Here is a 144,179-nt window from a genome sequence, read left to right as displayed (position 1 = left end):
GGACTGTATATGGAGCTATAAGGGGCGGAAAATGGTGAGATACTTAGATGAAGTTTCATTAGGATTTGGAATATAGTGAGGACAATGTACTTAAAGTAGACGTATTCTCAATCGTATTATGAGTGATACGTGCATGTTTGAGTAATCTATATGAAGTACATGCATTGATTGGAATATTATCACTGTGTAATTATTTATTTTTGTGTCTTGAATTTGCTCAGTTACATGTGTTTTTATTGGAGGGAAACCTAATTGGAGGCACACGCTCTGTTACTCACGTTAGAGTTTAATCTGAGCTTTGTTTTAACACAAACTGACGCAAGTGGAACTACAGGGGAGCTGATTTGGGCTGTTAAACAAATCCTTTTCAAATAACATTACAGTCACAAGCAAGCGTTACCCAGCTGTACCGTCAAAAGCTGTTGCTCGACTTCCACACCAGACGTCAGCCGCTGTGGAGACGGACAAACGGCTGATTTGTCCATTTATCTTAAACATTTGAGCTCTTTGACATTATTGGTGACATCAAAAGAGATAAAAATGTGAATGCAAACAACTTCTCATCTCGAAAAGTCAAGCCCCTGAGGCCAACATGAGCAGTTAAATCAATCTGTGGGAAGCTGTGTGATAAATTGTTTCAAAAAGATATTTGCCCACTAGTTTGAGCTCCGTGACTGGAATAGGAAAGTATTAACCTTTTTTTAACCAGGTAAATAAAATTAAAATCGAGACTGAGATGGAAACCTCTTTTTCACGAGTGACCTGGGGCAGAGTGCACTTGCAGCACCCAATGATAAAAACATTTACACATTTAAACATGAAATTCAAACATTTATTCTCAGTATTCTTGCTCTTTATTTTTTAAAGTGTGCAGTTGTGTTGTTGGGCAAGACACTGCCCCCTCCTGGCCTGAGTACATTGAAACGTGCGTGAATGGGCTTGTGGTGGTTTTATTTAGCAATTTACCATATTTTTTTCGTCTTAAATAAAGGCTAAAAGTTTCCTGTTGGTTTTGTCCCATGTTTGGAATCACCACCGCCCTGTCTCACCCTCGTCCTCTGTCCTGTTTCAGCTGTGAGGAACGACCGCAACAAGAAGAAGAAGGAGAGCCCCAAAGCAGAGCTGGGGGAGAGCTACGAGCTGAGCGCAGAGCTGGAGAACATCATCGAGAAGATCCGCAAAGCCCACCAAGAAACCTTCCCCTCCCTGTGCCAGCTGGGCAAGTACACCACGGTAAGAGCCAGCTGCACCCTGCTGGCGAGCGGGACGAGCAGGTGTCCCCTTTGGTGTCGCCGAGGTCTTTTCGAGACCCATTTCAAGTATGATTCTGTCACGCTGTTTTCACACGCTGGAATGACAAATAAATGTTGGTTGGGTTTGGTCTCCTGTGGGATGTGATAACTGTGATCTAGTCCAGGGGAATCATTTATAAAGCTGTCTGGAAACAAACAAAAGTGTCAAGAGATGACGCTTGTGGAGAGGAGCCGAGAGTCATCAGCAAATACAAAATAATTTCAATCATATTTCATCATCATTTAGCAGATGTTGGTCTAGACATGGAAGAGAGGAAAGGGCTGTTTACTCCACTCATTATTCTGAACAACGCAGGGCATATTTGAAGCCGTGTGCTCTTCCTCAATGATCGTTTACAGTCTGTGACTCAAAGCAGAGAGGCTCCGGAATCTGTACATGGATTTATGAAACAACTATTGGAGCTGAGAGAAAAAGCCTCCTTCAGACGGAGCACATGAGCGAGGTTTCGGTTTAATGAATCTCGGAAAAAATTTACTCTTTTCTTTACGCACCAGAGTAGAGTATAGACTGGCCCCAAACGATCCAGCCTGAACCAAGCCTCTGCACGATACCGTCCAAACCTGTCCCACCCAGAACCTTCCTATTTTAAAACGGACCTTTCTAAATAAATGAAAGTTTTACGCCGCTGAAGTGACATGTCAAGAGCAACCGAAACACGGCTAATCCCTCTATAGCATCTTTATTCAGGAATCAAAGGCGGCCTTAAGCTGTCAGTTAGCCGTTAGCTGTTAGCCACTGGAGTGTAACGTTTGCCGCTCTGTGTCACTTTGAAGGCTTTATTACCCCTCTGCCCCTGTCCCTCAGACTAACAGCCCATGGACGTTCACAGGGCCATGGCAGGGAGACGCTTGGGACCTTGGAGCAGATTTGCCTGGACCCTGTTCGCGCTCATCCCACTCACACATCCCAGCGGGGCCCCTCACTGCTCAATGTGAAAGTCAATGTCATTCAAATGTCAAAAATGAATGTTGTATTCATAATTTGAAGGGGACAGCAATGACGTCAGTGAAATTATATTCTGAGTTGAGATTTCTCTTTTACCCTGTTGAGAAGGTACAGGTTTGATACCAGCTTGTCGAGCTCATTTAGTCAGATGCTTTGCAATTATTTGACCAGTGATTTATTTACTGTAATACTGTATATACGTAAGTTATACAGTTCCTAACAAAATGCTTACAACTGTTTGGGAAAGAACTGTTCACACTTTACACTCACATTACTGACGATCTGCAGAAACTGTGATCAGGCTTTGTTTGTGTGAGTGAACAGCTCAGAACTGCAGCTCTCTTATTGGTTCTCAGTCCAAATCTTAGCCGTATAATTGGTTCACGGCCATAGAGAAAAAGGAATTCTTCTTATAAGTAGAATTCCCTCCATGGAGACTTCTTGCCCATCACCTGAAAACTCTTACTCCTTTAGTGCTTTGAGTCATCACACTCATTGACCTCTAGAGAGCATGGCTCCCTGTCTATATCCCATTCAACTGCCATTATTAATTAAACATATTTATCTCCATGGAAACATACCAGTTATGCCACCAGACAAAGATCAGATCTGTGGAGAGGCAACTCCACCACAGTAAAAATGCATGTCTCTCAATACAAATACCTTTTATTGAATGAAAGATATACATTTATAGCCGTATTGTGGAATATTCCAAGCAGTATAATCTCCATGGAGACAGACAAGTAGGGGACAGACTCCCCCCAGAAAAGCTTTCCTTAAATTATCAACATTTGGAATTTGATAAAGAACACATATTATACTAAACAGATATTTTTGAGCTTTTAACCATGTTATAACATTATTTTAAAAACAGAGCTGGAGCAGCATCTAGCTTCAATCACACTTGTTTGTTGAGTCCTGTTTAGTAAATCCTCTCCCTCTGAGCCACAGAAATCTTCGGCAGACTCGTTCTGAGCATTTCTGCTGTCAAAAAGCATTCATTACCTCTGCTTGCATGTCAGGGACAAGCTAGGTTTTAGCCAGTAGATGGGGCTCTAATTCAGTTCCTGACATGGAAAACGCCTGAGTGTTATGAAGTCATGTGTGATTTCTACAGACATTACTAAAGCACGAAACGCCAAAATAGATTCTCAAGCACATGTTTAAAGGCCAATAACAATATAAATAATGCATAGCTTGCCATATCAAATTAGAAGACACAACCCTAAAAGCCCCATGTGTCATGGTGGCCCGGCTGCAAATCTCCCATTTAACTGTCACAAATGAAATCCCACCATGCTCGTTTTTAGTGTATATTTGACAGTCTCTCTGCATCGCACTACGTTTATGACTTGATAACAACTGAAGTGATTGACACTTGGTTTGACAGATTTTTAAAGCATCATCGATGAATTACATATACATCACAAATGTGGAGTGGCCAATGATTGACGTCGCTGCTGCAGAACTTCTGTGGGGAATAGAGTCTCTTGATGGCTGTCAGTCATCTGAAATGTAATGTTTTTTCGGGGGAACTAATCCACAGAGAGTAGACGGAGAGGTAGAGGTAGAATCTGTCAGAATCTGACAGTGACAGGTAAAATGATAACTTTATATGCGGTAGCTGTATTATTTCTGTACCTCAGTCAACACAAAAAGTCCATTTATATTGCATGTTAGGGCATATATTTAATTAATGGTGTAGCGTGTTAAATAAAACACAAAAGGTAATTGGTTGAACAACACCAGTGCATACAGTGACCCATGTGGTTAACATTTACATGGACATGCAGTATATCAGTGGCGTGCAGTCAGCGCAATCAAGGCAAGCATTGATTGACCAATGAAATCTAAAATTATCTAAATCACCACAACTATATTTAAATTAGTCCAAATGACTATTCAAATAAGCCTGTTTCCCCCTCACTTCTGCTGCTGAAGCTTGGCTGAACTCACAGTGTCTTTTGCTGGCCTCTACAGGCAGCTGGGCAGTACTGCGCGTGAAGCTTGGTTCTTCTCTCACAGCTGCTCAGTCTGTGGGCGTGTTCAGAGCCCGTTCATGCTCCGCTCTCTAACATGAGCTTTTAGAACCAGAGCGGGCAGCAGCTTCTTTTAGAGCTCTGCACATGTGCTCTGAGGACAAACCCATGGATCTGTGCTCAAACCACGCTGAATAAACCTGTGGGAATCAAGGATGTTTGCAGGTTCTGCCCTAACTGAGCATGTGCAGAGAAGAGAAGCAAAAGCAGCGCCAAGTTTGCACAAACAGACTTAAAAACTTTTATTTTGGAGACAAATCTTTGGTTGTAGCGAAGGCTCTGTTCATGTTTCTAATGATCAGACATAAGTTAGAAATACAGGCAGTATTTTAGTAATACAGAACACTAATCATTGCGTAGAATGTGGAATGAATTGATCGCCCATTTAGTCCATTCAGCATTATTCACTGGTGTGGGGATTTAGCTCACGGGCGTTTTGAATTTTGCAGGTTAAGTTTTTGTTTCATTTTTCTCTTCGCACCTATTCATGGGTTTCAGTTGCGTGATTTATTTTGAAGACGTTCCAAACGCTGTTGCCTCTCCGCTGTTAGACAGTCATGAAAAACATACGATTGAAAATGAAAAGGGTTGATACTTGAAGAAGACAGAAGTTCTGGGCTTTGATCCTTATCTACAACAGCGAGTCACTGACACTTAAAAGCAGAGACAACAAACTTTTGTGGACATTTCCTCTTCCTCGTCCACAAGCCCTCTGCACCGGACACACCCTCTGCACCGGACACGCCCTCAAAGCTTTCAAGAGCACGGACTTTGTGTCTGATCCTAAAATATGAATAATATTATATAATATAGCCAGCTGCTAACGACCTGAAACAAACAGGCCAGCATCAGTCTGGAGTGATTTCTGTAAGTCCACTGGTCCCTCCTGACCACAGTAATCCATTTCTGGACAAAAGGGGTTTTTGAGGCTGTTACAGAAGAGAAATCCTTTGTTTTGCGGCTTTTGTCCCCAAGATGGCAGTAGAAACGAGTGTGTCATATCACTTCAGATCCATGGTGTTTTGACTTGTTGGCAGGTTTTGGGACAAAGACAAGTTTTGTTCTTTCGTGCAGTAGTCCCGACCCCCAGGTCTGATTTAACGCACTCTCTGAGTTATTCGTGCACGTAAACGTAGTGACCGACATTCAGTTCAAATCAGCGTAAGCCAGTCATTTGTTTTCCCTGCCGTGCAACTCAAAGAACGACAAAAGGCCTTTATGATCTTTTTACGTTTGTACTTGATATTTGTTGTGGTATTGGACAAATGTGGTCAAGTAAAAAAAGATCCAGTGTGTAATGTTGAACTCTAAGTTGCCGTGATTTTATTTTAAGCCTGGCATTGTAGCATTGAGGAGGCTTATGGTTCGGCTGCTGCGGTCGAGAGGAGATAGAGTGGGGTTGAGTGTTACGAATGCTAACCATAGGTAGCCATTAGCTCATAATTGTGTGCATTTAGCTTCTGTTACAACGTACAGTAAGCTCATATCTTTCTCTCTCTCCACACTGTACACTCTTTTCAATCCCCCCACAAAAGCACCTAATCAGCTAAGCCTTCTCTACTCCTCCCTCTCCCGAGACACTTCCCTCATTCCACCAAATAAACAGCCTTTACTGAGACCAAATCCTATGCCTCTGAAAATAGCCCATCATCATAATAATAACTTGAATATTGCACCAGCTATGATAGGATTTTTTGTTGTTGCTGTTTGTCGGAGTGGCTTAATCTGGATCACTGGTAATTATGCTCATCCACAGTCTGTGAGAAATTCCTTATTATTCCGTAATCGTCAGAAACACAAGAGGAGATCCTGCGCCCGAAGATTAGGTTAAAGCTCCAATTATAGTGTGAAATATTCCAATCTGAGTCAGTGGTGATTTGCGAGTGTATTTGAAGGGGCTTATGTGTGCACAATCAGGAGGGATGCTGACAGTGACGGGATGAAGGAAAAAAACAAAACAAGGCTGGGACGAAAAGGGAGACTAAGCAACGCACTGGGGGTTAGAGTCATGCGCATGGCCTACATCAGCGATATCAATGGGATTTCATCTTCGAGGGACCATATCGCTCACTTTTTGGGCTGTTTCAAAAATCAAATCAATCTACTGAAAAAATATTTGTGTTAAATAGTTTCAGTCATTAATTGGTTGCCTGAATATTTTGTCTGTCTCCTTTTATTTTTTGAAGATTTTTTTGGCCCGAAGGCTTTATTATACAGGAGAGTTTGAGCGTGAAACGGGGATGCGAGAGAAGGGAGGACATGCAGTACATCGTCGGAGTCGGGACTCAAACTCACGACACTACAGTTCAAAAATGCTCTGATTCACCAGCTGATGTCATGAACTGGCCTGATCGTTATGTTCTTTTCTGTCCTTGCAGAGTCCATTCATCCACAATCGTCCACATTCGTCTCATCATTGGCGTGCTCAATTGTCTTCACTCAAATAGCATGGCATTATTTGTAGCATTCTAGGGAAGCATCTGTGGAGTCTGGCTGTCCTTGGTCCTTGAGTGGCCTCTGTTGCCTGGTCCTATTAGAATAATAATAATAATAATAAGGCAGGGGCCTCGGCGACCAGATCTCCAGACACAGAGACTAACTCTGGGGACATGGAATGTCACCTCGCTGGGGGGGGAAAGAGCCTGAGCTTGTGCGGGAGGTTGAGCGATACCGACTAGACATAGTTGGCCTCACCTCCACGCACAGTTTGGGCTCTGGAACCCATCTCCTCGAGAGGGGCTGGACGCTCCACTTCTCTGGTGTTGCCCGCGGGGAGAGGCGGCGGGCTGGTGTGGGCTTGCTGATAGCCCCTCAGCTCAGCCGCCACGTGTTGGAGTTTACCCCGGTGAACGAGAGGGTCGCGTCCCTCCGCCTTCGGGTGGGGGACAGGTCTCTCACTGTTGTGGCGGCCTACGGGCCGAACAGCAGTGCAGAGTACCCGGCCTTCTTGGAGTCCTTGGGAGGGGTACTGGACAGTGCACCGACCGGGGACTCCGTTGTTCTACTGGGGGACTTCAACGCCCACGTGGGCAATGACAGTGACACCTGGAGAGGGGTGATCGGGAAGAACGGCTTCCCCGATCTGAACCCGAGCGGTGTTCAGTTATTGGACTTCTGTGCTAGCCACGGATTGTCCATAACGAACACCATGTTCAAGCACAAGGGTGTCCATCAGTGCACGTGGCACCAGGACACCCTAGGCCGGAGGTCAATGATCGACTTAGTTGTCGTGTCATCAGACCTCCGGCCGCGTGTCTTGGACACTCGGGTGAAGAGAGGGGCAGAGTTGTCAACCGATCACCACCTGGTGGTGAGTTGGATCCGCTGGCGGAGGAGGAAGCCGGACAGACTTGGCAGACCCAAGCGCATTGTGAGGGTCTGTTGGGAACGTCTAGTGGAGCCCTCTGTCAGTAGGGTATTCAACTCGCACCTCCGGGAGAGCTTCTCCCTTGTCCCGGGGGAGGCTGGGGACATTGAGTCCGAGTGGACCATGTTCTCCGCCTCCATTGTTGATGCGGCTGCTCGGAGCTGTGGTCGCAAGGTCTCCGGTGCCTGTCGTGGCGGCAACCCCCGAACCCGGTGGTGGACACCGGAAGTAAGGGATGCCGTCAGACTAAAGAAGGAGGCCTATCAGGCCACTCTGGCTTGTAGGTCTCCGGAGGTCATCGACGGGTATCGGCAGGCCAAGCGAGCCGCGGCTCGTGCTGTCGCAGAGGCAAAAACCCGGGCCTGGGAGGAGTTCGGGGAGGCCATGGAGGAGGACTATCGGTCGGCACCAAAGAAATTCTGGCAAACCGTCCGGCGCCTCAGGAAGGGGAAGCAGTGTCTCACAAACACCGTTTACGGTGCGGGTGGAGGCCTGCTGACCTCGACTGGGGATGTCGTCGGACGGTGGAAGGAATACTTTGAGGATCTCCTTAATCCCTCAGTCACGTCTTCTGAAGAGGAAGTAGAGACCGGGGACTCGGAGGCTGGCTCATCCATCACCCAAGCTGAAGTCACTGAGGTTGTCCGCAAACTCCTCGGTGGCAGGGCTCCGGGGGTGGATGAGATCCGCCCTGAGTACCTAAAGTATCTGGATGTTGTAGGACTGTCTTGGTTGACACGTCTCTGCAACATCGCGTGGCGTTCGGGGACCGTGCCTCTGGACTGGCAGACCGGGGTGGTGGTCCCTCTGTTCAAGAAGGGGGACCGGAGGGTGTGTTCCAACTACAGAGGGATCACACTCCTCAGCCTCCCGGGTAAGGTCTATTCCAAGGTACTGGAGAGGAGAATCCGACCGATAGTCGAACCTCGGATTCAGGAGGAGCAGAGTGGTTTTCGTCCCGGTCGTGGAACACTGGACCAGCTCTATACCCTCCATCGGGTGCTCGAGGGTTCATGGGAGTTTGCCCAACCAGTCCACATGTGCTTTGTGGATCTGGAGAAGGCTTTTGACCGTGTCCCTCGGGGTGTCCTTTGGGGGGTGCTCCGGGAGTACGGGGTCCGGGGCCCTTTGCTCAGGGCTGTCCGGTCCCTGTATGACCGGAGCAGGAGCTGTGTTCGCATTGCCGGCAGTAAGTCAGACCTGTTCCCAGTGCATGTTGGACTCCGCCAGGGCTGCCCTGTGTCACCGGTTCTGTTCATAATTTTTATGGACAGAATTTCTAGGCGCAGTCAGGGGTCGGAGGGTGTCCGGTTTGGGGACCACAGGATCTCATCTCTGCTGTTTGCAGACGATGTTGTCCTGATGGCTCCATCAAACCCGGACCTGCAACATGCACTGGGACGGTTTGCAGCCGAGTGTGAAGCGGCTGGGATGAGAATCAGCACCTCCAAATCCGAGGCCATGGTTCTCGACCGGAAAAAGGTGGCTTGCCCTCTCCAGGTGGGTGGGGTGTCCTTGCCCCAAGTGGAGGAGTTCAAGTATCTCGGGGTCTTGTTCACGAGTGAGGGAAGGATGGAGCGTGAGATCGACAGGCGGATCGGTGCAGCGGCTGCAGTGATGCAGTCGCTGCATCGGACCGTTGTGGTAAAGAGGGAGCTGAGCCGAAAGGCAAAGCTCTCTATTTACCGGTCGGTCTACGTTCCTACCCTCACCTATGGTCATGAGCTTTGGGTAGTGACCGAAAGAACAAGATCGCGGATACAAGCGGTCGAAATGAGTTTCCTCCGCCGGGTGGCTGGGCGCTCCCTTAGAGATAAGGTGAGGAGCTCGGCCACACGGGGGGAGCTCGGAGTAGAGCCGCTGCTCCTCCACGTCGAGAGGAGCCAGCTGAGGTGGCTCGGGCATCTGTTCCGGATGCCTCCTGGGCGCCTCCCTCGGGAGGTGTTTCAGGCATGTCCCACCGGGAAGAGGCCCCGGGGAAGACCCAGGACACGCTGGAGAGACTATGTCTCTCGGCTGGCCTGGGAACGCCTCGGGATCCCCCCGGAGGAGTTAGAGGAAGTGTCTGGGGAGAAGGAAGTCTGGGAGTCCCTGCTCAGACTGCTCCCCCCGCGACCCGGCCCCGGATAAAGCGGCAGAAGATGGATGGATGGATGGATGGATAATAACTTTTATTTATATAGCGCTTTTCAGTGACCCAAAGACGCTGAACCTAACCCTAACCCTAACCCAGACCCTAACCCTAACCCTAACCCCATAGAAGTCACATTGTTACACCTGTAGGCCTTAGCTACTTGATGTTACAGATCCTATTAGCCTATGCCATGCCCGTTAAGCCATTAAGTTCTGTGGTTTATTATTTCCTTAGAATGATCTATGGATGGCTAAGATAAAGTTAAATCCTTGTGAGGAAAATTCTGTCTCTGCATTTGACTCGTCCTTTCACCAGTGCCACTGGGGCAAACTGTCAGGAGCCGCGAGCTGCCATAGTGGCCTACGTCTCCAGATCATGAGCTAGTCTTGGTCAGGTCACCTGGAGCTGGAGGATGGAGGATGGAGAACAGTGTGTAATAACTGTGCAGCTCTGTAACTATTAGACCAATATTTTGCTGCACACTTTTACTATAAAAATGTAAAAAAAAAATACACCATCTACTTGCAATAGTGGTAAATTTGTCTTTTCTGGTTAAGACATTTTCTCAGGACACTCCAAAATGTCCAATTATTACATTAATCAACTGAATTCTGTTGTACAAATCAATGGATTAGACTCCGACAACATAGGCCACCAGTTTGGGAGCTAAACTCGATGCACAAATGGTAAAAAACACAACAGTGTGTAGGCAGGATTTTTGTAGAGGAAAACGCGTGATATTACACAACATTAAAGCCCTGACCACCCCCTCACATCTGTTCAAAACTAAATCTTTTGAATTGAAAAAAAATCTTAAAATGGCAAAGAGGGGAGGTCCAAGGCACTTTGACATAATCATAAAATCCTTTGTTAGAGCGTCCTTGTTCTAATAAAGTATTTTTGTAGTTATGTCAGAATGCTCTTTGCAAACTCTTTTCCATGGATTCTGGCAGAGCACTTTTTTATAGGCCTGTTACTGACAGACCCGTGTAGCTCTCATCTCTACCTAGAACATCCAGAAATGTTGTATATAACATGAAGCTAGCACACAAGATCCTGTGGGCCTTCGCTTAAGCCCTGTTTCATGCTTGTCTTCCCCACCCCCCCATCTTATTTTCCAACGACACAACTCGTCCCATTTATCCGGATAAATGTTCAACAATCAAATTATAATTCCCCAGCAACTTCCTTGTTTCTCTTTATTGAATTATAGAGCTTGTGTAATTGACTGAAATTGCGAGATGGGGACTTAGAAGAAAGAAGGGGAAAAAACAAGACTTATTGCCCTATGCTTGCTTCCTGTTCAGCCAGAGGGAAGAACAAGATGAGTTGCTTTAATATTAGCTGCCACCGCTAGCCCACGTTTTGTGCTAACATTTTATCACGTCCGCTCTTCTCAGTAGATCATTGGAATGTGCGTCTGAAGAATCATATGTGACATCTTCTCGTTGTAGGGGATTTATACGCACGTCTCACTTAGCCAAATATTATTTGAAGCCAGATGGGATCTTCTTTGCTATTGTTTGGGTCTGACAGTGCATGATAGCTGCGGAGAAGCTAATGGCTAACGGTGAGCAGCCAGTGGCGATGGATGGGCCTCCTAAATGGGCACTTGGAGAACATAAAAATAACTCTGGGCTAGATTTAGATGGATAGAAGAGAGCGTGGCGTTTTATTGGGGACATAATGGATTCTAGTGTTAGCAAGATACACCTGGTTTGGCTTTTGATATTGCTTTTGAGATGGATTCAGATTATAGCGTGTGAAGGTTTAATGTGCTAATAATAGAAGTTGTTGATCTAGGTCTATAAGTGAATGTAAAAAGAGATTTTTTTAGTGGGAGCTCTAGCAAAGACTAGGCTTAAATAGGCTCATGTTTAGCAGTTATGGAAATAGAACCATTTTGAACACAATCAACTTTCTACATATTCATATTACCCTGGTGACATTTTCTGAACGTTTCAATAATAATAGCTATGCCAGTTGTTTTCAAATTGCGTGGGTATTCAAGCCTCAGGGTCCATACTGTTTTTGTTGCATATTTTGTCAATTTAGAATGTATTTTGTTCACATTTAGCCTATTTGTCGTCTTGTTTTCCTTGTTCTGAATTACGTCAGTTCTAAACTTTCGATAGTACTGATCTAGACCTGGTGCTACTTGGAAAGCTATATATTGTCTTCGATGGTAATAGGTGTAAATCATTTCATAACCCAAGACCTATTTCATAATTGTTAAAAGAATACATCGTAATGCAAGAGATGTTTATTTACCATCAGGAACCCAGCACCCGGAGACATGAACCCTAAGACATTGTGATTGTGCGATGGTTCTAGTCCAGTCCAGTCCAGTCTGTCTATACTTCCATTGTAAGGAGTAATGTACATTTGATAAAATAAGAAGAGCTGTGCTGGCAGTGTTTGGATGACGTAGGACGGAAATGCAATTTATTTAGCAATAAGCGTGATTGCATATTTGCTCTGCCTTGTTCATCAATAACAGATATTTCACTCCTTAATATACATATACCAAGGCTAAATTATACATTTTAAAGCCTTGATGCGTGATATTGGACATAAAGCATAAAGCAATAAAGTTCGGCCTTTATCAAATCGCCACCACTTAAGGAAACTCAACCCAAGATTTTCTCAATTCATCTGTGTACATTCACACAGCAGGGGGCGGGGTTAGCACCAGCCGACCAATCAGAACAATGGAGAAGGAAAGAGCAGCGTACTTTAAACAGAAGGAAATGTCAGTCAAAATCGGTCGTATATGACGAAAGAAGAGATATAATATAAGCCAAAAGAAGCACAGCCACAAGAGTTACACCACAGAGAAAAGACGTAAGCACAATGTGATAAAGCCATGAAGCACAGTCATATAGCAGATCTTACAGAGCCATGGTAACCAGAATGACGGCTCTGAGTCTGAGTCAAGCAGAGCATAAAGACGCACAGCCAAATGTGCACCAATACATAGTGTTTAATTCTCTGCATTTTAATAGCATATATCTAAGGTAACAGTGTTATTCAAGATAATGGGGATTTTCTTTTCTGACCAGTCAATCTCTCCTACATTCTGTCCAGAATGGTCTGGAATTGGACCATTAGAGGGCATCAAAAAAGCTCTGCTATTTTGGGACAGGCCCACCACAGCTGCTGATTTGTGTCACGTGTCTTTCAAATACAGAAGACATCTTCTCTCAAATATTCTCGTAACAATCAGAACAATATATAACTTAATTTACTGTATTTTTAGGACTATAAGTCACACCAGCCAAAAATGCACAATAGAGAAGAAAAAAACATATCTAAGTGGCACTGGAGAAGTAAATGCGGTTGCAAGTGTGAAAATTACAAATAATATCACGTCGCTCCGGAGTATAAGTATAAGTATAGCTCTTTGCTTGTTGAGTGCAGGAATCTGCGTTCCTGTTATTTTAGTTTGCTTTTTTTACGTTAGACACCATGTTAGTTTAGACGGACGGATCATGCGTTTCTCTGATTGGTTAATTTGTCTGTCAATCACGCCCTTTTGAAATTGGGGAGACATATTCATATATATATATATATAATTCCAGACCAAAACATCTTGCAAAGTGTTTTCAAAGTGTGTGGTCTTGGTTGCTCAGGCAAGGAATATTCCATCTATAGATCAGCTGCATAAGCTGAATGTAGCCTATTTAAAGATCATTTCTGCTCTTTAGAAACCCTTGCGCACTGAGATAAAAGAATACGTGCCGTGATTATGCATTTCCTCATTTCTCTGCTTCTCTCTCGCTTGCTCTGCAACGTCTTTTCATTCAGTTGGATTCTTCTATGATCTGTGACCCATTACCTTAGGGTAATGGGTAAGGTTAGGTAAAGGGCTAACCCTTTACCTAACCTTATCCATTATCCTAACCCTTTACCTAACCTTATCCTTTACCATAAATGTCATAACATTGAATGACCAATCATGGGAGACACTCTTGAATTAACTTTAGGATTTAGGTTATTTAGTTTGTATTAACCACATAATTGTAGCATTTGCTAATTGTGACCATATCATACCCACATAATGCGATCCACTCCCCGTCCTTCATTACCCACAATGCCTTGCACAATTGTCCACATCACCCTGTTCCCCCGGCTGCACACCGCCCATCTAATGTATAGGCTCCTATATTGTATCTGTATTAGTTTCTTGAGCCCTGTGTGTTAGCTGTCAGCGCGCTTATGTGTGTCTGGGACTCTGGGACGCTCTCACAGTCACGGCCGCCTCATTATCCCGGGCCGGCCCAAAACAACAAGCATCCTGCCATAACCACGGCAACCGTATCCACAGCCTGTTTACTGTATAGAGGTTTGACATGGACGAGACGAGGCAACGTTATTAGCAGAAGCCTGACAATATGTGGACACGAGCGTGCATATTTCACTGACATGTACAGGTGAAGTAGTGAGCCTAATTACAAATATGTTTTTATGTATGTAATTATCATATGGCCAAAATATGTCAAATATGGTTGCACAAAATGAGTAAAAACAAGATACTTAAAGTGCATATGACAGGTTGGACTCATTTCACAAAAACATAGTTGAGTTAACATTATAATTTTAATAAAAGTCTTACCTGAATTGGGCTGGTTTGACAATTTTGTTGAAGTGTATTATTGGTATTCCTGGTTGTCACGGTGGATATTAAAAAGGATGAAGTTTGAGTTATCAAAGGTTCAGTCACATGACAAATGAAAGGGGAAGCACACGCCCATATGAAATGATCCGTTTATTTCATGACATTTATGTAGTGTCCTGGGACGTCCCGATCAGGTTTTTTTGGCCCCGATCCGATTCCGAGTCATCTGATTTTGAGTATCTGCCGATACCGAGTCCCGATCCGATACTTTCATTTTAAAAAATGCACAAATGCAACATAATAATAATAGTGTTATATATGCTTATAGTGTTATATATGCTTATAGTGTTATATGATTATAGTGTTATATATGCTTACAGTGTTATATATGCTTATAGTGTTATATGATTATAGTGTTATATATGCTTATAGTGTTATATATGCTTATAGTGTTATATGAATAATTATAGTGTTATATATGCTTATAGTGTTATATGATTATAGTGTTATAAATGCTTATAGTGTTATATATGCGTTATATATGCTTATAGTGTTATATGTTTATAGTGTTATATATGCTTATAGTGTTATATGATTATAGTGTTATATATGCTTATAGTGTTATATATGCGTTATATATGCTTATAGTGTTATATGTTTATAGTGTTATATATGCTTATAGTGTTATATGATTATAGTGTTATAAATGCTTATAGTGTTATATATGCGTATAGTGTTATATATGCGTTATATATGCTTATAGTGTTATATGTTTATAGTGTTATATATGCTTATAGTGTTATATGATTATAGTGTTATAAATGCTTATAGTGTTATATATGCGTATAGTGTTATATATGCGTTATATATGCTTATAGTGTTATATGTTTATAGTGTTATATATGCTTATAGTGTTATATGATTATAGTGTTATAAATGCTTATAGTGTTATATATGCGTATAGTGTTATATATGCGTTATATATGCTTATAGTGTTATATGTTTATAGTGTTATATATGCTTATAGTGTTATATGATTATAGTGTTATAAATGCTTATAGTGTTATATATGCTTATAGTGTTATATGTTTATAGTGTTATATATGCTTATAGTGTTATATATGCTTATAGTGTTATATGATTATAGTGTTATATGTTTATAGTGTTATATATGCTTATAGTGTTATATGATTATAGTGTTATATATGCTTATAGTGTTATATGAATAATTATAGTGTTATATATGCTTATAGTGTTATATGATTATAGTGTTATATATGCTTATAGTGTTATATGATTATAGTGTTATATATGCTTATAGTGTTATATGATTATAGTGTTATATATGCTTATAGTGTTATATGATTATAGTGTTATATATGCTTATAGTGTTATATATGCGTTATATTTATATTGTTATATGTTTATAGTGTTATATATGCTTATAGTGTTATATGATTATAGTGTTATATATGCTTATAGTGTTATATGTTTATAGTGTTATATATGCTTATAGTGTTATATGTTTATAGTGTTATATATGCTTATAGTGTTATATGATTATAGTGTTATATATGCTTATAGTGTTATATGTTTATAGTGTTATATATGCTTATAGTGTTATATGATTATAGTGTTATATATGCTTATAGTGTTATATATGCGTTATATATGCTTATAGTGTTATATGTTTATAGTGTTATATATGCTTATAGTGTTATATGATTATAGTGTTATATATGCTTATAGTGTTATATGTTTATAGTGTTATATATGCTTATAGTGTTATATGATTATAGTGTTATATATGCTTATAGTGTTATATATGCGTTATATATGCTTATAGTGTTATATGTTTATAGTGTTATATATGCTTATCAGGACCACACATCAGAGAGATCACAGCTTTTAGTGCAGATGCCAGTTTCATGTGCTAATTATTATTTCAACTAAATCAGCAAAAGTTTTACTCACTCAACAATGACTTTTAATAAGGCTTCAACCTCACGAAAATGTGGTCGATGGGTTGGTACCAAAGACTCTATGTGGACGAAGCTTGCCGCTGCATCCCAAATGGGGTCGAAGAATATGGTGACCATACATCCACCGCTATAGTCTTGTTTTTGCAGGCTAATGCTAAAGGCCATAGGATAAAATACAGTGGACTGGCTCCAGAATTCTAAAAACTACTGGAAATAGCTTGATGGCGAGTAACTGACAGCATTAGCATGGAAGGCTTAATGTCTATGGATGTTCATAACTGTGACTGGCCAAATTGTCCAAGCATTTAGGATGGAATGTTTGTGTATTGATGACATAGATACTGAGATATGAAACGCTAAAACAGACATTTACCACAGTTACTATCCAACAAAAACCTATCATATGCACTGTAAGAGATTAACAATGACGCCAACAATAAACGATCTTCTAGCGCATAGCTTGGATACAATTTGTTATCATAAAAGGGTGTACATGAAGAGTTTTCTTGTTGGACAGTGCTAACCCCGTCTGTCCCATGTGTCTGTGCAGAACTCCAGTGCAGACCAGCGCGTGAGGCTGGACCTGGGTCTGTGGGACAAGTTCAGCGAGTTGGCCACTAAGTGCATTATCAAGATTGTGGAGTTCGCCAAACGAGTGCCTGGGTTCACCGGACTGACCATCGCTGACCAGATCACCCTGCTCAAAGCCGCCTGCCTCGACATCCTGGTACTTACCCTCTTCCACTACTCTCAATTTGAGTTATTGCATACTCAGGGGTCAGTATTTTTAGCTTGGTTTATGCGGTTGTTGCTCAAGTCGTGTTTGATTTGAGTGAGCACGCCTCTACACAGATCTGACCTGTAAACTTAGCTTAGTTGAACAACCTGTTTGTCTTTCTGGAAAGAGATAATTTACATACAACTAGATAGATATTATAGATGGATTTTCTTTCACAATTTTGTACTTGATATTTTGATGGATCGTACTGAAGAATTTGCTGATATCTAATTCCAAGCATTAATTATGAAATATTCAAAAAGGTCAAATACAGTGTGAAAATAACAAATAGTGCCATACTGTGTGGTCCTCCTCTTTTGGACCGCCGCCCACAGTTTGAGAACCACTGCTGTAAATCACTTGCACTTGACTGTAACAAGCATTTGAAATATTTTACTGCAATACACTTACAATTATATATTTATGAAACGGGAGTCACAAAGTAGGCCAGCCCTGTAATGAAAAGGCTCCTCGTGACATTCACAGCCGCTTGGAGCACAAAGAAAGTTAGTTACAATGAAAACCCCAACAATAGGAACGCTCGGTGACCTTTGTCCTTTATAAAACCATTATAAAATACTCTTTTGTAGCACATCACTCCAAACACTCAAGCAATAATATCTCCATGGAGACACACAAAGTTACACAAGCAAAGTTTTCGTAAAGTCAGAATAAAGCACAATTGTCCCCTGGAACTTTTCATTTCTCATTATGTATAAATAATGTAAGTTTTTCTTCTCTAAAAAGTCTGTGTTTTCTTGTGGGAACGGCGTGTTTTAAAATCTAAAAGTAGATTTGTACAGTTTGCAAATGAATACCCCTGATGCTCTTGTTATTACGGCTCAAATTTAGGAAACTGTGAATGATTGAGTTGTGATCTGCGTCCTTATCCGCCACAGTAGCACCATTAAATTAGCTCTTTCCTTTCTGTTAGGCTAAACTCAGCTTTGGGAATTATGAGTAGTTCTTCCGCTTCCAAAAAAGTAAAGTGACCTAGTTTTTGTACATTAGTCATCAGTCGGAAAAGTGTGTTTACCCCATATGAACTTCTTGAAAAGTTAGAGAAGAGTAAATGAACTTAAAATAGTAAATGCTCTTGTTGAAGTACATCCTTGATACTTTCTCCCTCAAGAGCTTCGATGTTGTTGTATCTTTACATTATTAACTGTTCCATGCACAAATCTTACATAAAATAATTATAGTACAACTTATAGCACAACTGTGGAGTTTAAATGAGATCAACACAATCATTTCTTGCTTCAGTTGGAAATAGAACATTTTAGTGTTACTAAACCAAATAACATAGAAAATCCTTAATTCAGACTGGAAATAATTACGATCTTAAATAAAAGTTAAAAAGTGAGTGAAATTTAAAAAAAAAATTACATTCTTAAAAGATTTGCCAATAGAAGAGAAGTGCAGTATAATTTTTATTTCTAATTTCAAGTTAGAAAATGCTTGGCTTTTTCTAATTGTATTTTACTTAAGTATTTATTTAATAAGGACACATTAATGAGCATCTGTACTACAAACAAATTGTGTTAATTTTCTGAATTAGATATAAAGTTAATTTACATGAGCAGTTCTGTTTTAATTAAAGCTAAATATTTTATGCTTTCATGCGTCATTGGTCGTCTCAATTTACGAGTCAAAATATGCTCAAAATCACCATTCCACTGACACATAAACCTCATTATGAAATCAATCTTTCTGCATGAAAACGTAAAGTTCATATGCGATAAACTTATGGATAAAAAAGCCCTTCTCATTTAGGTGTACTTTTTTGGAGTGTAGATTGAATTCAAATGATGTAATTTTGCTTTTAAAATGATCACGATTATTATTTTCTAATTCTCATGAATTACCTGAATCATTTAAAAACTATGGAGAAGTACAAGCTGACATGAGCAGTGTCCTTTGTACTTCTCAGCCTAAAAGCAGGAATATTTCAAAATGTGCAAATGAAACACAACTCCAGGTATGTTTGGATTGCTCCATCTTCTCTATAATTGATGTACAGTCAGTTGCACATGAATATTAATATTAGGTGCGTTCAAAGCTCCTCACATGCTGATTTAACATCTACTCCATTCTTACAACATTTCCTATTGACTTATTGGATCAGAACACTGGGTTCACGTCTTGCTCTGTGATGGAGGCGGTGCTGTTTTTGCCTCTTGGTGCAGGGGCCGCACGAGGGGGACGTCAAACCCTCAGTGGTGTGAATGCTCGTGATGTTAGTGGTGATGTGTGTGTTGTGATGGGGCTGGGTGTGTGTGGGTGTGGGTGTGGGTGGGGGTGGGGGGTGTTTAGAGGTGTCCAGCCGGTGCACCCTGCCCATGTTTTATTCTGTTTCATGTAGCAGACAGGCTGCCACTCACTGTCAGAGCCGCCCGCTCGCATCACTTCAAAGCCCCTGCGTTCATTAGCTGTTAGCTTACTGCCAGCGCTAAAGGTGATCCTCTCACTCCTGCTGCAGGTCATTGTTTGGAGCAAGAATTCAAAATGTACTTTCAGAGGGTGAATGTGTCATAAAACAAAGTGAAGTAGCGGTAGTTAGCATAGCCACAGCAAAGGGCCCTATCGCCTCATTTATGATGCATGCTCTTTGAGGCATAACAGGCCTAAAATATGTAGACTATTTGTAAGCTAATGAATGTCTTGTCTTTTACATTTGACATTTTAAATGGGCTGTCATAGGTCTCCCTCACAAACAATCACTATGAAAGCAACAGATAGTATTTTTCAGTTGGATTAGTTAGCTGTAGAGATTGGCTCTTGGAAAAGCAAACAAAGTGTCTCCACCATGAAGGGCGATGGCTCACCAACCCGAAGACAAGTATATGTGAATAAATGGCATTGAGACGCCCTGTGCGTTACCACTGCACGTCGCAGGTGACGACACTACACTTGGGAACCCGGTTCTTCCTCAGGAGTTCCTTACAAGAGGATTTGCCCACTTTGCATGCTTTATGTTGAAAAGGATTCCATTGTGTGAATGTTGTGTGACTTCCAGATACTGCGTATCTGCACGCGCTACACCCCAGAGAAGGACACCATGACCTTCTCAGACGGGCTGACCCTGAACCGCACACAGATGCACAACGCTGGCTTCGGCCCACTCACGGACCTGGTCTTCACCTTCGCCAACCAGCTGCTGCCCATCGAGATGGACGACACTGAGACGGGCCTGCTCAGCGCCATCTGCCTCATCTCCGGAGGTTGGTCCTGGACAGGGTGTGGGGGTCTCTAGAGGGTGGGGTGGGTGTTTGTGGGACGAGTGTCTGCTGAGGGTTTGTAAGGGAACTGAAGGACTCTGTGGGTCAATCATCACAACCTGTCCATTTGACATGAGATACAGTTTAGGCCATGCCCTGCCCTACTTTTGATACTCGAAACCAATAATCACCTGTTATCAGCAGTTTGCAGTACTTTAAAAACATTTATTTATATTTGTTGATTTGATTTTGATTACATTTCCCTCAGATTTGTGTCTTGGAAGCGCCTCGGTGTGACTAACACTTCTGAACAGTAATGACTTTGACTTCTTCATTAAGCAATGAGTCCGAATGAGCCGTTAATGCTCTGAGTCTATCAAAGAGGCTAAATGTGCACGAGTTCATCAAGCATGATGCTGGAATTAGAATTAGCAATGATCTTTGACCTCAGCCTGGGCGCTCATGCAGATCCAACACTTTCCAACCAATCACAGTCACTGTTGGCTTTTCAGGAACACCTCAAAGACTTTAAAGGAGATATTATATAATACAAAACGTTTCATACATTTGAAACCACGTTTCAAATATATGTGCATTTCAAATATGCTTCTACCGTGACTCTACATCGTTTTGGGACATACATTAAAGAGGCAGGACTTGTTTCATTTACTAGATGAATATTTTGATTTGAAATGTCCAACATATAAAATAAAGATTGATTGAGTAGAACCATATCCATCGCCAGAACAATTCACATTTTCAAACCAAAAAAGTCTTCAAAATGCTGCACAGGTCAATAACAGATAATGTCTTCTTTCAGTCGGTACGTTCAGTTAAATGAAATGCCAAAGCAAATGTGTCCAAATTGCCGTTAAAAAGCCCACACATGGCCTGAGCTGGAGCCCCCCATGTGCAGAAAGTGTCCCCTCCAGGCCAAACACAGGGTGAGCAGGTGAAGCCAATCGAGGCGACAGCAGCGGAGGAGAACCATCCACGGTGATGGTTAGGGGCGGATCCAGGCTCTCGGAGCGCCGGCTGCCACTGAGAACCACATTCACTGGTCCAAGAGCGACAGCTTGAAAATGACACTGAGCAAATGGGGATAAAATGCTTTGTCGGTGTGTTCTATAGCGTGAAAGTCCATCTGGGACATGTCTAGGTTTGTGGGCCCACGGTTTGCTCAAATTTAAGAGGCTATAACTAGTTTGTTCTTGCATATAGGGTAAAGTTGTTTTGTACTTATGTTGTGTAGCTCTGCAGCACTGTCATCTTAAAGGCGAACGGTAAAACGCATGTTTATTTTATGTCTTAAAACCGTGTTTATTTTAAACTGTTGTAAGTGGTCCATAGTTATTCTTCACTTCCCTAAATCCTTCTGAGCATCCAAATGATTCATCAAGTGCTTTTCACAGCGTTCAGAGCCAGAGCAGAGTTTACCGTCACAGTAAAGATAGCGGACATTAGCATTCTACGTGTTGTTACTGTGGACCACCAGCTCGTGCCTGACTCAGAGGAGCTGAAGGAGATACTTGGTGGCGAAACGTTTTCACTCTTTACATTTTTGTCCGGTTGAGACTCACTTTTCTCACTTCCTGCTTCACAGAGCATCAAACGCTCTAAATGTCGACAGGTCATTTTTACCCTCAGAGCTCCTTTTACTGGGACAGAACAGATTTTACTTTAGTACTTTCAGATGGAATACAAAACATCTTCAGAAGTACTAGTATTAGTACTAGTGAAAGTAACTACTGTTGTAGTAATGCATTCCAAAGTGTTCCTGATGGTCCAAAACTAAATTTAATGTTATTAGTTTTATTGTAAATGTGAATGAGAACACTTTACAGTGTGCAATTTATTTATTTGTTTACTTACTTTAGTCTGTAGATTATTCACCAACTTATAAAACTATTTGGTTCACTTTGTTAGAATATCAAAGGGTTTCAGAATGATGAGAATTGGGGATAGTTGCCATTTGACCATTTAAAACCAACATGTTATCACCTGTGAGTGTGAACACCTGCGAGTGTGAACACCTGCGAGTGTGAACACCTGCGAGTGTGAACACCTGCTAGTGTGAACACCTGTGAGTGTGAACACCTGCGAGTGTGAACACCTGCGAGTGTGAACACCTGCGAGTGTGAACACCTGCGAGTGTGAACACCTGCGAGTGTGATTACCTGCGAGTGTGAACACCTGCGAGTGTGATTACCTGTGAGTGTGAACACCTGCGAGTGTGATTACCTGCGAGTGTGATTACCTGCGAGTGTGAATACCTGTGAGTGTGAACACCTGCGAGTGTGATTACCTGCGAGTGTGATTACCTACGAGTGTGATTACCTGCGAGTGTGAACGCCTGCAAGTGTGAACACCTGCGAGTGTGATTACCTGCGAGTGTGAACACCTGCGAGTGTGATTACCTGTGAGTGTGAACACCTGCGAGTGTGATTACCTGCGAGTGTGATTACCTGCGAGTGTGAACACCTGCGAGTGTGATTACCTACGAGTGTGATTACCTGCGAGTGTGAACGCCTGCAAGTGTGAACACCTGCGAGTGTGATTACCTGCGAGTGTGAACACCTGCGAGTGTGATTACCTGCGAGTGTGAACACCTGCGAGTGTGATTACCTGCGAGTGTGATTACCTGCGAGTGTGAACACCTGCGAGTGTGATTACCTACGAGTGTGATTACCTGCGAGTGTGAACACCTGCAAGTGTGAACACCTGCGAGTGTGATTACCTGCGAGTGTGAACACCTGCGAGTGTGATTACCTGTGAGTGTGAACACCTGCGAGTGTGATTACCTGCGAGTGTGATTACCTGCGAGTGTGAACACCTGCGAGTGTGATTACCTACGAGTGTGATTACCTGCGAGTGTGAACGCCTGCGAGTGTGAACACCTGCGAGTGTGATTACCTGCGAGTGTGAACACCTGCGAGTGTGATTACCTGTGAGTGTGAACACCTGCGAGTGTGATTACCTGCGAGTGTGATTACCTGCGAGTGTGAACACCTGCGAGTGTGATTACCTGCGAGTGTGATTACCTGCGAGTGTGAACACCTGCGAGTGTGAACACCTGCGAGTGTGATTACCTGCGAGTGTGATTACCTGCGAGTGTGAACACCTGCGAGTGTGATTACCTACGAGTGTGATTACCTGCGAGTGTGAACACCTGCAAGTGTGAACACCTGCGAGTGTGATTACCTGCGAGTGTGAACACCTGCGAGTGTGATTACCTGTGAGTGTGAACACCTGCGAGTGTGATTACCTGCGAGTGTGATTACCTGCGAGTGTGAACACCTGCGAGTGTGATTACCTACGAGTGTGATTACCTGCGAGTGTGAACGCCTGCGAGTGTGAACACCTGCGAGTGTGATTACCTGCGAGTGTGAACACCTGCGAGTGTGATTACCTGCGAGTGTGAACACCTGCGAGTGTGATTACCTGCGAGTGTGATTACCTGCGAGTGTGAACACCTGCGAGTGTGATTACCTGCGAGTGTGAACGCCTGCGAGTGTGAACACCTGCGAGTGTGAAAACCTGTGAGTGTGAACACCTGTGAGTGTGAACACCTGCGAGTGTGAACACCTGTGAGTGTGAACACCTGTGAGTGTGAACACCTGCGAGTGTGATTACCTGCGAGTGTGATTACCTGCGAGTGTGAACACCTGCGAGTGTGAACACCTGCAAGTCGTTCACCTCACATCAATCTCCATTTTAAATATTGAGTGGCTGTCGTCAGGTTTGGAGTCAAAGCATGTCTGTGTTCATGAGTCCAGCACAGGTCAACAGCAGGTCACACTGACCTGTACAGTAGAGGCCAGTGCAGGCAGGGATACCAATGGTCACCTTCACTGTTCTCTAGATATTGAACTTTGTCCTTAATGAAGCACTCACTTTTTCTGACTTTGAATAAAATCAATTATACTTTACTCACTTAGACTCTTACTTTGGTACAAGTTATTGCTACTCTACTTTTACTCACACCTCAGTAATTACTCGAGTCACTACTTTTTACTTCTTTTTAAACGTGCACTATGTGGTGGAGGTTAAGCACATGAATGTATAAATTAGACACGGCATCGGCATCATCCAAGTGTAAGCGTTTATTAACAATGAATTTTGCGTCTTCAAATGTTGTGGTTGCGTCACTAGTGATGTCATCGTTCTGCCTGGAATGTTCCACAGCTAAATTTATATAAATCATATATAAAGTGTTTTTGTTCTTTTTATTATTTTTCTAAATTAAACCTTGAAAAACATTCTTACAGTGAGCGGTGTTACCTCTCCTTAGATCTGACCTGTAACTTGGGTCTCCATGGAGATAGATACATTTTATGCCATATTGTGATACATTCCCGGCAAAGCAATATCATCTCAATAGAGACAAGTAGGAGATGGAGCCTCTAACTACATCCGGCCCCCCAGACGTTTTAATCCGGCCGACGTTTTTATCGCTTGAAGTCCAACAATCCTTTGCAGCAGCCTCGCCTCTCCTTCGCTGCTCAGCGCTGCTGTGTGTGCTGCTGGAGCAAGTGCCGAGGGCTGAGAAGTGCAGACGCACTGAACTACTTAATCAGAGGTCTGAGCGAGGAAAGAGACGTGTGGTTTTGGGAAACACATAGAAGAAAGAAAGGAGGCGGTTTTGTGGATGTTAGAGCTGTACTAAAAGTGGCACTAATGTGGAGCTAACAACAAGAAAACAAACTTCTGTGATGATTCTCTGTGAGGAAAACATCCAAACCAGTGCAAACCTGGACAGCTCAGGAGCCACAGGTAAAAACACAGGTCAGAGTGTAATAAAGTATGAACATGACGTGAGCACTCGTTTGATTCACTACATGAATTTGTTAGTAATGAATACATTAAGCTTAAACTATAAAAATAGTGAGCTCATATTGAGTTTGTGCAGCTATATCTGTGATATGAACATTTCATATCAGAATCATATCACAGGTCCATGTTCCTGTTCCTGCTGCACTTTCACCTGCAACAGTCTATATAAATCTTATATTTTTTATTGTTTTATTTTTTACATTATATGCGGCCCGTAACCCAGCCTGAGGGTCGCAATTCGGCCCGCGACCCAAAATGAGTTGACACCCCTGCTCTAATACAAAGTTACCGTGTGAATCTTTTAGTAATATTATTTTAGAGTAGCCCGAGTCTTGACTTTGCGCTGGTGGGATTGCAGCAGCAAACCTGTCTCATTTCAAATCCACTTTTCTGACTTGAGGACTTCATTCTTCGCTCTGCTGTATTTCCTTCCTCAGCACAGAAGCCGGGCAAAAATCTTACTCACTGTTGCATAATGTTCCAGGAGCTGTCAGACAGGAAAGGTCTGATCCCAGGGAGAACACTGCCCCCTGGTGGAACAAACTAGTACAGCATCAGACATAGCATTATTGCAGTAATTGTATTGAGTGTTTAGATTAGTATCACATTGCTGGTGTAAGATAGAACACTAGATGTGATGTATTTGAACAAGTTGTAGTAGTAAGTCAAAGAATATTGAAATCCTAGTCTTACTCTGAAAACGTTTGTCATTTTTGTGTCATTACGTCGTAATGATTTGAATTTTGTGCATGGAATAAAAGACATTTCCTCATTATATAAGCACGCACTTTTAGCAGTGGCATAGCTTTTTTCAATTATTACTATTTTATTTATCTTTTGTTCAAATGTTTAATTTTTTTTAAACATATACAAGAAATGGAATAAGACCAGTGAGAAAATAGAAGAAAATCACAACAAGACATCGAGATAAAAACTAAGGCACAAAGACTACAAAATAAACATTCCAATTGGCCCAAAGTCGGTTATAAGATAAGATAAGATAATCCTTTATTGTCCACACATTTCATTGATACAACGCAGTAGATACAGAGGAAAAGGACAGATCACAGAATATAGGAAGTTTATATTTGTCCAATTTCAAGTTTAGTCTAAATGTAATCTTCTCCATTTTCTCAAAGTCAGTTATAAGTCGGCCCAGTCCTTGGGGTTTTGAGGCCAGGTACATAGTATGAAATCAGGTGGTGTCACAGACAGTCTGTAGCGCTGTATTGATCCTAGCAACCACAGTTTCTCCAACAGTTGGAATTTCCTTGGGAAGAGTGAATAATTTGACATAACATCTATTTCATCTACATGTCCCATTCATTTAATAAAAAATAAATCACAATCACAGAGAGATAAAGCCGACTGGGAAGAGGATTGAAAGTGTTTCAGCTGCTTTATTTTCTCTATTTTCCATGCACATTCAAAACCTAAAATCTAGGTTAATGTTTTAATTACGTTGGAGTTCATAAAGTTTCAGAAATATAATGTAAATTTCAGTTTGGGAACAGTCTGATAAAAGAGCCCTGTCAAGCTCTGACAAAGGTTAAAACAAATGTTTAAAAGTTATAACCCTCATAGTGTTTTGTTTCTTTCCTTTATTGAACACCAGGTGAGAGAGAATAATGCTTTTAAAGTGTACGTTTTTGTGGTTATAAAATATGTTATAACATATTTTTGACATACAGTATTTCGTCAGTCAGGGAGTAAAGACAGGCCGACAGGCGTAATCCAGTATGTTGTAACCTGCTCTGTCCCTTTCACGTAAACCACCTCTTACCTGCATGTTCATATGTGAATTTCAGACCGACAGGACCTGGAGGAGCCCTCCAAAGTGGACGAGCTGCAGGAGCCATTGCTGGAGGCGCTAAAGATCTATGTGAGGAAGCGCAGACCCAGTAAACCTCACATGTTCCCCAAGACGCTCATGAAGATCACCGACCTGCGCAGCATCAGCGCTAAAGGTACTGAGTGTGCGCCACGGATACAGCACACCAGCGAACTGAGGAACGAAACAGGTGGAACAGTAGAGTATAGTCCAGGCAAAGCATGGCATGTTTCCACTGGTTCGCTGGTTCCATATAAATGATACAAAGTGGACCCTAAGAGGTATGGCAGCTTTGGCTCCTGGAACACTTTGTGCAAGATGAGAGAACACAGACAACAATGCAAATGTATCTATTTATAAAGCATAAGCAAAAGACAAATATACCATAGGCTGTAATCAATTACATTAGTTCATCATGCAAGACAATAAGATATTCAAATGCAATACATCAGTGTGGTTTGAGCACAGATCCATGTGTTTGAGGCTGTGTGGTCCTCAGAGCACATGTGCAGAGCTCTAAAAGAAGCTGCTGTCCGCTCTGGTTCTAAAAGCTCATGTTAGACAGCGGAGCATGAACGGGAGAAGAAGAACCAAGCTTCAAACGCAGTTTTGCCCAGCGACCTGTAGAGGCCACTAAAAGAGACTGTGACTTCTTGCCTTCAGAAGAGACTGCTTTCCTTGTTCCCTGACCGCACTACACTGGTTAACTAATTAATTATAATTTTTTAGCATTGTAAGTTTTATGTAAATATCTTGCTGTGTGACAGGTGACATCACATGTTAATACATCTAAAATGACCGTAAAAGAGTTACTGTTTGTGAGAATCCGTGCTCACTCTTGCTGTAGAAAAACGTAGTATTCGTATTTTGCCACAAAAGCGTTCCACACCTCAGGACAGAAAAAAAAAAGGCGAGCACACGTTATCAACCTACATCTTACAGAAGGGCAAACAGTAAAATCCTTTAACAAAGTTTGTGTAAAACGTACCTGTTTTCCCTTACTCAGCTTCGGACATTTTTCAAACTCTCTCTTTGCCTTGAAGGTGCGGAGCGTGTCATCTCTCTGAAGATGGAGATCCCCGGCTCGATGCCCCCGCTGATCCAGGAGATGCTGGAGAACTCGGAGGGCCAGGACGGGGCCAGCAGCAGCAGCAGCAGCAGCAGCAGCAGCAGCAGCAGCAGCAGCACTTCGGTGGACGGCCCCGGGGCCAGTAGTCCCAGTAGCAGCAGTAAGGGCAGCCCCACCCAAAGCACGGAGGATCACACTCCGGACGAGCCCCCGCCGCAATCTCCCCCCGACCCCGCCCCAACCACGCCTCCTCCGTCCTCTGACCCTGCCCTCTCTGACCTGTGACCCCGCCCACTCCCGGCTCAAAATGAACTACAAGCCTCCTCACTGCAGGAAAGAAGTACCTCAGTTAGAATGTGACTGGAATTCAGAATATTTGTCTTTTTTGTACTTATTTTGTACATTATTGGTTTTTCCATCTTTTATTAATTCAAGTAAAATTCTTAGCTGGAAATAGCCTTCTCAAAAGTATCAAAAAAGTATTGACACTAAATCCAATAACATAAACTGGACAAAGTTGGACCTTTGCTACAGTTTTAGAATTATGTTGAATTGATCATATCTGCTCAAAGACCACGCGGTAACATAAAGAAAATGATATGTTTTTAAAATGACAGCCTAGTGTCTAAAGAATAACATGTTTTAATTATCTTTTGGTATCGAGTATCATGCATTTTCCTTAGTATCAAAATGGAGTTTGAAATATTATTACTGTGACAACACAAGCTGGAAAAAGGCCGTTAATTCAACATTTACAATAATCAACAATTATGTGCACTTAAACTCTGCTGGATAATAATGTATATATTTATTGAAATCTGCAAACATATCGTCAGTTAAAGCTCTAAACCTACAAACTACGAAAGCCAAACCAAGCAAAAACGATCCAAAACAAAAATTCCAGTCATTTTAACTCGAGTGTGACTTTGGTGCAGTTCCCGTCCCGTTCCTGACCGTTCCGATATGGTTCCTCCCTCTTGAAAAGCAAACGTGGAGGCCTCAAAGGACTTGTGCATACTTTGGACTGGAGCTCTTGCTTTGTCTTGGGACAGGGAGTGAGACAGTTCTCCTCAGGTGTCCCCCTGTAAATGTTCCCTGCATGACGGGACTCAGATTTAGTGCTTTTTGACTCTTCATCTCGTATTGTTCCATTGTACATACCATCAGACATGGCTTACATGCGTTTCTATGATGGATTTGTGGTGCTTTCTCATTGTCTTAAATATTATCCTGCAGGCGCGACGTCGGGATTCAAAGCAGGACCAACTGTGAGTCCGTCATAAAGTTATCTAGAATGTTACTGCATATAGACATTATGGAAGTCTAATATTTTATATTTGTTTGAATATTTAAGCTGTTTCTCTTTTATAACATGTCATGAATGAGTGGACATTCGTAATGCTTCTCTGGGGGTAAAGTGTAGCAAAACTGTGAAGTTGTGTGTAGATTTACTGTATTTTTATTAGCTAGTAAATTGCATGCATTGTAAGATAAGTTTTGTACAAGCTGTTGACATGTCAAGAATAGCCTAAAATCCCAAGCATGCTGTCTACAACTCAATGAGTCAAATAGCATATTATGTTAACAGGAGCAAATGATAATTTAACTAAATCATTTGTATTTTCTGTATGAACATTTACGTTGCAAACATTAGGGTTTATATCAGATAAAAAGGCTAGTGGATTTAAAACTATTTACCTAAAATACAGTGGCCATGGTCTGGCCTGGGTGAAACTTCTGTTAATTCAATGAGAAATGCAACTTTTCCCTCTCGTTTAAGACGTTTCCTTGGCATTATGTGTATTTTAAGCACAACTATTTTGTCAAGTCACCATTGAGTTTGTTAACGTGGCGGTTTCCCAGAAACATAAAGGAATTGTTCTGTAGATTTTAAAATACAGCAGGCAGCGCTAGCATCGTGGTAGAATTTAGCTTTCAGCTACCGTTAGCACTTTATTTTTTCCCATGTCTTTCAATTCGTCCTCAAAAGGTCGGAGTTTCTGTGCTCCAGTTGTAAAGTCTGAAGAAAACAGTATATCAAAGTAAAATCTCCGTAATAATGCGTAGTAAAAACTAGCGTTCAAATCAGCCAAAATGCAAATCTAATTAGGCTAATTTATTAATTTGGACATTGTTATTACTTTTAATGCTGGAATTTTTGCTTTCGTTGATGTTAGCTCTGTGTAGATGTTAGCAACATTAGCACAACACGGCTTTACTTTAAGTACTATTGAAGCTTTTTTCTCAAACGCAGGGAGCGGCCATGTTGGATTTTTAAGCTTGGGCTCTGCCATAAAGATGTTCCTGTGTAAATTTACAGGTCGAAATTCAGAATATCTAACTGGGATGCACCATTTGTGTCTTCATTTGGTACAATAACTCCTAAAGTTGAAGTGTAGTTTTTGATCAGTGATAGAGCGGCTCTTTTACATTAAAATGAATGGTTTATTTTCCCCAACAGAAACCTTGCCTACTGTATCTATATGGCTAATAGTTACCGTAATTGTATTTATTGTTAGTAATAGCCTCACATGAACTTAAAAGTTCTAAAAGGCAAACTACACAATAACCTACTAAATAAACATTATAAATAATATAAAAGAGGCTACCTAAATACCACCCAAGTTAATACTTATTGACATGTGAGCAGCTTGTCCATCTGTACAAATGCACACTAATCTTTAACACAAACAGATACCATTTTTGCTACAGTTTCAGCCCCATATTTCTGTCCATCATACTGGCAGCTTGCGCAACCTTTTTCTCAGAGTAGCCCAGCAGAAGCCTTCGACACACGCTTCAGACCGACCCACAATGACCCGATCCAACAATGACCCGGCCCCGATCCAACAATGACCCGGCCCCGATCCAACAATGACCCGATCCAACAATGACCCGATCCAACAATGACCCGATCCAACAATGACCCGATCCAACAATGACCCGATCCAACAATGACCCGGCCCCGATCCAACAATGACCCGATCCAACAATGACCCGATCCAACAATGACCCGATCCAACAATGACCCGGCCCCGATCCAACAATGACCCGATCCAACAATGACCCGGCCCCGATCCAACAATGACCCGGCCCCGATCCAACAATGACCCGATCCAACAATGACCCCGCCCCGATCCAACAATGACCCGATCCAACAATGACCCGATCCAACAATGACCCGATCCAACAATGACCCGGCCCCGATCCAACAATGACCCGATCCAACAATGACCCGATCCAACAATGACCCGATCCAACAATGACCCGGCCCCGATCCAACAATGACCCGATCCAACAATGACCCGGCCCCGATCCAACAATGACCCGGCCCCGATCCAACAATGACCCGATCCAACAATGACCCCGCCCCGATCCAACAATGACCCGATCCAACAATGACCCGGCCCCGATCCAACAATCACCCTGCCCCGATCCAACAATGACCCGATCCAACAATGACCCGGCCCCGATCCAACAATGACCCGGCCCCGATCCAACAATGACCCGGCCCCGATCCAACAATGACCCGATCCGACAATGACCCGATCCAACAATGACCCGATCCAACAATGACCCCGCCCCGATCCAACAATGACCCGATCCAACAATGACCCGGCCCCGATCCAACAATGACCCGATCCAACAATGACCCGATCCAACAATGACCCGATCCAACAATGACCCCGCCCCGATCCAACAATGACCCGATCCAACAATGACCCGGCCCCGATCCAACAATGACCCGATCCAACAATGACCCGATCCAACAATGACCCGATCCAACAATGACCCGATCCAACAATGACCCCGCCCCGATCCAACAATGACCCGATCCAACAATGACCCGATCCAACAATGACCCGGTCCAACAATGACCCCGCCCCGATCCAACAATGACCCGATCCAACAATGACCCCGCCCCGATCCAACAATGACCCGGCCCCGATCCAACAATGACCCGATCCAACAATGACCCGGCCCCGATCCAACAATCACCCTGCCCCGATCCAACAATGACCCGGCCCCGATCCAACAATGACCCGGCCCCGATCCAACAATGACCCGATCCAACAATGACCCGGCCCCGATCCAACAATGACCCGGCCCCGATCCAACAATGACCCGATCCAACAATGACCCCGCCCCGATCCAACAATGACCCGATCCAACAATGACCCGGCCCCGATCCAACAATGACCCGGCCCCGACCCGGCCCCGATCCAACAATGACCCCGCCCCGATCCAACAATGACCCGATCCAACAATGACCCGGCCCCGATCCAACAATGACCCGGCCCCGATCCAACAATGACCCGATCCAACAATGACCCCGCCCCGATCCAACAATGACCCGGCCCCGATCCAACAATGACCCGATCCAACAATGACCCCGCCCCGATCCAACAATGACCCGATCCAACAATGACCCGGCCCCCGATCCAACAATGACCCGGCCCCGACCCGGCCCCGATCCAACAATGACCCCGCCCCGATCCAACAATGACCCGGCCCCGACCCGGCCCCGATCCAACAATTACCCTGCCCCGATCCAACAATGACCCGGCCCCGATCCAACAATGACCCTGCCCCGATCCAACAATGACCCCGCCCCGATCCAACAATGACCCCGCCCCGATCCAATAATGACCCTGCCCCGATCCAACAATGACTCCGCCCCGATCCAACAATGACCCCGCCCCGATCCAACACGGGCCAATAACGTTACACGCACATGCCAGAGATAGCGAACGGCTGGGATTGTAATGAACTTTCAACTTTGAACCCTCCCTGATCACTTTGCACTTTATTATCCTCTCCTGGTCACGGGACAAGTCTGGGCGCCAATGGTGGGTTGTGATTGGTCAATGTGTTGTTTGCATTCTACACCTTGCCTGGGACTACAGTTAGAAACTAGCTAAACTACAGCTAATACTGGCACGTTTACAGAAATGTTGATTAATGTGCACTGTCCCAGTTCAAATAAACTAATAATTAAATAAATAAATAATATTGATTGGGTTGGGCTCAAATGAACAAACTTAACAAGGGATTAGTGTTTAGTGTTACTTTGTTATCAACTTTTATTTAAAAAAAGACAAAATGTCACATTTAGTTAAGCCTCTATTGGCATAAACTGAAGTAAACATTTGCCTACAATATGCATGTGAGCAGTATTTGTTCTGATTGGACTGGTTTCTTCAAAAATGTAATTGAATATTGTTAGAATTCTGTCTGCTAAGCTAACCACTTAGATCATTAAAACAAAAAATAGAAAAAAGGAAAAGTGGGTGGAAAAGGAACATTGTTCAGCCCTGGCCTACACCATCCATACAATGCTAATATCCCTGCCACCTTTTCATTCAGGAATATTACTGCAGCTGTACTAGAGTTTTGTCTAGTAATAAAGTTAAATCTGTTTTGCCCAGTACAGATATATCCTATTGTAAAAACAGCTCTTAAGATGAAAATGAGACCATTGTGCTCAGTCTGTAGCTAATTATAGAACATTGATGTCGCCCTGAAGCAGGAAGTGCATTAGCATGCTAATGTTAGCTTTACCGTGCTCTGGGCTCTGAAAGTTGCTAAAAGCGCTTATAAACTCGTGCTGAGAATGCATTTGTTAAATGAAAAATACATTTGGACATCGGCAAACCTTTTAAATAATTCTGCTTTTTTTAATAAGTAAAAATCAGGTACAGCGTACACAGTACACAGTACACAGTACACAGTACACAGTACACAGTACACAGTACACAGTACACAGTACAAGATTCAGTTTCATGTCATTTCCCTCAAATAGAAAAGAAAAAATGAGGAGATTCAAGTTCAAATTGATATTGTGTTCAGTTGTATATTGAACAACCCTTTAAACGTCATTACTTACATGAATAATGCTGGTCTATCTTTGTGAGCAATAAACACGCAATCGGACAATCAGCCAGTGCGACTCCATCTCAAGACATTTTCAAAACTTTGGCTACAGTTTCCAGGCTCGTTCCTCATTACAATCCCAGCCTTCTATCTATCTTAAAGGGTCTATAATATCATGCATTTTGGGGCGTTTTAAACTACGTTATAGTAACTACATGTATGGAAAATACCTGATCTTCAGGTCCTGTTTCTGCTTTTGCCATGAATAAGGAAGCTATTTACTATTAACTATTTCTATTACATTACTATTAACTAAAACATTACAACGTGGTTTAAAAGCACCAAAACATTGCGTATCATTGGCTCTTCAGCGTCGGCCTGATGCGTGTGTCCAGAATCCATTGCTAACAGCATCGACTCCTCAAGCATTTGGGCTCTGTTACTGCCTTAAGTCGGGCCTCTCCAGCTGCGTACCTTTCCTTTACAGAAGTGTCTTGTTTTTAAACTGGTTTCTACACACGGGCGATGCAATCTCAATATGACAGACACATGACCGCGCGGCACGCGTCCAGGCGATCGTCCGCTGATGAAGCACACCGTGAGGGTTGAATGTTTGTCTCGCTAGTTTGATGATACGTTGTTAGCAAATGATGCAGAAGGAGATTTTACGTTGGATCCTACGTAGACCTACTTTTTTGGGGGCTACGTAGTTGTTGCCTTTGGATATTAGGTCCCATTGCCAGTTGTAACAGGAAGTCAAGTGCAACGACACATCGCCAGCAAGTGACAAAATCCAATACATGTGAAAAGGTGTTGATTCAGAAGAAGACGTATGATGATTTTGTCTGCTATATAGTTATAATCTGAAAACAAATAAAAAGGGAGCACGGAGAAGCCCAAGTACAGAGCAGTGGCCGTGTATCGTTGGTCCAAACGGGGATTAAGGAGGATAAAGATGACTCAAACATGCATGAAATACTCTCTAAATAATTGAGATAGTCAATGAGAAGGGAAAAAAATCATGTTATTGTTCTTAAAAGTTCTTAAAAGTCAGTTTAGCATAAAATGTCGCCTTTATGAACTCTGCTCTGAACTTTCAAAAGCTGGATGATCAGAATCAGAATCAGAGAAAGGTTTATTGTTATTGTCAGTGAATAAAAACAAGATTCACAAACTGGAACTTTCTGTGGTGAAAAGGTGCAACATGAAACCACAAATGTAATAGCAAAATATATAAAAAATAAAAATAAGGTATGAATAAAAACTAAATAAGTTAAATACTTTGACTGAATATACAATGTATGATGTGCCAATGTGGATTTAAGTTGAATCAACTTAAAATGCACTCATTTGGAAATCAATTTGCACTTTCTTGTAGATATTGCATAGGATCAAATAACTCAAGCACTTAATTATATCAAATATTTCAAAAATATTGTAGCAATAAATCTAGGTACTTCTAAAGCCCCATGTGCAGTATATTATATGGAGTCTCCTGTGATGACATCATCTTACCTGTTATTGGCCAATTGATCATCTTTGCAGTAAATTGGAATCTTTGGTCGCCTGGCAATGTGTGATTGCAGTTATACTTCCTTAGCGGTCTTGCTAGCATAAAGTGCTTATGATGTTTTGAGGTTGATGAGTAAATGAATGGAACATGCAGGTGCCTACAGTCGGGTCGGTCCCATGTCCCGCCTCGACCACACCGGGGTCAGCAACAGCATTGACTACGACACATGGGGAAAAGAATCTCATTTGTCGCCTCAAATTACTATTACTGAGTTTACAACCCTAACAAGTCAAACAAACCCGGGCGCAGTGTCAGATTAGTGTTTTATTACTTCCTTTAAGACTAGATTAAAATACAAATCAATCAAACCGTCCCGGGTCATTGATCCGAGCCAATTCTCTCCTTTATTAGGACTTTGCGGCATCTTGTCATAGTATACTGCCACCTTCAGGTTTCAGGGGGGATTTTGTATTTATTATTTATTTATATATATATATATATATATATATATATATATTCTTTTTAACTAAATTGATTATATTAATAGTAGAAAACTGAGAATACAGTTTGCTACAGTCTTCAGCATGTGACGTATATTGGCACATATACAACTGGCTGTACCTACATTTGTATGAATTGGTGAGTCGGGGCGACAAATGAGGTCAATCGTTACTGTTTGGCCAATTCGTGAGAACAACATCCATTTTTGAGGCTACAAATGTGATTATTTTCTTACCAACGTCATCAGGGGGGCTCAATACAATTAGCACAACTGTCCTCTTTAAGAAAAATACACTCCGATCCTTTACAATACAACGCCTAAAAATGATATTGGCATCAAATCACATACGAGTATCGATATCGGATCAACCCTTCAGTGCACCTGTGTTCCCAGTTCTAGTCCCGGGCCACGTCACCCACTGTATGACACGAAGGTGAACATGGGTGCACATCATGTAGGTCCCTAAAGGTATATCCGTACGTTCAACGGTCACTCACCTAGAGACACCGCTCAACATCAACCACAATAAAACATGACATATCTTCAGAAGGTTTGAGAAATGACTGAAAATGTAAAGCAAACTGGTGTTTTTAGCGACGTGGCCGGTGGAATGTACACGGAACGGTTTTTCCAAGTCGTAAACGTTGAGATTCGAGGTCCCTTGGTTGGTTCAGCTTATGATAAACCGTAATAATAAACATGCATTCCATTTGTGCTCAGATATACATATCACGTAGGGAAAGCGGAGCTGTTTTTCCGTTTGCTTTGAATGTAAATAATCTTTTGACAGGAATATGCAGCGTTCTCAATGTACAGACACTGCGCTCCGCTCTGCCGCCCTCTCCTGGTGAGACTTGCCGGCACATCGAGACTATTTCTAGTTTTTTTCTTTTGTTTTTTTGTTTTTTTTAAAGCTGGAAGAAAAAATCTCCTCACGCAGCCGAAGAATGTCCACCCGCTCCATTCCCACTCGGGACTCTTTACTTACCTGTAGCTGAAACTTTGCTGTTTTTCTTTTTAATTTCTGTTGAATGTCGCCGCAAAGAGGTTTCAGAACGTTTGCATTTTGATTGGCAGCTCTGTGGGGAAAACTAAAAAAACTTTCACTGTCCTTTGGAACTGCTTCGAGGCAAATGTAACGTTTGATCTGTTATTATCTGTTTATTACACTTAAAGCCCCGCGGCGAAACATTTCAGTCAAATATTGGACCGTTTTTTCTTCATTGCAGCTTTTTTATTGCTCAAAAAATACCTTGAAAAACATGCATGAAAACGATTACTTTGAGTGGGCTTGCCTTTCCGCAGGCCTGGCTCGTAATCCCGACTCCGTGGAGACATCGTCGCTCTGTCTGGAATGTTACGCAGTGGAGCTTTAAGACGCACTCGTGTTTGATGATTTTTGAGCAATAAAATCGGTTATAGAGACGGTTTATTTGCTGAAATGTTGCGCACTGTGGCTTTAGTGAACGTACGAGTCGCCTCAAGCACTTACAGGTTGTATCATTGTGTTTGAGCCACAAACAAAGCCACTTCTTTAGCCAATCGGCTGTCAGGAATCAATCAGCTCCAATCAGCTGGCAGCTTTTGGTGACGAGGTCGAAACGTTGAAACTTGATCGCTGTTTTTATTTGATCTTTTGATTGTATATATGTTTTTTTTAATGATATGACTCAGAGAGTATTATCACGGTGGAACTGTGAGCCAAGAGTCGTATACCACAAAATATATTCTGACTATTCATTATTCTAGACCAGTTTTTCTATTATTCATAATCCAAAAATAAGACTTTTAATATGCTTAGTCAGTGGTGGAAAGTAATAAAATAATATATGTAATTGTATTTTACTTAAGTGCATTTTACAGTGGATACTTTTACTTAAATAGATTTGAGAGCAGATATCTGTACTTTCTAATGCATTACATTTAGAACTGGACTGAAAAGTATAGTTTAAGAGCAGCTGAAATGGACGACTGTTTTTGCACGTTTATGGCGACATCTTTCCAATATCATCTTTATATTTTTTAGAAGATGACATCATTCATTTTCCAAACATAATATAATAAAAATAGGCTGTATGGATAAAAGTGACCAAAAATATGGACTTTTTACAATTAATGTACTTTTTTAGCATTTACTTGAGTACAATTTGACATCTTTACACATGTAACTTAGCAAACAATTTTTTATTATAACTAACTATAAGCAATAAAGTCTGTAACTGTGTGTATTTCCTCAAGCATGTAACAGTCTGTCCAGTTTGAAGTGAAGGCCTCGCTCAGAAGTGGCTTTGTTTTGCTCCGTCCGTGTGGTCTCAGACGTTTGTAAAAGTCTCCTCTGACACTCGGTGGTGGTCTCAGACGTTTGTAAAAGTCTCCTCTGACACTCGGTGGTGGTCTCAGACGTTTGTAAAAGTCTCCTCTGACACTCGGTGGTGGTCTCAGACGTTTGTAAAAGTCTCCTCTGACACTCGGTGGTGGTCTCAGACGTTTGTAAAAGTCTCCTCTGACACTCGGTGGTGGTCTCAGACGTTTGTAAAAGTCTCCTCTGACACTCGGTGGTGGTCTCAGACGTTTGTAAAAGTCTCCTCTGACACTCGGTGGTGGTCTCAGACGTTTGTAAAAGTCTCCTCTGACACTCGGTGGTGGTCTCAGACGTTTGTAAAAGTCTCCTCTGACACTCGGTGGTGGTCTCAGACGTTTGTAAAAGTCTCCTCTGACACTCGGTGGTGGTCTCAGACGTTTGTAAAAGTCTCCTCTGACACTCGGTGGTGGTCTCAGACGTTTGTAAAAGTCTCCTCTGACACTCGGTGGTGGTCTCAGACGTTTGTAAAAGTCTCCTCTGACACTCGGTGGTGGTCTCAGACGTTTGTAAAAGTCTCCTCTGACACTCGGTGGTGGTCTCAGACGTTTGTAAAAGTCTCCTCTGACACTCGGTGGCGTTCATGTGTCCGTTTGCGACATACGACAAGGCACAAGGAAGGCGTGGCCCCTGCTGGCCACCGTAGTTTATCACCTCGGAATAAAAGCATTTCTGTTTGTACATTAACATTTGCTTTTTCATGTTGTTAACTTTACCATGACCTGTCCTGGCAAAGTAATAAAATATATTTATTTTAAACGTCTGGGATATTATTAAGCCTTTTAATTTAACAGGTTGTTGTTATTATGTCACAATTACTTTACATGAACTTTACATGTAGATTAGAATTGAGAGCTCATTATAGACTGAACAATGTGAATAATGTCAGAAATATGAGATGTTACATTCACTACAGTAACATTAAAACATCTACAAGGATTATTAACATTATTATCATTATAACTACTTATGTGACTATGAAAAAATACATGTTATAGTTTAGTTCCGTTTGTACTACATTTATATAAACCTTTAAAATGAGATGCATGTTTTTTCATGTATTGTTAACCACATTATTGATCTAAAACGGTTTAGTAATAGAAATATGTCCATTTACTTCCTGTTCTAAACTGCAGAACTGATAAGCCCCGCCTCTTCGTGGTCATTATGTGTTTTTAATGTTTGTGTCCGTGTGACATTTTAGAACTCGAACTGTGTCACTCAAAGTCTTCATTTTTCTATATAATAATCACAACTAGGTACAGGGATGTGGGTGGAGATGGGGGGTAGGTGAAAATGGGCATTTTCAGAGCACTCAAGCCTCAGTTGCGGGACAAAACAGGATTACAGTGGCTTGCAAGAATTTGGATGCTTTGACTTAACCACTCCACCACCGGGCAGCACTAGCCCTGCGACCCCTGTGACCTTTCCACATTCCGTCACAACCACAAACTTAAAATAAATTGTATTGTTTTTGTGTGTGTGAAAGAGCAACATAAAGTGACACACACGTGAACATGATTTATAGATTAAAAAATAAAGTACAGCATGAAAAAGTACTAGCTGCTGTCAGAAGTTAAACTCATCAAAGCCCATTAGAATAAGATGTCTCCTTTAAGTTTCCGGATGTTTGCTGGAAGACTGAACGTGGACCTGAGGATTCAATAGATAATAATCTGATCTCAGGATAAAAGCAGCTGTTTTGTTCAGAGAATGTTTAAAGCAAGATTAGTCCAGTTATACAAAGATTCCCCAAACTTTGAACATCTCAAACATGTTCAGAGTATGACACAACTACAACCCGACAAAGACATGGCCGTCCACCAACACTTACATCTGAACAAGGAGATGGTCCATGACTCTGAACACACCGTCTGTCCCACCGTCCCACACGGAGCGTCACAGCAATGTCCTCTCTCTGCCTCTCTCTCCCCGTTTAGGAGGGGGGGAGAGAGAGGGAGAGGGGGGAGAGACAGGGGAGAGTGAGAGCGAGGGGGAGAGCGAGGCGGGGAGAGAGGGAGGAGAGAGGGGGCGAGAGAGGGAGAGAGAGGGGGAGAGCGAGGCGGGGAGAGAGGGAGGAGAGAGAGGGAGAGAGAGAGGGGGAGAGAGGGAGAGAGGGGGGAGAGAGAGGGGGAGAGAGGGGGGAGAGAGGGAGAGAGAGAGGGGGTGAGAGAGGGGGCGAGAGAGGGAGAGAGAGGGGGTGAGAGAGGGGGTGAGAGAGGGGGTGAGAGAGGGGGAGAGAGGGGGCGAGAGAGGGAGAGAGGGGGGGGAGAGAGGGAGGAGAGAGGGGGAGGAGAGAGGGGGCGAGAGAGGGGGGGAGAGAGAGGGGGAGAGAGAGGGGGCGAGAGAGGGGGCGAGAGAGGGAGAGAGGGGGGGTGAGAGAGGGGGTGAGAGAGGGGGAGAGAGGGGGCGAGAGAGGGAGAGAGGGGGGGGAGAGAGGGAGGAGAGAGGGGGAGGAGAGAGGGGGGGAGAGAGAGGGGGAGAGAGAGGGGGCGAGAGAGGGGGCGAGAGAGGGGGCGAGAGAGGGAGAGAGGGGGGGAGAGAGGGGGGGAGAGAGGGGGGGAGAGAGGGAGGAGAGAGGGGGAGGAGAGAGGGGGAGGAGAGAGGGGGCGAGAGAGGGAGAGAGGGGGAGAGAGGGGGAGAGAGAGGGAGGAGAGAGAGGGAGGAGAGAGAGGGGGCGAGGGAGGAGAGAGAGGGGGCGAGAGAGGGAGAGAGGGGGAGAGAGAGGGGGCGAGAGAGGGAGAGAGGGGGGGAGAGAGGGGGGGAGAGAGGGAGGAGAGAGAGGGAGGGGAGAGAGGGAGGAGAGAGGGGGCGAGAGAGGGAGAGAGGGGGAGAGAGAGGGGGAGAGAGAGGGAAGAGAGAGGGAGCGAGAGAGGGAGGGCATCACTCGGACGCTCCAGTGGAAGAAAACTTGTTGACGTAAAATACATGAGAAGGGGCGGAGCTTCACCTTCAGCAGGACGATGGAACAGCCAGAGCTACGATGGAACAGCCAGAGCTACGATGGAACAGCCAGAGCTACGATGGAACAGCCAGAGCTACGATGGAACAGCCAGAGCTACGATGGAACAGCCAGAGCTACAACGGAGGTTTCAACCTGAACATCATGTGTTGGAACGGCCCAATGTCCAGGCCTAAACCCAGAATCAAGATCGCTCTCCAACAAATCTACAACGTTCATTTTACGTCATAATTGTGTGTCATTTTGTGTTGCTCTTTCACAAAAATGCCAATAGAATTTATTGAAGTTTGTGGTGAAATTGCAGGAGTATGAATACTTTTACAGGCCACTGTACCTCAAACGCGCAGGAATCAATCAAAATGTGCAACTGTGCAAACTAATGCGGAGCAAACACATGAGCAACGAGGTTAAAGCTCATTTACATAATGAATACTAAAGATACATCGTGTTAATCTCTTAAAGTGACAGTCGCACAATCGTTTTATGTGTCTGTTCAACAAATTCTACATAAATATGACTCTTTCCACGTTGAGCTGTTGATGCGTCGACAGAAAATACAATCACGGAGAATGGATGTATAAATAGTTGGGTGTTTATTTTACTACACAACTTCTATTAGTTCTTCCAGTTCATGAAACTATACAAAGTACATTTGAAGACAGACAACAGACTATCGCTTAACTTCTGTGTTCAAAAAGTTACATAGTTTAACAAGTAAATATGCCAAAGCCTGCCATCTAAACCTCTAAAAGCTGCTTCAGACAAATACGGAACATTTCAATGAGCGTTAAAAAACAAAGCTGTCAATGTCGAATAATAGAATAATAAAATCACTACACGGTCAAATTCACCAGGAATGAAAAAAAAAATGAAAAATGTACAAAAGTCTGTGGACGGGGGGAGTGTTTGTTTTTTTTGGGAGCGTTTAGTTTAGTCGAACATGTCGTCGTCCTCCTCCACCTCGTTGTCCGAGTCGAAATATTTGACTTCTTTCTTGGCGCGGGCGGAGCCTCGGGACAGGTTGAGCAGGCTCAGGCTGTGGCTGTCCAGGTCGCCGCCGTCGTCTTCGTCCTCGTCGTCGTCGGACGGAGCTTTCTGAGGTTTCTGTGGGACAAAAACCAACAAAAGCGAGAGTGTGGATGAGCTCGGGAGGATTAAGGATTTATTTGAAAGGAAAAGCAGAAGCGACGAGAAGCAAATCGGTTTCGTTTGTGGCCGCAGTTTTCTTTAGAAGTCAGAAGGTTTCAATCGCTGGGTTTCCATGACGCCACAAGGTTCAAAAGGAGCCGTAAAGGAGCCGTAAAGGAGCCGTAAAGGAGCCCGATTTGGTTCAACACTTGGAAATGTATAGATGGGTTAACATTGGACTGATCACCATTATAACATCTCTAAAAGGTTGAGATATTTGGAACGCTAACAGTCTAATTTATGCACTTGACTTCCTTGTGATTTACTTACATTTTCACAATATTTGTAAGTACACAAACTCTTGAGAATTCATCGTGAAAAGGTTTTTAAGTAACTCAAAAGGAATTAAATAAAAAATGTCTACAAATTAGGATGTTAGCATTTTGTCGGTCGCACTTTCAGAGAGGTAAAAATGGCGATTAATCCAATGAAACTCTTGAGAATTCATCTTGAAAGTTTTTTTAAGTAAACGACACGGAATTCTAATCATAAATGTCCAAAAATTAGGCTGTTAGCGTTCCAAATATCTGAACCTTTTGCAAGTCGCACCTTTAGAGCTGTGAAAATGGCGATTAATACAATGCAATTCTCATCTGAGCAGGAGTACAGATTAGTTTGGTTCTGTGCTTTTGTGGAGGGAGAGAGGTTTGTGATTTCGCTCTTACTGATGAAAAGAGTTGTTTGAAACTAAACCTTTGACCGTAGTAGAAAAAGCTTCAGTTGTAGTCATCTGGACTCAGTTTGAAAATGTAGACGTTTCGACTCTCATCCAAGAGTCATTGTCTAGTTCAGGTCCACAGAGCGCCGTGCATCTCCATCTTGAAGCCTCTAATCACTCGTTTGAAGACGGTGAGGTGAAGGTTTTTAAGCAGGAGAAAAGATGGTTTGAAAGAGGAGTCAAGGAAGCTATTTTTGTTAAAAAAGAAAGACCTTCTTTAAACAGAAATGGAGGGCTAAGGTTTCATCTTCCTGTTATCTATAATGGGTTACTGAACCCCTGGAAAGGTAGAGGACCAGGACATTTAGATGCTAATCAGGTACTCAGGGTGGTTGAGCCAGGGTCTCACTAAGACAAAGAGGTTTTAACAGCCCATTAAAATTCTGAATAGGCTCGGTAGATACAAGGGGGGAGTTTCTGTTGAAACCAACAACTCTTTCTACTTCAGGAAGGCTCCTCCCAATGGGCGGGTCTTACCACAGAACAGTATTAATATCGGAGTTCTCGACCTAAATTCTGTTATTGACAATGACTCTTGGATGAGAGTTGAAACGTCTACTTTTTCAAACTGAGTCCAGATGACTACAACTGAAGCTTTTTCTACTATGGAACACGCCTGGACGAATGAGGGATTACACCGACATAAACCTTTGACCCCAAAAAAAGTACAACTCCTGCACTTTAGAACGCTGTGACGTCATGTGAACACAGATGATGCAGAGTCTATGGCAGAGGAACACGGTTAAATCCACACCCACACAAGGAAAACACCACACTATTTTGTAGAAATACTGGGACGGCACTGGCGTTACAACATAAGAGCAGCTTTTTGCCATTAGTGGGTAAAGTCCTGATCATTCTTCAGACTTAGGGCACAGTTACAAGGAAAGCTCGGGGCAGGATGAAGTACAGGGCGTGATTCAGCTCCTGCCCACAAACAGGGAAGCGGTTTTGTGAAAATCTCTACGGGACAAAAACAAAAGCAGCACTCCGGGCCTTACCACCGTTACTTTGACTCCTTTTTCCCTTTCTGCACAAGAACAAAACAACCAAACACATGGAGAGCGTGAGTTTGAGGTGGAAATGTCTCCGGTGTTAGAACAGACGCTCCGTACTGACCCGTGCTGCTGGTTTGTTGGCCGCTGGTTTGTTGGCCGCCTTCTTCATGGGGCTGTACTCGTCGTCCTCGGAGCCGGAGCCCTTCCTCTTCTTCCCTCGGCCTTTGCCTGCTGAAAACAGAAAGAAACGATTCACTTTCGAACGTGACCGCGCTGGGACGGTTTGAACGCTTGGGGGTGTGGCTAATGCCCGCCGCTGCTGCCGGGACGATTAGGGTTTAAACCATCCACAGTAATGGTCTGCAAACCAAATATACACTTAAAAAACAATTCTATGTCTGTAAAATCAAACAAACAGAACAAAATGTGAACAGTTTTAGAAAGATCTTGAGCTATATCAAAACTAGTATAAGATCACATGGTCAAAGAAAGAAAGCAGACCTGCAACTTAACATTTATTCAGCTTTCACTTAATGCATACGATTCTTTTTTTTTAGTAAAATCATGTTGGGATTAATAAGTCAGTTGCACACTCATGATTGCTGTATGAGATGTTGTTAGATATACTGTATATCTACCGGTATATATATATATATATATATATATATATATATATATAAAAAAACACCAAATATACAAGTTGTCTTTGTCATTTTTGCTTAAAAACAGCCATAAAACTGATTTTCAAAGCACAAGTTTCTGAAGTCTGTGCAGAGTCCAGAGAACAGTTATTCCATTACTAAATGAGCCGACCATTACAGCAATAATCATTTAGTTACGAGTAATCCATTCAGTCGTTTCTGCCCCAAAATAAATATCATTAGTGTGTGTTGAAAATGATTACAGCGAGTCTGAAAAAGAGCATTTTTATCCATTTACGTTGAAACTGGTCGACCTGAATCTAGTACGAGTTTGAGCTGTCGGCATCGTCACAGCAGTTGCGGGAACCCGGGGCCAACGCTCTTCAGTGAAGGTAAATCCATTCAAAAGCATTTTAGAGTCAGATGTGAACTAAATTAATTATATCAATTGGCCACAGACTCTAATCCAATAGAGTCTTAAAAGTAAGAGGTTTCAGGAGGATGTCAAACAGAACTCAACTGGCTCAAAAGGACGGAATGCGTTGCTAAAATGAATTTATGTCCAGAAATAATCAGAAGAAGTTACCTTTCAGAGCCGGGCTGGGCCTCTTGGCGCCCGTGTCCGAGTCCGAGTCCCAGATGGACTTGTCTGGTTTCTTAGCTTTAGGTGCTGGTGTTTTCTTGGGTTTAGGAGGAGCGTCCGACTGCTTCTTGGTCGCTTTAAGCAAACACAAACGCAAACAAAAGTCAAAATCAGAGTCCATTTGAAATACTGCTAATGTGTGGTTTTATTTCGCCCTCTACTGGACGCACTGGAGCACTGCGGGTGTTCAAACTCGCCACGATCAATCGATGGGGTTACCTTTTTTTGCTGGTGACTTGTCGAGTACGTAGCTGGAGTAAGTGGAGAAGATTCCCCTGTCGCCGTCGTCACTGTCCGACCGAGAGCCGTCTGCAAACACAGGCAAATGTCGGCGCTGTTATTCCTGTTTAAAAGGTTGACCCTGCACCAGTTTGACGTCCTGTCGTGTGAGAAAATGTCACGATCTCAGTGTGTGTGCGCTCACCACTGTCATTGCTCTTGTCAGAAAAGGCTGCTTTGGAGGAGGAGAAGATACTGCTGGACTCCTTCTTCTTGGGCGCGGCTGCAGGCCTACGACACACCAGAGCAGAGGGTCAGAGGCTCAGAATGTGTGTGTCAGGAAGAACAAATAAGTACAATCACTAGACACGCGCCTTCTACGTGCTTGCAATATTTGAGCTCTAAAAAAGGTGCACTTCATGTTAGAGAAGTTTAATACTATAGTCAAAGTGTGGTACACCCTCTCCCAGTAAAAGTTACACATTGCAGCTTTACGGGCTTCGTGTTGTGCTCAAGTCTTACGTGGACTTGAAGGCCGGGGTGGAGAACGACTCTTCATCGTCGTCGTTGTTGTAAGAGTCTTTGGGCTCTGAGGTGGTGAAGTCGTCTTTGTAGGAGCGCGCCGGAGACGTGGCCATGTTGTCCTCTCCGTTCTCCTCATCCTCGTCCTCCTCGTCTCGCTCCTCCTCGGAGAAGTCAAACGTGTACTTGGGCTTGGACGCTGCGGGGAAGAGAAGGATGGTTGGCGTGCAGGGGCGGGGCCTGGTTTCTGAAGCTACATCAGTGCCACTAATACGAGTGTAAAGAAAATACAGTCACTTTAGAGCAGAGCCTAAAGTGACTCTTTCAGACCACCAGATGGCGCAATAGAGTGCTCCAACACAGTATCTGTAGTTACCTTAAAGCTCTAGTTCAAACAAATCAACAGACATGGAGTTCTTTTTAGTGCTCTAACTGAAGGATGAAACAAAAGGTGCTGTACTTGATGTTTACCGTCTTAAAACGTGAAAAACAGAACTAGTTCATTTACAGTCCAAGCATCCAAAATAGTCACAGCAATGAGTTTATGAGTGAGGTTTTCACAGTGAAGCTAACAAACATTAGGATGCTAACGGTCTATAAACGAATGTAGAAGAACTTAGTGGTCTCATTTTCTCCCAAATTAATGCTTTTACTATAATCTGTGCTGGGGCAAAACAGATTTTACTTTATGACACAGATAAAGGATCAGATACAAATACTGATATTTAGTACTGAAAGAGTGAAAACTATACAAAGACTGATACAGGATTAGGGCTGCCAAAGACAGTGATACTTCAAATGTGTCTCCTGAGCAAATGAAGCAAATGAAGCGAAACTACCACATCACCAGATTTAAAAGAACCAAACATCAGTGTCTTCATTTTCTGGTAATATGTGGCAAAGAATCTTTACAGAAAAAGTGTTCCGTGAAAAACTCTGGACTACCCTTTCTAGGACGTGATCGGTTTAAAAGAATACTAGTTTTGCGTAGCCATGGAGTTCAAATGTGTTTGTGCTCGTTCATTTTCACTGCTCTTACCCGATAGCCTCTGGGACTTGGTTTCTCGGGGTATGACCACCGGCTCCTTGTCCTCCAGGTCGGAGTCAGACTTCGACTCGGCATCAGACCAGGGGTTCCTCTTCTTCACCTTCTTGTTGGATAGGCCTTTGGGTGCCGCTGGTTTCCTCACACGGGGCGTTCCTGCGGCACATTAGGTTAGCATTAGCAAGTTAGTAGTCCGAACTGGGCCCTTTGTGTGCTCTGAAATGGAAGTAAACTGACCGGGTTCTTTCTTCTCCTTCTTGACCCGTGGAGTCTTTGGTTTGGCAGCGGGAGTAGGAGCGCCCTCTCCTCCCTCTGCACCCAATCCGTCTTCATCAAGCTCCATCTTTATCGACGACAGGTCCGCATCGCCCTGACGGAACCAACAACAAAGTTACGAGAATGTAGATGTAACTATATCCATTAAGATAACGTTCAATGAACGTCTAAATATATGACATGATGGGGATGTTGCAGCAGGGGAAGTACCTTCTTCTTCCTGCCAATGCCCTTCTTGGTGGACTCTGCTTTGATTGGCTGTGTGGGTGGGTCCACTCTGCGGCCGAACGGGGAGGGCATGGTCTCCTCCAGGTTCAACTTCTTCGCTTTGGGTTTGCCCACTTTGCCTTTCACCAGTTTGATGCCTCGGCCCGCACTATGCTCCTCACGTTCCGTGTTTTCAACGTTCTGAGGAGACGTGATAGGGTGCATGTTTAGAACTACAGAGGCTTTAAGAGTACTTTTAAAAGTGTTACAATTATGATTTAATCCTGCATGACACCAATATGGCTAATTGTACTAAAATGACTTGCTTTTGTCCTTTAACCATGCTCTTTACCTAGAAGTCAAACGCCTCGTGCTAATGTAAGCTGCAATTGAGTTATACTGAAGGTGATTTGGGAGCAGAAGTGCTCAGAAGGAGCCTGGGGATCATTTACTTAAAAATCAGCACATGCAAAAGACTAATGTCATGTTCGTATCTGGATGTTGGTGAATTAGATGTAACTCTTGTTTAAGACCATCTGAAAATCTGGCACAGAAGTCTCAAAATATCGTATTAAAGTCAAAGTCCTGAGCATATGAAAGCTCATAACAAAGAAAACATTCATGCAACGTGGTTAAAAGCTCAAAGCATAATGTGTCTTTCAAAGCCCTTTAAGTATTTGATTACTTGGTAATCAGTATTTTATAGTATTTTACACGGGAACAAATACTCAAATTCTACAGAAAAAAACATAAGAAAAGCTTTAAGCTGCTTAAATATTGCAAAGGCTACAAAACGGGGTGTACTATCTGTACTTACCGTGAGCTCCTCAACAAACACTGCCAAGTCCTCCTTCCATAAATCCTCTGGATTCTTCTTCTGCAGCTCGTGCAGCTCTCCTCTCTGCACGACACATCACATTACAGGATTTGGTTCTTAACTGGTGATGTGGGATGGTTGATGTGTGTACCTTCTGGTCCCTCTGTTTGAGCAGCTCGTCCACCCTCTCCTTGGACAGACACCACAGGGGCATGTTGAGGATGTAGTTGAAGTTTGGCCCTGAAGTGGAGCCCGAGTCTATGGAGCCGTCACTGTCGCTGCTGTCGTCATCGTCCTCGTGGAACTGTCCGAGAGAGGAAAGGTTACAGCAAAGCAGATGGTGTGAACTTTTACTAACTCTATCGCAGGTTAAATTACGCCTCTTGAGGAAATCCTGATGGAGGAATATTTAGAGACAAAGAGGTTTTTCATCATTCATTGTGTCATTCTAGCGTCATTTTTTTTTATATTCTCTAACGCACTTGATTTGCCACAAACAAGTCTAAATCTCATGTACATTTTTAGGACACAAACTGAGCATCGCTTGTAAGATGTTGCGGCTGTACCTTCTCCTGCGCCTTGGTCCATGCAACCACAGGGTCTGACTCGAAGCCTTTCTGCACCAACATGCGAATCAGCTCCCTCTTTGTCTTGTTTTCTGTCAGGAGAGGTTGGCAAAACGTATGGAGAGTTTAAGTGGGTATACAAATGAGCGGCTGGCCCGATCTGACTCGGATCCATTAGGAGCGGCCCGATCTCACCGATGGAGAGCTTCCCTTCGATCTTCTCCAGGACGAAGCGGGCCTGGTTGGACAGTTTGGCCGCCTCCGCCCCCAGACTGCCCAGCTGCCAGTCCTTACGCAGTTTATAGTATTGGAGCCGCAGCTCAAAGAACTCCTTCAGGATGTCGTTGACCGAGTCGTACCGCTTCAGACAGCCCATGTGGTCGAACAGCACCTGCAGCATCCAAGGACGGGCAGTCGTGAGAGGAGACCAAGTAACATGTTGACCTTATTAAACGTTTAAAGCCCCGGCTGTCTCTGGGCGGAAAACCAACACTTCTAACCCAAAGACAGCTCTCCTGGGAAACCATAGCGCATCTTTAATATTTGGCAACGTACAGGTTCTAGGATGTGATAGTTGAACGCCTTATTAAAATCCAATGAAAAAAACATGTATAAGTCGCATTTTTGGGGGAAATTTATTTGATAAAATCCAAGACCAAGAACAGACATTTCATCTTGAAATGCAATTTTAAATAATAACAGATTAGAGAACATGGTGAATAGGTGTACGTATGCTAACGCTAACACCTTCAGCTACATGAGGCACAGACAGAACTGTGGTAAGTGTCTGGTATGTTGACGTAACATATGAACAGTTATTCAGATAACTATAGCATAAAGAACATGCTAACAGATAACAATAGCATAAAGAACATGCTAACAAGTTTACCAAAGCATCAGTATTACCCCAAATCACTAAATCCATTGAATTCTTCTTCCTCCAGAGGTAGAGGAAGTGCAGATTCTTCTTCTGCGTCGCTTAGAGCCTAGAGCGCCCTCTTGTGGTTGTCAACGTGAAAATAACGAATAATAGCACATAAGTCACACTCCGGCCAAAACTGTGAAAAAAGGTGCTACTTATAGTCCGGAAAATACGGTATTTCATGGTTTATGGTCTCCTCATTCCTTTATTTACAATCGTGGAATCCCCTTCTCATTTTCTGTTTTGTTGTTCTTGTTTTAGGCTTGTTTCTTGTTGGTCAAGTTAAGTTATTTACTGTATTTCTGTCTGTAATTCTGTTTGTGTTCTTTTGTGCATTTTTCTTAATGTCTGTATTTTTATTGAACCTTTTCCTTTACTGACAATTTAGTTCAAACCTGAAAATAATAATCTAAAACAATAACCACCAAAAGTGAAAAAAATATGAATTGAAAGATAGTAATAAAAGGTCTCCAGTTGTATTTTGGACTTTATACTATGACTAAAATGTCCAAAAGCCTGTTTATCTTAAGACTGCATGAGGTAAATAACATGTTTCTTGTACCATTGAGTTGCAGGTGAGGGAGGACTGGAGCTTGAAGACTTTGTGCAGACCGGCTGCCTCGGCTTGGGCCAGTTTCTCCTCAGACATGCGCACCACAAACTTGACGGTGGTGTCCGTGTGGTACTCCTTATAGTCATTGATGAGAGCGGGCGTTTTATCTGTGCCTTGTATCATGGGCTCCAGCACCGACTCCTTATACGCCTACAGGTGGAATAACAGACAGAAACAAGAAGAACAACCCAACAACTAAAGGTTCAGTCGGATACTGCCGACATGACTTACCTGTGTCCACGTGCGGATGGGCAGCTCGGTGATCTCGATGGTGTTTTTATCGATGACCGACACTTCTCCGCTCACCAAGTACTGGTTTTGGCCCAGTTCGTGTATAAGGCCTTTGAATCCTTTGTAACTGGGGAGCTGCGGGAAAATAATGGATTTATATTAGGCTACCCCAAATAAATTGTCTGTTTGCTGTAACTTTTTTCGAGTGGGTCGGACGGTAGGCAAATTCTTATTTTTTTTTTACTTTGAAGGCAAAAAAAAAAGATCCAAATTTGGCAATTTTTTTACTTGGAGTGACCACCAGGGGTCAGGCTTCAACAGTCCAGGGGTCGGGCTTCAACAGTCCAGGGGTCGGGCTTCAACAGTCCAGGGGTCGGGCTTCCACAGTCCAGGGGTCGGGCTTCCACAGTCCAGGGGTCGGGCTTCCACAGTCCAGGGGTCGGGCTTCCACAGTCCAGGGGTCGGGCTTCCACAGTCCAGGGGTCGGGCTTCCACAGTCCAGGGGTCGGGCTTCCACAGTCCAGGGGTCGGGCTTCCACAGTCCAGGGGTCGGGCTTCAACAGTCCAGGGGTCGGGCTTCCACAGTCCAGGGGTCGGGCTTCAACAGTCCAGGGGTCGGGCTTCAACAGTCCAGGGGTCGGGCTTCCACAGTCCAGGGGTCGGGCTTCAACAGTCCAGGGGTCGGGCTTCCACAGTCCAGGGGTCAGGCTTCAACAGTCCAGGGGTCGGGCTTCCACAGTCCAGGGGTCGGGCTTCCACAGTCCAGGGGTCGGGCTTCCACAGTCCAGGGGTCGGGCTTCAACAGTCCAGGGGTCGGGCTTCAACAGTCCAGGGGTCAGGCTTCCACAGTCCAGGGGTCGGGCTTCCACAGTCCAGGGGTCAGGCTTCAACAGTCCAGGGGTCGGGCTTCCACAGTCCAGGGGTCAGGCTTCAACAGTCCAGGGGTCGGGCTTCCACAGTCCAGGGGTCAGGCTTCAACAGTCAATGACGGAAAACGTCTCGATCAACCCGACTGGGAGACTAAAGCTCACGATTTTAAGATATTTCAATCAACCTTTTGTACGCCGCTATCCTTTATTTTGGTAGCGAAGGCGAGCGGGGGGAACATACGGGGGACACGGGCGCCGCCATGTTTGTTGTGATGACGCTGCTGGGCGTGTTTCAATCCCAGAATGCATTGCTTAAGTCAAATTTCACACCGTGATAGAGCGTGACATGTACTATGGACACATCAGTGGTGCCGACAGAGGATAACTGACTTGTAAAGAGCACTATAACGACACTTAAGCGTTTTCTGTTTTGTTACAGATGGACTGTATATATGAAGTTGTGCTGCGCAATGCGTTATCAGTCCTTTGGGATGACAGGTTTACCAACGTGATAAAAATCTTCGACACGGCGGTCTAGGAAAGACCGGTCGGCAAAATAATTGAAAAATAAAAGATCTTGACGTTTTTTCAACAAAATGCTGTACAAAATGCTTTTTTTTCCCGTCGGCTAGTTTCATACCGGGTCGGTCGGGTTACGGCAAACAGACATATTATTTTGCTCAGCCTTACAGTCATCGTTTTCTTCCACCAGTTTTAATGGCATTTAGCATTCAAATGTGTCTATTAAAAGAAGAAAAGAAATGACAGCGAGCACAGTGTGGTACGAGCGTCACATTTACCATGGGCAGGGGGTCTTGGTGGTTGAGCATCCTGTTGATGTTGTTGACGATCTCTCGGGTGTCGTAGTTGGGGATCCTGCAGGCCCAGCCGGTGCCGATGCCCTCGGCTCCGTTCACCAGAACCAGAGGCAGGATGGGAATGTACCACTCCGGCTCCACCTTTTGGTTGTCATCAAACAGGAACTTGAGCAGGTTGGAGTCCACGGCTGGGAACAGCAGCTTGGCCAGCGGACTGTGGAATAAAACATAAGCGTGTCTTATTACGTGCTGTCGAGGCCTTTCACATGTTTGATCATTTTACTGCTTATATTGGCCATCAGTTTTACTATATTTGATCAAGTTTGTTGAATTATGGTGATAGAAATCTACATATATATACATGACAGGACACAAATTATATTAGCTTTATCAAGGTTCAGAAGGGTTAAGTTAGTTTTGCTTATGGCTGGATGAATTTGATCTAAAAATGGCCCTTAGAAATACATTTTTAAATGCTTGTATATGCTTTTATTATCATACTGTCATTTTAAATAGTATTGTAATTGTAATCCATTGCACTTTCAGAGGCAACTGTTGTTGTGATTTTGGGCCTTACAAAAATAAATTGATTTGATTTGATCTTTTATTTGTTTTGTAAAGCAGTTTGAAAGGCTTTTAGTATGAATAGCGCAATACACATTTCATAGACTTTTATTTATTGATTTTGATTTAACCAGGACAGTCTGGGTCCCAGAGGGGAGGAGCCTATTGTACATGTTTCAGGGGGCGGGGAAACCAGATCACTCAAAAGGGAACCTACACATACACAGGGAGAAATATAAAAATACATGTAGTTACTAATATCTGACACACCCATGACTATAATAAAAGATAAAAACTAAAACTAAATTGAACTCCCATTCACAGTTTATAAGGAAACTGCTTATGATAACGGTCTACAAATATTAAAGCACAAATATGTTGCTTTATTTGTATTGATATTGCCCTATACCTGCTCTCAAGTACCTCTGCTTTGGCTTCTCATGTTTTAGAACTTATGATGGGTTTAATATGAAGTACTGTGGGCTTTTAGTAGGGGGGGTTTCTCACGTTAGGAAGTGAGTTAGAGCTCCATCTACTGGCTGAAGAGGGAAGTACAAAGGGGATTAAAAAAACCTAGCTTTCTCCCGACATGCAGCATGCAGTTGTATTGAAATACTACAAGATTTCATAGTTCTACCTATGAAGTCACAAAACTGAAGAAAAGAGTGTTTTTGAGATGCTCAGAGGGAGAGGACTTCAGGATTCATCTAAAAAGAATGAATAAACCTAACACAACTCCAGGTATGTTTTTGATGAGGGAACAATACATTATTACATGGTCAAGCCAAGCTCAAAAAGCCAGTTTGTGTTTGTGTCTGAGCAGGTCCATAACGGGGGCTGGATTACCTGAGCACGGTGAAGATATAACGGGGGCTGGATTACCTGAGCATGGTGAAGATATAACGGGGGCTGGCAGCGTCTTTTCCTCCGTTGATGCGAGTACCGAACTGACCCAGAGGCTGCAGGATGTTGACGTTGTTACTGCCCACAAAGTTCTGCGCCAAGTTCACAATGGTCATCATGAGCGCTTGCTGCAGGACACAAGAAACAAATTTAAATATAAATAATCACATGTTGTGCATGATGTGGCTTAAGTCCTGAATAGTTTTAGAATGAATTTAATTTATACCAGAACTCGTAATGTTTAATAAATTCTATTATTATTTTGTGTTGAATATTACATTCCATTGACTGTCATCTTTCATTTGTCTGTTTCGAGCAGGCATGCCCAAACTACGGCCCGCGGGCCAAATGCGGCCCTCAGACTAATTTTTGGCGGCCCTCCAGCTTAGTCCAAACAACAAAAAGAAGTACTTTTTACTGTAAAACTTGACAAATTCAAGCATTTTGATGTTACAACCTATTATTAGTGTTCCAAGAAGTATTAAAGGTGTGGAGGCTCATCGAAACTATGTCAAATGCAAAATTTTGAAGGATTCACTTTCAAATTCGATTGGGTTGTTTGTGCTCCAAACAAGTTTCAAAATGCGGCCCTCGGTGAAAAACGTTTGGACACCCCTGGTTTAGAGCATGAACTTAAACTTATAACAATATTTTTAGAATGTGATGCTGATTGTAAAGTCTGCTGTCCACCTTTTCAACTTGTAAATGATTGTGCTTTTCTTTCCACATTCAGTAATCCCAGTCAATGTGAATGTCTTTTTTATATATATTTTTATTAAATATACATAGATGTGTTTAAATATAAGCATGTATATATTGTGTGCTTGCAACTGATTTAGTTTGACCTGTTGGACTGTGCTTAAAATACAGAAACCCCCAAAAGAAGAATTGCATTTATCAATTTGTTCTCAACGGCTGTAAAATGACTGAATATTTCTGTCTTTCTTTGGCAGCGTGAGAGTTCACTCAAAGTGTTCAAAGCCAAATGTGCCTTTAGCAGACGGCGGGAGCAGAGCGCACCTCTCCGTGGTGATACGCAGACATCTCGGCCACTGAACCCGCCAGCTGTGCCACTTTGACCTCTCGTTTGTCGTTCCTCTTCATGCAGGTGAACAGGACTTTCCTCTGGCCGGGCTTCAGACCTGCAAAACCAGAGCACAGCCTTAGTCTTAGTGCTTAGACGGTAGGTTTTGCACGAGTCGTTTTAACGCATCACGCGGCTTTGGGGAGAACACACACACACACCGTCAACTAACGACGGGATGGACCTTTCGTTGTCCGAGTTGGAAAACAGAATCAGCTCCTTGTTGATGAAGTCGTTGTAGGACAGGTGTTTGGTTTGGGTCCCGTACAAGAATTTCTACAAAAAGAAGGAAAGCAATGATTAGAACTACTTTATGTGAATGCATTAGATTCAGACTAACACATTTTGGTTTAGAAATTAAAAAGGTACAATTTCACCTTTTATGCCCACATGAATAGAATGATTCAAAAGGAGTTGTAAAGTTGCATTTCTAAAAGTTCATACTCTATTTCGATAAGGAATAAAGGAATGATAAGGAATTAAGGAATGGACTCTATACCACAGTGATAATAAAAATACTCTTTAATAGACTATAAGCTGTATCAAAAAATAACTTTATTTATTATTATTATTATTTTTCTTTACCATGTGCCCGCTCAAAGGTCACATTTAGTCCTCTTTTTTGTATTAAAACTTAATATCATATTTTCGGTACTTTTGACAACAATAAAAGGAGATAAACTGTGCTCACTTTCGAAACCTTTTTTATTAGCGTTGCTTAAAAACAATAATATTTTCTCATTTATTTTTGACAGAGAAAAAATCTTGAAACTTATTTTACGAGACGATAGATGAGAAATAAATTTTTAGGGTTGTCAAAATATGAATTTAAAAAAAGACTTTATTAGAACTAGTATAAGACCAAAGTGTTTGATAAAGAAAGTACGATCATTCGGTATTGAAATTGGCAGTCAAATGTGTGTATCTTGACTCTATTGATTTGTCTCAAATTGTAAGTATTGTATTTTTTAAACCTCAAAAGCTGCAAGATAGATTACAATTCCGACCTACCTCCGACCTACCTCTACCTCTACAAACATGTTCTGAAATGTGGGTCTTGTATTAGTGTCGTCTTCTCTCCTGGACGTGTTTAAAATGTGAACTTTAAATCAAATCTTAGCTGACAAAAGTCTGTTAGTGAACATGGTTACCTCTGGCAGCCCGTGCATCCGCCTCTGCCTTCTGTCCTCCATGAAGTTAGTCAGCCATTCTTTCCGGTCGTCTGTCTTCTTCTTACTGAAGGCCTGCAGACAGGTTCACACATTCAAAGTCATTTGTGGTCCGTCGTGTTATTTCACTGATAAACAGAGTCGTGTGAACGGTCCTGACCAGAGTAATGGCGGCGTCGTCCTCTGCTCCACTGTATTTGAATGAGATGCGGTGTCTCTCCATGTCGGCGAAGTATTCCTTTGCTTCCTTGCTTGTACTTGTACCCAAACCTAAAACAGCGACACACATATTTACAGTCACAAAAAGGGTTTGAAAGATGTTATATGGCAACAGTCTTTAACTAGTCAAACAATTATTTCTGTAAAACACAAGATTTTGACTGATGAAAACTGATAAGTGTATTTGTGATAAAAACACAAATGATGTATTTTTTCACATTTAGATTTAATGATGCAGGGTTTTCTGTAATGAATAACATATTTAAGCTTGTGTTGTAGAGTGTGCTTGATATTTTTTAGGTAGTTAAATCTCTCTGGCCCCAGGACAGTTGTCTGCATATAAAGCTTTATTCTGTTAGCATGCTAATGTTTGTTAGCTTTACCGCGGCGGCAAACTCAGCTCTGGGCTCTGAGCGTAAAAGCGCTTATAAACGCTTTGCTGTTATTTTAAAAACAGTAAAAATCAGGTACAACACCTTAAATTGTGGCAATCCTAAGTCCTATGAATACCTTTTGGAATATTTCACAAAATCAAATGGAGTCAGCACAACAGTTTGCCACTTATTTGGAGAAAGCAAACTTTTTCATGTAGGTCACACAGTTTTGGTAGTTTAAAAACTGGCATTTCACTAACAGAATGTGAAGGTTGAGCTAAAAAGGTTTTAATAATACATTTGTTATTTGGTAAATGATTATTATCATCAGTACTGCCATATTGATATTATCAGTATTCATGTATCATATTGAAATATAATTGACCAACTTTGTGAATGTTACTGCTCAGACCTTTGTAGTACTTTATATGCCACGTTTTGAAGTTCTCTGTGTGTTTCTTCCACTCGTCAAACTCTGGGATGCTGTAGAAGGACAGCTCCTGCTTATTCTTGTTCACCTAAAACACAGTCAGGCTTAGTGTGGTAGTAATATCAGAGCGAGTTACTGAAGGTACGTGGCCTACTTTGACGATGGGCGTGATGAACTCCTCCAGGAATGTGTGCTTGAGCAGAGAGGGCCAGTTGTGGTGGAAGAAGTTGATGAGCAGCCCTTTGATATGAGAGCCGTCCTGGTCCTGGGAGAGCAGAGGCACAAAACAGTCAGAAATTCTAATGGAAAGAAAAACATAAAGTATTTAAATTCCTGGCTCACCTGATCGGTCATGATCATGATCTTGCCGTAGCGCAGAGAGCGTAGCGACTCTGCGTCGTCGTAACTCTTTTTGTACTGCAGACCCACAATTTTGATGATGCTGTTGATCTCAGCGTTTTCCATAATCTGTTTGAAGGATGAAATTACAAGCAGCTCAGAACTACTCGATGTCTCTGTACATATTTATTCAGGAGATAAATGTCTCGTGTCCAGTGTCCTGTAGCTACATAAACATATTCCTCCAGTCATTTACAAAAATGTTTCAATTATGTTCTGAATTTGATAGACACTAAAGCAAAAATCAAAATGAACTCTTTTAAAATGTATTCATAAGGGATTTTCGCGCTAAAATGAACCTGGATGTGTGCATCACTCTGAATTGAGCTCTACACAATATCAACCTGGACAGGCACAAGCAGTCAGGAAAGGGTGTAACGTCATGACAAATATTTGAATCCGATTGGTCAAAACGTCACAAAAAACCCACTGTGAGGGTAGCATGAGGGTTAAATCCAGTCAGTCAGTTCTTCCTCGTCCCCAAATACACAAAGCGCTTCTATGTGCATATTTTTAAACAAAATAGTCCGTAAATGTGCTAAAATAGGCCAAAGCACATGCCGCATTGTTTGTTTAAGTTTGTTCTTTTGACTTCTGCCCAAACTGTGATTGGTCAAGAGTTTATGAAACAAATATCTCAAGAATTAATCTGGCAGGCTAAAATAGTAATACTTAAACTGTATAAATTCATAATGGATTAAATCTTATGGATGTTTAATATACATTGTTTATAATTTAGTTTTATATCCACACATATATTCATGTTTTGGATCAGTTCAAGAGGAGTTAGAGCAAAGGGAACAATAGTCAAGGTAAAATTCTGTGTTTCAATGTATTCTAAAATACGAAACTCTCAAGATTGAAAAGTCATTTGGATTAGTGTAATCTTCCTCTGTTAACTTTTGACAGATTTCAATTACGACCTTAAATATCAATTAATTAGGCTGAGCAAAATAATAGGTCTGTTTGCCGTAACCCTAAAAAAAAACTAGCCAACTGAAAAAAAAATATCAGCATTTTGTTAAAAAAAAAACGCCAAATTTTTATTTTTCAAATATTTCGCTGACTCACCGACTGGTCTTTCCTAGAGCGCCGTGTAGTACAATTTTATAGCGCTGGTAAACCTATCTTTTGTCCGAAGACCGAAAATGAAGACGCACATGCGTCTTCATTTTCGGTCTTCCATATGCTTCTGTATGAAACAGACCATGCAGGAGGGAACATATATTGTTTTTAACATGTTGATTTGGCTCTGTAGGCACCACTGCCCTGCCCCCCCCCCACTCATATCATTCTGAGTCATGGTGTGGCTTCATTAAAATTTGACTTACGCATTGCATTCTGGGAGTGAAACACGCCCAGCAGCGTCATCACAACAAACATGGCGGCGCCCGTGTCCCTGCGTGTTCCCCCCGCTCGCCTTTGCTACCAAAATAAAGGATAACGAGACGATCTGATCGAGACGTTTTCCGTCATTGACTGTTGAAGCCTGACCCCTGGACTGTTGAAATTTTTTTTTTTTGCCTTCAAAGTAAAAATAATAAGAATTTACCTACCGACCGACCGACCCACTTGAAAAATGTTGGGCCAGGTTACAGCAAACAGATTTATTTGGGGTAGCCTTATTTCCAATGATTTTTTTCAATAATCTGGTATTTTTCCTCAACAAAACAGAAAAACACTTCCATCCAGCCTACCAATAACTGTCTTATTATAAGTATTAGTTATGACATAAATCCCTGCTTTCCCACCTGTTTGTGTGTGGCCTCTCTGACGTTCAGGATCTTCCCTCTTAGCGGAAACACTCCGTATCGATCTCGTCCAATCACTGCCAGCCCAGACACAGCCAGGGTCTTGGCTGAGTCTCCCTCAGTCAGGATCAGGGTGCAGTCAGACGAGTGCTTTCCTCCTGAAACAACAGACGACAATCATTAGGACATGAGCAAATATATTCAGAAGCAGCACTTTAAATAACTAGAGAAAGGCTATTGAACATGGGAGGTTAACACACACATCACTTAACTGGGACTAAACCTGGAAAAGACTAAGACAAAACCAGAAACAAACAAAGTCTACGTCAGGACTAAACTGAGCTCAGACCAGGACAGCCAAACTGAGCACTTTTAATAGAAAAATACTTACACAATTATATGCTTTTAACGTTATAGTAGAAAATCTAGAACTCTAAATTACTCTAAAGTTTACTTTTAAGACCAACCAGAGAAAATTATCCTCCAAGAATTTGTAATACGCAGCTGGACAAGCCATGGCTCTTTTGAAAGCTTGAAGACTCCAATTCCAGGGCCAGTAAATGGTAAGTCTCCATCTTTTGCAGTTTCGAACATATGAGCTGACATGAAAAACGTACTTTCTCATTGAGCTATGACCTATTACGTTTTACGCAGCTTTGTTTGTGCTGAAGCGTTTTGAGAGGGCTTCTTGGAAAGCTGCAAATCAGTACATAAAGCTGGCCACTAGAGGGCAGTACATACCGGCGTCGTTGGCGTCGTCCAGTTTGGGGATTCCCTTGATCTTGCTGTGCTTCACCGACGAACACTTCTTATTCAGCTGCGTCTGCGCTTTGAACTTCACCCAGTTCAGAATGCTCTCCACTATCCCACAGTTAGTCGCCTGGAGGAAGCAAACAAAGCCAACTTATGAGAAGCAACAACACTTTGAGGACCACGTTTGAACACAACTAAGCACCTAAACATGTCATTGATAAACCTCCTACTGTCCACAAGTACGTTTAAGATTGAGATGAATTGCAAGAAAAGATGAGTTCCTTACGGCGCGGATAAACTTTTCAGAGAGAAGGCACTTGGATCCAAAGCTCTTCATCTGCAGGGTCATGTTCTCCTTGGTTTGGGAGTCAAATGTGGGGTTCTCGATCAGGCAGTTCACAAACACCCAGATGTGGTTCTTCACCTGCAGGAGAATCACAGTCAGGTTTGTACACACGAACCCCGATACAAACGGGCTCGTCTTACAGAACGTGTGCAGTACCTGGAATGGTTTGACAGATACTCCGGCCTTGTTCTTCTTCTTCACCACCTCGATGAGTTTGGATACTATCTGATCCACCACATAGTCAGTGTGTCTGCCTCCCTGAAATAATGAGAAAGATTCGTTAGTTGTGGAAAAATGACAACATGCAAGTCAAAAATATTAAATCTAGTCAGGATCTGAGTGGAAATATGACCAAATGTTGCCTTTAGGTTGTCGTTTTCCCTAAATACGTAATTCAAAACATTCTAAATTCCAGAAAAAAGGGAACCGTGAAGAGGAGCATGATGTGACTGCAATTTAGGAACTGGGATTAACCTCAGAACATGAAAAAATCATGGTTGTTTTGGCAATTGAAAACCACTCAGACACATTTACTATTGGATTTTACATTGTGTGTTCATCCAATTAGGAGATTATGACAAACAAAATCTAGATTTTTAAGTTTTATTGGACAAATACTTCCATGAACGTCGAACCAACAATAGTTTTTCATTTAATCTACAGATTAAACCGCTAATTTCCTTCCCACCTTTTTAACAGAAGAGTCAACAAACTGACATATTTTAAAGGTCTAGGGTTGCGACCGTATCCAGGACTGGACCCTGACCCAAACCGCAGCTCTGGGACAGTTCAGGGCGACTTTATTCAGTCTGTGTCGGTGAGGTGCGGTACCTTTGTGGTGGCGATGCTGTTGACGAAGCTGATCTGCTGAAAGCCCTTCTCGCTCATGGTGAGGCAGACGTCCCAGCGTTCGTTCACGGCTTCGTTCACCACCTTCAGAGCCACGCCCGTCTCATCCACTTTGTCCTTCACGTACAGGTCCACGTAGTTGCGGAAACTGGTCACCTGATCGAGGAGAAAGAGAAGTTAAACAATGGATATTTGATGTGCAACTGACTAAAGCCTAACATTGAGATGGAATGGTCTGTAAATGTAAATACTAAGTAAAAAGCACTCCATCTAAGAAGACTTTCGAGTAATTCTAAAATGTACCGTGGTCCGATTCTGTGGTGTGTTTACTACTCACGGGTAGTTTTTTGCCGTTGAGCGAGACTCTGACGCCTTTGCAGGAGCCGGCGATGTCATAAGCTCTGCGCGTGAGCAGGGCCACTATGTCCTTGTCCAGCTTCTCCATCTTAAACTTGGACAGGTCGGGCTGGAAGGTCACGCAGGTGAAGTCCTCCGCGTCGAAGAACTTGATCTTAGGATCTGAAGTCTTGGTCATGTTGTTCTGCCACGTCTGGGATAAGAAGAACAGAAGCGCAAAAGAGTCTGAGGCTTTAAATGGGTTGAAGACCTATGAAACGAGACAGTGACTGCGTAAAGTGATCTCAAAGTGCCATAGACGGGATTTGAACCAGCGACCCTGTGATTAAAAGGCGCATGTTGTACTCACATGTTACAGCATATAAAGAAGATTCTAGACTGTTGGAGCAAGAGGTTTCAAGGGAATTTCATGTGTGCAAGTCCAATGCCATTGGACCAACATTAGTTTAGTTTTATATATAATGTGAAAATGTTGTGAAAAGATCTAGATGAAATATTTGAAAAGGGTTTGAAGTTGTTTTAACAGTAGTTTTTAAGAGATTTTAATACACTTAACAGGGTAAACTAAGTGTAAGTAAGAGACACTTTGGGTTCTGCTGAGTACAGATGTGAAAAGTAATAGCAATCATTTCGTAATCACTCCAAACACAAAAAGAGGTTGAACGATGATCATTTTCAGTCAAAGGGTTGAAGACTTTAACCCGGACAACAATACAGAAAGGTCGCATTGTGGAACTATTTAACAAAAAACACAGAAAAAGGTGTCAAAAACAAAAACCTCCTTGTTCCGTCAGAAAAAAACAGTTTGAAAAAGATAGATAAAACCTCCAACAACAGACTGTGAGGCGGCACACTAACGCCACATTATTTAACAGTGCTTTCTTTTAACCCAAAGTAGCGTGAAAAGGCCAAAGACTGTGAAAACGTCCTCCATTTACACATTTCACCCAGTATGTGCCACCCTGTGCCCGGTGCACGGTGGAGCAGAGCCTACCTTATCCACGAGCGCATGTCAGAGCCCTACGAAACAGCAGGTCACACTGAGCATTCTCAGAGCAGAGCGGGGCATCACACACGGTGCACAGACACTTCGGATGGCGTGGAGGGCCTCACCTGTTTGAAGCTGTGCCTGTATTCTTTGCAGGCCGTTTCCACTGTGAACTTGTTGCTGAATATGTTGCACAGTTTGGCGCCGTATCCGTTTCTTCCACCTGTGTCAAAATGAGAACGATTTTAAAAGCTCAGATAAACCATAATGATATAAAATGATGATAAAAGTTTTGTATACATTTTAATCTCTTTAACTGCCTGGAAAACGCAACATTTCTTTAAACAAAATTAACAAATTATTTTTCTTAATTACAAAAAGCCTATGTATTTTCTTTTGCTGTACAAAAAATCTAAATCTAGTACAAAACAAGATACTTATTGGAACAAGTAGTCACTGAATCACATACACTGCAACAATAAAGTCTAGATCAAAACTACTGTACATAAAAATAACCAGAACAATTATTTCATCAAATTAGTGTCATTCTCGTGTGTGTTTGGACGGCTCGACGTAAGAGAACTCTGAGATACCTGTGACTTTTTTCTCCTCGTCGTCGTAGTTACTGGAGGTGAGGAGGTGTCCGAAGATGAGGGCGGGGACGTACATCTTCTCGTCTTTGTGTTCCACCACAGGGATGCCTTTGCCGTTGTTCCAGATGGAAATGGTGTTGGAATCACTGGGACAAAGCGAAACTGAGATCAACTTCAATTTCAAGTGTTTATGGTCGACTCCTGATAATGTTTAAGAATCTGAGGATTATGTCTTTTTGGAAGTTATTTTACATCGACATTATCCGAGTAGTTTTCCTCCTAGACCAGCAGGGGGCAATTATTTTCCTCCGAGGGCCATATTCGAATCCAGGCAAGTAGCGCAGCCCGCGATCACTGGTGTGAAATGTTTTTTTGTTAAAAGAAATTTAATATTAAATAAACTATCACTTTTCTGTCAAATATAGACTATTGAATATATTGTTTAATTCATTTCACGTCATCTCAATTAAGGATACAAGTGCAGACAGATGCCCGAGGGCAAAAAAAATAATAATAATATATATATATTTTTTATAAATATTACTTGCCATGTTTGGCGGGCCAGATTATAAAGACAAACGGGCCGTATGTGGCCCACGGGCCGTAGTTTGCCCACCCCTTTCCAAAATGATCAGTTAAGACATGTTTACTCCAAATAACTTTAGTCCGAAAGGTTTTAAATTAGAAGAGCGCGTGAGATCAGAAACTCACAGAATGGAAAAGTGTGAAGTTAGGGCTGGGCAATTAATGGACAGATTGAGATCGAGTCATGTGAAATAGTAAATTATTTAGGAGGATCGAACAGTGTTTTTCAGTAAAAACTTGAAATAATTATTAAAAGCCATTTTTATTTTTTTTATTAAAAATAAAAAATGATTGAAATGTTTCCATATTGCCCTATACACTTCACATACAGCCCTATGTGAAGGCTAATTTTACTTTATTATTATGTGTTCTTCTAACCATTGGCCATTCTAAATGGCTCCACACTTGTTAGAATAAACATGATTTGTTTTGTTAAAGCGTTTAACGTGTTAAAAATACCCAAACAACTTAAAAAAATATTGGCTGATTATCGGCCCAAGCGTTTCCCATCGTTTGGCATCAACCTAGAATTTCCATATCGGTGCACCGCCAACTCTATTAAATCCTTTTTAAATCACTCAGTGGTGCTCATAGCCTCATTCCTGCAGCCTGGACATGCGAGCTCGGAGCCTGAAGGACGCGCTGCTGTCTGGAGGTGAACAGCGCGTGGCCCCGTCGCTCCAGCGCCTCTTTACTCACGGGTCTATGGTGATCTTTATGGCAGTCATGTTCTTGTCCCTCTGTTTGTTGTCGGCCGCGTTTACTGCAAACAGGAACAAGTGTAGAATTCAGATCAGGGAGAGCCAACAAACAGTTAATGTAATGTAATGTAATACAGCTTTACGCGCTCTTTTGTTACTATGAATAAAACGCTTTTTCTTCTTGAACAGGAATGATGGTCCTTCAGCCGCTCCCGTTCCCAAGTTAATTACTATTATTAAGTATCGGTCAATTGTTTTCGTTCATCCGCACAAGCTTTTAAGAGTCCTGCAGTCTGGTACTAATACAAACGCTCTACCACATTCATTTTAAGGAGGAAACCAAATAAAACCATTCATTGTGGCGTTTGTAGACAGCGCAAACAAATGGGTGTTTAAGTGTCTCTGACAGTTCGGACGACTCATTGAACTAAAATGTTGTGAAGTTTTATATATTTAAAAAAATATATAAAAAATGTTCCCAGAATATCTTATTTTTTAGGTCCAGAAGAAATTTGACAACTGAAAATATATGAGAGCGCCTTTATTTTGTCAAAAAAGTAGTTTATTTTGTGTAAATTATGCATAGACTTGGACTGGAATGTGATGTCACTTTCTGTCAATTTTTTCAACGTTTTCTCCACAAGTACCTGCTCGATTGGTGTAAAACTATCATTTATAGTACAACAGGTATAAATACACCAAATAAAGTCAAAATTACTTACTTTTGCACTTTAAGTTTACTAATTAATGTCAATATTTGTGGCGCTTAGTTAAAACAAAACTGAAATGTCACTATTGTCCAGCATAACGTTAGGTTTAAGCTCGTTTCGTTGCGAACAGTAATAACCGACACAAAACGGTGCTACTTGTGGTAATGCTTTTAAATCACGGCTCTGGTGTTACTAACCAGTGTAGGTCCTGGTTTTTCATATTTTGTGATGTTTGGATGCCAACACTGACTCCCCAGAAAAAACACATACAGCCTTTAACTGAACGCCTGCATTCTAAACGCTGGAACGATCCATTTATTAAGCATTTATTAGGCTCATTAAAGCATTGATTCTCTTGTAAATTAGTACATTTGCTTAGATTGTTACTGAAATAAAAAAGTAATGGTGAAACTGTTTAAATTCATTTCTGTCAGACGTTTGCGTTCTCTTCATTGTAACCATATTTCATTTAAACCTCAGGCGTACAGTGCGTGCGACAGACGGTCTTCTTGATGATACTTTGGAGCACCGGTATGAGCCGACGCTGCATCTAAGAACCATTCCCATTAAACATAAATAATGCAGCTCGGACAGATTTGAGTGAAGACAGAGCCACGTTAGCGCTAAAGCTCTCATCCCTAACAGAATAATAAGCTGAGGATGAGCTCGGATGACAAATGGCGCTGTGGATGGACTGAGCGGACGAGGCGGTCGCAGGAGATGAACACTGTGCACTCACTCACCAAGAATTTCATCAAAGATTTTGTACAGGCCGGGGACATAGGTGATCTCCCTCTGGTTCATTCCGATTTCTTCATCAAACACCCACATTTGCTGCAAAAGAAAGAAGAAACATATGTCATTTTTAACACATGGTAATTGCAGAGTCTGAGCCTGCTGTGGTAAACACTATAATCACTATAAAGATTTAGAAAACGGGTAGAGAGAGCGCGAGCGAGCAAGGAGGAAGATACACTGCATTGGTATTATTCTTATCAATGATGTAATGACATTACAATGCTTACATTACAATGTAATGCCCTGGCAAAGACATGTTGGCGTCCCATGTACGAATAAAGGACTTTTAAATCATCAGACCAGTGTCCCTCAGGTCTCTCAAGCAACACATTTGAACAAGGCAAGTCTAAGTCTATTATTACTATATAGATTTATCAGTCAATAAATGGCCAATGAACAGCATTATTATTTGTGCTGATATTTAAATCATAATGATTACTCAGTAATCATCAATAGCGTTAATTCCTTTTTAATAATGCTTTTGGTCATTTTGGCTTTGGCCTTTTATGTTTTCAGACTTGAAATAATTCCTACTATTGGTCTAAAGTACAGCTCCATCTTCAGAGCAATATTTAGGTGATAGAGTGAAAAAAGACCATAAATGAGGCCATTGGTTAAAGTGAATGCTATGCTAAAGGAGCCATGCGTTCGTTGTAAAACTATTTGACGCAGAAATTATGAGAACCAGTCTGGTGAGGGTTTATGATGCTCAGAGAAAAACAATCAGTATTTAAGCTGTAGACTCCATCGCAATGACAAGATACTCACAACGTGTGTTTCACCGTGTTATTCAAGTAAGGGTGAGGTACACTTTATTGTCCCCATTGGCCAATCGATGTTTTGCATTTCATTTAATTCTTGCAGCTTGTGTTTTATTTACAATATGGTTAATTATCCTGCATTAGAGTTATTGTGTCAATGTTTTAGTTTATCATGTTATTTTCTGTAGAAATAAATCATAAGATAAGATAAAATAATCCTTTATTATTTATTAGTATCAATAGTATCAATAGTGCTTTTCACACCTGGAGCCTCCTCCCAAACGGCTCGCAAACACATGCAAATGCTTCAGTGCATTTCTCCTGAGAACAGGTACTTTTTAGTACCCTGTTCCCCCCTGGGCCAAGTGGAGCCAAGCAGGGACTAAACGTGACGTCCACAGAGCATCAGACGCAGGTAAAAGTCGAATGTTTCTGCAGCAGGAGACTGAACACCGCTGTGTCCTCTGTAAACATGCTGCGTACTATTAAGTTTAGACCATTTATAAACCTGAGACATAAAATGCAGACCATAGACATCTAAAGAGTGTAGTAACATCAGAATGACCCCCCGGGAGCAAAGACTAAACCATCATGGCGAAAAAGACCACACACTTTACTAGCGCAGGTAGCATCAGCGGTTTCCTCCTGTCCAGAATAAAACAACCAAACTATCAGAGCTCCGCGCACGTCCAAACTGTGGGAGCATCATTTATGAGATGAGGTGCAATAGGGCAGATAAAAAGCTTTAAATGCACAGAAAGTTAACGATAAACTGTGTACTCTGTGTTTGTATCCTTCCTCTGCGTTTGTATCCATCGTTTTACTGTCGTGTATCGCAGTGTATCGCAGTGTATCACAGTGTATCACAGTGTATCGCAGTGTATCGCAGTGTATCGCAGTGTATCGCAGTGTATCGCAGTGTATCGCAGTGTATCGCAGTGTATCACAGTGTATCGCAGTGTATCGCAGTGTATCGCAGTGTATCGCAGTGTATCGCAGTGTATCGCAGTGTATCGCAGTGTATCGCAGTGTAGCAGTTGTCATGTGCTTTAGTGTGTGTCTCTGGAGAGGACATCCTTTTGAGTCTCAAATATTTTTTACAGTTTCCACACCCAGTTTTACTCAGCACCACTGAGCATCAGCTGTAATGGACATGTTCCCAGGGCTGAGCGGGCCACGAGCTCAGAGCTGAGCCGGGATGATTGGAAAAGTGCAATGGTGAGTGTTTCAGTTTGTGAGTCTGACAGAATTACTTCATGAGAAACATTTCTAATGGGGATTCTCCAAATGGTAGTGATGCGTCTTTTGAAGCGGGGGTCTCGCAGTGCACCTGCGGCCCGCGGAGCAGGACTAATTAGACCAACTGCTCAGTGAATATGAGTGTGATTGTAATAAAACACACCGCATTTTGAAGTTTAACTTCCGTCCTTGATGACTCTGTGAGAGCGTCTGTGTCTTCACATCTGGATCATCTGCTCCCGAGCTCGTACTTACCGAGTCAGTGTTACGTTGTAACATGAGATATTTACACAGAAATATGGTCCATGGTAGTGATGCACAGGTTGTCTTTTGACCAGTTTGATTTCAATGCGACAGGACTGCTGTGTATTGCATGTCCGCGCTGCACGTGTCTTTGCATTTCGCAGCGTCTAGATTCACTTCCTCATTTAACTCATTTCTCAGTGAATATGAGTCTGATTTTAATAAAACATACAGCGCTTTGACGCTTAAAATACAGAAACACAATGTGCTTCCACTGACGCCTCCTTCTACAGTGTGTCAAATGCTTGCGCTTCCTGCTAGAGTGCCCCCAGGTGGCCATTAGCCAGTAAAATCTATAAATTAGACGCACCGTTGTATCAGCCGCAGGGTTCAAAGCGAGGGGGAAAAGTAGCAGCTTAAAGTCCGAAAAGTAGGGTATTATAAAAGTGGCAGTGTGCAAAGTGAAGGGGAACAACAAGAAATACTGTTCATTTCTTGTAACATCAGCCACATTTTGACTGGGCCCCCAAACTGATTTTCTTTAGAGCGATTTAGAACAGTTCTGAGTGTGTCTCCATGCTTAGGGCCTGGCTCTGAGGCCGGAGCTCTGCTACGAGACCAACTGACATCCCACAAATAACCCATGAATAACCACATCTTACGGCAGTTTTAAGGCAGATTGCAGCAATTCATAAAAATGTATTTAGTATTTCCAAGTTTGTGTGTCTGTGAGACATGTGTAAAGCTAGAGTAAACAGGAAACTACTTCAGGTTCATCCTCAGCTCTTTCTGCATTTATTTCACTTCTCTGTAAAGCCTCTAAAGCGCACTTAACGTCTGTTTATGTGATGCGTTGGCTTTGGCTGATGTTTGCTGCATTATGCACTGGATCGAATATTTTTGAGCTCGACACGAGTGCAATAAACAGGAAGCAGCTGATGATAACATGCAGGAGCTTTCTTTTGCTGAGCATGTTGAGGAATTATTATTTTCTGTTAACAGCTGCTTTTGTCTCACTCAAACGGGTCCCAGGAGCCGAAAGCCAAGCCAGACAGTTCAGACAGCGGAGACGGGTTTGTACCAATCTGCTCCCAAATGATCAATCAAAACGTGGCTGTTGGCGTTCTCACCTGAGTGACGGGCTCCACGCTGCCCACGTACGTGTCTGGACGCAGGAGGATGTGCTCCAGCTGGGTCTTCTTCTGGTACACTCGCTCCACAGACAGTTTGCTCGACTTGTCCTTCTTGGTGGCCTCCATCTTGCCGCTGTCCCCTCTGCCATTGGCCGCTTCCTGTTGGCCATAAAACAGTCAATTGAAAACGTGGAAGAATTTTATTTTGCTGCAGTTGGTGTAGTCTTCTTCTGGGGTTCAAAATGTTCCAGAACAAATGCGTTTTGAGCGACTCCAGAGGGTGACAGATGCATTTTCCCCAACAATCTTTAAATAAGTGATAAATTGTTTAAAATTGTGTCTTGCGGGGATGATTAATATTAGAATGTATCATTTTATTTTAGAGTATTACCAAAATTATTACCCCAACTACAAAATGTGTCTTTGGCTGACTCAAACATGGAACATACTAGAGCTGACGGATTTGCAACTGTGACTAGATTTATGTTCAGTTTAGAGATGTCACAATATAACATTTTAGTGCTACAATTATTGAGATAAAACATCACGATTTAAATGATTATTCATGATTATTGAGACTTAAACAACAGTGAAATATTTCATTTTCTCTCATTCCCATGTTATTATTCCTCAAACTTGTGACCGGCTTTAACAAATTGACTTTCTGAAAGACAAAATCAAGTCAGGTTCGCATTTAAGTCTATTTTTTTTTAGACTATAGATTGAACTAAACAGCCTAAATTCTGCTTCTAAAATCATAACGATTATTATTTTTTTGGTTTATAGTTTAGGTTCTAAATGTGTCCAGGATTGATTTTAAAATATATATACACACTGAAATCTGAACTTACAAACTGTATTTCAGAGTTAGCAGTTTTTAAGCAGAATAAGAGGCTATTTTCTGGATTGTAGAGGAAGTTATGGCAAACTGCAACCAATCAAATTACGATTAATCTTGCGGCCTGTATTAGAATCACAATAAATATTCAATAACACAGAAGACACAGATGAAATTTGGTGTTAAAGGGGATGTGATGTCATTCAGTCCACGATGATAACATGTAACAAATAGGTACAAAGTGTTGCCATAACTTTTCTAGTAAATATTAAAGCTAAAACTCAGCACCAAGTTGGGGCGCTACAAAAAAATAAAAACGATTGGTACTAAGATAAACAGCATTCCTAAAACAATTTAAGACTTAAAGGGGACAGGTGGGAGGGGACTTTCTAACCAGGACTCAAACTTGTGAAGCATGATATAAGTTAAATAAGCTACATGCTACTCCAGGTATGCTTTTGATAATGGTTAAAAGCTCAAAAAGTCAATTTAGCATAATATGTGCCCTTTATTGAGCTTTAGCCTCGTCACAACAATGATTCCTCATCATTCGTTTACTCAGTTATATTTTAATTAATTCCTGCATGTTTGAGTTAATCCTGTATTGTCCTGTAACAGGCTCGAGCGGCTGCGGTGGAGGAATGAATGGGACACACACAGCAGCAGCAGACAGTGTGGAGTCTGGGACCTTTAACAACAGACTCAAACAACACCGTAAACAAAGCAATGCACCACGATTCAAACCACGCGCAGATATTAGTCACAAATCTATAATAACCACATATGAACTTACCAGCCAAGCCAGTGCTCCGCTGCCTGCTGCTCCGTTGGACATGTTCCTTTGTGATCCCTAATGTTTTCTGTGATGAGCTCGTTTCAAAAAATGTCTTCAATTCCAGCCAAATCCCAAATCCACCAGAGTTCTCAAAACGCATTCAGATGATGAAACTCAACAGAACCGCCGTTTGCTCCATGTTCTTTTTTTCTTGTTTTGTAAAAAAAGTTAAATCCAAGTAGAGGTCCCAAAACAACTGGGGAAGGAGGAACTGTATCGCGGCTATTGTTAAAATGGACGAGCGGAGGCAGAGTAAAGGCCTAAACTTCCAACAAAGATGCTAACCGGGCTACTATGCTACAAATGAATACTATAGTGAACGTGCAATGGATACTGCGCTACAACTGCGAATCAAATGGCCTCAAAATATATTGTAAACGCAGATGAACCGCTACGCGAGCAGTTTCAGCGGCGTAAAATAGTTTTGTCTCAGAATAAAAAGCTAATATTGGCTAGCTTTAGCAGCCACTATCCGGCTCTCCGCCATCTGCATGATAAGACGGCAAATCGGCCAAGCTGACCAATCAGGACGCAAGGCACCGGCGTTCTGGCCAATGGAAATGCAGCTATTCTCCTTTCACGTGACGTCACACGTTTGGGTTTGTGACGTCACTGAATGAGCTCCATAGCCGGTTTCTACCGCAAGATGACGCCATACGCCACATCGCCGAGGTATCGATACAAGGGGTACATACTGAAGATGCACTTGGATGCCAGCCGCCATAAAACAACAACAACAACAACAACAACATACTGAAGATGCAGACTTTCTACTGTAAAAAGTACTCACAGTGACACCCATTACTGAAGGGAATTATAATGCTAACTTTACCTCCATGAGTTTCCATTAAAACGTAGTGAACATGATTACATTTAAGATTTTACAATTATTATTTTTTCTATTTTTCTCCAGTTTCACAATTTTGGCGAAGTTTATAATGTACTTCCAGGTTGGAAATAGGCAGCAGGTATGACCAGGATGTGACTAATAATAGGTAGAGGTACTTCCACAACTGTTACCTAGCAACAGTGTAGTGCAGTCAGGGCAATCAAGGCAAGCAGTGATTGACCAAAAAAATCTAAAATTACAGTGTATATATATATACACTATATATACATTTTTCTAAAAGACACCAAATAAGTCCGTTCTCCCCTCACTCTTATTTCCCCTAAAGCAGATTTTTCTTGTTTTTACTTTTTGACTTATATATGTTGCACAGAATCACCAAAGCAAGTTCCTATGTTTGTGAATTCTGTTCATTGACAATGGCAAAAAACCTTTTCTGATTCTGACTTCTGCTGCTGAAGCTTGGCTGAAGTCACAGTGTCTTTTAGTGTCCTCTACAGGCCGCTGGGCAGTACTGCAGGAAGCTTGGTTCTTCTCTCACAGCTGCTCAGTCTGTGGGCGTGTTCAGAGCCCGTTCATGCTCCGCTCGCTGACATGAGCTTTTAGAACCAGAGCGGACAGCAGCTTCTTTTAGAGCTCTGCACATGTGCTCTGAGGACAAACCCATGGATCTGTGCTCAAACCACGCTGAATAAACCTGTGGGAATCAAGGATGTTTGCAGGTTCTGCCCTAACTGAGCATGTGCAGAGAAGAGAAGCAACAGCAGCGCCAAGTTTGCACAAACAGACTTAAAAACTATCTTTTAGAGACAAGTCTGTGTTTGTAGCTAAGGCTCTGTTCATGTTTCCGATGATTAGATGTTAGTTAGAAATACAGGCAGACATTTAACAACATAGAATGCTAATTTCAGCAATTAATTGGTCGTGAAATGAGTTTATATAATCCATTCAGCACCCACATCAGGTATGGGAGTTTACCGCAGTTGGACCGGCGTTTGCCCTCCACGTGGGAAACCAGGGTCTTTGCATGTTAGATATTTATTTCACTTTTGTGTTATCCACTCAATATTCAACACCCCAAGTCTGCTTTGCCCATCCATAAAAGTCACCGCATGCTACTGCAGTTTGCAATGAACAAAATGTAAAATTATGATCAACTGAAGTTAAGTCTAAGTAAGTAAGTAAGTCTTAACTAAATAACTCTAAGTTTTGTTTTGTTGTTTCTCGGCAGGGGTTTGGATATGACATCACTAAATACAAACATATTCGTGCATAACTGCCTTGTGAAATAGATGAATTTGTCCTAGTTATTTAGAGTATTTATTCTAACGGTTCATGTAATCTACAAATAGGACGTGTTTATTTCCACCACACCTTCATCTGATTCATTCCTGGTGTGTTTTTCATTATTTCCTTTGAATTGTCAAAAAAAATCATTCCTGTAAATGTTTCCTCATGGATTACATACTCAACACTTGATGGCCACACTTTTAGATTCAACTGATCAAATGGTTTTAACGGGAAATATTACAACGTATTATAAGTAGCAGAACGAGTGTACCTAATATTGTGGCCTCTTGATCTGTACCTAGAGGTGGCTGTTTTTCTTTAATGCACAATTTGATCTTTGCTGTAACAGTTTTCTCAAAACACATTCACTTATTCAACTTTGGCAGGGAAGATCAATACATGAATAAAATCAAACTGAAATCTGTACATAAAAAGTCTTTGTCCTTACGTATAGTATTTTTACTAAAATGTAAATAAACATGAATGCAATTAATTAACAGATATTTTAATGGTCCATTATTTTCATCAAGTGTAATGTGTGTTCCTTTCATAAAAATGGCACAATACAAAAAATATAAACAAACTTGTGAAAATAAGTATATTTTTACTTATCTACTTTTTAAACTCTAGTTTGTTAGTTGATCTATTGCTTGTTGTGTACAATCGTGACGAAATAGTCTTAGGTTTATTTGTTTGTTTTTTTTAAACTGGCTTCCTTCTTCAAGATTGCCTCAGCAAACCATGTTGTATGATAATTTGGCTTAAGAGTTTAAGATTTGTCCAGCAGAGACCGCAAGTGGACACCAGGCCAAGTTACAGGTCAGATCTGTGGCGAGGCGAGCACATAAGAATGCAGTGATGTCAGACCTGTAGTTTATCTGAGAGCATGAGAACATCCTCCTCCTCCACTCCATGTCTCCACTGTCCACACTCTCTGGAACAAGAACTCACACATCAATTCACTTTAATACATGTTTAATACTTCAAATATGTCAATAAACTCATTTTATACTGTACAATATATTGTGTGTTTGTGTCACTTTGAAAGCTGCTCCCCCTCCTCTCTTTCTGCTGGATCACATCTGCCTGGTGCTGAAGATAAAACAAAATCCATAAATGGGTTAATATGTGTGTTAACATGAATATTCACCAATCCTTTGGTGAAACATCATGTCTTCTTTTAAATATACCTTTGTTTGTTTGTAAAGACATGTCTGAGACATCATCTGACCGCTGTGATGTGTCACTGATCAGCTCATGTGTCCCAGACAAGTGAGAGCATGAAAGCTCCTTTGGCTCTGTTCATTGTTGTGCCTCGTTTCCTGATGCTGCTGCTTCCCGTATCCAGCATTTGCACTTATGTCCTTCTGTTCCAATTATTTATGAGTTTTCCCAATCCACGAAATGATTCTCCCGTTTGTAGTGGCCTGATACGGCCCATCTGAGGTGTGCTTTATTATACATATCTAAATATTCAAATTGTATAAAGTTGATTTCAAACTCATTTGTATCTGTGTGTTATATTGACAACTTTTGAGGGCCCCTGCTTTGGGAAGTCATTTCAGTCATTTTGTTCAGGTAGTATCCAATACCAACAGTGCATCTGTACGTCAGCTCCACAAAGACTTCATTATTCAACTCAAACTGTCATCTGCAAAATGTATATTGTCAGTCCCTGAAATGTAACATGTTCACAGTGAAATGGGAGGTTTGTCAGGGACAAAACTTTGAAGGTTGATCTAAGTTCAGGGAGTGGGATATATGACTGTAACAACACAGTGGGCTTTGTCTGCTGAAGGGATCTGAATTATTTAGACTCTCAAAGTCACGTGACATGTTTAAACACAATCAGACCTGAGTTGTACTCACTCACGTTTACTTTTACTCGAAGTAACAGTACTCTAACTTGAGTAAAAGTTTTGCTTCCTCTCCTCACTGTGTATTTATCATCAGACAAAAGCAATATGAAATATTGTTTTTCACCTTTTTGGTCTATCCTTTTAAATTATCAGATTATCAGTCTTCAAATTATAAATCAAATGTTACGTTGACAGTTTCTCTTAAAACAACTCTTACTTGAATGAAGGTTCCCCAAATAAGTGTTTACTCTTACTTTAGTAATTTCAAGGATTAATAAGTTACTTTGTATTACAATTTGAGTAATATCACTTTGAAATCCAAGATGGCGCCGCTGTGTATGTGTACCAGGACACAAACTATAGGCGCTCAATTCCAGCTGCTGAGCGGCTGTCCATCTCTCTTCGGTCAGTAATTAATCATATAAGTAATAACAGAGTGTATTGTAAAACATACATAGCTAATTCACTGCGTGAAGGCACTCTCCAGCTGCCCCCTGACCAGAACCGGCCTATGGCTGAAGACGGAGGCCTACAGCCCCATGTTTTTGTAGCAGATGAAGCATTCCTGCTGCAAAAAGACATGATGAGATCCTTCCCTGGACGAGGGCGCCTCCCCATAGAAGAGCGGGTCTTCAACTACCTCCTCTCTCAGGCACGGCTGGTTGTTGAAGACGCCTTTGGGATCTGGACTTCACAGTGGAGGATGTTTCTGCGACGCCTGGAAGTCCATCCTGAAGTCACAGAGAAGTGTGTGAAGGCGACTTGTCTCCTCCACAACTTCATGCGAGCCACAGAGCCGGAGCGTGTGCCTGGAGCGTGTGCCTGGAGCGTGTGCCTGGAGCATGTGCCTGGAGCGTGGGGAGCTGCAGCACAAGAGGAGCTACTTCCAGGTGTGGGGCCGATCGGGGCAAACAACGCATCCCAAGAGGCCTCGAGGGTGAGAGATGTGTTTAAGGCCCATTTCAATGAAGAGGGAGCAGTGCCATGGCAGCCAGAGGGTCATGTCCTGCACAGGACTGACCCACAACGGCTCTTTTAACAGCCATGCACTAAATAGAGCTTAATTTGACATTTAAATCCAAAAAACTGTCCATTCTGGTAAATTTGTCTAAAGTCAGTTGTGTTTTTTAGGCTGTTTACCTAGAATGAGATAAAGTTAAATTAATAAAACAGTGATTAGCTTCTCAGCTCTTGTCATTGGTTGTTTTTGTTTATGATTTAAAATTTAGGTAAATGATTTAAGTACATCTTTAAGTGGTCACTGATATTCCCACAAACTACCCAGTATTATATATATGGAAAAGGTGCAGAGGTATACAGGACACACGTTTTAAACTATGAAATGTTGATTTATTTATTTTTCAAAAATAGAACAATAACTATAGACAAAATAAACAAAATGCAAAAATTACTATATACAAAACAGGAACAGGAACAAGAAGGACCATGGCCTGGAGAAGAGTGAGGGACACGTTGTAGAAGAAAAGGAGTCTCTTTCCTCTTCTGCAGAAGGTGCCAGCTCAACACGCTCCAATGGTTCCAGATTTAACTTGAATACGCTCCGTCATAAATTAACTGGTGTATTTCTAATTTCAATTGTTCTTTTTGTTGAGGAGGAACCACCTGCAGGAGAGGAAGGAGACCCAAAAGAAAGCACTCGTCCGGACATAGGATACGAGCAGGAGCAGGACGACGAGGTGGAGAAAATCTAGCCATGAGCGCCTCCAGAAGATCTCGTTCATAGGAGAGCTCTTGCTCCCTGGAACGCTTCCTCCTCCTCCTCCTCCTCCTCGGGGTGCCTACAAAAAAAAAAAACACACACATTGCAATTTAGATGACACAGGCTAAAAAAGCTAATTGTTATTTTCTCCAACCAAATGCTTTCACACACCTGTGGGTGCAGCAGAAGGGCCAGCAGCAGCAGCCGCAGCAGTGAGGGAAGGTAAATCCAGATCTTCGAAAAGAACATTGCACAGCAGTTATATTTTAGCCTAGTACATTTATTGCTGTATGTTATATAGCATATTTAATATGTAGCCAATATAATTTTTCAGTTTCATACCACCCACCTGATTTGGAGAGCCCTGCTGATGCTGCTTCTTCAGGCTCTCTGGGGTCCGCTGTGTCCTCCTCGACCCTTCTCTCCATGTCCCCGCTTGTGTCACGTGGGGTGATGTAAGGGTCGAGGAGGGACATGACCCCAGAGTACCGCCACCCTGCTGCTGACCCTGCTGCTGACCCACTCCTCTGTTCCTTCTCCTTTTCCTTCTCCATCACGTAGGTGTCCCTCAGACTTTTCCACCGTTTTCTGCAGACGTCCTCTGAATAAACACATGAACTCGTCAAACACAAACTAGCACAAATTATTGTGAAACTCACCAGGCAGTCCAGTCTCCTCGCTAATCCTTCTCCAGGCCAGGTCCTTCTTGCTCGTGTCCCTGTATTCCACCGTCGACACGTCGTAAAGCTCCTTCCTTCCACACACCGCAACTATTAGCTTTTCGTCCGCCATTGCTGTGCTTCTTCCCGGGGGAAATGCGTGCGTACGTCACTGGAGCGTCATCTCTGATTGGCTGCTGCGCCGCGTCGCCGCAGGAAAGTTGGACAAAGCTGAACGTCAGCACTTTCCGTGAGTTATGAGTGTATGATCTAGTGCTGACATTTAGGCTCTAGTTATTCTCAGTGGCCTGTTTCCTCTGTAAAGCAGATCAGAGGAACAAGAACACACATTTCTTTGAATAAACTCACCGTAAACATGATCTGGACTTTTATAAAAGTGACTTGTTCTTAAAGGGAAAGTCCTCTGGTCCCAGTCAGGGGGAGCTCAGTGAGAGTCTGGAGGAAAATGTCCCAAAGTTATGTCTCTGTTCTATTGATATTGTCGAGTGAAGTTCCCTAACCAGTTTTTTGAGCACAGCCGAGGTTTGCAAAGTTTGCATTTACAAATCAAAACAGTCACTAGGCAACAGACATGAAGATGCACTCCAACCCTGTGGCGCAGGAATCTTTCACACGCTCGTGGACCCACAGTCCAGATCAACTCTACGGGACAAGTGCAATCAAATGTGATAAAGAGTGAGTTTTTTTATTAAGCCCTGCATTGGGTTTGGCAGCTATACCATAAACATGGGCCGAACGTGGGAAAACAGTTGAGTGTTGTTGTTGTTGTTTTATGGCGGTTGGCATCCAAGTGTTGCATTACCGCCAGACTTTATTCCTCAGACTTTGTCATTGTATCCTATAGAAGTTCTTCCTCCCCTCAGACTTTGTCGTAGTCCTTAAAAATTCTTATTCCATTGCTTTGGAAGTACAAAGCCCATGAGGTCATGGGACGTCTTTGTTGTTTTACAAAGCCCATGAGGTCATGGGACGTCTTTGTCGTTTTATCCTTTAGAAGTCCTTCTTCCATCACTTTGGCGTTTCTAGGCCCATGAAGTCAAAGCGCGTTAGAACATCCTCTTGCTCCTCATCCTCGGCTCAGTCTCCAACACCCCCCACCTCTATAAACGTTTACCCAGCCCTGTGCTACATAAGTAAGCAACCACAGCCTGACACAAACCCTGTGACTGGATCGCCAGAACGTTCCGCAGATTGAACTCCCGCCCATTATTCCGAAACCACAAGGCCAACCCGGCCCTTTCCCTATCATAAGCCTCACAGCAAATCAGCACATGCTCGACAGTCTCTGGCACCCGACAGTGACCACACAGACCGGTCGGATGTTTGCCTATCCTACTCAGTGACCAATTGAGTCCAGTATGGCCAATCCTCATGAGGGCGAAGGCCCTTTCCTCCCACGCGTTCCTGCCCATAGACCCGCAAGGACCCACACTACCCTGTGTGCCGTCCAGTAACACAGTGGCTCCAAAATTCCTGCCAAAGGCCGACCACATGACTCTTGATAACGGGCTTGATTTCAGATTTGCTTAACTCAACCGCCACATCAATTGATGGCCGCCTAAGGGAACGTTTAGCCAGTGTATCAGCCATTTCGTTACCATCCACCCCCACATGCGCAGGGACCCAAATGAAGGAAACCCTCACATCCTTCCTGGACAGGGAGAGCATCAGACAGAAGATGCCATTCAACACATCCTGTCTGCAATCCGATTTCCCAGATTTAATGCTTTGCAATGCAGAAAGGCTGTCAGAGGCCACCACAATGCCGCAACACTGCAAAGCAGATTCCGCCCATTCCAATGCCAACCGTAGCGCTATGAGTTCCGACGTGAAAACAGAAAGGCGATCTGTCAACCTCTTCTTGACCGCCAGCCCCAGGTCAGGCACAAAAGAAGCGGCGTCAGTACGCCCACTGTCAGGATCCCTAGACCCGTCGGTATAAATAAACACATCACCTGAGTGCTTATCGATGAGCGCTTGAACGGCAAACTGCGGTGCCCTCCCAGCGACTTCTCTAAGCTTGCCATGCAAGCTAACATCAACAGGAGCCGGGACAAACTTCCACGGAGCTATAGCAGACAAAGCCACCGACGGGCTCACACGCAGATCACCAACCCCCGCAAGCCGCGCCTTCGCATTTCCTACCTGGCTAAAAACCATACTGCCAGCCTCATTCTGCCCCCCATCAACCCTGAGAAAGTCCCTCACCGGGTGAGAGCTCGTATGACCTTGCACATTCACCCAGTAAGCCAACAGAAGTTCTAGCCTCCGGAGCCGTAACGGCAATTCCCCCAACTCAACCTGCAGCGCCGAGACAGGGGAGGTCCTAAAAGCCCTACAGCAGATGCGCAAGGCCTGGGCTTGCTCCACATCAAGCTTCTTTAAGTTAGTCTCAGCCGCAGACATGTAGGCTATACAGCCATAATCAATAGCCGCCCTCATGCTGGCCCCCCAGTCCTGGCCGGATAGACAACGAAGCAGGTTATTCACCCTTTTGCATTTACCACTGACCTCATCAATGTGCTGACGCCAACTAAGCCTCTCGTCAAAGGTGACCCCCAAGAACCTCACCTCCCTGACCTGTTCGAGCACCTGCCCATGCAGTCGAAGGGAGACGTCCCTATGCCCATTGAAGAAACAGATCACTTGAGACTTCCGTACGGACAGTTTAAACCCCCATTTCAGGGTCCACTGCTCCACCTGCTGTATTGCCCTTTGCAGTTTCGCCTCGTAAAACCGGAGATTCCTCCCTCTCACCCATAGAGCGCCATTGTCAGCATAAAGGCTCCTCCCAACAGACCCATCCACGTCGTCAAAGATGTCCTTAATCATAACATTGAACAAGATAGGGCTACACACACTCCCCTGCGGGATCCCATTCTCTACCTCATAGACCCCAGAGTAAGCAGCGCCCACTCTGGTTTGGATACGCCGGCCAGACAGAAAGCTCCGGACCCAGTTAAACAGATTACCCTTCACACCACACTTCCGCAGCTTAATAAGGAGCCCATCCTTCCAGACCATATCGTACGCCTTCTCCACATCAAAGAGCACCGCAATAACCTTTTCTTTCTGAGCCCTGGCCAGCTGGATATCAGATTCTAAACACAACACGGAATCCATGGTGTTCCTGCCCCTACGGAAACCACTCTGGTGCGCGGGAAGCAAACCCTGACTCTCCAAGAAGTAATCCAACCGCTCGGTAACCATGCGCTCTAAATTGTCCCAGTCTTTTGTATGGTGACGTCACACAGTACAGTTTAGAACCCCGAGCTACTTCCTGTCATTTTCAACTTTTATTTTACAATGTTTTGTCACAAACTACAAGCTGATGTAAGACTATGACAAATATTTATTACGGTTTCTATCTCACCAAACAAAATAATGAGACCATGTCAAATATGTCCCCTCATAATTATTTTATAGAGCAGATTGATTCCTGCATGTTTGTGTAATCCTGTGATGTCCTGTTTTCAATCTCCGCCCTCTGCTTTGTACTCACTTTGGATTGTACATTATAATACAGAACAATTATTCAAAAAGAAAAACATGTAAATGACAATCTGCTGCTATGGCAAGTTGTCAATACAAAGAGGTTTATCAATTCTGCAGTTTTCAACAGGAAGTCAATGGACTATTAAGCCATTTTAGATCATTATTGCATTTTAAATTTAACAAGATGTAAAATAATAATCAATTCATGGCTCAGTTTAATACTAAATACTCTGGGGGGAAAAGCATAATACGTCTCCTTTAAAGACTCAACCACAGAAACGCTGGATTGGAAAAATAAGTTTTATTATTACACATATGACAGACATTCAGCCATTTCATCACATCGTTTATATGGACATAAGGTTTTTAGCGTCAATCAAAACACCCCAAAACATAATCTTAAATTTCACGAATATTTGAACATCTATAAACATTTGATACAAAACAAAAATGCAGACATATTCGGCTTTTTGATTAACAGAGCAAAAATTGTCGACTTATTGCACCGCTCACGTGCGAAATGTAACGACACAAGGTTAGACCGTTTCCAGTTCCACCACGATTTCAAACGCAGCTTCATCCGTCTCCTTCGAGCTCTGTCTGAAGAGCTGCGCGTGTTGCCAGGACGCGTCGCCGTCTCCGCCGCGCAGTGTTGCTACGACGATGAACTCGGAGGAGCCGGACAGATTTGAGAGAGCTTGTGTCGTCCCGTCTAAAAAAAAAAAAAACATTCAAAAACCGTCATCTCTAAGGTATTAGAGAGATTCATGTGCATATAACTGATGAAAATAGAGTTTATTTTACCACTATTATTATTATTAGTATTATCTTGTCTTACGCTAGTTGTTTTTATTTTATTTTATCTTTATTTTTCCCCTCAACTACTTATTAGGAAATGAGAGGTTTTGTCTATAGGAGTTTTTGTTTATAAGAGTTTTGTTTATAGGAGTTCTTCTATTAAGAGTTATCTGTTCTTTTCCTCTGTATCTACCTGTGTTGCAACAATTACATTTCCCCATGTGTGGACAATAAAGGAATATCTTATCTTATCTTATTAGTGTGATTTAAGAAGTTTTGCTAGAACTTACCACCGGAGAATTTTGTGCTGGTCTGTCCCGACTGCGCCTCCCAGCAGACAGTTCCAGAGTGAAATGTCTGACTCTTGGCCGTCACGGTGACGGATTTAATCTTCATTTCCGTTGGAGAAATGTCAAATCTCCAGCTCACTTTGCCCGTGGACAAGCCCTCTGTTCGAGCCAGGTACACCTGATCCAAAGTCAGCATAAAGAAGACAGTTAACACACAGCAGGATACACAAGTCTATCCACAATGCCATTTAATTAGAAGAATATTACAATAATGCGTTAAACTACTAATACGTTCCTTAACATTGTAAATTAAAGTAAGTACACCCACCACTGAGAATAAGTCAGCAGTAAGAGGACTATGCAATGAAATGGCCAACGAGTAGTGTGAATATCCATCCATCCATCCATCTTCTGCCGCTTTATCCGGGGCCGGGTCGCGGGGGCAGCAGTCTGAGCAGGGACTCCCAGACTTCCTTCTCCCCAGACACTTCCTCTAACTCCTCCGGGGGGATCCCGAGGCGTTCCCAGGCCAGCCGAGAGACATAGTCTCTCCAGCGTGTCCTGGGTCTTCCCCGGGGCCTCTTCCCGGTGGGACATGCCTGAAACACCTCCCGAGGGAGGCGCCCAGGAGGCATCCGAAACAGATGCCCGAGCCACCTCAGCTGGCTCCTCTCGACGTGGAGGAGCAGCGGCTCTACTCCGAGCTCCCCCTGTGTGGCCGAGCTCCTCACCTTATCTCTAAGGGAGCGCCCAGCCACACGGCGGAGGAAACTCATTTCGACCGCTTGTATCCGCGATCTTGTTCTTTCGGTCACTACCCAAAGCTCATGACCATAGGTGAGGGTAGGAACGTAGACCGACCGGTAAATAGAGAGCTTTGCCTTTCGGCTCAGCTCCCTCTTCACCACAACAGTCCGATGCAGCGACTGCATCACTGCAGCCGCTGCACCGATCCGCCTGTCGATCTCACGCTCCATCCTTCCCTCACTCGTGAACAAGACCCCGAGATACTTGAACTCCTCCACTTGGGGCAAGGACACCCCACCCACCTGGAGAGGGCAAGCCACCTTTTTCCGGTCGAGAACCATGGCCTCGGATTTGGAGGTGCTGACTCTCATCCCAGCCGCTTCACACTCGGCTGCAAACCGTCCCAGTGCATGTTGCAGGTCCGGGTTTGATGGAGCCATCAGGACAACATCGTCTGCAAACAGCAGAGATGAGATCCTGTGGTCCCCAAACCGGACACCCTCCGACCCCTGACTGCGCCTAGAAATTCTGTCCATAAAAATTATGAACAGAACCGGTGACAAAGGGCAGCCCTGGCGGAGTCCAACATGCACTGGGAACAGGTCTGACTTACTGCCGGCAATGCGAACACAGCTCCTGCTCCAGTCATACAGGGACCGGACAGCCCTGAGCAAAGGGCCCCGGACCCCGTACTCCCGGAGCACCCCCCAAAGGACACCCCGAGGGACAGGGTCGAAAGCCTTCTCCAGATCCACAAAGCACATGTGGACTGGTTGGGCAAACTCCCATGAGCCCTCGAGCACCCGATGGAGGGTATAGAGCTGGTCCAGTGTTCCACGACCGGGACGAAAACCACTCTGCTCCTCCTGAATCCGAGGTTCGACTATCGGTCGGATTCTCCTCTCCAGTACCTTGGAATAGACCTTACCCGGGAGGCTGAGGAGTGTGATCCCTCTGTAGTTGGAACACACCCTCCGGTCCCCCTTCTTAAACAGAGGGACCACCACCCCGGTCTGCCAGTCCAGAGGCACGGTCCCCGAACGCCACGCGATGTTGCAGAGACGTGTCAACCAAGACAGTCCTACAACATCCAGATACTTTAGGTACTCAGGGCGGATCTCATCCACCCCCGGAGCCCTGCCACCGAGGAGTTTGCGAACAACCTCAGTGACTTCAGCTTGGGTGATGGATGAGCCAGCCTCCGAGTCCCCGGTCTCTACTTCCTCTTCGGAAGACGTGACTGAGGGATTAAGGAGATCCTCAAAGTATTCCTTCCACCGTCCGACGACATCCCCAGTTGAGGTCAGCAGGCCTCCACCCGCACCGTAAACGGTGTTGGTGAGACACTGCTTCCCTCTCCTGAGGCGCCGGACGGTTTGCCAGAATTTCTTTGGTGCCGACCGATAGTCCTCCTCCATGGCCTCCCCGAACTCCTCCCAGGCCCGGGTTTTTGCCTCTGCGACAGCACGAGCCGCGGCTCGCTTGGCCTGCCGATACCCGTCGATGACCTCCGGAGACCTACAAGCCAGAGTGGCCTGATAGGCCTCCTTCTTCAGTCTGACGGCATCCCTTACTTCCGGCGTCCACCACCGGGTTCGGGGGTTGCCGCCACGACAGGCACCGGAGACCTTGCGACCACAGCTCCGAGCAGCCGCATCAACAATGGAGGCGGAGAACATGGTCCACTCGGACTCAATGTCCCCAACCTCCCCCGGGACAAGGGAGAAGCTCTCCCGGAGGTGCGAGTTGAATACCCTACTGACAGAGGGCTCCACTAGACGTTCCCAACAGACCCTCACAATGCGCTTGGGTCTGCCAAGTCTGTCCGGCTTCCTCCTCCGCCAGCGGATCCAACTCACCACCAGGTGGTGATCGGTTGACAACTCTGCCCCTCTCTTCACCCGAGTGTCCAAGACACGCGGCCGGAGGTCTGATGACACGACAACAAAGTCGATCATTGACCTCCTGCCTAGGGTGTCCTGGTGCCATGTGCACTGATGGACACCCTTGTGCTTGAACATGGTGTTCGTTATGGACAATCCGTGGCTAGCACAGAAGTCCAATAACTGAACACCACTCGGGTTCAGATCGGGGAAGCCGTTCTTCCCGATCACCCCTCTCCAGGTGTCACTGTCATTGCCCACGTGGGCGTTGAAGTCCCCCAGTAGAACAACGGAGTCCCCGGTCGGTGCACTGTCCAGTACCCCTCCCAAGGACTCCAAGAAGGCCGGGTACTCTGCACTGCTGTTCGGCCCGTAGGCCGCCACAGCAGTGAGAGACCTGTCCCCCACCCGAAGGCGGAGGGACGCGACCCTCTCGTTCACCGGGGTAAACTCCAACACGTGGCGGCTGAGCTGAGGGGCTATCAGCAAGCCCACACCAGCCCGCCGCCTCTCCCCGCGGGCAACACCAGAGAAGTGGAGCGTCCAGCCCCTCTCGAGGAGATGGGTTCCAGAGCCCAAACTGTGCGTGGAGGTGAGGCCGACTATATCTAGTCGGTATCGCTCAACCTCCCGCACAAGCTCAGGCTCTTTCCCCCCCAGCGAGGTGACATTCCATGTCCCCAGAGTTAGTCTCTGTGTCTGGAGATCTGGCGTCGACTGCCGCCCAGATCTCTCTGCACCGGCCCCTTATGGATCCTCCTGCGGGTGGTGGGCCCACGGGAGGGCGGCCCCACGTCGCTCTTTCGGGCTGTGCCCGGCCGGGCCCCGTGGGGTAAGACCCGGCCACCAGGCGCTCGCCATGGAGCACCCATCCCAGGCCTGGCTCCAGGATGGGGCCCCGGTGACGCCGATCTGGGCGACGTAAACGGCCTTGTTCGTGTCGTCGTCATAAGAGGCTTCTGAACCGATCTTTGTCTGACCCGTCACCTAGGACCTGTTTGCCTTGGGAGACCCTACCAGGGGCATGAAGCCCCGGAAAACATAGCTCCCGGGATCATTCGGGCACTCAAACCCCTCCACCACGTTAAGGTGTCGGTTCAAGGAGAATGCATTAGAATAAATTAGCCAGTTCAGTCTAAATATACATTAGATATACCACTGATATTTAAGCATATTCATTTATTCAGACTTAAGGAGTAAAGGTTTCCTGGAGTCACTTGTCTATTCTCAGTGGCGTGCAGTGACTTATGGATGGGCAAGCAGACCTGGGGTGTCCAATATGTAGTGTATAATAGAAAAGTGAGAAAAAAAACAATAAAACATTAAAAAATAAAACTATTATGTGAGGGTGGACTTCAAAACCCGGGTCTCCTGCGTGAAGGGCAAACACCTATCCTCCTGAGCTAAACTTACATACTTTATCATCAGAGTGCCACGGTCATTTTAGGTTTGACCACTGATTGCCTTGATTGCCCTGGACGCACACCACTGCACAGTACATTACATTACAAAGTATTCCTTCTGAAAAGACTGGAAATGACACAATTCAATCACACCACTAGAGGCGCAAAATCCACACAAAACACTGACTTATGAGCATGTGTCCTCTCTCTCTCCACACTGACTTATGAGCATGTGTCCTCTCTCTCTCCACACTGACTTATGAGTATGTGTCCTCTCTCTCCACACTGACTTATGAGTATGTGTCCTCTCTCTCCACACAGACTTATGAGTATGTGTCCGCTCTCTCCACACAGACTTATGAGTATGTGTCCTCTCTCTCCACACAGACTTATGAGTATGTGTCCTCTCTCTCCACACAGACTTATGAGTATGTGTCCTCTCTCTCCACACAGACTTATGAGTATGTGTCCTCTCTCTCCACACAGACTTATGAGTATGTGTCCTCTCTCTCCACACAGACTTATGAGTATGTGTCCTCTCTCTCCACACCGACTTATGAGTATGTGTCCTCCCTCTCCACACAGACTTATGAGTATGTGTCCTCTCTCTCCACACCGACTTATGAGTATGTGTCCTCTCTCTCCATACCGACTTATGAGTATGTGTCCTCTCTCTCCATACCGACTTATGAGTATGTGTCCTCTCTCTCCACACTAACTTATGAGTATGTGTCCTCTCTCTCCATACCGACTTATGAGTATGTGTCCTCTCTCTCCATACCGACTTATGAGTATGTGTCCTCTCTCTCCACACTGACTTATGAGTATGTGTCCTCCCTCTCCACACAGACTTATGAGTATGTGTCCTCTCTCTCCACACTGACTTATGACTTATGAGTATGTGTCCTCTCTCTCCACACTGACTTATGAGTATGTGTCCTCCCTCTCCACACTGACTTATGAGTATGTGTCCTCTCTCTCCACACTGACTTATGAGTATGTGTCCTCCCTCTCCACACTGACTTATGAGTATGTGTCCTCTCTCTCCACACCGACTTATGAGTATGTGTCCTCCCTCTCCACACAGACTTATGAGTATGTGTCCTCTCTCTCCACACCGACTTATGAGTATGTGTCCTCTCTCTCCATACCGACTTATGAGTATGTGTCCTCTCTCTCCATACCGACTTATGAGTATGTGTCCTCTCTCTCCACACTAACTTATGAGTATGTGTCCTCTCTCTCCATACCGACTTATGAGTATGTGTCCTCTCTCTCCATACCGACTTATGAGTATGTGTCCTCTCTCTCCACACTGACTTATGAGTATGTGTCCTCCCTCTCCACACAGACTTATGAGTATGTGTCCTCTCTCTCCACACTGACTTATGACTTATGAGTATGTGTCCTCTCTCTCCACACTGACTTATGAGTATGTGTCCTCCCTCTCCACACTGACTTATGAGTATGTGTCCTCTCTCTCCACACTGACTTATGAGTATGTGTCCTCCCTCTCCACACTGACTTATGAGTATGTGTCCTCTCTCTCCACACCGACTTATGAGTATGTGTAGTACAGAAGAACATGACTAAAGTTTAATCCTGAAACAAACTATCCTTTTTTAGTCCAGGTTTAGTTCTAAATTGAATCCCAGTTTAGTCTTGGCAGATTTGACGTTTGCTGGATTTACCATCTGCCAGTCCGTCTCCTCCTTCCTGAAGACGGCCTCGCTCTGCCACACACATTGTTCCCAGCCTGGAATGACTTGGGCGTGGTTGGACACTCGGCAGTACTGGTCAGTGGAGACGCTGTAGCGCACGTGCAGCTGCTGCGCACGCTTCTCTTCATCAGTGGGAGTGAACACAAAACCTGAAGTCTAAAGAACACAATGACGTTAAACTCAGGGGAAAAGACCGACAATGAAAGTGGCAAAATCTCAGGGGTAACAAAGATTTTAGTGAAAGGGTTATAATTATTATAGCTTTGTTTTATTTCTTCATCATTATAACTTCTTATTTAAGATAAGATATTCCTTTATCGTCCACACATGGGGAAATTTCATTGTTGCAACTGTGGATATTGATCAATTATTGTCATGTCTGTGTCCTTTTTATCATGCGTCACGACGATCTTACTGCATATGGGTCACAATGAACTTTGTGTGTATTTTCTGATCATCTGTGGACTACTCTAAACAATCTTAAAGCGGACGTCATAGCGAACGTCAGGCCATTTTATCAGACCAAAGCAACAGCGATATAAAACACCGCTAAATCTTGTGGAGAGTCGAATCTCAGCTGCAAGACAAACAACACGCTGCTGTTTTGCCTGTTTTTCCCTGTTTTCATCAAATAAAGAACTTGAGATCGCCTTCCGCAGTCTTTTATAGACTAAACTTCGACAGAATTGGTGGAGGATGTGGGCATCTCATCGTGCTTGGAAAGGAAACATCTGAATCGTGCTCTAAAAGATTATTTTCATCCCTTCTGGATGCCGGCTGATGACGCATAGCATCCAGTAACGGTCCAGGTGGGAACTTTGTGAGAACGATCCTCGCCTCTCGCAGTCTGTAGATCTCTGCCTCTCTGGCAGGTAGATACAGAGGAAAAGGACAGATAACTTGTAGGAAATTTAAAAATAGAAGAACTCTTATAAACAAAAACTCCTATAGACAAAACCTCTCATTTCCTAATAAGGAATGGAGGGGAAAAATACATTCGTGAATACCAATAAAATGAATCGTTTCAGATTGTCTAATATATTGGGCCAATGGCTCCAAGTACAAAGCAAACAAGAGGGGGGACCAGGCACACCCCTGTCTTACCCCTCTTCACAAATCTGTGGATCTGTCAAATGGGTGAATAAAGAGACTCAATCATTTGTATTATCAAACCATCTATATGAAATTTGCACAACATTTTAAATAAATAAGGCCAGTTAACAAAGTCAAAAGCTTTTTCAGCGTCCAAACCTATTATTACTGCCTTATTTTGTTGTTTTGTATAGAATTATGCGTAAAGATCATCGTATGTTGTCTCGCGTTTGTCGTTTGTAAATAAGTCTGATCGAATAAAAAAAACTAAAAGAAGAACTAACATGATTTAGATTCAAGTCTATTTAGTGTAACAATAATAATAATTGTCTTTTACAATAATAGTAGCATTTTCTCTGTTGCAGACTTGAAATAACAACATGACAAAATTCAAGATAGTACTTTCTGTTGTTGGACTTGACATAAACGTCTCGTACCCTCGCGGGCGTTTGTGTATCGGGCGCCCGGCTCTCTCCTCGTGCCACCCTCCATGCCAGCGAGCCAGAGTTGCGTCCGCCCAGTTCTCCAGGTTTAGGTGTTTTAGGCGAGAGGAACTCCACCAGCTCCACCAGCAGCCTCTCCGTCAGCTCCTTCTTCCTCTGCAGACTCAGACTCTGTTGTCTCTGCAAAGCCACAACAAACGTTACACTATACATTGGCATCTACATTATTCATCAAGTCGTAAAATGTAATAACTATAACTTTATCAATATTATGATTCCAGACGATTCAAATAAAAATACTAGAAGCTAAAAAAACTAAAGGCATGTTCTATAGTGCTTTGTTTTATCGTGTTCGTATAGGCAAAAAGGATAAAAGACTAAATAAAAATGTGTTAAATTCCAGAGTGGTGGAACATAATGTCACTTCAATGGAGAAACTGTGATTAACCTCAAAATATTCCAAAATATGGAAAATCAAAACCTAGACAAGCAAGTCGTATCAGAGCCTGGTTTAAACACACTTTTGTATTTTACATTTTAGTCATTTCATAATTTTAAGGAGATTTAAGGGGACACTTTTTTCTTGTTTTAATGATGATGGCAAATACTTACAGAAATGTTTTCTGAAGCTCAAACTGAATGTTGAGGCGGGAAAATAGTATTGTTTTCATCCTTCGTAATAGAAATATAGATGGAGAATATATATAGAAATTGAGGAAATATGGTTTATATGTCGTTTTGAAGATATGCTAGATAAAAGTATATCTTATAGTCAAAATGCAACAAAAGAGGAGACTCAAAATAAAAAGGAGTAAAGCTGTGCGAGACAGGTATAGGTCATTTGGTGAAACAGCGGGACACATTAAAGGTTTCTTACAGTGTTGTTCAGACTGCTGATGGTGTGAAGCAGCCACGGCTCCTGAACTTTAGTCCGCCGTGACAACACTTCAGGATGTTTGCAGGAATATCTCCAGGTCACGTCCACCACCTACATCGGGAGCAGTACGTTTTTAACCGGACGCTTGTGAACTCTCGGTTGCAGACTTGTTTTAGTGCTGACCTGATCTTTGGAGAAGGCCAGGATGTAGCAGAGCTTCTTCCCCCAGCCCACCTCGTACAGCAGAGGTTTGTCACACGTGTTCTCGCAGGAGTCGCAGTGAAGCCAGCGACGCTGAGAGGGCGAATACACCTCAGTCCACACGTGATCTGAAGACCACACATTCAACACGCTCAGAGTACAAACAGTATGCGTCATTTGTTTTGTTATTGTCCTTTAAACTTTCTCCTGAGTATCTCTGCTTTAGTGTCTAAAAATAATGTGTTTAATAAAAGCACTTCACATCAGCCAGGTGTTACCCACAACCTAGAGTTCCCCTGACACGCTGATGCTGATGCTGATGCTGATGCTGATGCTGATGGAGGCAGTTGTAATGAATGCAATTTGACGGAGAAATGCTCAGAACAAGTTTGGAGATGATTTATGGACTGGATCATTTGGAACCTGTGTTTTCTGAGGCTCAGAGGGAGAGGACATCCTTGTCATTTTGTTTACTCTCTTTCTGAGGTCGTAAAATGTATAAATATTGCACAAGTACCTGTGCTGTCCCAAATGTATCTGGCTTCAAGACCCACGGCTCTGCAACACAGGGTGAAACAGTTGGCCCACTCTCCACAGCGCCCCCGTCTGGTTTCTAGCAGCTTCTCGGGATTGTTATATCTATAATGATCCATACAAAGGATTTAGTTAATGTTTTAAGAACAAAACATGGCCTTTACTAAACAAGAAAAATAATGGGCATCAGGAAGCGTTCTTAGGAAGAAATTTGTACTTGTGACAGAACAAATCCTCAGAGTCGTCTCAGATGCAGTCTAAAGCACAGAATTTGACACAACTCTCAGTAAGAAGGAAATTGGCTGCTTAAGAGCGTGTAGAGTTCTCTCTTAGATAAGATAACTCATGCATGAGGCCCAATATGCTTCAGGCATTGGTCATTTGGTCAAACAATGAGGCACACAAAAGGTAAAAAGTAAACTATTGCTACTCAGAGGTCGTCCAATGAAGACATTTATGGATGTAGTAAAAGAAAAATGGAAAAGAAAAGTTCACCAACCTTGGAAACCTGTTGGACAGCTGACATGTTTGACAGAAGTGGTTCTCCACCCTCTGGGCTCCCCAGCGCAGGTCCTCCGTGCTGGGGCTGAGCGAGCCGGTGTTGTGGGTCTTTCCTCCACAGCGGCTGCACGGCAGACAGTCCACCCAGGAGAAGAAGTCCTGTTTAAACCAGCGCAGCAGCTCCAGCACCACAAAGTCCTCCTGACACAGTTTACAGTCTGGAAAAGCACAATTGGAGGGAGGAGATTTAAAAGAGAATTTTGAGTTATTTTTATAGTTTTTATGTGACGAGGTAACGAGAACCTAAACTATTCAACACGTTCATTTAAAGGTGGTATGGACGGTTTTTTTCAGCAAATTTTTTATCATATTTCCTCGTGGCGTGGATAAATCATTTGTCCTGCCACGTATCAATCATAAAACGCACCTATCGCTCACCTGCAGCCGCATCAGGCTCGTCCCCACGTTTCCGCGTGTCTAAGCGCGTGGATCGATCATAATATAGTTCCCTCAGTGTACGGGGCAAAATGAAGACGGAGAAAGACAGTTTGAGCTGACGCAGAAGTGGACAGAAATCTACGGGAGACGAGCGATGCGATGCGATCCGTTGCGCTAATAAACAAACGCACGTGTGTGTTGTATCAGTCCACACGGGGGAGTGGCATGTGCACGGGGGAGTGGCATGTGCATGGGGGAGTGGCATGTGCACTTCCGCCTGCGTTCTCAAATCGCCAAAAAATCGTCCATACCGCCTTTAAGAAGAGCAAGTTGACTCCAATGACTTTAATTATCAAAAATGGATCACTGTAATGAAAATGGGGTGAGGAATGGCTACTATTATTAAAAACCTGGGTCAACTGCTTTGGCCTCTATCATTTTCTTTTCAGCGGTGGCCGACAGCTGCTGGTGAGGAATGCAACTCTTGGCTTTTTGCTGAAGCTCGTGGTTTTCATACACCATCACATGTTGAAAGTTCGACTGAAGGGTCACAAGGAAATTCATGCTGGACTCCTAGAACAAAATACAAATGAGAATGTTAGTGCTTCTCTAACAATGCACACCACAAAAAATCTGTAAAAAATAACCATTTGCCTTTTTTTATGTATGAGCCTAAAGCTTTGTGGCTAAAGCTACAGTAAACACTAAACGACTTCAGGTTTTCAGTCAGCTGATGTTAGATGCAATAGATGCATTATACATTGGAAATATCATATTTTGGGACTTGATGGGTGTGATATGCGTCGATAAACAGGAAACAGCTGTTGCTAACGTGTGCTAGCTTTATTTTGCAGAATCTGTCGGCTCAACATATAAAGTTATCTTCACTGGAAATACAGTCAGTGTTTGATGAGAAATATTTTTGTTTACATCTGCTTTTTGCCATCTTGTTTTCACCCGAGTCTGCGTTTTCTCTTAGGAAGTGTCCACAGAGCCGCGGCGCGCGGCTGAAACTGCCATGTTATTGTCAAGAAATTACACATGAATCAATGCTATTACTTAACAGTCAGAGAACATAATTCAACTTAGAATATTAAACGACACAGAAACGTCAGTCTTTTGTGTGGCTTGCAAGGGAGAGGAAGGCTTAGCCGAGTCAAGATGTTGTAAGCAACCTGAACGACTTTCCAAAATCACTCTCAGCGTTCCTCCCTCTTACAAGTCATTTTATTAAAATCACACATAAAAAGGAGGCGGGTCACATTTCTCATTGGTCAGCTTCACATCAAGGCACTTGTCTTTTACGACTCTTTGGTATTATCTTTAGAGATAAAAACCTTGGTGAATGTTCTACCCATCTGGTCCCCAGGATGGGAGGAACATTCCTCACGGCTGCTTCTACAACATCTTCACACATGTTATTAGAAAAACATGCCTTTCCCTCCCCCCAGGCTAATGATGCAGATAACTTTTAACACACAAATATAATCATATATTTACATTTTATCACAGTTATTTTGTGCCGCGGCTCCTGAAACTGCTGGGCCATTTGACCGCGCCAGGTTAAGGTTAGGGTCAGGGTCAGGGTTAAGGTTAGGGTTAGCCATGAGGCTATATGGCAGTGCCGCGGTTCCTGAAACTGCTGGGCCATTTGACCGCGCCGAGGCTCTGCAGCCACGGCCTTTCTCTTAACCAATCATCTCGCTCAAAAATGTTCCAGGAGTCAAATGTAAGTTTCTACCTCGGGTAGAGAAGTGTAGAGCTAAGCAGGTACTAATGGAAAAGGCCTATAAAACACAAAATGTTACTTGTGGAAAAGCTGTTCTTCAATAGTTCTTAGGCTTCTAACAGGGCGTCAAACACTTTTTGTTTTTGTGTCTTGTTTTAGTTTTTTACCAAAGACGGTGGTTGTTGGACTGGTGTAGCAGGTTGGCTCGTCCCAGCTTCAGGGCTTAGCGGAGCTGAAGCACAAGCCCCACCCTGAGCTTGAGCAGCAGCTTTAGTTTGAGCAGCAGCTTGACCTCCACCCAGCCTCTGGTCCCTCTCGGCTGCTATGGACTCCCGGATCAGCCTGAGCTGCTCCACTGAGGCCGTCTGCGGGAACACCAAGTGCGTCTCAGCCTGGACACACGGCGCAATTACAAGTTGGACAAAATAACTTCCAAAAGCAAAATATTTTGTAAATCAAGCAATAAATCAGGGCACCTCTTCAAATCCCATTTCAAATAGACATTCCACTGCTCCTTTGACTGGAAGCAGTTTGGTAGAGAATGTAGGATTGCCAATACGGATGGATCTGTACTTCTCCTCATGTGGGTTCCTCAATAAAAAAGGGATAAAATACACACATTAAAGTTATGTTTGAATGCAAATATTTTATAGTAGAACTATAATACTCTAAGTCTAATCGGAAAAGTTACAATTAGCCCACAACAATATTACAACAAAATTACTGTGTTTAATTATGTCTAAATCCCCTGTAGTTTAGGCCTTCATAAACATGTACTAGTTTAGCAGTTCAGATTTCAGTCTTTTCTCAAATCTCAAAATCCTACTATTAAATCATAAATCGCAAATCTAATCAGAGTTGACAACAGGAATTTCCTGAACACTCGAATTCAAAGACGCAGGTTAAAATACACCTTTGGGTAGACTAAAATTAATTGTTATTATTATTTTAAATGTGTAAGTTTTCCTATTTATTTATATCAAAAAAACATACAGGCTTATAAATATATATATTTTTAGAATCAGAATCAGATTATGAATTGTCAAGTTGATTTCTTTAAAATTTAAAGAGACCATTCCCTAATCATTTACCAAATACAAACACTCTCCCAGAATATAGAAAACACAGAATACAATGGTATGTAATCAATGCGGAAACACAATATAGGATCATAATTAGTCTAGAATGTAATAATTAAAAGTAGCTAGTTAACAGATCCTAATGCTGTTCCACCAGAAATTACTTACGGAACATGCACTACGAGTATGAATAGTTTTTACGAGAAAATGCACTACAACCAATGAGCATTTTGTAATAAGACATTATTAGTCCAGGAAATATCTGCTGCTGCTTGAAAGACCGCACATAGTAATAATAGTAGTAGCATTTTGCCTCACCTTAGAATATTGTCCGCGTACGTGAGCAATAATTTGGCTACATCCATAAAAACCTCATTGGGATTCTCACACAGAGTTGTCACGGCTGGAGACAGACCCATCGTGCACTTTTATTCAGCTAAAATGATAATAATTCAGTTTCACTTTGAGCATGAAGCAAAGGAGCAGTGTAATGTTCGGGTGCACGGGTCCTGCCACTGCTGGAAATAGCTGCCCAATTCTAGCCTGAGCAAATATAACTCACGAATGTCACATTCATATTGATTTTTTGCGTTTTATAAAAAGCATTCCCATGTCATATTTTAATATTCACAGTTTTCAGTTTTTTTGTGCATTCTTGAATGATTCACGTGAGTGTATTGTTCATTTTGGCGCAGGCGTTCAACAAGTCAGCCCAAACTTGTTCAACTAAATTTGACAACATGGATGTTCTTGTAGTAGCAAGTATTTTTCAATAACATTGCAACTTTTAAACGATTTTCCTTTCATACAATTGACAGTAGGTCGCCAAAGACACACGCTAAATTTCCTAAACGTGTCAGCTACTAGTATGTCATCTTTACCATTCATTTGGCGCAAAATTCTACTAAGATCAGAACTTAGATTCAAGGCTATTTCCCAAAACGACCCACGCTTTCCAAAACATTTCAGATTCTACAGCTCAGGGACAAGCAGGAGACGTGTTGTTGTGACTGGAATAGGCTTGGTTTGTCCTCTAGGAACCGGGACAGTTTATCCGTGGACTCGTCTCATCCAGGGCCACAGTGGGATTGTGGCTTTAGACGCAGAAAAGTATAAAAATGTTCCTTGTAAAGTGGCCGCGCTGGTTCCTAGAGGCTCTGGTGAGGGTCAGTTCCAGGAGGAGATGTTTGCTTCTCGTGGGGAGATAAACGGCATGTCTCCTGCAGCTGTGATGGCTCTTGGGGCTGCACAGCTCGCCCTGGAGGATTCAGGCTGGTGTCCTGCAAGTGAAGAGGAGCAACTGAACACTGGGGTGGCTGTAGGTCAGTGCTGGAAGAGCCTGAAAGGAGTTAATAATAATGCATTGACCTATATAAGAAGATTAGTGTTCTAAAACACAATGTAATAGTATCTAAAATGGCTTAGTAATGGAAACAGGTCCATTAAGATAAGATAACCTTTATTTGTCCCACAATGGGGAAATTCCAGTGTTGCAACACAGATTAGGTACATAAACAGACTAGGCACAGAAGTATAATAATACAAAACAGATAACTTAAAACTCTTATAAATTAAAAAAATAAAAACTCATTTTAAAATAAAAATAACACTCTTATTTATAGTAAAGACTAAAACTGAATCTTTTTCTACATTGCACCAGGATGATTGACATTATGTCACAGTATTGCACATGATTATGAAGATGAATGACATATGTTCAGGACTAACAGTGTTTGTTGTAAAGTCTGACAGCAGCAGAAGGAAAGACCTGTGGAACGTCTCCTTCACACATCGAGGGTGGATCAGTCACTGAAGCTGCTCTCCAGAGCGGACAGAGTGACATTGACTTCTTGTTCCAAACTGCAGCGCTGATAACGCTCTTCATACTGACATTTCACTGTAACAAGCAGCAGTACAGCAACAGTAACAACGTGGCAACAACAAGACATTTTAGAACTCTACATGTGTCACTCAGTCTTCAATTTGCAAATAATCAATACTAAGTACTAAATGTGGGCGGGGATAGGAGGTAGGTGAAAACTGAGCACTCGTCAGCAAAATGTTCAAACGGGAAAAAAATGCATTTCTTTGGTGAAATCTTGAATATAATAATGTTTTAGAATCTAACCTGTCAAATACACTTGAAGTAAACGTATGTAAATTGCTTTTACTTAAAAGTAAAAGTACTTAAGTACTTTACTGCCTGTAGAACTACCTTGGTAACGGTTTCGGGGTGGGAGGTGAAGGCCATCGTGGGGCCAGTCTTTGCCATTGCATTTACATAAAAAGTATCCACTATAAAATATACTTTTGTAAAGTACAGATCAAGAAAGTATAGATCAGATGTGACTTTTAGTACCATACCTTTACTTTTGTCCCTGTACACCCGGCTGTAGGTATGGGGATGGTCTCACTGGAGGAGATTGCTCGCACTTCCTCCGCCTTCTATGACAGAGGTTACAACAAAGTCAGCCCCTTCTTCGTTCCACGTATCCTGGTGAACATGGCAGCGGGACATATCAGCATCAGACACAAACTGAAAGGTATGTGGGCTTTGCACAACAAAACATCAACCAAGACCAGGTCAAAGGAGAGACACTGCTGCCAGATTCTAACTTCAAACTTACATGTTCTAGAAATAGGTTTTTGAACACAGAATTATCATGGGAAAAGTTCCAACCTTCATTCAAAAGTCATTTTCAATCTGATGATCAGATGAATCACTCCTGGACGAATGACTGTTACTTGTATTCGACCACTGAAATGTAAAGGGTTCATACCTGATTTTATTTCATTCCAGTCAAGACAAATACTCTTTAAATCATGCATAGTATGGTAAAAGTAAATAAGATATCCATTGAGATCGTCCATATATCAACATGTATATTTCCCATTAGCCTTGAGTTGTCACATCCGCTGCACTGACAAGTCCTCATTCCCGATTCTTCCTGCATCATACGGACTCACTTCACTTGTGTACAAATACAAAATACTGCAGACTTTATTGACATGTGTGTACTGCACCGAGCAGGAGAAGAGCTGGAGACTGCACCCAGAGATCATCTGTGTGCGCTGTTTGTAAAGGGCTTAACAGTCATGGGAAAACAGCTGCCTGACACTATCCAAGTGATTTAAGTGATTTATTTCTCGGTCTTGGTGCGTTACCCCGTGCGACAGCATTTAATAATACATCATGTTTATTTGTAGGCCCAAATCATGCAGTGTCGACGGCTTGCACAACGGGAGCACATGCCATTGGAGACGCTGCCAGGTTCATTTTGAATGGGGATGCGGTTGCCATGGTAACGGGAGGCACAGAGTCTTGCGTGTGCCCGCTGTCCATGGCCGGGTTTGCAAGAGCTAGGGCACTCGCCACCAAATGGAATCACGAGCCGAAGATGGCATCCAGGCCGTTTCACCCGGACAGGGAAGGCTTTGTGATGGGTGAAGGAGCCGCCGTGTTGGTGCTGGAGGAGATGGAGCACGCAGTGAAGAGACACGCCCGGATATATGCAGAGGTGCTGGGGTACGGGCTGTCAGGGGACGCCTCACACATAACGGCACCCAGCGCCGACGGAGACGGAGCCTTTAGGTGCGTTAAAGGAGACACATTATGCAACATCAACATTAAAGGAGACACATTATGCTTTCTTTCAGGTACTTAGAACTTAGTACATAAGCACATCATCATTTTACATTTTGTTCATTGTAAATAGCTTAATTGATTTAAAACTCTGTGGTCACTGCTGTGGTCACTGCTGTGGTCACTGCTGTGGTCACTGCTGTGGTCACTGCTGTGGTCATTGCTGTGGTCACTGCTGTGGTCACTGCTGTGGTCACTGCTGTGGTCACTGCTGTGCAGCGCAGATATTGCACTGTTCTTCTAGGTTCAAGCTACTTGGACTACAAAAACAGAATTGTTATAGTCTTTCTTTTAAAATATCCGGCATTATATATTATATTTATAATAATAATAATAACAATAATAATTATTATAATAATCATAATAATAAAAATTAATACTGTGGTGTGACCGCTGCATTTCCTTGTATATATTTTTACCATGATAAGGTTAATGAGCTGCAGCACATGTTGAAATATCTCAAATGAAAAGAGTTTCACACACTTTCTTACCTTTGTTGTAGAACTTTTTGTTTTATTCATTTTTGTATTTTGCTCCAAAGGCGCCTCACAGGACAGAAAAAGGCGTTACACCCTCAAACGTCAAGTATCCAATAGCCTCTGTTAATGACCTAAAAAGAGAGGATAATTCATATTTTACCTCCACAATCTCATATTCTGGTTCAACACATTGTAACTCAGACTCTCCAACTCGAAAATGAATCTTAAACATCAAATCTTTTACTTGGCTGTTGTATTGTGGCAGGTGCATGTCCGCCGCCCTGAGAGACGCCTCCGTCACCCCTGCAGAGGTCAGCTACGTGAACGCCCACGCCACCTCCACACCCCTGGGCGACGCTGCGGAGAACGCCGCCATCAAGAGGCTCTTCTCCCAGCATGCTCCGGGCCTGGCAGTGTCTTCCACCAAAGGGGCCACGGGTCACCTCCTGGGGGCAGCCGGGGCCCTAGAGGCGGGCTTCACGGCTTTGGCCTGCCACCACGCCGTCCTGCCCCCCACCCTCAACCTGGACCGCACCCAGCCCGAGTTTGACCTGAACTACGTCCCCCGCGTGGCGCAGCCCTGGAGCACGGAGCGCAGGAGGGTCGCACTCACTAATTCCTTCGGCTTCGGAGGAACGAACGCGTCGCTGTGTCTGGCCAGTGTGTGAAAAGACAAATGTTTTACAGATCCTGGCACAATTAGGAACGTTTGGTGGAATCAGTGGTGATGCAGGGAACTGTTTGGGTCCTTTTTGAACCACAAGACTTAATTTAAACTATCGGACTAAAAGATGGGCACATGTTCTTTTACAGACTGATATAGAACAGAGAGAATTTGAATATTATTTAGCAGATATTATACTATTTGTCGTAGCCGTACGTTGTCTCATGCACTGTTCACTTAAAGAAAATGTTTGTGTTTTTTTCTTTTTTCAACTGTTTCAGCAAATATTTGGAAGCTTGATGTAGTTTGATCATTTGAGTCAAACAGTTATTCAGAGATGGACACTTGACACAGCTCTCATTCAGAAATGTACATTGAAACACCTTTAGAGAGCACCCAAAATGTAACAATTGAAGGCTTAGCTGAATCAAACTGGGACAGAAACTATAGAGACAATATTATAGATGTATGATTTTCATGAATGATTTTCATGACGTATATATATAACAGTGTTGATCTCTTTGCTACTCTGACATCTCAGTTTTCTTCAGCATAGAAATAAAAATCCACTCGGCAAATCAATAATGTGTGCATTTATTTGAATTATATTTTGTACAAAAACACAACTCCTCAAGATGCAAATTCATTTGTATTAAATATGAAGCCCAACTGCAAACTACACTTGACCAATGAGGGCTTTGGTCACTGAGAGCAGGACTGACCCAGAGTTCTCAATAAGAAAACATTCACGTTAGAAAAGTGTTGCCTGAACTGCCAGCCACATTCTGTTTGAATGCGTACACAGTTTTGATAAGTTGTTTGCCAAAATGTGTTGGGAATGGCTGGTCAGGCAAAGAAATGTGTGTTCATTTGATTTACACTATGCCAGTACACATCCTCTGCCAGTAGGTGGCGCTGGCTCACCAGATTCTTATGGAAATGCAGACACAGCAGCACAGTCACTGATTGGACATTTGTGTTGAATTCGATTTAAATATTGCAAAGGAAATCAACATGCAGTATTGAAAACAGACAGACACAATTATACAAAAATATGTCACTGAAGTCATAGAACATTTTGTGTGAAAAAAAAATAAAAACTACCTTTACTGTGCTTTCAGGATCAGACAGAAATCAACAGGAGTAAAGCCTAAAGCTAACCTAAAAGTATTATACTGTAGTTGAAATGTATATACACAAGCCTGAATGTATTATGTATTCGCCATGTACGCACAGCTTATATTCATTATTTAGTGTTAATCTTTATCGCAAATAGCTTAATCCTTTTAATCCTTGCCAAATTCAGCGTACTGAAACATCAGTCTAAACGTTTATGTTGCTGATAACGTCATAGTGATAAAAGTACATTTAAAGGCATTTATACTTGCTCTCTTGCCCTAGACTACTTGTAATTCATTGTGCAGTGACGTTTTGTTAAGTTTAGGTATTCAAGTCCGTCTCTCAGGTTTATTTAATCGTCTCTGTTACAAACGTGCTCTTAATGAAGTCAAGTGTCACCAATTTGTCACTGTTCATTAGGAGCACAGGCACTGGCCACATAATCACAGGCACTGGCCACATAATCACAGGCACTGGCCACATAATCACAGGCACTGGCCACATAATCACAGGCACTGGCCACATAATCACAGGCACTGGCCACATAATCACAGGCACTGGCCACATAATCACAGGCACTGGCCACATAATCACAGGCACTGGCCACATAATCACAGGCACTGGCCACATAATCACAGGCACTGGCCACATAATCACAGGCACTGGCCACATAATCACAGGCACAATCACAGGCACTGGCCACATAATCACAGGCACTGGCCATGTAATCACAGGCACTGGCCACATAATCACAGGCACTGGCCACATAATCACAGGCACTGGCCACATAATCACAGGCACTGGCCATGTAATCACAGGCACTGGCCACATAATCACAGGCACTGGCCACGTAATCACAGGCACTGGCCACGTAATCACAGGCACTGGCCACATAATCACAGGCACTGGCCACATAATCACAGGCACTGGCCACGTAATCACAGGCACTGGCCACGTAATCACAGGCACTGGCCACATAATCACAGGCACTGGCCACGTAATCACAGGCACTGGCCACGTAAGCACTGGCCACATAATCACAGGCACTGGCCACATAATCCATAGTCTCCAACATTGTACGTTCTAACTAATAAGAGAAGGAGGTTGTTTTGAATCATTTAGATGTTGTATTTATTGAATTTTACCACATTTTTTGTGGTTTCACAGATGATAAATATGTTCAAAAAAATGTACATCCTGTATTTAAAAAACAAAACAAAAGGCTTACATTTGGAATAATATTCTCTGAGCCAGAAACTGCAGGTCTGTGAACTCAGAGTGGTAGATATTTTGATTGAAACAAGCAAAAATAACCCATCAAAACTTGTCAGAAAAGCCCTAACCCTTGTATTTTGAAATAAGGCACTCTAATTTCAATATTAAATGGTTAAGCCAACAAAAAGAATTGTATTAATTAATAGAATGGTGTCATGATTTTATTGGATTTATTGGATTTATACCGGGAAAACCCAATGACAAAAACTCTTTTCATGGGTACACTGTTAAAAAATAAAAACATAGATTAAACAAACAAAGAAACAAACACAGCATATCCAAATAAAACAGATATAAAACATTCAATAACATACATAAATACAAATATATATAATATAATATACATATTAATAATTACAAATACATAAAAAAACACACTTACACATACACTATGAGATGTTGTAATTGATAATGACATTTTAAAACGTAAATTTCATCTTTTGCACTGCGTGGTCCGGCTTCCTTCTGGAGATATGTATTCTTACTAAAAGTGTGGACCTACTGTACAAACAGACAAAACAACAAAATTCCAAACATTTCCTCAAACTTCTTTTCTCTCTGAGCTCATGTTTTTTGTATCGGACTGGTCATTTCCACTTCTTTTTAATATGGAAAGTCACATAAGATTCTGTCCGTACACATTTATAAAAAGGACCCCTGTAATAAGGCCTGGTGTCTCCATGGAGATAGATCCGTTTAATGCTATACTACGTAACATGCTGGGCCATCTCCATCCCACCAGTAAAGTTACACAATTACAATGTTTTTCAAATTAAAATCGTGATCATTTTGCATTTGCATTTTGAGGAACGCTTTTTGAACCACATCCACAATCATTAACTCTCTGCGCATTATTAGCATGCTAACTACAGAATATGCCGAGTCGTAGCGTTGGCCGTTACCATGTGGACAGCGCTCCGCCATATTTGCTCTTCATTTTGACCTGCGCTGACCCCAGATTATCGCAGCACATTGCCGCAGAAAAACAAACCGCCTGCTCTGCTATTAAGCGCACTAGCATCAACCACAAGGAAACCATAGCAGAGGTTAATAAGCATAACCTAATCGTAATAAAGACGCTGTTAACTTTCCTTTTTTTCCCCCCCAGGAAGTGAAATGAGCGAGTCGGTGAAAAGATAAGCATCAGGCGGTGGCAAAGGTGAGCCGAGTGGATTCAACAGCGCGCTAATGGAGGCTACGCTAACGGCTTGGCCTTTTGTGCGCTTTTCTAAAAGGGAGTTCGGTTGTTTGTTTGGGGACAACATGACACGCTGTTTTGTGGAGGATATTAAGCAGACGGTAATGCAATTCCAGTGGACAAAAGGGCAAGAGACGGCAGACAGAGAAATAAATAAAAGTAGGATGATGTTTGCATTCGTGAGCTGGCGGGCCGAGCGGGCGCGCTGGGGAAGGTCGGGTAGAGGACCTTATTTTTGGCTTCTTTCTGCGCAAGCTGTTCCACCATGAACGGGCTTTAGACTTTAGAACTTAGAATAATAGTGTGTACTGACAGCACATATTACTTTATATATATTGACTTAACCATGTGCAATACCGTCATATTCATGAGCAATTACTGTTGTACTCACACGCAATAATGTCACATTCATGTGCATATAACTGATGAGTGTTTATTTTACCATTATTATTATCTTGTCTTACGCTAGCTGTTTTTATTTTATTTTATCTTTATTTTCCACCTCCATTCCTTATTAAGAAATGAGAGGTTTTGTCTATAGGAGTTTTGGTTTATAAGAGTTTTGTTTATAAGAGTTTTTCTATTAAGAGTGTTTTTTTAAACTTCCTATAAGTTATCTGTCCTTTTCCTCTGTATCTACCTGCGTTGCAACAATGAAATTTCCCCATGTGTGGACTATAAAGGAATATCTTATCATCAGACGTTCCCCATCAGGATTTGCGTTTGAACTCCACCTACTGGCAGCAGAGGGAATTACCATTGGGAAATGGTAATTTGATGATGGAAGTTGATGATGTACGTATGAACGAGATTTGGTGGTTGGTTTACAGCAGCGCAGACGATCTCCAGATTTCTACCTATGATGTCACAAATCTGGAGTTACTAAACAGGATTCATGAATGAAGTATGTTTTTGATGAGGGAACAATGTTAGCACATGTCTAAAGGCTAAGGAAATAACATTTTCAAAATATGTGTTCTTTCTTACTTCATTTAGCTGTTGAACAAATGAGAATACAAAGTCTGTCTCATCACAGTTAGTTGCACATGTTGGTGATACATTTATCTAAAGAAAGACAGTGCATTACTTTACTTGTGTAGCTCAATGGAAATAGCAGACGGTAGACGGACAGGTAGTGTGGAGGTGTAGATTTCTGTTCTTACAATCTGGAAAGAGCTAATCAGAAAATACAAAATAATAGCATTTAAGGTTAAAGGTCTGGTTTACAAAAGGTAAGAAAATTAGGCAAACATTGACAATTATAACCCTTATTAGAACTCTTCATGGGAATAATATCTAAAGTATATCAATGTATTACTGATCGTAACAGCCACTCTACTATAGATATATCAAAAACAAATGGAAAAAAGAAGGACATTTTGGTATGACTGATGAAGAGTGGGAACACGTGTACGTCTCAATTTAGGAGCAAAATCTCATGTTTGGACAAAGTTCTTTTGGAAAAACCCGGGCTGGGATCCAGAATACACATTTATCTGTATTCTGGTCGAGTCGGGTCACGCCTTGATTAGTTTATTTTACAGATTAGTTTATATCTATGACATATATGAAACGGAGGAGCTAATTAGCCGTTTATCAATTAGAACAAAATCAAACTTCTTTTTCCTCAGAGTAGGTCCTGTTCTTCGCTCATTTATCAAGCATAAATCTGCATTGATGTTAGTTTTATTTTTCCTCGTAAGCAGCCATATTTGGTCTGATACGGACGGCCCATGCATCACCCTGATTAACTAGTGTCAATCACACCTATCTGAACTTAATATTTCACTTTAATTTAACACTATGTGGGACTTGGCGGACCTTCCACAAGAAAAGTCACATACACGACTTTAAAACCCTTTAATGTGCTGTACTCACCGTTCCCCCCAGATTACCATATGTGTATTCACCGATCATACATTTTGTAGTTGACACACGAACACGACGGCGCCTGAGCTCCACATCTCACCTGACGTAGCTCGTGTTTGATGTTCTGGCTAACCCAGCTCGTGCAGTCCATATGATGAATAGACTTCCTGTTTTGTACTCGCAATATGCCACCAGCCCCTTTGATAAATGACACGGCCGGGGAAGATCTAACCGGGCCATTTTTAGAGAGCACTTTATTAACTATTCTGGATGTCACATGTGGCTAATGGATAAATCAATTATTCATTCCTTTTTTTAATATGAAATAATTTGACAGAGATGAATGAAAGGTCGCTGGTGTAGTTTGCCTTTCATCTGTAGAGAAAGGAAAGCCTGGCTAAGCGTGGAGCTAAGGGGTATCGTATGTAACACTCGCGGATCTATTATAACGCTCGACGTTTAAATCTGGATCAATATTTGTGAAGTTAATGAAGTTATGACACTCACTGGAAACATCTGGTTTTTGCCTATTGGTAACGGGCAGTGCTTTAATGGTACACAAATGAATTTAAAGAATGTTTCAATCCTGCAACTTTGCTGGTGGAGGGTCAGTCACCTGCTTGTCTCATGTAGATGTTATTGCTTTGCCTGGAATGTTCCACAATTCTCAGTATGAATTTATCTATGTCACATTTATTCCAATTCAGGCGCTTTTATTGCTCAAAAACAACTTGAAAAACATGTATTCTTACCGTGACTAGCGTCGCTTGGTCTGGTGGCGTCATCTGCCTGACTCCATGGAGATGAGTTTGATGCTTTACTGTGTAACATGCAAGTCCAAGCAATATCATCACCATGGTGACAAGTACTCGGCAGAAAAGTCCAATGAGGTTCTTATATATTGTTTAAAGTGGCGCTGTGTAATACTGAGGAGAATCTTACATGTTTTTTGAGTGAAATAATACACTTTTTTGCAGCAATTTTCCAACACATCCAAGCATTATCCACGGAATTTATTCTGTTCATAAATACTGTATTTATATATCTAATGTTTTGTCCTGAAGCAGTACAGTATTTATTGACATTTATGAATTTTGCTCCAAACCAGGAAGTTTGTGCTCTAGTGAGTAGGCGTGTCCTCCATGGCCCTGGGCTCCCTGTATGATAATGAGGGATCCACCCATACCAAAGTCATGTCTGTAAGTCTGCTTGGGGACCAAATTACAACTCCTGTAGAAAAAAAGTAGTTCAGATTCGTTTCCTGGAGCATCTGTCCACAACCCAGAATGCGGCTCGTCATCTCACATCTGGCTTTTGATATTTACACAATGCACAGAAGAGCGTAGTAAATGCGTGACTGTGTGTCTGAAATGATGTAAAACAGCTGCAACTAGAGCTTTGACACGACGCTGCAGAGAAAGGATTGGGCAATATATAGTTTGGGACTGACAATCACCTTATTCCTGAAGCCCGTCTGGGCGCTGCCGTACGAAGCAATCCTTCCTCCAGTTGTATTATGAACACAGGGCTGCCAAACTCCAGAGAAAATAAGTTCTACACTGACTAAAAAGCAGTTTTCGGGCCAATATTTTACACAAATCAATCAACTTTGGAGCGAATTTTAGCAGCAAGAGACTTTTCCCTCATTCTCCAACGGAGTTCCCGCTGGACCGGAAGTGCGATTACAACGGAAGTAAGATAAGATAAGATAAGATATTCCTTTATTGTCCCACATGGGGAAATTTCATTGATGCAACAAAGGTAGATACAGAGGTAGATACAGAAGAACAGATCACTTATAGGAAGTCTGAAAAACACTTTAAGTAGAAGATCTCCTATAAACAAAAACTCCCATAGACAAAACCTCCCATTTCCCAACAAGGGATGGAGGGGAAAAATAATAAAGATAAAAATAAATAATAAATAAATACCATTGCATGTGATCACGACAGTAATTGCACATGAATATGTGTCACGACAGTAATTGCACATGAATTGCACAGTAACTGCACATGAATTGCACAGTAATTGCACATGAATCACAACAGTAATTGCACAGTAGGACCAACAGTGTTTGTTATAAAGTCCGACAGCAGCAGGAAGGAAAGACCTGCGAAACCTTTTCTTCACACAGCGAGGGTGGATCAGTCTCTCACTGAAGCTGCTCTCCAGAGCGGACAGAGTGTCCTGCAGGGGACATAGTGTCCTACAGGGGGTGAGACTCATGGTCCAGCATAGATGTGAATCTAGCCAGGACCCTCCTGTCCCCCACCTCCTGCACCGAGTCCAGAGCACAGCCCAGGACGGCGCTGGACTTCTTGATGACTTTGTCCAGCTTCTTCCTCTCCCTCTCTGTGATGCTGCTGCTCCAGCAGGCCACACCTACAGGAGCTGATGCCACCACAGAGTCGTAGAAGGTCTTCAGGAGTGGCCCTGTCACTCCAAAAGACCTGAGTCTCCTCAGGAGGTAGAGCCGACTCTGGCTCTTCCTGTACAGTGCGTCTGTGTTATGAGTCCAGTCCAGTTTGTGGTTCAGATGAACACCCAGGTACTTGTATGAGTCCACTCTCTCAATGTCCCGTCCCTGGATGTTCACTGGCGAGGGGGCAGTGGGGTGGCGTCTGCGGAAATCCACCACTATCTCCTTGGTCTTCCCCGCGTTGATGAGGAGGTGGTTCCGCTGACACCAGTCCACAAAGTCCTGCTCCAGTCCTCTGTACTCCTCGTCATCGTCGTCCGTGATGAGTCCGATAATGGCAGAGTCATCAGAGAACTTCTGCAGGACACAGCTGTCCGTGTCATGTCTGAAGTCTGCAGTGTAAAGGGTGAAGAGAAAGGGCGCGAGGACAGTGCCCTGGGGCGCCCCCACACTGCAGGTCCGAGTGTCAGACACACAGTCCCGTGCTCTCACAAACTGGGGTCGGTCTGTGAGGTGCTCCAGGATCCACTCTGCCAGGTCATACTCCACACCAGCCGTCTCCAGCTTGTCCCTCAATAGCTGATGGTGTTAAAGGCGCTGGAGAGATCGAAGAACAGAATCCTCACAGAGCTGCCAGGCTTTTCCAGGTGAGAGAGAGAGCGGTGCAGCAGGGAGATGACGGCGTCCTCCACTCCGATGCCAGACCGATATGCAAACTGCAGCGGGTCCATGGCAGAGCCCACGGTGGAGCGGAGGTGGTCCAGGACCAGCCGCTCCAGTGTCTTCATCAGGTGGGACGTGAGAGCCACCGGCTTGAAGCTGTTGAGGTCTTTGGCGTCTTAATAATAATAATAATAATAATAATAATAATAATATTTTTTATTTATATAGCGCTTTTCAGTGACCCAAAGACGCTGAACATATATCTTGGGCACAGGTACCAGACAGGAGGTCTTCAGACCTGTGGTACCACCCTGAGCTTCAGGCTCATGTTGAAGACATGCTCCATAACTCCACACAGTTCATCTGCGCAGGACTTAAGGAGCCTGGGGCTGATGCCATCAGGTCCCGCTGCCCGGAAGTGCCAATCACGTGGGAAAAGAGGAAAAAGTGGGCGGGCGGAATAAGGTTAATACTATAGGCCTATCACAATCATTATGCTGAGAATGTTTGAATAGCCCATGTCAAATGTTGTCAAAAGTTCAACCAAATTAAATTGGCTTACACCATTGCAAATTTTCATATTGTAGATTTATAGGCCCCACTTTTGTTTCAACAATGCCCTTTCAAATATGCTTATTTTAAATATTTAATATTTAGGCCGATAACCCTTGTAAACACCCAGCAGCCCTTGTGCCCACAAACCTATATTCAAGCCCTGCTGACTTAAAAAGGTTGCCTTTTGCATGTCCTTATTTTAATGCTGATTGCTATAAATTACATATTTTCTAATGTTCTTCTGACGGAGCCCCAGCCTCCATGTTTTATTGTGGGATAAAAAAACAAAACGACTACATACATATCTCATGTCCATATACTTGCCGACACATGACCAAACGTCAGTATTTGGGTCCACTACCCTCCAACTTCCACTGTAACCCCTGTAATGTGGTGGGTGGATCCCTCATTATCATACAGGGACACATGGACACACCCTTCATGTGTCCCCACATGGTAATGTGGGAAAAGTGCACAAAAAATATGCCCTCTGGGGTTCAAAATTGTTATTGTTTTGAAAAATGTTACACAGTGCACCTTTCAAATGTACTTTTTTCTGAGCAGAATGTTGTTTTTTCTCGTGATGTTGTCACAGCAACATTGGTCTGAAAAAGAACCTTTTAAAATTGAAGGCGGCAGAAAAGTTATATTGTGTACCTTTAAATTTGGGGCTCGTCCTGGTTCAATGCTTGTTTTTTAGTCCATTGTTGAGCATATTTGTGTTTTGTTTGTTTGTGTTTTGAAGGACTTTTTGGCCCGTAGGCTTTATTAGACAGGACAGCAGCGTGAAATGATGAGCGGGAAAGGCCATTGCTGCAAACTGTCAAGAGCTGGATTCAAATTCACGACGCTACAGGGTTGCTCACATGGGGCTATCCACTCGACCACCAGAGGCATGGTTAAGCATATTTGAATCTTAATTTAGACTTTATTTTTGGACATTTTGGTCACATCGCTCAAGTGAAAAATATCTCATGAAGGGAAAATAGAACAGATGTGTTTATCAAAGAATCCATGAAAAACCGTTGACTGCACTCAAAACCCCAACCAGGCATTTAACCTCCCACTGTACTTTTGCAGATTAAGAATATAATTTATAGAAAATCAATTTCAACTTTAGACTGCAAAGCACACCATCATAAATGAGTAACTGTGTAATGTCTTTATTTAGCACTGGCCAGCTTTGTCTTGTCATCTTAGTACTCACACCATAACAGTGCCATAAACCCTGGTGGGAGAATAAGGATTTGGTATTTTACGATATTTTTGAGTGCTAAGTCAATAGCAGCCAGACTTTTTGGAGTCACGTCTTCCTCCACACCCGACCTCTGCTTTCTTTCAGCTAACAATACATAATACATACACTGCTAAACGCTGTGGGGATTCCGGCTTCATTCCTATGCATGATCCTAACTTTCATCCATATAGTTCCCCTCTCCTCCGTCACGCCACATGCTCCTAATTAGAGGATTTCCAAGCGGAATTATGATCACCATGGCAACAGCAGGCAGGCATCACCTTTGATAGGCTCTCTTGGTGCTCTCACCCTGTCCCGCAGGGAGAGCTGCCTATCATGGGTGCTCTAAAATTAGCCCTCGCCTGGCTCTGACCGGCCACTACAGCCTCACCACTGTGACCACGTCCATCACTGATCATACTTAGTGTAATTCACTTTGATCTCCCCACTCAGGTCCACTCAAGGCATCATGGGAAATGTCAAACACAATTGTTGTAATGATGTTGAAAATGGCAATGGTATTCTTTCTACGACATAAGACAGCTGTGAAATGCTCAAGAGGTGTGACCCTATCATACAGGCTTAATGTGGTGTTGTTGTTGTTGTTGTTGTTGTTGACATATAGGGATTGTTTGTCTATAGAACTCATGCTGTGTACATGCTGGAGTCACATGGCTGAATTTAAATCTATGGCAATTTTAAGTGGTACATTTTTTGGTCATTCAAAAGCTTTCTGAGTTTACTTTTAATGCTGTTTTGTAATGCAGTGAATCTCAATTATTTTCTGATGGAAGAAGAAAACACTTTGCGCCCACCAACTCTCCAACGCGACTATAAATGCGGTGAGCGTATAAACTCCGCACCCCCGATATGTTAGCGACGCAAAGTCTGTGTTTTACTGATGTGTCATTTATTTGGCTTCATGCTGTCACTGCCAACATTAAAGACACAGTAGACACGTTGGTCTTTCCTCGTGAAGCCAACTGCTACATACACTTCCTCATATTTCCTCGTCTTATTAGCTTTTGGGTGACTTTTGTTTGTTTCGTTATAAGGGATGTCACAATATTAATTTTAGTCACGATTATCATGAGGATAAATATCACGATTTTACGATTATTCACAATTATCAGAAAAAAGTAAGGAAACGTTTATGTTGTATTTAATTAATTGTATTAATTTTTATAACAATTAACTTCCCTACTCTTTAATAGCGTATTCATTTGAAAATAAAATGGCCACAAATGGATTAAATAATATAAAAGTATGCTTATTGGCCCCTCATTGTAGCTCTTTTAAGCATTATATCATCTATTAACGCTCGGGGGAGGGGCTTGAAACTTTGAGAAAGTCACTTTCCTTTGGCTCACGCCAACAACAAACAGCGTTGTGAAGAATAAAAAAGCATTTACAGGTAAGATTACGCTCTGGAACTACCTGTCTCCTCTTCTCTCTTTCCCTCCCTCTCCTCCTTTGAGCTTGTGCATTCCGTGGCTCCATGTTTGGCTCGCACTGAGCGACTGCTTTGTGCTCCAGCGCTGTCAGCGGTGGGGCCCCTTGCTTTGCCTAAGATAAAAAAAGGCATTAAAAAAAACTACTCACACTGACTGACTTCCGTGTGTAACAAACCGGTCGTTCAGCGCGTTTATTCAGTCTTGTTGACATGCTGAGCCAGATTCCAAAATCTGGCCGCTCTGGTGGAGCGTCCAAATCGTCCGACGCTCAAACGCCCCCGACGTGTTGCGTCCGACGCTCCAAATGCAGGATTCACGCCGCAAAAACACGCGTCCACATAGACACGTAGACTAAACTGGACGCTTTGACGCCACGGAGTGAATGGGCCATTATAAAATTCAAAATGGGATCACACGCCCCCCCAGGCATCGCACTGCCGCCCCCCAGGGGGGCACGCCCCACTATTTGAGAAGCACTGGGCTTATGAGTCTCACGTGACGTTTGCACTTCTGACTTTTTTTTTGGTCAATAACGATTGCTTTATGGCTTTCGATCCTGAGCTCAATACACTGAGGACACAGTAATGCCAAAAGGCCACTATAACACAGGGGGGACATAGTAAAGACACTGTAACACGAGGGACATTGTAACACTCCAAGAGTAACATAAGAGAACATTGTGACACAAGAGGATACAACAACACCAGGAGGACACGGTAAGTAACATGGATGAACACTGTATAAAAGGTACTGGAACATGAGAGGACATTATAACACAGAGAGGACACTGTACCAAGACAGAAACTGTAACACGAGAGGAGACCGTAACACCGGAAGACAGTTATAAATGTGGACACCGTATCATAATGGGACTGTAACACCAGGAGGACACTGTAACTTGAGAGGACATTGTAATGCAGGGAAAATACTGTAACAAGACAGGACACTGTAACATGAGAAGACATTGTAACACTTTAAAACAGGGAAGGACACTGTTACCATGAGCGAACATTGTAACATGAAATGGCACTAACACATGGAGAACACTGCAACACAGAAGGCCTTTGTAGCACAGGTAAGACACTGTAACACAGGGACTACACTGTAATATACAGTAGCTTAACAGTCCGTTACATGTACTGTAAAAGAACGATGTATTACCATGCAAACCTCACCCTGCGGGAGACAAATGCCCCTTTTCCATTAGTACCTACTTGGCTCTACTCTACTCGGCTCTGTGCTCTTTGCCCCACTCGGCCCTGGTAGCATTTCCATTACAAGTGGTGCTCAGTGGTGCCATGTAAAACTGGGCGTGGAAACAGTCCAAAAGAGATCTGCTCAACACAGACACCAAAACACATGACGACTGCAACAAACTATGATATTGTAAACATAAAACATCACCGCTACCATCAATAAAACAGAGGTTTACTTTGTTGTCTCGAAGCGAGTTGCTTTACTCAGGAATCAGAGAATTTGCAATTACTACCTTTGCTAGAATGTCTCTATCCTCCGTGAGAATAGTTTTAGTGGAGGTGGAGCCGAGCCACACTCAGGTACATCCAGATAAGCAGCAGAGCTCAGACATCTATTCTGCACATCTCTACTTCCCTCTGGAGCAGACCCCAAGGCTGATACAGGCTACACCAAATATCTTTTGGTAAGACTCTGATTGCCCCAATTCTCCCTGAGCAATTTAAAGGTATGTTGAAAAGAATAAACCAGCTTAGATTGTTCTTTTGGAAAAAGTATTGCCATTCATTAAATTATGAATACTGTACACATTAAATGTTACAAGGTGATATGCTATGGTATTAAGGTTAAGGTACACGGTATTGTCCCGATAGGGAAATGTGTTTGCATTTTAAGCTATAGCAGGGGGGCCCAATACATCGACCGGTCAATCGCAGAGGCAGTGAGGGTCGAGCGCGCCGGAAAGCGTTGGAAAGCACTGGAAAGCGCAGATTTTCTCTCTCCTTTTTATCTTGCACATTTGATAAACAACATTAGGCTACATTGTGTTTCTAATGCCTAATTATGGTAAAAAATAAAAAAAAAACTGTTTAATACTGACAATAAAAATAATACTAAATCATACAATCATTTAGATCTATAGGTAGATCTTCGGGCTTTGTCGAATTTAGTAGCTCATGAGCCGAAACAGTGTGGGCACCTCTGCCCTATAGAGCGTTGCCTCGGGACACATCATGTGAATTCAGGTGAAGCACACAGTCTAAGATAAGATAAAATAAGATAATCCTTTATTGTCCCACATGGGGAAATTTCATTGGTGCAACGCAGGTAGATCCAGAGGTAGATCCAGAAGAACAGATCACTTATAGGAAGTCTGAAAAACACTTTCAGTAGAAGATCTCCTATAAATAAACAAAAACTCCCATAGACAAATAAATAAATAAATAAATACCATTGCATGTGATCCCGACAGTAATTGCACATGAATATGTGTCACGACAGCACATAGATTGCACATGAATTCCAACAGCAATTGCACATACGACAGAATTGCACATCAGTATTAGGTTAGGTCAGTATTGCGCCGGGATAACGTGACGATCTCCGGGTAAGACGACTGTTCTCCGCAGTTTCATGAGTTCCTCCTTTGTGGAAACGCGGTACGGCGCCGGCCGGGGGGCGGGGCCGGAGCCGGGGGGCGGGGCCAGAGCCGGGGGGCGGGGCCGGAGCCAAGACACATCGCAACGACACGACGAAAACACTCAATCCAGCCGAATAAAGTCAAAACAAGTTAATTTAAAGCGATTCCAGTGCTTGTCCCGATCGTTCGTGAAGTTCCTCTTTCATATAAACGTGTATATAAACGTGTACCGACGACACGCCGTACTTTAGCACGGCCGGAGGGCGCGGGGGGCGGAGCTAGCTCACGTCACAACAACACAACGAACGCAACGAAAAACGCTCAAATCCAGCCGAAAAAAGTCAAAAACAGTTGAATTAAAAAACTATTCCAGCGCGTGTCCCTATCGTACAGTAAAATAGAAAAAATATACTAACTATATTTACAAAATATAGGAGATAAAGCACAATAAGTGTGAGAAAGAAGAGAGAGCGTTTACACCGGGCTGCCAGCTGTACCAGCGCCTTATGACGTAACGTCTAAGCTGTGGTACTTCCAGTGCTGGGAGGAATACTTTGAAAATGTATTTAGTTACAGAATAAATACCTACATATTTTCAGGATGCAGTTTAGTTACTTTAGTTTGGTTTGGATACTTAAAAAAAAGGAAAATGTATTCATTTATAGGCAATATGAAGTTACAGGCAAGACCGCTCTTTGATGATAATAACCTGAGGTGAAGGATGATGACACATGGTCTTTTCTAATAAACTGTTGTAGGACATCCCACTACGAGCACCAGCACATTCTCTCCTCTGCAACTGGGGAAATGTCAGATAGAGAGACGTGAGAGCTAATTTATGCATGCATAATTAATCACTTTCCTTTGAATAATGACCCAGACCTTGCATTATAACGAGCAGCTCCATAAAGCACTTTTATTTCACTATGAATTCCCTCAGTGCAGTTTTCAGTCAGAACTGAGGAGATCTATCAGATTCACCGTCCGCTTGTGATGTCAGCCTTGAAGTTATTATCATTACTGAAGCTCAAGTTATTGTAATGACAATGGGGAACTGTGCCATGCCGTGAGATAATTTATAGGAGAAAAGAAAGAGCACGGATAGAAGAGCGGAGATTATAGTGTCTCATACTTGATGCATTTTACATTAGGGCAGTTGAGAGCCCTCTTTCGGGTATTTACTATTGAACTATAACAAAGTAGTACATTTTGCACATTGTAAGCCTTAATATTGATCTAAAACGGCTTGATAATAGACACAGGTCCTTTGACTTCCTGTTCTAAATTGCAGAACGGATAAGCCCCGCCTCTTCATAATAACATGTCACTGTCACAAGCAGCAGATTGTCATTTACACGTTCTTATTTTAAAAAAAGGCCTAGTGACATTTTAGAACTGTGTCACTGTGAGTCTTAATTTGTCAAATAATTGCTCTCAAGTACAGGGATGTGGGGAAGGTGAAAACAGGAATTTCCTAAACTCTCAACCTCAGTTGCAAGACAAGGATTAACTCAAACATGCAGGAATCAATCAAAATACTATACTATTAAAACGTTTTTGTATAAAGAATATGTACAAAGATTGCGCTGTGACGACGGTGAGCAACTCTAGCTCAAGCCGGAGAACAGTTTACATTGTTTACTCTCAAAAGTAGAGATTTTGTCGCACTGGTCACAGCATTATCTGAATCTATCTAAATGACTAATTGCTGTTTGTTGAAAAGTGAAATACAGTGTACGAATCTGAGCAGCACATATGGGTTGTGAAACGTGCCATATGCCGCCGACAGGAAGAGGATAGTCATGTGACGTACTGAGCTGGAACACACAGATGGATGCAGTGTTCTTGTTTGTACATACTTCAGGATGTTAAAGAATGTTGGAACACAGAATGCCAAAACAGGTCATAATAGTAGTCAAAACAAGCCATTTCATGATTTATAAGAAAGAACAGTTGGGTTTGCCTCAGTCCTGGCCTGGATTCAGGTGCCAGCCACAGTATGTGAGGTCTCTCTGTGGACAAGTGCACGTTCTCTATAATTACGTTTCGACTGGCACTGGTTCACAGACCGGCTGACCTTGGAGCTCTTTGGCACAGTCATATGATGATATTTGGATATTTGAGTAATGAAGCCTGCGTAAATTCAGCCTGGAAGACATAACTCCACCCACCTACGTCAAGGCCACCTGCCCCAGCTCAACCAACGCACCCAGTCCGGCCTGTCCGTCTGTGGGAGTCAGATCTCTCCTTCACCGTGGAACTCCTCCAGGTTTCTACTTTTTCCCATAGAGGTTTTTGTAGTTTTTCCTGGCCGAGAAGGAGGGTCTAAGGACAGAAGGAGGGTCTAAGGACAGAAGGAGGGTCTAAGGACAGGGGATTCCCGGGACATCACCCGTTGCACCTGCTCCCCATCTTCAATCAACGCACCCAAGTGACTCCTCCCCGTGGCACGTGGCACCTCTGCTCCCAGTGCACAGCCGGTCCCATATTAACCCTCACTCAGTCGGCTCGGCCGCTTCAGACCGTACTGCGACCCACCACCTCCCCTCCTCCTCCTCTGCATCCCTCTCATCCTAATCATCGACCCTCTCACCATATCTACCACCACCAGTCTCCAGGCCCTGGGGGGAGACATCTAATACAAATAGATAATGGAGTGCCCATGATCGCAATGTCTTCCGCCGGGGTCTGAGCGCCAAATAACCCACGTAATAAAGCTGCTAAACAGTCCTTTCTGAGTCTCTCCAGGGTGAAATAGTTTTATGCACTGTATGGTCTAATATTGTCAGTCTGTGCATAGGTAACTACACTATTATTGTCAAGGGCACCAAGCAAGTAATCGTTCGTTGAATCTTTTGAGTTGCAGGAGTAATTGTATTGGCATCTGAGTTTGTAACTGGAATGCCAAAACATAACATTGTGCTAAAAAATCTGGTATTTTAAAAGGATCGATTACAAAGAGGAGAAGAAAGAAAACCTGAAGGAGCAGTACAAGAAAAAGCGCTTTGTCACAAAAAAATGTACCTATCAATACCTTCAACTCCACTACTCAAATCGGAGTAAAAATATGGCATTTGAAAAAACCTCATGTCTTGCTGGGAATTGATTCATTTCTGTGACTACACGTCCTGTAATAAATTCGTATTATACCTCTGTGAACTTGTCCTTCCTGCTCTTGTGAAATATTGACAGCGACGTTGGCGTCCTGGGAATGACAATAATACCCCATCTTAATAAAGTCATGATTACACGGCGTTCTCACCTGAGCAACTGTTGTGTCAGAGTATTATCGCCGCAGTCGTTCCAACATTAATGACAGTTACGTCCGCTGTGATCACTGTGACTGATCAGCCCACACAAGTGCCATATGTGGAGCCACCAACAACGCGGGGCAAGAGATAATGCTGTGTCTCATTCTGCCACTCACTGTCATATGAAAGTATACTACAATTACTGTTACTAAATATAGACCATTACATTACTACTATGATTAGCATAACTACGACTGAATAAAGGCACTTGACATTCTGTCCTACGGTGTGACACGCCTTATAAAAGCTCTACGACAACCAAATAAGTCAGGGCACTGGAAGAGGAACAACAACAACTACGACAGAGTCTGCATCTCATGACTTCTTGGGCTTTGTCAAAGCACTGGAAGACAAAACTGTGAGGAGAACTTGCTCAACACCCGGTCTGGAGAGACGGGAGATGGCGGAGGAGAGTGGATCGGGGATGGAAGACGTTCTGGACGGCGTGGAGGAGCAGCCTTTTCTGCCTGCACGTGCCCGGAAACGTAAAAAGTCCCTTAGCTCGTCCGAGGGTTCTGGGAATGAGCAGCAGGATGAGGCTGAAGCTATTGATATCCGGGGTGAGAGCAGAGACTGTAAGGTGATCATAAAGCTTGCACAGGATAGTGCATCCTTTAAGGAGTGGAATTCAGTGGCATTGTCAAAGAGCCTAACTGTAGCTGTGGGAGTGATCAAGAGTGCGAGTGTCCTTAGAGATGGCTCGCTGCTGGTCGTGTGCAAGGACGCGGCTCAGCAACGGAAGGCGATTGGAACTAAACGTCTGGGTGGAAAGGACATTCTTGTGTCTAATGCTGAAAGAAACACGGTCAGAGGAGTTATCATAGGTGTCCCTACGGCGACGTCTGTGGATGAAGTTAAGGAGAATTTGACGGGAGTTACTGTGGTGGACGCTAGGCGTTTGAAGGTGACCCGGTTTGGGGTAAGATGTGACAGCTTGTCGGTAATGGTAACACTTGAAGGGAGGTGCCTGCCTAGTAAGGTGTTCATTGGGTACATGTGCTATAGCGTCAGGCCATATGTTCCGCCGCCCCTGCGTTGCTTTAAGTGCCAGCGCTTTGGGCATATTGCAGCGGTCTGTAGAGGGAGGCAAAGGTGTGGTAAATGTGCAGGAGATCATGAGTATGGGAAGTGTGACGTGGGTGCAAAACTGAAGTGCTGTAACTGTGGGGAAGAACATAGCTCTGCCTACGGGGGATGCAGGTTTAGCAAAAGAGCTGCTGAGGTGCAGAAAATAAAGGTCTCTCAAGGTATATCCTATGCAGATGCAGTCAAGAAAGTTTCAAGTAACGAGTTTAGAGTAAATACAGAGAGAGGAGCCAGCGCTGCTCCCAGCCAGGGCGAAATGAGAGAGGCCAGCGTGGCTCCCAAGAAGTGTGAAGGTTTCAAGAGTGGAGGTCCCATGTGTGCAGGTTCCAGAATTAATGAGAATACCCTGGTTGTGGATAGAGAGGATTTTGTACTCTTTATGGTGGATGTTGTAAACTGTGCTGCTCAGACTCAAAGCAGAACTGAAAGGATCAGGATCATTGCTAAAGCTGCAGGGAGATTCCTTGGAACAAAGGAGCTTGATTGGGCAGATATAGAAAACAGGCTAAAGGCGCTAAATGGGAGTCGGAGTGATGGGGGTCTGCTTGTGGGGAGTCAGAGTGATCAGAGTGACGAGATGGGGGTGGGGGTGGTCTCCTGTCCTCGCCCAGTCTCGTAGACGCACGGCTACCAAGCGGCGACATCAGTGGACATATTAAAGCCTATAGAATGAAGCCTGAAGAATAAAGCTGTACGGTGGAAGCACCGAACGTCAAAGAAGGAGAGGAAGATGAAGAAGAGTCTCCCTGGAATAAAGCCGGTCACAAAGACATATCATGACCTCATGGGCTTTGTAACACCAAAGCAATGGAAGGAGTACTTTTACGGACTACGACAGAGTCTGAGGACTACGACGACAGAGTCTGAGGACTACGACAAAGTCTGAGGAATAAAGTCTGGCGGTAATGCAACACTTGGATGCCAACCGCCATAAAACAACAACAACAACAACAACAACAAATAAGGTTTTTCATTACATACTTAACTCTTTTAGGTTTAGGTATATTACCATGTGCTGCGTGACATCTCCAGTCACATATACGCAGCACATTCACAAACAATGTTAAAGTCATGTTAAAAATATAATTTTATATAATATAATAATAATTTAATGTAAGAATTATCTGAAATGTGTATGTGTTAGTCTGAGGAATGATGTAACTGTCCCATCCATTAGTTTTACAATTAGAATTGTAATTTCCCAGGAAATGAAGCTGTCACACTGCAGGACATCAAACTGACACATGTGCAAAGAGTTTTAGAAAATAATGATATAGAATATAATGATTTGACAGATGAGCTCCTTCTGCTTTTTGGGATTTTTCATGTCCACCACAGAACAACTTTTGAGATTGAAATAGACATTAATGTGTCATTTTAGTAAAAATATCTACATTGTTATCTTTCTGCCAACACCTTTTATTAACTGTCTCTGACAAAAGTGACTCATTCTAGAATGTCTTAAAGAAAAGTGTTACAGTCACACCCAAAGACTTACGATTTGTTAAAAATAAGTTATTTTAGTAATAATGCAATTTATGGAAGAGCTATTTTGTACACTGTGTTGCACTACTACTACTAATACTACTACAACTACTACGACTACAACAACTACTACGACCACAACTACTACTACTACTACAACTACTACTACTACTATTACTACTACTACAACATACTAGACTATAACTAACTAAATACTAAATAAACTTCTTACAAGATGCTCAGAGTTTTTTTTAAATTGTGTGCATTATTCAGTCACTCCCCACTCAGAGGCGGTATATACAACTACTGATACAACTACTACTCTAGTGGTACTTCTACTAATACCACTCTCTGCACTATAGGGGCTATAAATTATCCAAGGGTACTCTGCTGCTGCTGCTGCTGCTGCTGCTGCTGCTGCTGCTGCTGCTGCTGCTGCTGCTGCTGCTGCTGCTGCTGCTGCTGCTGCTGCAGCTGCAGCTGCTGCTGCTGCTGCTGCTGCTGCTGCTGCTGCTGCTGCTGCTGCTGCTGCTGCTGCTGCTGCTGCTGCTGCTGCTGCTGCTGCTCTCCTCATCTACGTCATATGTTTCTGTATTTATTAGAAATGTGTTGGATGGACCAGGATGTACCCACCTCACACCTTTTTACATTGTACATTGTTGTTTTTAACGGTATATTTTGTGTTTTCCTGAAAGCAAATATTTTGTGTGTTGACATGATGGTTGCATTAAATGACTATGAGGAGATCTGTAATAACAAATAATTCTTCTATGTACTAAAATATGTTTGATGTTGACACGAGGGCAGTGCATCTATAAACAGGAAACAGCTGTTGGTAACGTATGTTATTCATGCGTCCAAAGTGACGTGACAGACTTGTTGCTACTGCCATCTTGAGGATGAAAGCCGCATGCTCAACGTGGGCTGTGTTTTCAACAAAAAGTCTCAAAACAGAAGATTCCTCTTCTGAAACATCCACAAAGACCCTGTTTGTCCAGAACTGTATGACCGTGGTCAGGAGGGACCAGTGGACTTACAGAAATCACTCCAGACTGAGGCTGAGCTGTTTGTTTCAGGTAGTTAGGAGCTGGATAATGCTAGTTTTCATATTATTACGTTGCTACATGCTAATAAACGTTAGCCTACTTGCTCCAGTTTCCGGCACCAGCTTTGTTTATCTGAGGTACATTAAGTTATATATTTTTTTCTGATTGTTAAGAAAATATTTGAGATAAGACGTCTGCCACAATAAAGATAAGATATTCCTTTATTGTCCCACATGGGGAAATTTCATTGGTGCAACGCAGGTAGATACAGAGGTAGATCCAGAAGAACAGATCACTTATAGGAAGTCTGAAAAACACTTTCAGTAGAAGATCTCCTATAAATAAATAAAAACTCCCATAGACAAATAAATAAATAAATACATAAATACCATTGCATGTGATCACGACAGTAATTGCACATGAATATGTGTCACGACAGCACATAGATTGCACAGTAATTGCACATGAATTGCACATGAATTCCAACAGCAATTGCACATATGACAGAATTGCACATGGTTGGGTCAGTATTGCGAGTGTCACTAACAGTGTTTGTTATAAAGTCTGACAGCAGCAGGAAGGAAAGACCTGCGAAACCTTTCCTTCACACAGCGAGGGTGGATCAGTCTCTCACTGAAGCTGCTCTCCAGAGCGGACAGAGTGTCAGACACGTAAGAGAAAAGTGTAAGAGAGACGTGCAACAAAAAAACATCCCATGTTCGGAGACCAGACCTTCCAGACCCATTTGAACAGAGGGTAGAAGGGACTGGCTGGTCAAGCAAGTGTGTGATAGCCGTGCAGCACAGACTAGCCGAGCCTAATGTGCAAGTTTTAAGTTGAAAGGGGAATCCAAAAACATGCTCCACTCCACACAGCAAGCCCCCACCACACGAGATCTTCTTTTGACATTTAATGTTGATTTAAATACATGACTGTACAACATACACAGTATAAGAAGCTGTTGACATTTTTTTTGTTTTAAACCCACTATGAAAAAACAATAGAAATCATGTTTATGTTTAACAATCGATCCATTGCCATAGATAGCACTGCAATGAAGCTTTACCCATCATCTTCTCCGTGTGCAACCTGTGCAAAGAGCCTTTCTCTGTAAACGGCACCTAATCATCCATAATAAGCTTTTCCTCAACACATCGCCAGGCGTCTGTACTCGCTAATGGTGCTCTCCTTCTGGGACCAGGCCAGCTTATACTTCTCCCTCGTTTCTTGTGTACATAATTGACAAACAGATCCCGGTACTGAAGACAGAGGGTCTCCACCATCTGGTCTCCCTCCGACATGCAGGAAGTCTAGGGAGATGACTGCAATTATGATTATTCATCCTAATCAGTCTTTAGTACGGGCTCAAAGATCAGGATCTAACTGTCGCTTCACAGCAGCAAAATTAGAAGGTTTCATTGTTTTCATTGTGCGTGGCAGTGTGGAGGATGTTCTCTCACTGGCCTTCTGAATAAAACCATCTTTTTGACTCATTATTGTATTGTCCCCACAGAGAAAGTTGTCTCATCCTTCAATGAAGCTGAGGAAGACAGGAGCTGGGGAAAAATCTACAGATCTTCAGATATATTGGTCTGGAAGAATAAGTGAATGGGTGAAAGAGTGCACAATAAAAGCAGGGTCTAGAGCTGTAATTGGAGACTTAAGTTGGACTATTTTATTCAGACAAAAACACTTCATTTGGGAGGAGTTGGTTTAAAAAACATTTCATTTCATGATGTCAAGGCAAGGCAAGTTTATTTGTAGAGCACATTTCATACACAAGGCAATTCAAAGTGCTTCACACAGCAGGAAAAAATCATTAAAATCACAAAGAAATTTCAGAAACAGAAATACAATAAAATTAGTTTTAGAATTGTAGAGAATTTCTCTAAAGAAAGACCTTTTAATTTGAATACAGGTGCTATTTTTAAGCTAAAATTTAAAGGTGTATGGTACTACCTCAAAATAGTCCTAGATACATCTTTTAGTATTTAAAATGTCAAAAATAAAAAATAAAATAAAAAAGGGTAACGTGTAAATAATTTAAGACATAAAAGAGAAGAGTGCAAAGAAAAATCCTTTCAGTCATATGCGCAGCTAAACAAAACTGTTTTTGGCTTAGATTTGAACATTGTCAGAGTAGAAGCCTGTCTCACATCTTCAGGAAGACTGTTCCAGATTTTAGCTGCATAAAACTGAAGCAGTCCCAGATTATTGGATCAAGTACGCAATGAGAGGGTAAGGTGAGGAAATGACAGTGCACCCAGTTTTGCTCCATGGTGCAGATCTACAAAATAATAAAACTAGTCACTAATCTTTAAAATGTACAGCTGGACGAATTCTTGAGGACCTAGGTTACGCCACACCTGTAGTTATAGCTGGATGGGAAGGCAGATGCTTGGAAAGACACAGAGGGCAGACAGTCAACATGCCCGATCACCGGCATGGCGGGGTTCACACAGCGAGAGTGTCACAGCAAACAGGCCCATGGCGGCAAGCACGACATCAAACACTAATGTGAGCTCATAAATCTGAAACTTGGTGAGAGTGGTGTCACAGGGAGACAGGAAGTAAGAGTGCGAGGTCAGAGGGTGAACTGTGAGAAGCCTAAGTGGCGCCTGCAGGATACATTCGCCTTTGGTCTTGACGTCACCCCGGTTCTCTCCGCTCGTGATTAAATGCCTTTCTTCAGCGGTAAGTCACATTCAAACATTTTGCATCTGAGCTTAGACTACGTTTGTTGGACAGTTGTTTGTCGTCTTCTCAGGAAGCTGGCCCTTGTGTAGCGCCATCACCATGAAGCAAGGTTTGAGTTAAGGTTAGGGTTAGGGTTAGGGTTAGGGTTAGGGTTAAGGTTAAGGTTGTGGTTAGGCTTAAGGTTAGGGTTAGGGTTAAGGTTAAGGTTAGGGTTAGGGTTAAGGTTAAGGTTAAGGTTATGGTTAGGGTTAAGGTTAGGGTTAGGGTTAAGGTTAAGGTTAGGGTTAGGGTTAAGGTTAAGGTTAGGGTCAGGGAAATGCCGCGGTCCCTGAAACTGCGAGGTCAATCAGTTGAATCAGTTCAATTGACCGCGCCGCGGCTCTCCAGCCACGGCCTTTTTTTTATTGCATTACAGTCTGTTCCACTTCACACCAAGTATATTTTGTTTTGTGCTTGAATGTTGAGCGCTTTTTGTTTTGGACAAAACCACAATAAAAAAATAAATAGGGTTAACCTCTAACCTTAACCTTAACCCTAACCCTAAACCCTAACCTCTAACCCTAACCTTAACCCTAACCTTAACCTTAACTCTTAACCCTATCCTTAACCCTAACCTTAACCCTAACCTTAACCCTAAACCCTAACCTTAACCCTAACCTTAACCTTAACCATTAGCCCTAACCTTAACCCTTAACCCAATCCTTAACCCCTAACCTTAACCCTAACCCTAACCTTAACGTTAACCCTTAACCCTAACCTTAAGCCCTAACCGTAACCCCTTACCTTAACCCTAACCTTTACCCTTAACCTTAACCCTTAACCCTAACCTTAACCCCTAACCTTAACCCTTAACTCTAACCTTAACCCTAACCTTAAGCCTTAACCCTAACCTTAACCCTTAACCCTAACCTTAACCTCTAACCCTAACCCTAAACCCTAAACCCTAACCTCTAACCCTAACCTTAACCCTAACCCTAACCTTAACCATTAGCCCTAACCTTAACCCTAACCTTAACCCTTAACCCTATCCTTAACCCCTAACCTTAACCCTAACCTTAACCCTTAACCCTAATCTTAACCCTTAACCCTATCCTTAACCCCTAACCTTAACCCTTAACCCTAACCTTAACCTTAACCCTTAACCCTAACCTTAACCCCTAACCTTAACCCTTAACCCTAAGTTTTTGTAGTAGTTAGGAGACGAGGGGGGAAAAATGTCACAAACTAGACTGTGCAATCTATAAGTAAAAAAAATTAAACACGAAAAAAATCAAGGGCCTGAGCCAGAATCGAACTCAAAATCTACGGCTTGACACGTCGAGGTTCAAACCGCAGAGTCAAATGATCTGGATATTTCCTGCAGCAAGACAGAGAATAATATACCTCACATGTGATCTGCCCACCACGAGGGCCACCAAATCCGTCTCTTCCAGGACCAAATTCGTCACTTCCGTGAGTTATGAGTGTATGATCTAGTGCCGACCGAAACAGAATACTGTTACTCAGAATGGGAATGTTATGTTGACCAGCTTATCAAACCCAAAACCTTCATGCTGTGAGGTAGTGGTAGAAATGCTTTCAGAACTGCCATTGTGTGAGAAAGGAGTTGCTGTTGAACCTGTAGAATGTAGTAATCATTTTGGTATTTTCCATGGGTTTTGGGCCAATTTCCAGTCAGATTCTGTTTAAAACTGGCACATCCCTGATAAGACTAGAGCAGAAAATGTATGCTCCAAAAATCACCACCACTGGCTAGTTTGTCTTATTATTAAGTTAAAGGAAGACTGAGCGTTTGTAGGGGATAGTTTCTGGGAGAAGGAAATAATGCTGGCCTTTTGGCAGTTGTTAATATTCATACGCAGCAGAGAGGAGTGTGAAGGCTTCCTCAAGCTGTTGGGAGTGCGACAGACGCTTCTCACTTGCAGAACACATTTGGACGTTTGGAAGGAGTCGAGTCACAAGACAGTTTCAGCAACACCAAACGTAATGCTTATCACACTTTAGGCACATTTGGGAAAATTTGTTACTCGGATATTGTTTAAAATGTTTCATAATTGACTTTTTAGAGCAAAATGGCTGGCAAAGTTGCTGGATGAAGTCAGGAATTGGAACATGCTGCTAATCTAGAGCATCACAAACTTACTCAATGGGCGACAAGTCCATTGAGCATGTTTGGGATGCTCTGGATTGGTGTATACGACAGTTCGTTCCAGTTCTTGCCAATATCCAGCAACTTGGGCTGCCATTGTGGTCATGCACGATACAGACAGGTTTTTTGACCCCCCAGATCGTCCCAATAAAGCAAAACTCAACATTTCAGAGAGCAATATTCATATCGTCTCATCTGCATCTTGATATGCCGCACATGTGAGGCGTGTTATTAAAATAAATCTGTCAAAATAACAGATTTGAACAGATTTGTGAACAATATTTGAGAGGTTTGGGCTTTTTGTGAATTTCAAAAAGTTTCATATCTTTGAGTTCAGCAAAAACAAGATTATTGCATTTATATTTTGTTAGTGTGTTGAATTGGGAGAGGAAAGTGTGTTGACATTTTGAACTTGTAACACAGGAATTTGCCCACTGAAGGACAAATACAGATATATTCATGAAATGAATTGGGTTCATGTTCTGTGCCTGTGAAAATCTGAAACGGATCATCAGTGTCCCCCACAATGCACCGCTTGATCTGGGTGAGGAAGGGTTTTCTTCACTGTGAATACATCAAAGTCCTGCATCGCTCGGGACATAAGCAGCACCTATGGCACTTCCTTTCATCTGTTTGTAGATTTGATCGTGAAATACAAATACATTGCTAGTCAAAGTCCACTCTGCTTGGTGACATTGCATCTTCTGCAACATGTAAAAGGTTACTAGACGGGGATGTTGAGCAAGTAAGAAATCAGCTTCTTTATCACACAAAAAATAAAAAACCAGGGAGAGCACAATATAAGTAAAGAATAAAATTGAAATTAAAATAAGGGGGTGGCATCCAAATAAAAGAAGGGTTAAAGCATGTTAAATCCAAAATATATATATAGTTTTTACATTCATTGTATTTATTTATACAGGGAAAACCCAATGAGAAAAGTTCTCTTTTTCATGGTTACATAAAACACAAACAAACACAGAATACTAAAACACAAATAAAACATTCAATGAAATAAACAAATACATAAAAACACATTTATACATACAATATGAGATAAACTTATATAAAAGTCCTGACCAGTTCTTTAAAATCATTAGAAGGCATAACAATTATTGAAAATTTAAAAAGTCAAATTTGTCTATTTGTCTATCTCTAGAAGTGATTTTCTTATCACTTATATATGTACGTGAAGCGAAATAAAGCACTCTTTATCACTTATCCAGTGCTTTATTTTCTCTTCAGCAAAACAGTGTGTTTGAGGGTCTGGGTGAGTTATTCATTCTTATTATTTTTGTTTATTTGGTGGGACACGCATGTTAATGAACTCTCACAAACACATTCATTCATACACCAGCATGAAGTACATAACGCATGGCTTCCTCTTATATACATATTTTTACCCCACACCATTGTTGCACCCCCTTTATCTGCTAAGAACGTTTAGCATCACTACAGTCCTCAGCAGTGGCCCTGGGCCCGTCCGTGGGAGAAGGGTCTCTCCTTCACTCTGGTTCTCCCAGAGGGTCTAAGAACAAGGGATGCTGGGACATTACCCATTTGCCTATGAACATTGTTTAATCTGCTTCTCTCTGTCGAAACATCTGCTGTTGTGATTTTGGACATTACAAAAGTCACATTAAACATTCTCCTGGTAAAAGAGGATGCTTAGTGTCACTAGAGTCCAACTAGAAGCACAAACTCAGAAATCCCAAGTTAGTTAGCCTTTAATTCAGATGTGAGTTTTACAGGCTAAAATAAAACACCAAAAGGTTTACACACTCAACAATAACTTTAACGAGGCTTTGACCTAAATGTGCTCGGAGGGTGGTGCCAGCACAAACCCTCTGGATTATTCATACATTTTTTGTGGTATAATGTTACATGAAAAAACTAATCTTATGTCCTGTAAGATTTGTTTTTTCATGTAACATTATACCATAAAAAATGTATGAATAAAAATGTACTGGCCGAGTTGCTAAGAGATTTACGGCATGAGCAACGTTCCCTTTAATTCTTCATGTGTCTGAGCAAACACACAAACTCCCTGAGCGGCCCCTGGGACCCCTGTGAGCAACACGTGTGCACTATGTCCCATATCACCTCTGTCCATGTGACATGCTTTGTTAAAAGAGTCAAATTACAGCAGTCATTTCTGTTTAATTACTTTTAATTAAGTGCTATAATCCACTGACTATGAAAAATACCCAAATCTTGTACTTGTTCATGACCATGTTCATGTTCATGTGTAACAGAGGCAGATTGTGTAAAAAATGTCCCAGAAGTTGAAATAATATTTACTCCTGGGAGTATTTTCAATTCAGGTTGGATTTTTATTTTGTGTTCAGTGCAGATGTTCTGTGTGCAGAGACCTTTGGAGCAGTGTGCAGAGACCTTTGGAATAGTGTGCAGAGACCTTTGGAGCAGTGTGCAGAGACCTTTGGAGCAGTGTGCAGAGACCTTTGGAGCAGTGTGCAGAGACCTTTGGAGCAGTGTGCAGAGACCTTTAGAGCAGTGTGCAGAGACCTTTGGAGCAGTGTGCAGAGACCTTAGTGTGCAGAGACCTTTGGAGCAGTGTGCAGAGACCTTTAGAGCAGTGTGCAGAGACCTTTAGAGCAGTGTGCAGAGACCTTTGGAGCAGTGTGCAGAGATCTTTGGAGCAGTGTGCAGACACCTTTGGAGCAGTGTGCAGAGACCTTTGGAGCAGTGTGCAGAGACCTTTGGAGCAGTGTGCAGAGACCTTTAGAGCAGTGTGCAGAGACCTTTGGAGCAGTGTGCAGAGACCTTTGGAGCAGTGTGCAGAGACCTTTGGAGCAGTGTGCAGAGACCTTAGTGTGCAGAGACCTTTGGAGCAGTGTGCAGAGACCTTTGGAGCAGTGTGCAGCTTAGAGGGAACAGTGAGCATGAGTATCGTACACCGTGTCATTTATAACAGAAGGCAAGAGGTAAAGGTAGCAGGCTAATGATGTGTACCACTAACTGGAAATATTTCAAAAGCTATTGTTCATACAAGCCGCATATCAGATTTCATATTGTTCTACTCGGCTTTATGATATTCCTATGAACACATGTGTCTTTGTTTCGATATTAGGTCTATACATACATTCCCCATTCTATCCAATAGAAAGCTGTGGTGTTTACTGTAGGCCTTTACATCATTGATCTGGTCTGTGATCTTTCCCCTCAAGTAGTCCAGCAAATCCATGCCATAATATGTGCCAGAGCAGATGTGATTTTCTTTAGCAGGTTTATGAGATCTATACAGCGCGGTTGTATAAGCAGTTTGATCTCTTGTGCATAGAAATGTCCTTGGTCAGTAATGTAGTCCTGATGTACTTGACATGTTGCTGACACTGTGTGCTAGATTGTCACAGACAGATATAAAAGGGGGTAAAGAGGATTTCTAATGTACATTCATTAGAATCCAAAAAGAAGTCGTGTGAAAAAGCACTGGCAACCTCATTCATGGCTCTGAAGTGACACATTCATTGATGCTGCAGAAGCCCTTATGGGGTCTGTTTGCTGCGCTGTGGGCTAAAAACAAGTCTCAACAAAAGGATTTCTCTTCTGGAACATCTCCAAATGAAATGTATTTCTGTGGTCAGGAGGGACCAATGCACTGACAGAAATCACTCCAGTCTGAGCGCTGAACACTTTGTTTCAGGAGCTAATTTACACATTAAACTACCACGTTACCACATCGCTATGCTAATAACGGTTATTACCTTAGTTGGATCCGACAGTCACCCACACGGACACAAAGTCTGAATCATTTGAGGGCTTAAATGTCCAGTAGCTCAAAATTCCACAGAAGCCAGCCAGTAGTTAAGGCTCAAAACCTCTGTCTTCTTAAAGTATTTCTGCTCTAAAATTACAGTGAGATGCAGAATTATCAATCTCCTCCTCACCACCACCAGTGTCAAGGATATATCTCGGTAAACAAATGCATTTTTCTTTCCATTTGTGAACAAAAGATAGTTCAAAGGAGTTGAAACGTAACATTGAATCTCTGAATGTTTTTGGTGATATGCAGATATTCCTCAGCCGTCCACGTGGAAGTGCTGTCAAGTCGAGGCCACCAACATGGATTAAATAGCTTTGGATACAAGTACATTATTCATGACACACAATTCCTCTTCCTAGGATCCAGTATGATAGGTACATGTTCCTATAAGGTGCAAAATATATAGTGAAAATTCACCATCTGCTTGTCTCCATGAAATGTTTATGTCTTTGCCTAGAATCTTCCACATTATGTCATAAAACATGTCATTCAGAAAGACCTGAGGTGACGCTAACTCAGAGTATGTTTATGACTCGTATGAACCGTAATGCAACGTGACACATGACCACGAGGCACATGACCACGAGGCACATGACATATGTGACAGTTCACACCGTGTGGGCTCGACACTACTTCTTACATACTACTTACTACTTCTTACATACTACTTACTACTTCTTACATACTACTTCTTACATACTACCTACTACTTCTTACATACTTACTACTTCTTACATACTACTTACTACTTCTTACATACTACCTACTACTTCTTACATACTTACTACTTCTTACATACTACTTACTACTGCTTACATACTACTTACTACTTCTTACATACTACCTACTACTTCTTACATACTACTTACTACTTCTTACATACTACTTACTACTTCTTACATACTACCTACTACTTCTTACATACTTACTACTTCTTACATACTACTTACTACTTCTTACATACTACCTACTACTTCTTACATACTACTTACTACTTCTTACATACTACTTACTACTTCTTACATACTACCTACTACTTCTTACATACTTACTACTTCTTACATACTACTTACTACTTCTTACATACTACTTACTACTTCTTACATACTACTTACTACTTCTTACATACTACTTACACCTTCTTACATACTACCTACTACTTCTTACATACTACTTACTACTTATTTCATACTACTTACTACTTCTTACATACTACTTACTACTTCTTACATACTACTTACTACTTCTTACTTCTTACATACTACATACTACTTCTTACATACCACTTCTTACATACTACTTCTTACATACTACTTACCACTTCTTCTACTTCTTACATACTACTTACTACTTCTTACATACTACTTCTTACATACTACTTATTACTTCTTACTTCTTACATACTACCTACTACTTCTTACTTCTTACATACTACTTACTACTTCTTACATACTACCTACTACTTCTTACTTCTTACATACTACTTACTACTTCTTACATACTACTTACTACTTCTTACATACATACTACTTACTACTTCTTACATACTACTTACTACTTCTTACTTCTTACATACTACTTACTACTTCTTACTTCTTACATACTACTTACTACTTCTTACATACTACTTACTACTTCTTACATACTACTTACTACTTCTTACTTCTTACATACTACTTACTACTTCTTACATACTACTTACTACTTCTTGCTTCTTACATACTACTTACTACTTCTTACATACTACTTACTACTTCTTACATACTACTTACTACTTCTTACATACTACTTACTACTTCTTACTTCTTACATACTACTTACTACTTCTTATATACTACTTACATACTACTTACTACTTCTTACATACTACTTACTACTTCTTACATACTACTTACTACTTCTTACATACTACTTACTACTTCTTACATACTACTTACTACTTCTTACTTCTTACATACTACTTACTACTTCTTACATACTACTTACTACTTCTTACATACTACTTACTACTTCTTACATACTACTTACTACTTCTTACTTCTTACATACTACTTACTACTTCTTACATACTACTTACTACTTCTTACATACTACTTACTACTTCTTACATACTACTTACTACTTCTTGCTTCTTACATACTACTTACTACTTCTTACATACCACTTACTACTTCTTACATACTACTTACTACTTCTTACATACTACTTACTACTTCTTACATACTACTTACTACTTCTTGCTTCTTACATACTACTTACTACTTCTTACATACTACTTACTACTTCTTACATACTACTTACTACTTCTTACATACTACTTACTACTTCTTACTTCTTACATACTACTTACTACTTCTTACATACTACTTACTACTTCTTGCTTCTTACATACTACTGACTACTTCTTACATACTACTTACTACTTCTTACATACTACTTACTACTTCTTACATACTACTTACTACTTCTTACATACTACTTACTACTTCTTGCTTCTTACATAATACTTACTACTTCTTACATACTACTTACTACTTCTTACATACTACTTACTACTTCTTGCTTCTTACATAATACTTACTACTTCTTACATACTACTTACTACTTCTTACATACTACTTACTACTTCTTACATACTACTTACTACTTCTTACATACTACTTACTACTTCTTGCTTCTTACATAATACTTACTACTTCTTACATACTACTTACTACTTCTTACATACTACTTACTACTTCTTGCTTCTTACATAATACTTACTACTTCTTACATACTACTTACTACTTCTTACATACTACTTCTTACATACTACTTACTACTTCTTACTTCTTACATACTACTTACTACTTCTTACATACTACTTACTACTTCTTACATACTACTTACTACTTCTTACATACTACTTACTACTTCTTGCTTCTTACATACTACTTACTACTTCTTACATACTACTTACTACTTCTTACATACTACTTACTACTTCTTACATACTACTTACTACTTCTTACATACTACTTACTACTTCTTACATACTACTTACTACTTCTTGCTTCTTACATACTACTTACTACTTCTTACATACTACTTACTACTTCTTACATACTACTTACTACTTCTTACATACTACTTACTACTTCTTACATACTACTTACTACTTCTTGCTTCTTACATAATACTTACTACTTCTTACATACTACTTACTACTTCTTACATACTACTTCTTACATACTACTTACTACTTCTTACTTCTTACATACTACTTACTACTTCTTACATACTACTTACTACTTCTTACATACTACTTACTACTTCTTACATACTACTTACTACTTCTTGCTTCTTACATACTACTTACTACTTCTTACATACTACTTACTACTTCTTACATACTACTTACTACTTCTTACATACTACTTACTACTTCTTACATACTACTTACTACTTCTTACATACTACTTACTACTTCTTGCTTCTTACATACTACTTACTACTTCTTACATACTACTTACTACTTCTTACATACTACTTACTACTTCTTACATACTACTTACTACTTCTTGCTTCTTACATAATACTTACTACTTCTTACATACTACTTACTACTTCTTACATACTACTTCTTACATACTACTTACTACTTCTTACTTCTTACATACTACTTACTACTTCTTACATACTACTTACTACTTCTTACATACTACTTACTACTTCTTACATACTACTTACTACTTCTTGCTTCTTACATACTACTTACTACTTCTTACATACCACTTACTACTTCTTACATACTACTTACTACTTCTTACATACTACTTACTACTTCTTACATACTACTTACTTCTTCTTACATACTACAACAATGTGGAAATCGCAGGTTTCTCTCAATGAAAGTAGTGCTCGTGAAAGCTTTGCCCTCGTGATGTTGACGTGCACACACAGACCTGCAACGTGATCAATGAAAGTCGTATACACTAACCGGCTTTTCACCTCTGAAATACATTACACAAGAAATACTTAAAAATATAATTGTAATATATACAAGTCAAATTTGTGGAAGACTCGCTGGTGAAACTGCAGTTTTGTCGTCCCATGTGTCGAGCCCATTCAGTAGTTCAATAGACTTTAATGTATTAGATGCTTTCTAGTGTGAACAAACAGTGTACGTTAGTTTCAGAGTGGTTAGCTCCTCCCTTCAGACAGATATAAGGCAAAATGTATTCACTCTAAAAATGTTGCCCAGTGACAGAAATGGAACCTGATTACACAGAAACATTTTGTTGTTTGGATATTACGGCAACATAGAGGAACGCCTCGGTCCGTATGACGGGGAAGAGGAGGCGTGACCTGGTCGGTGACGATATGAACAGCGGGGATGACTCCCCTGGAGCCACTGATCCTGTGCAGCGTAGGGCGTCTTCTTGCTCGTCTATGGAGGGCTCTCTCAGTGAGGAGCAGGGCGAGGGGGTTGCAGATATCGGGGATGTGAGTTCAGAGTGTAAGGTGTTCATAAAGCTCGCGCAGGATAATGCGTCCTTTAAGGGGTGGGATCCGATGGCGTTGACAAGGAGCCTGACTGTAGCTGTGGGAGTGGTCAAGCATGCGAGTGTCCTTAGGGATGGCTCGCTGCTGGTCGTGTGCAAGGACGTGGCTCAGCAAAGGAAGGCGATTGAAGCTAAGTGTCTGGGGGGGAAGGACATTCTTGTGTCTGATGCTGTAAGAGGCACGGTCAGGGGAGTTATCGTAGGCGTCCCTACGACGACATCTGTGGATGACATAAAGGAGAATTTGACTGGAGCTAAGGTGGTGGATGCTAGGCGGTTGAAGGTGACCCGGGATGGGGTAAGGTGTGACAGCCTGTCGATAATGATTAGATTTGAAGGTGGGATCCTGCCTCGTGTGGTGTGCGTTGGGTGCATGCGCTATGGCGTACGCCCATATGTTCCGCCGCCCCTGCGTTGCTTCAAGCGCCAGCGCTTTGGGCATATTGCAGCGGTCTGTAGAGGGAAGCAGAGGTGTGGTAAATGTGCAGGAGACCACGAGTATGGGAAGTGTGACGAAGGAGCAAAACTCAAGTGCTGTAACTGTGGGGGAGAGCATAGCTCTGCCTACGGGGGATGCGTGTTCAGTAAGAGGGCTACTGAGGTGCAAAAAGTTAGAGCCTCTCAAGGCATATCCTACGCGGATGCGGTCAAGAAGGTGTCTGGTAGTCAGGTGAAGGTGGATGCAGTGCGGGCTGCCAGTGCTGCTGGTGACCTAGGCGACAGGGGAGGGGGCAGCGTTGCCCGCGGCCAGGGGGAGGTCCCCACTGGGATCCCTGTGAGTGTGGCTTCCACGGGCAGAGGCCCTGTGGGTGCGGAGGATGTACTGGTTGTGAAGAGGAAAGATTTCTTCCTCTTTATGGTGGAAGTGATTAACTGTACTGGTCAAACCAAGTAGAGATCCGAAAAGACTAGGATCATCGCTAAGGCTGCAGGGAAGTACTTTGGAGCTGGAGGTCCCGAGTGGACGGAGATAGAGGATGCGCTGCGGGAAAGCACCCTGCCCCATTCTGGCAGTGGGAGTGGGGGGGCTCCCGATGCGCCGTCAGGTTCCGGGGGCTCATAATGGCGGTGGTTGTCTTGCAATGGAATGCGCGTAGTCTTCGTGCTAATGGCCAGGAATTTAAGCATTTTGTCTCTACCTTGTTGAACAAGCCTCACGTTATGTGCGTGCAGGAGACTTGGTTACAACCTAGGTGGGGTTTTGGGATACAAGGGTATGTGTGTGTTAGGAATGATAGGGAGCAGGGCAGAGGCGGAGGTGTGGCTGTGTTTGTCCGAGATTACCTAAATTACGTTGTTGTCAGTGTGAGTAAAGCACCGGAGGCTCTGGCGGTGAGGGTCTGGCTGGGTGGTGAAGCTGTTACTGTGGTTAACCTTTATAATCCGTGTGGTGAGTTAACGTTAGAGTCCTTACATAGTATCGGTAAGGATGTTCGGGGAAAGGCCGTGTGGTGTGGGGATTTTAATGCGCATAGCGCTTTGTGGGGCGGTAGTGGTACCGATAGGTATGGGCAGGTGGTAGAGGGTTTTATCAATCAAAGGGAGTTGGTTTGTCTGAATGATGGGAGTGGGACCCGCTATGATATGGGGACCGGTACGGAAAGTGCAATAGATCTTACGCTTGTGTCCAAGGAGTTAGCTGGTGTTTGTAGTTGGGAGGTTCTTGGTAATCTTTCTTTTGGTAGCGATCACTATCTAGTCCGCACCGAGATTGGCTTTGGGAGCTGTGTGGTCAGGGGGACGAGGATCCAGAGGTGGCAGTTGGCAAGGGCAAACTGGGGGGCTTTCCTGAGGAAAGTTGATGATGGTTCTAGGGTTCTGCAGGAAGGAGGATTGACTCAGGTGGATAATCTCAATGTCTCGCTCATCACGCAGTCAGCGGTAGGCACGATTCCTAAGAGTGGTGGTAGTGGACATAGGAAGCGTGTGCCGTGGTGGAATGAAACATGTGGTTATGCTGTTAGGGCGAGAAATACGGCGTTTTGCCGGCTAAGGGTTACCCACACTGAGGGTGCCCTCATTGACTACAAGAGGGCCCGCGCTGTTGTGCGGAAAACTGTAAGAACGGCCAAGAGTGCCTATTGGAGGCGGTATTGTTCCAAAATTGGGAGAGAAACGCGTCTCGGGGATGTTTGGGGGATGATTAAGCGGATGCATGGGGTTGAGCGCCGTCATGGGACCCCGGTCCTAATACAGAATGGTGTTGAAGCAGTCAGCGACGTTGACAAAGCTGAACTGTTGGCCAGCACCTTTGTGTCGGTGCACAGCTCTGACAATCTCTCACCTGCGGAAAGGCACTACAGGGAGAGTACTTTGGCTCAGAATTCTGAGCTGATTGGGCACCAGCCTTCGACTCAAGATGACCTTGACCTTCCGTTTAGTTTGTTTGAGCTAAGGAGAGCACTTTCTAAGGCGAAACAGACAGCCCCGGGTAAAGATGAGGTGTGCTATGACATGCTCTCTCATTTGACTGATGACACGCTTGGGCTAGTCCTGGGTCTTTTCAACCGTGTTTGGGATTCAGGTTGTGTTCCATCTGCGTGGAAACAGTCTACGGTGGTGCCGGTTCTGAAGCCGGGTAGGCCAGCGTCTGACCCTTCAAGTTATAGGCCGATTGCCTTGACGTCGCAGCTCGGGAAAACGATGGAGCGCATGGTTACCGAGCGGTTGGATTACTTCTTGGAGAGTCAGGGTTTGCTTCCCGCGCACCAGAGTGGTTTCCGTAGGGGCAGGAACACCATGGATTCCGTGTTGTGTTTGGAATCTGATATCCAGCTGGCCAGGGCTCAGAAAGAAAAGGTTATTGCGGTGCTCTGTGATGTGGAGAAGGCGTACGATATGGTTTGGAAGGATGGGCTCCTCATTAAGCTGCGGAAGTGTGGTGTGAAGGGTAATCTGTTTAACTGGGTCCGGAGCTTTCTGTCTGGCCGGCGTATCCAAACCAGAGTGGGCGCTGCTTACTCTGGGGTCTATGAGGTAGAGAATGGGATCCCGCAGGGGAGTGTGTGTAGCCCTATCTTGTTCAATGTTATGATTAAGGACATCTTTGACGACGTGGATGGGTCTGTTGGGAGGAGCCTTTATGCTGATGATGGTGCTCTATGGGTGAGAGGGAGGAATCTCCGGTTTTACGAGGCGAAACTGCAAAGGGCAATACAGCAGGTGGAGCAGTGGACCCTGAAGTGGGGGTTTAAACTGTCCGTACGGAAGTCTCAAGTGATCTGTTTCTTCAATGGGCATAGGGACGTCTCCCTTCGACTGCATGGGCAGGTGCTCGAACAGGTCAGGGAGGTGAGGTTCTTGGGGGTCACCTTTGACGAGAGGCTTAGTTGGCGTCAGCACATTGATGAGGTCAGTGGTAAATGCAAAAGGGTGAATAACTTGCTTCGTTGTCTATCCGGCCAGGACTGGGGGGCCAGCAGAAGGTCGCTCCTGGGTATTTATCGGGCCGTCATGAGGGCGGCTATTGATTATGGCTGTATAGCCTACATGTCTGCGGCTGAGACTAACTTAAAGAAGCTTGATGTGGAGCAAGCCCAGGCCTTGCGCATCTGCTGTAGGGCTTTTAGGACCTCCCCTGTCTCGGCGCTGCAGGTTGAGTTGGGGGAATTGCCGTTACGGCTCCGGAGGCTAGAACTTCTGTTGGCTTACTGGGTGAATGTGCAAGGTCATACGAGCTCTCACCCGGTGAGGGACTTTCTCAGGGTTGATGGGGGGCAGAATGAGGCTGGCGGTATGGTTTTTAGCCAGGTAGGAAATGCGAAGGCGTGGCTTGCGGGGGTTGGTGATCTGCGTGTGAGCCCGTCGGTGGCTTTGTCTGCTATAGCTCCGTGGAAGTTTGTCCCGGCTCCTGTTGATGTTAGCTTGCATGGCAAGCTTAGAGGAGTCGCTGGGAGGGCACCGCAGTTTGCCGTTCAAGCGCTCATCGATAAGCACTCAGGTGATGTGTTTATTTATACCGACGGGTCTAGGGATCCTGAGAGTGGGCGTACTGGCGCCGCTTATTTTGTGCCTGACCTGGGGCTGGCGGTCAAGAAGAGGTTGACAGATCGCCTTTCTGTTTTCACGTCGGAACTCATAGCGATACGGTTGGCATTGGAATGGGCGGAATCTGCTTTGCAGTGTTGCGGCATTGTGGTGGCCTCTGACAGCCTTTCCGCATTGTAAAGCATTAAATCTGGGAAATCGGATTGCAGACAGGATGTGTTGAATGGCATCTTCTGTCTGATGCTCTCCCTGTCCAGGAAGGATGTGAGGGTTTCCTTCATTTGGGTCCCTGCGCATGTGGGGGTGGATGGTAACGAAATGGCTGATACACTGGCTAAACGTTCCCTTAGGCGGCCATCAATTGATGTGGCGGTTGAGTTAAGCAAATCTGAAATCAAGCCCGTTATCAAGAGTCATGTGGTTGGCCTTTGGCAGGAATTTTGGAGCCACTGTGTTACTGGACGGCATCTCTATCACACACAGGGTAGTGTGGGTCCTTGCGGGTCTATGGGCAGGAACGCGTGGGAGGAAAGGGCCTTCGCCCGCATGAGGATTGGCCATACTGGACTCAATTGGTCACTGAGTAGGATAGGCAAACATCCGACCGGTCTGTGTGGTCACTGTCGGGTGCCGGAGACTGTCGAGCATGTGCTGATTTGCTGTGAGGCTTATGATAGAGAAAGGGCCGGGTTGGCCTCTGCGGAACGTTCTGGCGATCCAGTCGCGGGGTTTGTGTCAGGCTGTGGTTGCTTACTTATGTAGCACAGGGCTGGGTAAACGTTTATAGAGGTGGGGGGTGTTGGAGACTGAGCCGAGGATGAGGAGCAAGAGGATGTCCTAACGCGCTTTGTTGTTGTTGTTGTTGTTGTTGTTGTTTTATGGCGGTTGGCATCCAAGTGTTGCATTACCGCCAGACTTTATTCCTCAGACTTTGTCGTAGTTGTTGTTGTTGTTGTTGTTGTTTTATGGCGGTTGGCATCCAAGTGTTGCATTACCGCCAGACTTTATTCCTCAGACTTTGTCGTAGTCCTTAAAAGTTCTTCTTCCATTGCTTTGGTGTTATAAAGCCCATGAGGTCATGAGATGTCTTTGTTATTGTATCCTATAGAAGTTGTTGTTGTCCTCAGACTCTGTCGTAGTCCGTAAAAGTACTCCTTCCATTGCTTTGGTGTTGTGCATGATATGTCTTTGTGACTAGAATAGTTGTTGTTGTTTCAGACAACAACCGGCTTTATTCCAGGGAGACTCTTCTTCATCTTCCTCTCCTTCTTTGACGTTCGGTGCTTCCACCGTACAGCTTTATTCTTTAGGCTTCATTCTATAGGCTTTAATATTTCCACTGATGTCGCTGCTTGGTAGCCGTGCGTCTACGAGACTGGACGAGGACAGGAGACCACCCCCACCCCCATCTCGTCACTCTGATCACTCTGACTCCCCAAAAGCAGACCCCCATCACTCCGACTCCCATTTAGCGCCTTTAGCCTGTTTTCTATATCTGCCCAATCAAGCTCCTTTGTTCCAAGGAATCTCCCTGCAGCTTTAGCAATGATCCTGATCCTTTCAGTTCTGCTTTGAGTCTGAGCAGCACAGTTTACAACATCCACCATAAAGAGTAGTCCTCAGACTCTGTCGTAGTCCGTAAAAGTACTCCTTCCATTGCTTTGGTGTTACAAAGCCCATGAGGTCATGATATGTCTTTGTGACTAGAATAGTTGTTGTTGTTTCAGAGACCAACCGGCTTTATTCCAGGGAGACTCTTCTTCATCTTCCTCTCCTTCTTTGACGTTCGGTGCTTCCACCGTACAGCTTTATTCTTCAGGCTTCATTCTATAGGCTTTAATATGTCCACTGATGTCGCCGCTTGGTAGCCGTGCGTCTACGAGACTGGGCGAGGACAGGAGACCACCCCCACCCCCATCTCGTCACTCTGATCACTCTGACTCCCCACAAGCAGACCCCCATCACTCCGACTCCCATTTAGCGCCTTTAGCCTGTTTTCTATATCTGCCCAATCAAGCTCCTTTGTTCCAAGGAATCTCCCTGCAGCTTTAGCAATGATCCTGATCCTTTCAGTTCTGCTTTGAGTCTGAGCAGCACAGTTTACAACATCCACCATAAAGAGTACAAAATCCTCTCTATCCACAACCAGGGTATTCTCATTAATTCTGGAACCTGCACACTTGGGACCTCCACTCTTGAAACCTTCACACTTCTTGGGAGCCACGCTGGCCTCTCTCATTTCGCCCTGGCTGGGAGCAGCGCTGGCTCCTCTCTCTGTATTTACTCTAAACTCGTTACTTGAAACTTTCTTGACTGCATCTGCATAGGATATACCTTGAGAGACCTTTATTTTCTGCACCTCAGCAGCTCTTTTGCTAAACCTGCATCCCCCGTAGGCAGAGCTATGTTCTTCCCCACAGTTACAGCACTTCAGTTTTGCACCCACGTCACACTTCCCATACTCATGATCTCCAGCACATTTACCACACCTTTGCCTCCCTCTACAGACCGCTGCAATATGCCCAAAGCGCTGGCACTTAAAGCAACGCAGGGGCGGCGGAACATATGGCCTGACGCTATAGCACATGTACCCAATGAACACCTTACTAGGCAGGCACCTCCCTTCAAGTGTTACCATTACCGACAAGCTGTCACATCTTACCCCAAACCGGGTCACCTTCAAACGCCTAGCGTCCACCATCGTAACTCCCGTCAAATTCTCCTTAACTTCATCCACAGACGTCGCCGTAGGGACACCTACGATAACTCCTCTGACCGTGTTTCTTTCAGCATTAGACACAAGAATGTCCTTTCCACCCAGACGTTTAGTTCCAATCGCCTTCCGTTGTTGAGCCGCGTCCTTGCACACGACCAGCAGCGAGCCATCTCTAAGGACACTCGCACTCTTGATCACTCCCACAGCTACAGTTAGGCTCTTTGACAATGCCACTGAATTCCACTCCTTAAAGGATGCACTATCCTGTGCAAGCTTTATGATCACCTTACAGTCTCTGGTCTCACCCCGGACATCAATAGCTTCAGCCTCATCCTGCTGCTCATTCCCAGAACCCTCGGACGAGCTAAGGGACTTTTTACGTTTCCGGGCACGTGCAGGCAGAAAAGGCTTCTCCTCCACGCCGTCCAGAACGTCTTCCATCCCCGATCCACTCTCCTCCGCCATCTCCCGTCTCTTCATGGGCCTAGAAACGCCAAAGTGATGGAAGAAGGACTTCTAAAGGATAAAACGACAAAGACGTCCCATGACCTCATGGGCTTTGTAAAACAACAAAGACGTCCCATGACCTCATGGGCTTTGTACTTCCAAAGCACCGAACGTCAAAGAGGGAGAGGAAGATGAAGAAGAGTCTCCCTGGAATAAAGCCGGTTGTTGTTGTTGTTGTTGTTGTTGTTTTATGGCGGTTGGCATCCGAGTGTTGCATTACCGCCAGACTTTATTCCTCAGACGTTTCGTAGTCCTCAGACTCTGTCGTAGTCCGTAAAAGTACTCCTCCCATTGCTTTGGCGTACAAAGCCCATGAGGTCATGATGTGTTTTTGTGACTAGAATAGTTGTTGTGTCAGAGACCAACCGGCCTTATTCCAGGGAGACTCCTCCTCACCTTCCTCGCCCTCTTTGACGCTCGGTTAGAAGTCCTTCTTCCATCACTTTGGCGTTTCTAGGCCCACGAAGTCCAAGCGCGTTAGGACATCCTCTTGCTCCTCATCCTCGGCTCAGTCTCCAACACCCCCCACCTCTATAAACGTTTACCCAGCCCTGTGCTACATAAGTAAGCAACCACAGCCTGACACAAACCCTGTGACTGGATCGCCAGAACGTTCCGCAGATTGAACTCCCGCCCATTATTCCGAAACCACAAGGCCAACCCGGCCCTTTCCCTATCATAAGCCTCACAGCAAATCAGCACATGCTCGACAGTCTCTGGCACCTGACAGTGACCACACAGACCGGTCGGATGTTTGCCTATCCTACTCAGTGACCAATTGAGTCCAGTATGGCCAATCCTCATGCGGGCGAAGGCCCTTTCCTCCCACGCGTTCCTGCCCATAGACCCGCAAGGACCCACACTACCCTGTATGTGATAGAGATGCCGTCCAGTAACACAGTGGCTCCAAAATTCCTGCCAAAGGCCGACCACATGACTCTTGATAACGGGCTTGATTTCAGACTTGCCCAACTCAACCGCCACATCAATTGATGGCCGCCGAAGGGAACGTTTAGCCAGTGCATCAGCCATTTCGTTACCATCCACCCCCACATGCGCAGGGACCCAAATGAAGGAAACCCTCACATCCTTCCTGGACAGGGAGAGCATCAGACAGAAGATGCCATTCAACACATCCTGTCTGCAATCCGATTTCCCAGATTTAATGCTTTGCAATGCAGAAAGGCTGTCAGAGGCCACCACAATGCCGCAACACTGCAAAGCAGATTCCGCCCATTCCAACGCCAACCGTATCGCTATGAGTTCCGACGTGAAAACAGAAAGGCGAGCTGTCAACCTCTTCTTGACCGCTAGCCCCAGGTCAGGCACAAAATAAGCGGCGCCAGTACGCCCACTCTCAGGATCCCTAGACCCGTCGGTATAAATAAACACATCACCTGAGTGCTTATCGATGATCGCTTGAACGGCAAACTGCGGTGCCCTCCCAGCGACTCCTCTAAGCTTGCCATGCAAGCTAACATCAACAGGAGCCGGGACAAACTTCCACGGAGCTATAGCAGACAAAGCCACCGACGGGCTCACACGCAGATCACCAACCCCCGCAAGCCGCGCCTTCGCATTTCCTACCTGGCTGAAAACCATACCGCCAGCCTCACTCTGCCCCCCATCAACCCTGAGAAAGTCCCTCACCGGGTGAGAGCTCGTATGACCTTGCACATTCACCCAGTAAGCCAACAGAAGTTCTAGCCTCCGGAGCCGTAACGGCAATTCCCCCAACTCAACCTGCAGCGCCGAGACAGGGGAGGTCCTAAAAGCCCTACAGCAGATGTGCAAGGCCTGGGCTTGCTCCACATCAAGCTTCTTTAAGTTAGTCTCAGCCGCAGACATGTAGGCTATACAGCCATAATCAATAGCCGCCCTCATGACGGCCCGATAAATACCCAGGAGCGACCTTCTGCTGGCCCCCCAGTCCTGGCCGGATAGACAACGAAGCAAGTTATTCACCCTTTTGCATTTACCACTGACCTCATCAATGTGCCGACGCCAACTAAGCCTCTCGTCAAAGGTGACCCCCAAGAACCTCACCTCCCTGACCTGTTCGAGCACCTGCCCATGCAGTCGAAGGGAGACGTCCCTATGCCCATTGAAGAAACAGATCACTTGAGACTTCCGTACGGACAGTTTAAACCCCCACTTCAGGGTCCACTGCTCCACCTGCTGTATTGCCCTTTGCAGTTTCGCCTCGTAAAACTGGAGATTCCTCCCTCTCACCCATAGAGCGCCATCGTCAGCATAAAGGCTCCTCCCAACAGACCCATCCACGTCGTCAAAGATGTCCTTAATCATAACATTGAACAAGATAGGGCTACACACACTCCCCTGCGGGATCCCATTCTCCACCCCATAGACCCCAGAGTAAGCAGCGCCCACTCTGGTTTGGATACGCCGGCCAGACAGAAAGCTCCGGACCCAGTTAAACAGTTTACCCTTCACACCACACTTCCGCAGCTTAATGAGGAGCCCATCCTTCCAAACCATATCGTACGCCTTCTCCACATCAAAGAGCACCGCAATAACCTTTTCTTTCTGAGCCCTGGCCAGCTGGATATCAGATTCCAAACACAACACGGAATCCATGGTGTTCCTGCCCCTACGGAAACCACTCTGGTGCGCGGGAAGCAAACCCCGACTCTCCAAGAAGTAATCCAACCGCTCGGTAACCATGCGCTCCATCGTTTTCCCGAGCTGCGACGTCAAGGCAATCGGCCTATAACTTGAAGGGTCAGACGCTGGCCTACCCGGCTTCAGAACCGGCACCACCGTAGACTGTTTCCACG

General features: G+C 43.1%; 4 protein-coding genes across 6 annotated transcripts in view; 2 read left to right on the top strand and 2 right to left on the bottom strand.

The window, feature by feature from the left end:
• Positions 1–28,509, top strand: part of LOC140361615 (retinoic acid receptor beta-like) — a 147,040-nt gene extending 118,531 nt beyond the window's left edge. For both annotated transcript variants that reach the window (XM_072447346.1, XM_072447347.1), the window contains exons 4-8: positions 1,073–1,233; positions 16,950–17,126; positions 20,194–20,398; positions 27,037–27,195; positions 28,103–28,509. In XM_072447346.1, the coding sequence (XP_072303447.1) occupies positions 1,073–1,233; positions 16,950–17,126; positions 20,194–20,398; positions 27,037–27,195; positions 28,103–28,413 (1,013 nt within the window). In that variant the 3' untranslated portion in view covers positions 28,414–28,509. The remainder of the gene's footprint in view (positions 1–1,072; positions 1,234–16,949; positions 17,127–20,193; positions 20,399–27,036; positions 27,196–28,102) is intronic.
• Positions 28,510–41,914: 13,405 nt separating this feature from the next.
• top2b (DNA topoisomerase II beta) lies at positions 41,915–71,760 on the bottom strand. 2 transcript variants are annotated; one of them, XM_072447350.1, is made up of 37 exons: positions 71,212–71,760; positions 69,578–69,739; positions 66,150–66,240; positions 64,695–64,758; positions 63,411–63,556; positions 62,943–63,040; positions 61,810–62,022; positions 61,455–61,628; positions 60,780–60,881; positions 60,564–60,701; positions 60,266–60,404; positions 59,525–59,682; positions 57,717–57,842; positions 57,529–57,639; positions 57,357–57,462; positions 56,512–56,621; positions 56,334–56,426; positions 55,344–55,458; positions 55,119–55,240; positions 54,078–54,226; positions 52,614–52,845; positions 50,945–51,079; positions 50,663–50,863; positions 49,374–49,569; positions 49,179–49,270; positions 48,764–48,916; positions 48,613–48,696; positions 47,799–47,996; positions 47,550–47,682; positions 47,307–47,468; positions 46,268–46,466; positions 45,951–46,036; positions 45,746–45,835; positions 45,470–45,601; positions 44,364–44,473; positions 44,246–44,274; positions 41,915–42,442 (listed from the first exon to the last, which is right to left on the bottom strand). In XM_072447350.1, exons 1-36 carry the CDS (start codon positions 71,251–71,253, stop codon positions 44,251–44,253), a joined length of 4,686 nt encoding a protein of 1,561 aa, XP_072303451.1. In that variant the 5' UTR covers positions 71,254–71,760; the 3' UTR covers positions 41,915–42,442; positions 44,246–44,250. The 2 variants fall into 2 exon arrangements, with proteins under 2 accessions (XP_072303451.1, XP_072303449.1); XM_072447348.1 differs by lacking the exon at positions 44,246–44,274.
• Positions 71,761–81,430: 9,670 nt separating this feature from the next.
• ngly1 (N-glycanase 1) lies at positions 81,431–95,468 on the bottom strand. The gene is made up of 12 exons (XM_072447351.1): positions 95,199–95,468; positions 94,278–94,392; positions 93,969–94,193; positions 92,483–92,645; positions 91,633–91,852; positions 91,117–91,238; positions 90,582–90,727; positions 90,399–90,509; positions 89,516–89,701; positions 87,957–88,142; positions 82,233–82,410; positions 81,431–81,856 (listed from the first exon to the last, which is right to left on the bottom strand). The coding sequence occupies exons 1-12, from the start codon at positions 95,297–95,299 to the stop codon at positions 81,681–81,683; spliced, it is 1,929 nt and encodes a 642-aa protein (XP_072303452.1). The 5' UTR covers positions 95,300–95,468; the 3' UTR covers positions 81,431–81,680.
• Positions 95,469–95,596: 128 nt separating this feature from the next.
• On the top strand, positions 95,597–100,119 carry oxsm (3-oxoacyl-ACP synthase, mitochondrial). The gene is made up of 4 exons (XM_072447345.1): positions 95,597–96,202; positions 97,277–97,423; positions 98,088–98,472; positions 99,268–100,119. Exons 1-4 carry the CDS (start codon positions 95,749–95,751, stop codon positions 99,668–99,670), a joined length of 1,389 nt encoding a protein of 462 aa, XP_072303446.1. The 5' UTR covers positions 95,597–95,748; the 3' UTR covers positions 99,671–100,119.
• The last annotated feature ends 44,060 nt before the right edge of the window (positions 100,120–144,179 follow it).

The sequence above is a fragment of the Eucyclogobius newberryi genome, unplaced genomic scaffold (assembly GCF_026437365.1).
Source record: "Eucyclogobius newberryi isolate DKJ021-1_F unplaced genomic scaffold, fEucNew1.0.hap1 SCAF_16, whole genome shotgun sequence".
Lineage (NCBI taxonomy): Eukaryota > Metazoa > Chordata > Actinopteri > Gobiiformes > Gobiidae > Eucyclogobius > Eucyclogobius newberryi.
The sequence above is the reverse complement of the archived record's forward strand: the minus strand, read 5'-3'. Positions and strand labels throughout refer to the sequence as shown.

Bases quoted from the DNA above. Each gene is read 5' to 3' on its own strand.
- ngly1 (XM_072447351.1), bottom strand. From the start codon at position 95,299: ATGGGTCTGTCTCCAGCCGTGACAACTCTGTGTGAGAATCCCAATGAG. The intron at 91,853-92,482 runs GTTTTTAATAAT...GTGCTTTTCCAG, and splicing joins GGCCAAAGCAGTTGACCCAG to ACTGTAAACTGTGTCAGGAG. The intron at 91,239-91,632 runs GTTGGTGAACTT...GGATCATTATAG, and splicing joins CTGTCCAACAGGTTTCCAAG to ATATAACAATCCCGAGAAGC.
- oxsm (XM_072447345.1), top strand. From the start codon at position 95,749: ATGTCATCTTTACCATTCATTTGGCGCAAAATTCTACTAAGATCAGAA. The intron at 96,203-97,276 runs GTCAGTGCTGGA...ACCCGGCTGTAG, and splicing joins GAACACTGGGGTGGCTGTAG to GTATGGGGATGGTCTCACTG. The intron at 98,473-99,267 runs GTGCGTTAAAGG...GTATTGTGGCAG, and splicing joins GACGGAGACGGAGCCTTTAG to GTGCATGTCCGCCGCCCTGA.
- top2b (XM_072447348.1), bottom strand. From the start codon at position 71,253: ATGTCCAACGGAGCAGCAGGCAGCGGAGCACTGGCTTGGCTG. The intron at 63,557-64,694 runs GTGAGTAAAGAG...GCTTTGTCCCAG, and splicing joins ATAAAGATCACCATAGACCC to TGATTCCAACACCATTTCCA. The intron at 62,023-62,942 runs GTGAGGCCCTCC...TTCTTATCCCAG, and splicing joins ACAGGCACAGCTTCAAACAG to ACGTGGCAGAACAACATGAC.